Below are 144,179 nucleotides of genomic sequence, written 5' to 3' on the forward strand. Positions count from 1 at the left end.
TCACGCTAGAGCAGGTATGCACACTGAAGCCCATGGAGAGGACCACACTATGGCAGGTGGACATGCCCTGAAGGAGCTGTGGCCTGTGGATACCCACGCTGGAGCAAGTTGATCCTGAGGAGCTGTAGCCCATGGGAAAGAGCCACCCTGGAGAACTGGAAAATAGTGCAGAGAAAGGAGAGGCAGAGAAGAGCTGCTAAGGACTTACCACAGCCCCCATTTCCTACACTGGTCATGGGGAGGAAGCAGAGAAGTCAGGAATGAGGGAGTGAAGTTGGGCATGGAAAAAAGAGACGGGGTGGGAAAGGTGTTGTTTTGTCTTTTTTTCTCAGCATGGTACTCCATTTTAATTGAGAATGAACTAAATGAATTTTGTCCATGTCAAGTCTCTTTTGCTCATGACAGTAATTGGTAATCAATCTTCCTCCCTTTATCTCGACCCTTGAGCTTTTTCATCTTATTTTCTCCCCTGTCCTGCTGAGGAGGCAGAATGCGAGAGCGGTTGGGTGGGCACCTGGCAGCTGGCCAGAGACAACCCACCACAATCATTTACAACAGAAATTGTTACGCTTTAGGAGTCACTCTGGGTAAGTACAGCTACTCAGATTTATTTTTACCACTCCATGTTACATGTGTTTAGTTGCCATGTTTTGCCTCTGTGGACAAATTGCTACCCACTTGTTTCTACAACTGTGCAGATGTAGAATAAACTCAGAAGACAGGACTACAGCACCATTCAGAGAAGCTGCAGCTCACTCTGCCCCCATTAATAAGCTGCTTTTCTCCAGCTTCCGCATATTGCTAATTCAATTTAGAAGTAAAAGCTTTCAGACACCTTTAATGTGAAAAGCAAAGATCAGATATTTTCATGCAAAGTTTGAATAGCTTCCCCATCAAGGGCCCAAGAAACTTAGAGATTTGTTTTCAGGAATCTTTTTATATTTTGTCCTAATGCTGTCTTGCAGCATCAGGAAAGTCTTCTACCTGTGCCTGTTTACTGGGGGGCTTGTGTTACTGGGAGATGCCAGCAGCTGGTTGTCCAAGGTACACATTCACATTCTTAGAGGTTTTTCTCAGCAACACACTTCAGTTTTTCAAACTTTTCCAGGAACTGTTCTAGTGTTAAACAGCCTGTTGTGGTTCTTCTGGTGAGTTTCATTTTAGATCAAAGGATATGAAACTTGTAATAGTGCTAGAGGGCAGGTTTATCAGTTGTCCTGGCCTTTTTCTCTGGTACTGCAGACTTATTATTTTTAAATACTCCAATGACACCTTTAAGGCATAGGAGGACAAATCAGCTATGAAAATGTCGTTATTCACCAGCTGATGGTAAAGAACTAGTTTTCTCAGCTAGGGCTTTCTTACCCTCTTGAGTTTAATTAGTGTTCTTTCTCTGTTTGCTTCTGTTCTGTTGTTTCTCCTCTTAAATCCTTTTATACACACACAATACCTTGTCAATGTAGATACTAATTATTTTTCCTCTCAAATAAGAACAGAGATTCCTCCTGAACAATTAAAGAAGTCAAAATCATCCCACACCCATGTAAAAAATTTTCTTTAAAATTCATTTCTATTCCAAGATGAAGTGCCACTATATAGGTGTTATTATACCTTGTGGATGCTTTTTCAAAAAAAAAAAAAAGCATTCTTTGATTTATATTGTTAAATTTATTAAGGAAATATGTTTAATACTTCAGAGAGCCTTAAGTTATGTGAAGCAGACAAAAAGCTTAAGCCTAATTCAGATAACCTTTCAGTTATTGTTGTAAAATATTTTGGCAGTCAAAACTATCAAAAGGTTAATGAAGAAAGAATTTAGTTCACTTAAATGTTTTTTGTGGATTTTTTTGGGGAGTTGTGAATACATTAATTTCTTTGATAACAGGCTGGAAAATTTGTTCTCAAACTCAATAATACAAAAGCAGGGTGCTTAATTTTGAGTAAATCTTCAGATTGAGAGGAATTTCTCTAGGAGGTGTATCCTGTGTCTTGGACAAATCACATCAACATGATGATTTTTAAGAACTATGAGTGAAGTAAAATTAGTCTATTAGAGGTCAGTTTTCCAGGCTCATACAAACAGCTCTTGCTGTCAAGAATAGTTCACATATTTCACTGTGAAGTCCCTTTGCAAGGGAGAGTCCTGGTTTAGTAAGTAAATGAACTCTGGAGTACTTGGAATACTTTTTCCTGTTTGTATGTGTTATGGAAAAGAATTTGGTAAAATCCTTATGCTCGCTGTTGTGTGCTGAACATGTGATTTTTAGGGGCTAAGAATTTTTTCCTATCATCCCATATCTTCCTAGTATTTTCTACCAATTCAGTGAATATTGTATTCTCTCAGAAAATGAAAGTTTGGAACAGATTAAAATGCCAGCTAACAAATTTGGAAGTTCAGATGAGGTGTCTATTTTCACCTAAGTATAATGGCTGAGAGGAACCTACTTGGTTTCACAAATGTAATATGTAACACTCACTTCTTAAGCTAAAGAGCACATTTCTTTTCATGAAATTAAACCTTCAGACAGCTTTGGAACATCAATCACTTTTTTTTTCCTCTTGGTTTCTTTTCAAATTTTGATTGAAAAGAAAGTCTAAGTCAAATTTTTCAGAGCTTAGAGTACAAGTGGTTTACTCTTAACAATGAATGCTGATATTATGACCTGTTACGTAACGATGAAAATACTTTAAAAAAAGCAAAAAAGAAATCTCTAATACATCAGCAAAATTGTCTGGAAGCAATGATCTTTACTTTCCAAACTCTAACAGATATCCTGTGCCTTTATTTTAATTGCATGTGCTGATTAAGCATTACTTTCCTCTTTTAAATGCACTGAAGTCGTGCCTTCCTACTCAAAGAGTGTAGTTTCTTATCGTAAGTCCTGTAAAGTGTAGTTTTGTCAGGTTTTCAGACTAAAACACAGAGGAATACTTGTTAAAAAACATTTGAATAAATGTTGTTCCTGCTGGTATTTTTTCATAAAGTTTCTCAGGAATTACAGCAGCTAGGAACTATCTTGAGATTGCTGTGGTGGCATGAAACAACTTTTATGCACAGTCAGTGCTGCACAGCACAGTGGTGATGAATTTCCTCTTGAGGAATATAAACTATGAAAGGTCAAAAGGTCTTCACGCATCTTTCATTTAAATTAAATTCCATGCTGGTTTTATTTTTGTGTGTTGCCTCTCAGGATGTAATACCAAATGCTGATAGTAAGATAAAAAAGATGTTGTTTTCCTTTTTGTTTCCTTCATCTTATCCTATTAACAGACCTTGCTCTCAACTACCCAGGGTTCTTTTGACGACAGTAAAGCAGGAGTGGCAAAAGTCACAAGTTTTTTCAGCCTGAACTTACTAATGTAAAAAACTGGCATTGTGGCTGGTCAAAGGTTCAGACTTTGGATATGCTACAAAGTTACTGTAATCACGAGTCCATTTTGCATTAGTTGCTGTTGACCATACATGAACCTTACAGGCCACTGCTTGCATGTCCTCTGTTATGGATTATTAACCATGGTGAGTTAACTAGCTAGTAATTCTCTACACGCTGATGAATATTAATAGGAGTTCTTAGCAGAAATACATTTTAAAGGAAGTTCAGGGTTGCCTTTATCTATGATATAAAACAAAACAGTCTGTTTAGATTATAAAGACTATTTCATACTGTTTAAAAATGAAAGAGAAAAATTCTATCTGTCATCATATCTACAAAGCAGACTGTGCTTACGAACTGCAGCAAAACTATGAGCTGCAAACATAGCTTTTCAAGGAAAACTTAGTAGCCTGAAGGGAAAGATGGCAGAAATACTGCAGTGCCTTCATAGGGTAAACTACATTTGATTTTCAAATATTTCTTGTTATTGAACAAAATAAGAAAAATGTGGCTGGTCCTGGGCTTCCAGAGTAAGGAGCAAGTCCATCGATAAGCACAGATATGTACAGACAGCAGAGATGTCTATCTATGAATTATTTGTGGGGAGACATCCCCTGGTGCACTGGAGTTGAACCTGCTCCTGTTTACCACTGAGTCCCTCTGTGCCCATGTGCTCAGTGGGAAGATGATGCCTGGTGCACCATGAATTCCTCTGCTTGTTCACTTTGCACTGGTCTTGCTGCTCAGGCAATTCCAGGCTCTACCCCAGGGAGGGACTGGCAGGTTACATGCAATTACTGCTACCAAATCAAATTATGATTTCTTTTCAAGGCTAATACTACTAAGCACGTTATGTATGTTCTTCCAATTGTTTGTATAACCACTTTACAGATATTAATTGTGAAATTGTTTCATTAGTTCCTTTTGGTGAACTTTATGATATTTAGTATCCCTCTGAAGGATATAAGTTTTATTTATCCTATCTCTCTTTCCCACGTAGGGTAGGGGAAAGGGGATGGTTGCCTTTTTTTCTTTTTTTAAGATAGAACACTGTGTGTTGTGTAAGAGTTCCAGAAAGATTATGGATTAACGGTGTCACCTTAATACCTTAGAAAGGGCTTTAGTAGCATTAGAATATTACTTAAGTAACCTTAACGACAATTTAGAAACCACTTACAAAACTAATTTTAAAAGGCATCTAATAAAGTTTGAGAACCATTCTTTTGTCCCTGTATGCTCCATGATTTTGGTAGTAGATTTCTGCATATGTATTGTTTTGTCACTTAAGAAAACAGGTATCGGACCTAACACAATAACAAGGCACTAATTTACAGGTTTCTTACTGGGTATTCAGAATTGCATATTTTCACATACAAGCACACTGAGAAACTTATAAGTAAATTAAAAAGAAAAGTGTCCTAATAAAGAAGCATTAAGCATGTGTAAAAAAATTATGGGAAGATGCAAATAGAAACTGTACAGAAAATATAATTTACCATCAATGCTTTTATGATAATTATGCAACTTACAAATAAAGTGAGTTTGCCTGTATTGTACCCAGACATCCATCTAAGACAGGACCCTCAGAACACCAACATTTTTTCCAAAATGACTTCAGTCAGTCTGACTACCAGCTGAATAAAGATAAGCCAGTTAAACACTCTCTGGGTCATGTCTGGCGTATAAAAATAGCCACACTTCACTAGACAGGTCAAAGATACTTCAGGTCCACTGTCTTGTCTCTGGCAATAGCCAGAAGCACATGCCTAGGGAACAGACATTCCTTAGTCACACTCTGCTTCCACCAGCCTATGGCCTGGAAATAAGTTCCACAAATAGGTTAAATGGACTTTTCCTCCATGAAATTATCTATTTTTTTTTAACTCATATTTACTTTTAGCCTCCATACCACCTTGTGCTAATCAGTCCCACATTATAACTACAGACACTTTTTTCTTAAAGAAATCTGATTCTTTCTCAAACTATTTTGCAGGAATATTTCACAGAATTCCAAAAAGACTGTCTTGAGGTTAAAGGAAAGTAAGACTTTTCAGTTCAGTCACCTGTGATTTTTACAGCTATAGTTAAGGCTGTCACTGTAGTAAAGGGATCAAATAAAAATTCTAAATGGTGCTGTCTTCCTACATCCGTAAGTCCAAACATCTTACTCCTGTGGCTTGTAGAGGCTGATAGTGCTAATACGAAACACTGAGAGAGACTTAGGGAGAATTTAGCTATGGGGAAAAGTGGGGAACAGAGTTTAGTCCCTTGAATCTTCTCTCTAAAATAGATGTGGATTTCTCTATCCTGATATTATTGTTCTGATTGTCTGCAATTTTGTGTTTCAAATGCTTCATTAAACTTTCCCCTATATCTTATGGCATCATCTGTAAAAACTTGAAATTTCCTAGATACATTTTATCAGACCCTCAAGGGTTTTTGCTTCATGACGTGTCAATAACTTTGAGTCCCCACTACTACATATGAGGGTGCAAGTATGTCTAAATATTACATATGAAGATCCACGTGACCTGGATGGGTTTATCCAATCATATTCAGTGGAAAATAAGCACATGGTGTATCTTTGATACAGACACTACTCAGGCAATAGGTTTCTGTTTGCAAGTGTTGATGTTGGATTAAAGTCTATAGAATTAAATTCTGGTTTTTACTCTGATGTATGATTTCAGCTTCTTCTTTCCATGCCTCATGTTTATGGCAGAATTTAATATAATTTTTTTTATCCTTTCTTGAAGTGCCTTACATTCTCAAAGTCCTGCCAGTCCCTCTGCTACCAGTTTCTTTGCTTCTTCCAGTTGCCTTTCCTCCCCTTTGTATCACATTTCCTACAGACCTACAATGCAAGTTCTTCTCCACCTCTGCATTCTCCCTAATTTTACTTCTAGACTTTGCTTGGAGGGTAATACACATGAAGAAATGTAATGCCCAGCTAACCTGGATATGGAGATGCAATAAATCTGAGAAAACTGTGCTTTAAATAGAGAAGTAACTTTTCCTGAGTGAAAGTGAGGATTTTAAATGGCTAAAAAGAACAGTGTTGCCAGCATAGCCCTTCTAATCTGTGTGAACTTCATCACTATAATCCCTCAGTAAAGCTATTCTAATAGGAACGTGGCCAACAGAAATTCCTCTACAAGCAGTTTCCTCTCCTACTTGCACTTAATTCGAACTTCCATGTTTCCATTTTATTCTGGGTTATTGCACTGCTTCTTTAAATATTCTGGCTGTTTTCTCTTACTTCTTTTTTAATTACCACCTTTGCTGATAAACATCTCATGCTTGTTCATATGCTTATTTTGTCAAATGCTTCAGTGTAAAGTTTAAGTTTTTTTTCAGATTCATCAAATAGGTAATTTACAATAGCTTGATGATTATCTTGAAGAATTATTTCAGTAAATGTAGATTTTTCTGACATTTTAACCTTGTCTTCCAGAAGAACAATCACAGCAGAGTTAGGAGAGTCTTCCATTCCATATGAAAGAAATATGCATGTTTTCAAGGAATGAGATGGGACTGAGATGGCATAGTTTTTGATACTTGCATTTATGCTGTTGCTTTTTTCAGAAGAATGTTTGAAAATTGAAACATATAAAAAATTATTGCAGACCCCTGTATTTACAAAAAAAAAAAAAAAATCATCTATGGCTCCTGAAACTTATGTTCAAACCTTTGATTTTTTTTCTTTTGTATACTGCTATTATTTCAGGGGATCAGGGAAAGGAAGTTTAAGTAACAACAGAGTTTTTTAAAACTCCCTCTTCTCATTGAACAAGCAATTTGGCTGATATACATCAGAAAATTCTGTGTCTGCATTTCCAGTTCCTAGCTGCTGAAAATTTAGATTTGATGAACAATAAAAGGCCGAAGATTGACTCTTCAAGCTACCTTTCTTTTGCTTGCCATTCTTGGTTATGACAAATACAGCATTCTTTGCCTATGAGTGATATTTTGAAGTGGAGTTTTTACAAATATCACTTCACATGTTTCATATTTATTCTAGTTTAATCAATATATCATATAGAAAATCCCTGCTGCTTCTCAGTATTGAAGGTCTTGATCTTATAACTGACAGCACATTAGTGGGCAGCTATTGTTGCTCTGGGGAATCTGTTGAAAGCGGTGCAAGGGAAGACTAAAGATTAAAAAAAAAATCACCTTTTAATGATAGCTATGGTATATGTCACTGCTGAAGTCCTTCAGTGTGCTTCTTTCCCTTTTCTCTCCCTCCTCAGCAGCGCTGCCCTGACTGGCTGCACACTCTAGTTTATGCAATGTGGTTACAAATATGTTTTGAAAGTCTGTTCCAGTGACAGTCCAGTTTGTTGTCCTTTTGCAGTAAAGGCTTGTACCCATTTCTGAGAATACCTTGCAATTCTTATCTTACATAATTAGCATGTCACAGCTCTTTGTTTGCCTGAAGAATTCAACTGACTTCAAAATGTCCACGTGAACCTGTGTGCCACAGCATAGAGCCTGCCCTAAACTTCATGCAGCATGAGCATCTCGCCCGTCTGACTATGCCACCCTCACTGCTCACACCCCACAGGTGCACCACCACTCATCCCTTTGGCACCCAAAAAACAGGTCTCGTGACACGTCCAACAGCAGCGTTCAGTTTCTTTGCAGTTTTAAGATCAAATTTGTCTCTCGCGACTGTTGACGTGGCTTTTGCAACTGAACCAGCACGAACCTCGGCCCAGAGGAAAATTCATCTCGTGCAGCTGCACAGCACCCCAGGGCAGCCAGACTGTGCAGAGAAATGCTGCTCAGGAGGTGCTCTCTGTCCTCTTGTGATGCACCACGGGAGTGCCGCCGGTGAGACAGCACCTTTGCAGTGGGCTGAAGTGTAGCAGTTGTATTTTAACATTCTACCACAGCTAGTGCATGCCACAGTATGCACTGTGAGGCTTAAAGCTGTAAAACTGTACAGTGCTATGTACCACAATACAGCACAGATGTTATGGCACTACAAGTTTCCACAAACAATTTGAAGCAGCAGAAGCAGCAGTCCAGCACCCCTTCTACTGCTAGCCACCCTTTTCCACCCTTGTTTTATCTGTTCTCTTGTAGAACTCAAAGTTTTGTGAGACCAGGCAATGCAAAAATGTAAATAATGTTGTCTAAAGCTAACTCTATTTTTTAGTGTTCAGCCTATATTTATTAGTATTCAAAGCTTATTCAATTCAAGCTTTTACCTGGATCTGTCCTTATACTTTTTCCCAAACGCAACCACAAACATTCATGCTGGCCTAAGGGAAGGGAATGGATGGGATTGAACGAGCAGTGGCAGTGGGGGAGCAATTTTTAGGACATTAGCTTACAGAAGACTGAGATGCTTGTAGAACTGCTGTCTAAAGACAATGGCAAGTTTTTTGTGCTTAGTGTACAGCTACTTTCAGGTTTTTCAAGTTATCCAAGTCAAATTGTGTTGTAGTTTTGATTTTTAAGGTAAGATTTGGATCAGGGTACATACAGAAGTAATAAAAATGAAAAGTCATTTACCACAAGGCAGCTGCACAAATCGTTTCCGAGTATTAAAATGGGGTTGAAGTTATAGTTAAAACTTTGTGAATTACTAAAATGAAGGTTTAGAAACTACTCTGAATATTCCTGCATGTTGCCCTTTCAATACCCATCCAGTTTAAATTATTTTAGCACCACAGGTGCCAATGCAAGATATAATGCAATGGTATAATCAGTTCATCTGAGGCTCTGCAGACTGACTGTGCAGCTGATAAAACCATGGGGCACTAAAACTGGCCGCCAGTAATCTTGCTAGGGTGCTATATTTACTTAGTCTATTCTGGTAGCGATCTGTAAGAGGTTTAAAGTAGCTCTCGAAGGCAGAGTTGGTGTTTGAATGATCATTGTTTGGAAGCAAGAATCAGCATTTGGATGAATAGATACTGAAAAAAGTTACCTGGTATGTTTGATGCAATGGGTGCTGCTGGATCAGCAGATGACATTAATGCTATGGAAATTCACCACTGGTACACAAAATTTATGAAGGAGTGCCCATCTGGACAACTTTGTCTACATGAATTTAAACATGTCCTGGATCTACACGGACTTACTCCAGAAGCTAACAGCTACGTTGAACAAGTATTTCACACATTTGACATGAATAAGGTAAGAATTCATTCCTGACTTCCTGGCTTTCTTGTGGCTGTATCATTTGATGCACTCAGCAACGTGTCTCAGAGAGCTGGCAATGCTCCCTACTCAGAAATAATGAAAGTGATTCACAGGTGATGCAATAGAAAATTATGAGCAGATAAACATGAGTGGCAGGCAAACAATTTTGAATGCTCTCTTCCCCATTCATTTTGCCAACTTGAAAGTTGCGTAGTTATTCTAATACATGCTGATTGTTTCTCATCTTTGAAAGCGAGATTTTTATGATTATTTCCAGTGTGCATTAATAATTGAAATTTTTATTTATATAACTGCTAAAAAAATCTTTCTAAGTAAGTTGGTTTGGTTGGATTTCTAGGTGTTAATGTTTTAAGATTATGCAACGTAGACACAATATGATTTCTTCAGTTGCTGGATTCATTCTGAGCACCTTCTGCAGCTTAATTCAATCTCCGTTTTCCAGACACTTCTGTCTGCTTTAGATCCATTATCCCAATTTTACTGCTTCACATTCTAGGTCATCCTAAAGATACATCCAGCAGCTCTTAGCTGCATTGCTGTCTTATGTTCTTCATACTCGGTGTTCCTACAGGTTCCTTCTAGCCACAAGACTCATCTACAAGATTGTGCCTTGTTACTTTCCTCTTAAGCCAAAGTAACACTTTCTATCAAATGCTGCTAAGGAAGCAAAGAGTCATCTGTAATTCCTACAAAAGTATTTGTTCTTGGCTAAAATAAGGTTTAGGCTGAATTATCAGTACTACAAACTCAGCTTTCAGATAATAGACCAGATAAGTCCACCATGGTATAAAAAATTATTTTTAAAAAAAGCATTAGTGTTCTCTACCCACATAATTTATCTCAAAGAGTTCAGAGATGTTAAGGAAAATGTGTTATTACACTACACAAATTACTTTAGTGATAGGTTAAAACTGGTCCAAATAGTAGCCAAAACTACTCCAAACAGTTTCCAGCTCCAGAAATGGCCTTTCTGCTCTTCATTACGGAAATAATTATATTTGTTTCAGAAAGTGCTGAGAATATAAGGTACTTCATGTGCTCTTACATCCAACATTAAATTTCTTGTATGATGCCCAGCAGACTAAGAATTCCCAGAGTCACTAGCTCTGTTACACCATTTTCTTGTTATGCGTATTTCCACACGCACCTTCACCTCCAATTCAGCTTGATTTTTTGGATTTATGTGATTCTTTCTTGCATAATCTTCAAGGACTGTTCCTATAAAATCAGGCTCATTGCACGCTCTTTTCTTCCCCCCATCAATCACCAGATGGTTAAACATACCTGAATTTGATTAAGTAGCATCACCTAACTCAATTAACATGCTAATTACAGATCATGAACAAACTTCCAGTCCACAAACACGGAACCTGACTGACAGAAATTGTCAGTTTGCTGTGTTCTTTTCAATTAATAAATCAATGTGCTAAGTTCCCTAGAAAAGCTTTATGAATGCTAACCTTGGACAACACCCTTGGACACTGTCTGAGCTCATCTGGGAGCTTTTCCAGGTTAGCTCTAAAGTGTGCTGCAAAAAGCCCTTGACACACCAGTGCTCTTGAAATTATTCGGAAATACTCACAAAATTTATTTTAGACAAATAGTTTCAAAGCAACTACTGACTTGAGGACACTTCAGAAAGTTGAGCCTGCAGCTGGTTTTACTTATTTTTTCAGAAAACTGGACTGTGAAATAAACACTCCCTGAAATCAGGCTTCTGTCAGGAAGATAGTGTACCAGTGCAGGGCTGACCACAGGCACAGGGAGATTGAGCCCTTGCCAAGATGAGATAACCGAGGGTTTGAAGAGAGAGGAAGAAAGTAAGTAGCCTTCAAACAGTTTTGTGCCAACAGAAAAGCCTGGGAGAACTTGTCACTACTGCTGATACTGGTCTCTGTATTTGGAAAATATCTATTGTACTCAGCAAATAGTGCATCCAGTACAGGCAGGTAGCACAAAATAAACCAGATAGCAACTTTCAGGGCACGGTTGCTTTTCAGCTTGCCCCATTCATCTTTCTCCACCATTTGTAGTCTTTGCAATACTATTTGAAATCAAAATTGTTACAGTTTTCTTCACTTGTTTATATTACCTGTTTATATTACTTGTTTATATGTACGTTGATAATGTACATATAAACTGTTTATTCTAACAGTTGAAATGTTACAGTTGTGAAGAATACTTATTTAGTATTTAAGAGGTTATTTAAGAGTATCTTTTTGTAAGGAAAAAACATTTTGCAAATGTAGCTAGTAACTTCTATGAAGACAAGCTTTACGTGCACCTGGGACGTGCCTCAGCAGAGAAAGAGCTCCAAACCAAAAAGGTGGTGAGCTTTGGGGGTCTTGGGGGTTTGGGTTTTGGGTTTTGTTGTTGTTTTTTAATGGGACAGTGTCTTTTGGTTCATTAGTTTTTGAAAAGTTACCAATTACAGGGCCCTTCCCCCACTATAAGGAGCTTAGCACCCAGGGAGCAGTTTGCTCAACTTATCTGATGAACATTAAGATGTATGCCTTAAACTTTTCAGGTTATATACACATCAGAGTTTGACTCTTACTACCAATCAATCTCTCATCCCCTTCGCCAGTTTCCCCACAACTTTTTAAGAATTGGCATATTTCAACCCAATTTCAAAGACTAGACATTTCGGTTTATTAGTTCCTAATGTTTTCATAAAATTTGGCAGCTGCATAGCAGAGACACACCCAGAACAAATGCCCCACTCATGCAAGATTCAGCTTTTATTCCTTGTTTAAGGCAACAGTTGGCTGGCAAAATGATCAGGCAATTGTTTCCTTTTGTCTGGTGAGGATATAGGGAGGAGCTGGGGTACCAGGATGTGAGGATTTAGGGGACAAAAGACATAGTTTGTGCTAATCTAGGCCTTTGTTTTTCTGTTCCCAGAAGGGCTTGTTTAATTAATGTTATGTTTTAGACAGAAAAAAATGTTTCAATTTTTTATCCGTCTGGAAGTCTTCCCACAATTTTAATGAAATTTAACAATGATTTGGCCTTTAGGGCTTCATAAAATCCACTATAAAACTGCTTATGCTAGGTTTATAACCTCATTACTTAATAATGAGCTCCCACTAAATATCTGATATTCATTTCCAGTTTTGCAAGATATTGTAAAAATCCTCCATTAGCTACTGTAATCTTAGGCATAGATTTTATTGTGTATTTTCTTAATTGAGCTGTTGCTCACCTGTAGCAATAGGACCAGGCAAAGTTATTTAGAAGGCAGAACAGGAATGGCACATTTAGAATTGTTAAATACACAAGATTGTATAGTCTATATCCATTTGTAGATGGAAATAAAATGAAGGATGTGGCATCTACTCCCAGATAAAAAGCTGGCAAGTTTTAATAGCTGTCCAATCTATTTGTATAATTTAGTCACTGGAAAGGCTTAAACACTTAGAGAAATAAATCAAGTGAAACAGAATATTTTACCTGAATGTTTTACTTTTTCCTTTTTAATAATAGAAAAAATTTATTTTTTATGAAATGGCAACAATCTAGTTTTTAATGAAGTGGCAACAGTATAACTACATGATTCAGGTACAATACATAACATCTAGATAAGCTGTAGCTCAGGTTTTTTCTTCTCTTGCCTTGAATAAAATCTTGTGAAAGCCTCACTGAAAATCCTGTGGCAAACAAGAACCAGGACCTCTCAAGCTGCATGCCAGGATTTCATAAGCCTCCCCTTTGAGATTCACACTGCGTCTGTTTAGTTTGATATGATGTGTATATTTATCTGTTGTAATTTATGTTTCCTGTGAAGTCATTCTGTTGGGCTTCAGGCTGGCTTAGGGGACTGGTTTACGTAAGGAGAAGAATGAGCTGTTGGCATACCAGCTTGCCAAGAGGAACCCATTTGGGATTTTTATGTCTTGGCACTGGCTTTCTCAGTAACACTATCTTCATATTGTTCTTGATCATTCTGACTACATCGACACTCCTAACAAGAGCATGGCTTATGTGCAGTGCAATCAAAAAAGCATTTGTCTTCTGGATTCTGCTCTTAATACAAAAATCCAGCTCAAGACTCCTTTCCATGCTTAGCAGAGTCTAAGAATATTATTTCAAGATGACTCAGCTCCTTTCAAGCTAGATGTACCAAGTCTCTCTGCCCTGCTTTATACATCAATGGGATAACAACCTATCTGATTAAGTCAGTGGAAACTAACTCTTTCTTAACAGAATAAACAGATTGTGAAAAAAACTACACATAAATTAAGGTTCTGAAATGGCATAACATGTGGAGATATAAAAAGTCATTATCATTCAGACTGTCTTGCCCACAGCAGTGCAATTATATTTTGAAGTTGAAAATTGCAAGGTTAGTTTTCTTTTGTTTTCTTCCCCACCCCTCTACCCCCGTCCAAATTCTTTGTGTTATTTTTCTTCTGCTGGAGGATCAGATTTTTTCTGCCGCCTTGATGGTAAAAATTGTTGCCAGATCTTTGATGTTAGTGGATGAGAAAAAGAATTGGGGATCTAATTTCTTGCAGCATGCATTTGGCATTTAGGAAGTGAGATTCCAAGCAAACAGACTTTGGTGTCTGCGAGCTTCTCCCTGAACCTGAAATTGCTCAAGGTGCCTCTGTCATCTTCCAGCTTCTGTGATACTGAAAGTGCTTTAAATATTCAAATTTCTATCTCTGTATTATCTGAAAATCCATCACTGAGACTGCAAACAGAACGAAGAGAACGTGTGCGTTAAGTGGATTATGCAAATGAAGAATTATGATTACTTTTTAGTGCCTCCCCGTGCTCTTACTGTTTCAGAATTATATACATAAGGACACATTCCTAGTTCTTTTTAACCTTAGGATTATATCAAAAGTGCTTATCCCATGCTTAGTTTAGATAGGATGTTAAATCAAAGTATGTAGTTTAAATTGTAGAGTCATGAAGAATCTATTCTCAGTAAAAAGTCCCCTTCTTGAACTTCACTAGCTCCTATTTATATCCTTTATTCAGATTCTGTTGTGTGAGTTTCAGCAGTTTGTATTTAAATAACTTGATATTTTCTGTGAGAGACTATCAGAACATTTTTTTTCAATGCTAATGGTACATTATTTTGTACATTATTTTCTGTTTGTACATTATTTTCCTTCATCTGGATGAATACTTACTGGCAGAGTTACCAGAGTCACCAAACACATCACTACTATTTTGCAGAATTCATGATTATGATTCTTCCTGTTTTCCAAGGGGTTGAATGCAAAGTCCTCCAAGCAAAGCACAGCAACACCATTTCACAATTTGGGAAGCATTCAAATTCATCTTACTGCATTTTTAGTGCAAAGCATTTTGAGCCTAGTAAGAATGCCAAGGCTGCAAACCTGACACAGGTTCTTACAAACATGAGCACTAATGTCATGGTTTGTCTACAAGAGAATCCCTGCAAAAGCAGGATGAGCCCTGAGAACATGTCAAGTTCACTCCAGATGGAGAGGGACCCACCTATTGACAAGCTCTTCAAAAATCTATTGAGTTTGTTTTCTTGTAGGTGGAGCTGGATGAGAGTCTTAAAACCCTCATGTTCTCCTTTTCACTACTGGAAGGTTGTGTGAATGTTGTTGTCTTCCCTCTCCATTTTAAAAATTACTTTCCCTGCCATTTCCAAGGCAAGATGGAAATAAATGTCCAAGGAGCGGAAGGAGGAAACAGCATCTCTTCCCTTCTTTGTACGTTAATTGAAAACATCGTGGAACTGAAATGCAAGTTGCAGAGAAAAAGTGTTGAAAAGATAGTTAAAATCTTAACAAGAGATTCATTCTCCATCAGAAACAGAGCTGATACTTGGACAAAAGCAACACAGGGGGGAAAATGTGTTTGTTTGCTTGTCTGCAGTGAGAGGGAGAGGAGGCTGGCAGTGGCAGCCGCAAGACCCAGCCCCTCAGGGTGTCTCTCCGCAGGGCCTGTCACTCCACTGGCCCAGAAAAGCACTCGAACAGGGATTACTAGACAGAAATATCTTTAGCGACCACAACCAGCCCTTGTCTTTCGAACTCGGGCCACTAGGAGGTGCTCAGTGTCTGCTCAGTTTGGGAGAGACTTCAGGCACCCAGAAAGGAAATGTCTCCAATCAAAACAACGGCACCTAATTAGGGAAGACAGCCTCGCCTTTTAATTAAATGTTTGCTGATTACTCTATTGGCTTGGTTTTCCCTTTTCCAAAGTGTTTAACTCAGTGGATTTGATTGCTAGTAGTGGAGGGGAGAAAAAAAAAAGGAAGGGAAAAAAAGGATGATTTAATATCAAAATTTATTCCAAATACCTGTGTTGTGGTAGGCAGATAAAAACAGGAAGCTGGGATTTAGAGTTGTTTAAGGATCTAAGTTTAACATTATTAAGTGGAAAAATCCAATTTGTCTAAGATGAAATCCTTCATGAAAATAGCCTGTGGCATCAAAATGTTGTTGGGGCAGGGTCAATTTGGAGATAGTACTCTCAACATGAAGATTTTTGGGGACCCCTCCTTCAGTTTATCAGTATGCAAAAGTTCAGGAATTTCTTTTCTTCTTATTTCTTCCAGTTGAAGCCAGGACATTTTGTTGACCTCTCAGATCTTCCCTGCATGAGAGGCCTCTTTCCCATCATTTTTATTAAGACCACTGAAAAATAATAGTTTAACTGTGGATTGCTACTCTCACTTGCAGTTCCCTGATGTCCACCTGGCAAGCTGCAGCCCAAGCTCTTGCCAATCATGAGTTCAGGAAAATCAGTGAATTTGCAATAGCTACAAAAACAAAGTATTCCTGACTTTTTCTCCTGTCAAAGGAGGATGCATCTCTTTGGCAACTAGAAACCTTGATGAACAGCTTCAGTAGTGGGCCCTCATTGTGTTAAGTCTTGAACTCCCAATGAAAAATGTAAAGCTGGTATCTCAGAGCTCTTCCCATAATCATTAAAACTAAAACAACTGCTCTACAAATGTTTCTGTGGGAAGTACAAGACTTGTTATTTCATTATACATGGTCTGCTCGTTATTTAAAGATACTGGTGCACTGTAGCATATGTGGTGAACAACACCCACAAAATCACGTCAGTAATTGGCTTAATGACCAAAAAAACATCTTAAACTAGATTGTTCACAACTAAGATAAGAACAGTTGACTATATCATCACCAGGACATGTATCACTGAGTAGATCCATAATCCCCATGTCAGGAATAATCAAGCAGTAGTACAAAAAGAAATCAGACATAATAAGCTCCTATAGATATATTTTTAAATGGTCCCTGCCTTTTTTTCAGTTTAAAATCCATACACAAACTCAAAGGGTTCATTGTTTGTAGAACTACAAAAGCAAGCACACAAGGAATGTGGCTGTGAACTAGCAAAGCTGTGCCAGTGCTTGATGAGTGTTTTCACTGAGAGAATAATTAAGCAATTGTGTGTCCCACAATGGTGCCAGGGTTGAAACACCACAGAAATTAGCGATGACCTCTCTTTTCCCCATCCCCATGCTTGAGTTAGCATAAATTTGGTGAGTCCTGTCACCTCAGGCAGACAAATTAGGGGTTGTGTACTACTACAAATTTGCCTCATTGGGGCAAAAGCTTTCTGGTGTATGAGGGAGAGGAAAACAATCCTTAAAAGTAAGGTACGTTCTGATGAAGATAGGAGAAGGAAAGGCCAGCTCAGTCCTCCTCCTTTTGTAATATGCATAGGAGGAGAAATGTGGAATTGAGAAGCTAAACACTCATTGAAATAGTTAGAAAACTGTAGAGTGGTCCGTAGAGAGAAGATGGTGATTGTTGGGACCTCACAGTTTGGGTCTTAAAAAAAATCCCAAACAACAAAAACCCACTAAAACCTCAAACTGTTAAAGCCTTCATAGGTAAATTTTCTGACTAGGATAGGCCATTCTCGTTCTTCCTGGAGGATAACCTCCTCTTTCCACAATTTTATTTCTTGTCCAGATGACTCTTTCACTTGGGCGGCGTAGGTAGTCCCTCTGGAAACACACCACCTTAGCTGGGAGGTAGGTTGCATCTACCTTAAGAGACATAAACAGTCACTGAAGTTGGCTACAGACGAGTAGCCACGTGCCTGTGGGGAGTTGGCAAGGTAGTTAATAGAGGGAGATGGAAGGAAACTGTGCTCTAAAGTAAGTTGGCTAATCAGGGACATGGGAATGCTTTCTCTGGTCCTGCCCACACAGCTCCCCTCTGTAGCCAAAATGAGCAGTGGCAGATCTCCATATACACTCAGCACCAGTAGGATCCAGCATCTGATTGCAATGGAATTCTGGGAAGAAAGGGAATGGAGAAAGAGAGAAATGGGGCAAAATCCAGAAGCATGGTCTGAGTCACAGAGGAGAGAGAAACGGCATTTTTTCAGAGCAAACACAACATAGAAATTACCGAGTAAGGAAAAAGGAAGTGAGACTGGATTGAGCTGAAACAGATGCAAAAAGTTAATTGCAAAGGCGACACAAATTTAGATAAAAGCCTGTGGATTAGCTTTTTATGCAAATGCATTTAAAACTTGGCACTTCAAGCACTAGCAGCTCTCTTTTTTGTCTCACACTTCAGGCAGGTATCATTCAGCTGAATCTACTGGAGTTTCACAACACAGAGATGTAGTATTTGCTGCCTACAGCTGAGTAACTTCTGTTTTCACAATACCCAAGAGAAAGAGAATGTCATCTTTATTATTTTATTTTTCTGCTTTTTTATGTATCAAGGTAGCTCCTGATCACCCTGCTGGGAAGCTTTGTTTTGTTGCGATATGCTTTTTAAAAAAGGCTCAACTTCTCCTTTCAAATGCTATCAAAAGACTACCTTTTTTTCCTTGTAAAGAAATCTGAATTACATCATCACTTCCAAAACTGAGATATTTTATACTATTATCAGAGCAGAACTAAGGAATGTGATTTTTTTTTTCCTCATTGTTCCCTACAGAGAGAGTTTTGCAGTGTGCATTTCCTGTGTGCCCCTGTTCTTGCAGTTTAGCAACAGTCTGTCCCTGAAGCAGCAATCTTTATTACGGGACTGTCATTTTCAGTGCAAGTGCATAGTCCCGCTGTTGCCTGCTTGTATCTTTTTCTTAATTCCCAGAATATTGTACAGACTCCAGAAAGCTTCTTGGCATCTCAATAGATACTGTAATTTTATCTTCATCTTTCAGAATCAATTTAGTTTGGTGCAGATAGTTCATTGGGAATTGCTTCACTGGGCTTCCTATATACAAACTAGCCTCTATACCCATTGTTTCAGCATTCTGTGAAATGGTTTTGCTGTATTAATTTATTCAGTTCAGCTCCACATTGTTATCAATTTTTCTATTTTTGTTTATAAAAGTAGAAATGCTCCAATGCCTTTGGCTTCTGGAATAAGTGATTTCCATAGAATTTCTACTATCTCAGCACAGGCTTTGTCTGCGAGTTTATCAAGTGCTGTCAAACTATGCGGCAGGTTATAAATTTTAGTCTTTTCGTGCTCCATAAAACTCACCTTTCTTTTTATGTCAGCTGTTATATCAGCTATTATATACTGTTCCAGGCCCCTATTAGGGATGAGGGATGCTGTGAGACTAAATTATAAATCAGATCATTTTCTACCCAGGCAGTTTTGCTGTCTTTTACATGTATTTTAATTATTCTTATTAAGCTAAAACGATTCTGAAAACAGGTATTCCTTTAAAAGCATTCAAACTTTAACTTAACATTCTCTTAGAAGTCTTTTACCAGAATCTACAAAACCTGACAAAAATCCAACTTCTAAGGCCCTATCTTTAAGGCAATACAGCAATCTTTCATGTGCCTCACTCACCATGGGTACGTTTTCCCAAGACTTGCTATTTGGAAGCAACTAGAAGAAGGAGTGTGTGGGTTTTTTTCAGGGGGAGAGAAGAAGAGGAAGGGGAGAGGGATCAGTATATGTGAGCAACTCCCAAGTTCCCTGTGCCTAAGTGGAATCCTGTGAATAGTGTTTGCACAAGATATTGAAAGAGATGAGACAGATCTGCCGAAGTGAAGGAGGTGAAAGAGATAAAAGATGACTAGCACTGGGTGACTTATTGATGAACAGTTCTTAACCTACTCATATCACGTTCCTGGTACCCTGTTGTCTTGGTTTCAGCTGGGATAGAGTTCATTTTCTTCCTAGTAGCTGGTACAGTGCTGTGTTTTGGATTTAGCAGGAGAGCAATATTGATAGCACATTGATAATTTGGTTGTTGTTATGTAGTGTTTATCCTAAGTCAAGGACTTTTCAGTGTCTCATGCTCTGCCAGTGAGGAGGTGCACAAGAAGCTGGGAGGGAGCTTAGCCAGGACAGTTGACCCAAACTAGCCAAAAGGATATTCCATACCATAGAATGTCATGCTCAGTATGTAAACTAAGGGGAGTTGGCTGGTAGGGGCCCACTGCCACTCAGGGATGAGCTGGACATTGGTCAGTGGGTAGAGAGCTAATGTATGGTACATCACTTGGCTTTTTGGGGGGTTATTCCTTTCTTGCATTATTATTACCATTATTCACTTTATTTTAGTTCAATTATTAAACTAGTCTTAACCCACAAGTTTTACCTTTTTTTTTCCTATTTTCCTCCCCATCCCACCAGGGGAGGGGACAGGAGTGAGAGTGAGAGCACAGCTGCCTGGTATTTAGTTGCCAGCTAGGCTTAAACCACACCACCTGTCTTTCTCTGGTGTTTGACACAAGGACTGGTTATTTAAGAGCAGGGCTGAGGGAGAAAATTCAGGATTATTGTCAGACTGTTCATCCCTAAGAGGTTTGTCTGATTATTTCCTTTCCCCTCCCTTGTCCTCACATCCTCTTCATTCACCCTCACTGCTCCAGACAGCACTCATCTGCAGAAAAGACGCCTGCGTGGGATTTGGTTTCACTCTCCCTCAGTCACCGGGATCACACAGCAGCTCTAGGGCTGGCACATGGTCTCTGGGGTAAAGGCAACACTCCAGTTTGCTCTGGTTTTTGCCTACTGAACCAGTCAATGTCTGTATTTTTCTGTTTGATCCTCAGAAGTTCATGGGCACCTGAGGAGTGTTCAAGTGTTCTTACTTATCTGCCACATTTTGAAGTATGCAATATTAAACTTAATGATGTCCTTGTGGAGACAGCTGTAGCACAGGGCACTAAGAGTATGGGAGTCCTTCTCAAAAACTGACCTGATCTTATAAGATATTTATTGTTCTCTAGCTGAAGTCAGGCTGGAGGACAGTTGCTGTTTTTCCTGGGCACTCACCACCTCACAGGACTTTGCTCTTTAACTCCACTGTGTGATTATAAATGAAAAGGATGAGTGGCAGTGTCTTTTTTTCTGCATCACTAATGTCCTATATTTTTACACTGGTATTTATAGATCCAAACTTCTTTGTCCTGTAGTAATACTCCTGAGCCACTCTTCTCCTTGTATAAAAACTAATCAGTACAGAAGTATTACTGATACTTAAGCCCTTCCTTGAACTTCCAGAGGAAAAAGGAATTCAGCTCCTGAAAACTGTAAATTAAAAACACGACTAGAGCACTGACCAATAGCAACGAAACCTTATTTAATTCACGTATCAGATTAAGTTGATTCTTGTGAAAGAAGTTACAATAAAAGATTTCTCTTCCACTCAGCTTCTGTCACGAGGCTGGTGACCAAAACTGTGTGTTGTATCTAGGAACCCGTGCTGAGAGGGAGGAAATAGGGTGCAATTGCACATAAATAACAGATACCACACAGCATATTTATGATAAAAAGTACCTCAGAAGGAGTTCAAAGGGCTCAATTTTTGGAAAGGCTTAATACACTTAAAATAAAGAGGATGTAATAATGGGCATTTTCCATCCTTATTTACAGCAAAAGTTACAGCTATTCCTTACAGGCAGTCTAGGATTAGACTCATGTATTGATAATTGTTTGTATATAATTCAAAATCAATCAATTTAGGATCTCCTCATTTTTCTTTTCATAACATTAGTGTTTGTAGTCAATGGGAGAGTGGTGAACTACAATTTGAGCATAGTGGTCTTTGCTTCTACCTGAGCCAGATTGTGAAATCCCATCTATTTTAGAACTGGGCATTAAAGGTAATCTCTCACAAGTATCAATAGGCGCTAAATAAAAATAGAAACTTATCACTGTAAGATGTTTAACGTGGCCATTTAAAAGCTGTATTAGCCTGAGTTGTGGTCATAAGCAAGACTGAACCTGGCAGATAGAAATGTGAATAGAGACAGTTTCTCTGTGATAACATGGGTTCCCAAGAATCTATACCTAAAGATGCCCCTGCTCAGATGCACCATTATTACAGCAAATTTATGAGAGAATGTCCATCTGGGATGCTTAGTCTGCATGAATTCAAGAGACTTTTGGATATTCCAGGGACGGATCCACAGGTTGATCTATACATTAAACGAGTGTTTGACATCTTTGATCTGAACCACGTAAGCCTTATTTTCCTTATTTATTTTTTATCTCATGCTATTGCTTTGTTTGTGAGTTGTAGCCTGAAGGGTCTTTTTTGTGCTCTGCTCCCAAAACTGCTATTGTGGTCAGGGTTGTCATTAGGGTGTACTCGAGGTGAAGAAGTGGGACTGTGCTGTGAGGGCTTGGAATAGGAATTTTGTTGGTACTTTCCAGGGGCACTTAAAAAATGTCAAGAAACAATTCTGAAAATGAGATGTAATTTCCAGCTCACTCGTTATTCTTCTATCCGTTACTTATCCTGTGCTTGTATATAAGCATATGAAAACATTGTTGTGCTCAAAGTTACTAGGTTCTTGCAACAACGTTAGACAGAGGGGAAATATGGTCTGCACTTAAACGAAGATGAAGCGCAATGTAGATAAATGGATTTTCCCAAAGTACTATATTGAACCTGTGGCAGAGAGGAAAATGTAACTCAGATGAGGTGATTACATACAATGTACAAGTTAGAAGACAAAACAGACTACTGAATGAAGAGGTCAAGTAGTTTCTCCAGGCTGTATTTCTAATTTAGCCTCCCTCCTACTGCAATAACTACTTGTGATTGCAATCAGCTCTCTGTAACGTAGCTGGCTCCCACACAGACAACATATATTTTCCTTAGCTGAAGACATGGTCATCTGGTACTTCCATGTAGCACCTTTCACTAGGTGTAGAAAACCTTAGTCTATGTGGCTGTGGAGGGAAAGAGCATTTGCTCACCTTTAGTTGCTGTGGCAGTGGCCAAACACATTTAACATAGGAACCATATGCTAATTGTTGCTTTTCTATCTGGTGTTACAGAGCTGTGTCGCCCTGCTCTGCAGGCAGTCATCACTCAGGTAGATCACTAGCCTGTGAGCATTTGTAAAGGTGTGTTAGGTTTTTAGAGGATCAACCTGGCTAGGGAAGGATGTCAGACAAACAAATCTAAAACCAGTTTATTCGAGACACAAAAAAAACCCAGAAAGGAATAATTTGAGATGCAAGATTTAAATCCTGGGCTCACAACAGCTTTTTACAGAGTTTTACAGGTTTGTTGTATTTTAATCTCTATTCAGCACAATGATTATATTCCAGTTGCCATATAGTCTTTTTCTTTTTCTAGCATTGTTAACACTGCTCTGTTTTCTTAACTTTTTTTCCTTTATTACAGCAACTAATGACCACTATGTTTCAGGAATACCTTTAGAAACAACCAGCATCGATCAAACACTTTTCAAGTACAGGGCTGTGACAGTTTTTATTTAATTAAGCTGGGAATAAATTGGCAAAGCCCAGCTTCTCAGGGCAAGAAAAAAGGAGTGGTTTATGCTATGATGATCTCTTTATTCCATGCACTCACTTTTTGTCCTATAACCTTTCTACAGCTTTTTCTCCTCCCTAGGGCTTTTGGCAAAAATGTAGACTTTGATCCTGAAAAATGCTTTTTAGTTAAGTACAGTTGAAGAGTGATCAGTGGATGGCTGACTGGGAGTATCACACGGTGGGCTCTGAAATGGCAGCTATGATTGTACAAAGGGGACAATATCCTTCCTTGGCATTATGTAGAACATTTAGGCACTGTGCAGTATTATACAGATGATAATCTTTCATCTCCAAGCCATAGAAATTAATGGATGTAAGTGGTTGCAAGCACAACGCACAAATTCAGAAATAATTTGGACATTTGAGCTTTTGCTTACGTTCAGTTCCTTCAGTGCTATAACAACTTCTCCAGTAAGTAGATTAAAATTTTGTTTCCTTTGCTACTGTATTCTTGTCTGGTTTTTGCTTTCTAATAAAGGGGTCACTATTCCAGTGAGTGGCAAAGTACACAAAATTTCTTGATAGAAATTATTTCCTTCCTCTTAATAATACTCTTTATATAGAAGTGCTGTTAGACAGCTACCATAGTCACAGTCATAGAATATTCTGAACAAACTTGGACCTTCTCCCATGCTTCCTCCAGCTGACTTTTTGTAGATATATTAGCTGACCTTTTTCCTTTTATAACCATGGTTTAATAGTGAGGGTTTACTGTTTAAAATTGTTATGACTTCTATTGCTTAAGTTTATCATAAGAGCATATAGTTACCAGTTGATCTAAATCTAAAGAAACTCATAATGGAAAACTTGAGTCATTTAATATGGTCTTCTACTCTCAGCATAAAAGATACTTTTCTCATGTAGGCTTCCGTTTCCTCAAAATAGGAATCTGCTCAGAAAGCTCTGCTATATAGGGTTAGCTCTGAGATTAATCTACAATTCCTGTTATAGCATCCTAATACCTCTTCAGTTAAGCTGGGGAGATCCATGCTTGGAGGTATTCCATCACAGAATAAAATGATAAAACACTCATGGAAATGTGCATAGACTTTCTCCTCTGTGTTTCATGTGTGCCCAGTTAAAAACCTCTAGCATGTAAGATGTAGAATATTAACGTGCATCGTGGGATGCCAATGGGACTGTGGCACAGGGAGGTAATTACAGTTGTGAATTGCATTTCACCTCCTCATTAGCTTTCCTGCTTCCAGCTGAAGCCTGTTACAGACATCCTTCTCCTTCTTAGGATTGTTATTTAAAAAGAAAACAACTTTCCAGTAGATTGAAAATAGTTAAAAAGGAATTATGGCAGCACGGTAAGTTTTTTTGACAATTTATGATTGATTGAAAGACCCATCAAAACTTGCGTCACTCAGGTTGCCCAGATAAATACCAACAGGAATTCAGTTGCAAGACAAGCCTTATCATTCCCTGTATTTCTTCAGGTTGGAGATTTCCCCACTCATGGAGATTACTCTGGCCAGTGGGTGTATGACAGGGAAGGGTACGTCTTCACAGGGCAATTCAACGCCATGGAGAGACTGAGGTCAGCTCTGGTCTTGGCAGCAGGCAGAGCGTGTAAGCTCAGAGCATTGCACTAACCGACCATGCCAAAATGCTGCTGTGGTGGTATGGCTTCTGGGACTCAGCTCCTGTGCTTATATGTGTCAGAGCATAGGACTGTACAGGGAATCACACCTCTGGCTCAACAGAGTGCACTTGCTCAATGTACAAAGGCTATTTCCAGTCAGGGCCTGTTCTACGGGAGGTTAGGGACAAAGGTAATGCCCTAAAAGCTTTCTTCTCAAGAGTGTGCTAAATAAATGCTAACCATTTCTGGTGTCTCTCTTGTGCAGATCACCAGCAGATATGTAATTAAATGACCTTATACACCAAGTACACAGATGTCTTCAATTTTTCGATATTTCTTAAAAACAAGGGCTATGTGTGAAGACTTTTCAGCCCTTATTTGACCTCTGTGGGATGTTTTGCTAATAATTAAACAAACAAACAAACAAACAAATACGCTAACAAAGTTTGAAAGTTGTTCTCTTCATCATTCTTAGCGGCACTGAAAAATAAAGATGCTGAATGTTCAGAACTGTAATTGCAAAGTTAACTTTCCTGGAGATTATCACAAGCAGTGCAGGAGGTGGCATTTCAGCAAAAGTTTTTATTGATGACTCGTACATTAATACTTGTAAGCATTATTTATATAATGACATTGGCAGTATAATAAATGGTAGGTTTATCTTCTGCCACAGCTTTCCAATGAAAACCTTCGAAAATAATATCTTCATTAAAATACAAGTCCATTCAAATTAATTTTTTAAAGGACCCCGTTTATTAGATTGTAAAAGAGTCCCTCTTTAGGGAAAAATTATCTCAGTCTTCTTCAACCTTAAACTGTTTGTAATATAAAAATGATAAGTCTGCAGGCACATACAGATAAATTTAATTCTTCCTACTTTTTTTATTACCTCTGCATCTCAGTCCACACACAATGTCATGCAGTTCTGGTTCATGCATCCTACTGATGAATTTTAGAGGGGAAACAGCTATGTTTATCTAAAATACCTCAGTAGTTGCCAAGTATACTGATGTATATTTGGGTTTCTGTGAGAATATGTATTTCAGAGTGATTATATCTGTCAAAATGAGGTTCCACTGATGTTAAAGGAGAAAACATATCTAGGAAAATAATGTCTGCTGTATCCATAATATAGTTGGAAGTGTTAGTTGATCTTAAGCAGAACTAAGGAAAAATTCTATAGTCAGCACTGCTACTATTTAACACTTACTCTAAAATACCTTCTTTCTTTAAAACAGAAACCCAGATCATTGCCATTCACTCTCACTGGCTTGTAGATAGGTTTTGCCACTACTAAAAATAAAAACTGAATACTGTGATAATTGATTGATTGTGTTCTTACGACCTGTGAAGGACAAAATTTGCATAGCCATTTAACGTGAAGATACCTACTGAAAATGGGATGTGCTATTGTAGTTCTCTTACTGCTTCTTTTCTCATTAATTGAAACTACTTACAGGAATATCTGTCAGTTGCTTTGTAAGAAAATCGGATTTTAAAAGGTAGGATTACGGTGAAGAGCAAAGAAGATTAATAGGTATGTGGCACTGAAGGAAAATTATGCAAGTTCAAGGATTTTCTGTTAATATTTATAAAGCATTGGACAGACCACAAGCACTATTTTTTCCTACACTTCGTATGCAGAGATAAAGTTGGTAGATGCACAAAAATGGACACTCCCCAGCAGTTTTAGAAATCTTTAGATAAGGCACCAGCTGATGTCAATCTTTAATCATTTTTCTAGCTTGTGCTTTTCATTTAAAATTTAAAGTAGTTCTCTGATAAAATAGAGTTCATCTGACATAATTATGCAGATTAGAATGATAAAAAACATTTTAAAAGGAATCAATTTTAAAATATAAAGTTTAAAGGGCTGTTTGATGTAGAACAGATAATAAGGAAAGCAAAAATGTGTCACTTCAATAGATCTTCGTTGTGTGTCAAAATGACTATATTGCAATGTAAACTAAATCTCAGGCTACCTTTTTTTCCCTGAAGAATAATTGTTTCCCTTCACTCCATGTACTTTGCACAATCCTGACAAGTGTTGGGAGGTAGACTACCTTTCCTTTTTTTTTTTGTCCTAGCTCCTTCCCCACTGTCCTGCTGTGTCTTTATAGTTTAGATTTTCAGGTAGACTTTTTATCACCTGATTTTGTGTTCTGTATATAAATAGATGTTATCTTTGGTTATAGGGGCATGAATGTGATTAGCCAGGTGCATCTTCTTTGGTATTGTAGTAGAAGGACATGAGAGTCATTTGGCCATGAAATTCTCTGTGAAAGCAGTGGTTGCACCTCATATTCCATGAAAAGCATGCAAATGTTCACAGAAAGATGTGATATTTCTCAGAGGTGTTTTGTCGATTATTGTAACTTATTCTTCATTTGACTTTCAGTTGTTTTCTCCCTCCAGTTTTTCCCTCTTCTTAAGAATTGTGAGAGACAGAAGAATATTATTTTCATCTATATGAGGCAATTGGTCTAGAGATTCTAGTGAAGACTTTATTTTGTTAAAGATTGACGTGGCCCAACTTCGCAAGAGTAAGCTGGCACTATGTGTTAGCTGCCTTCCACATATTCACAGAAGGTAGGAAGAGCCCTTAAAGGATGAAATAAAATGAGTGCTGGTGATCAGTGCTTCAGAAACTACCTAGAATCTAAATCTTAAGTGTTTCCACCTCTTGTGGGATTAACCATAATGGCTCAGAGCATCTTGATAACTCTCCTTTGCTAGAAAATATTATTTTCAGTTGGACTTTCTTTCTCAGATTGTCTTGCTCTGATGTGTCCTCAGAACCAGGAATAGTTGCTTTGATATGAATTTTCAGGCTGCCTAAGGAACTGCTTAGCCTGTTGGCTGCATCCTTATATGTTTGCAGAGATAACCAAAGCTGATACAATAAAATCAGGTGAAATAGTTAATAGTTATGCAAAGCAGGAAGAATAAGGATGATAATCAGAGAAATATTTTCCAAACTTTCCTGAACAGCTTTCCTCTTTTGTATCCTAAGTGACTGAATAGTGGTGCAAACATAAGTTCAGCAACACCCATAACATTAGGGAAGTTTTCAGTTTGAAATGACTCCCTGGACACTTTTCTTAGCTGTAACCAGCTAGTTTAACCAAGGCAATAACGTTGCAGCAGCAGCAGCATCTGCATTACACACTACATTGTGGGGCCAAGAGCCACATAAGCTGATCCTGTGTCAAGGCAGGCTATGTTTTACATTATTCCTTTTCCACGGTTCTTGTGTTGGCCCAGCACTTGTAGCACTACCACTTTGCCCAGAGCTGTCTAACTCTCACTTTTTCTTACTTTGAAGCCTTTTTCGCTCTCATAATTGCCTCCAATAATTCCTCACAACAAGAAATGCTTAAAAAATTTATTATCATGACAGTCACAAAAATAAAAAACTGTGTCAAAAAATTAATCAGCTTCTAAACCAAGGGTTAGAAGAAAATAAGAATCTAGAGATGTCTTAGCCAGAAAGAATTCTTCTGTCAGAAGTAACAAAAACAGTTCTTACTTCCTGAAATATTTGGACATTTTGAAGGTGACATGTACAAATCCTTTTCCCATTAGTTTCAGGCACAATCCAACAAAAGCAACAAAAACAACAAAGCCAAATAATTTGTTTCTCTTTAATCTGGAGTAATGTTGCATAAAATTATCTCAAATGTAAAGTAACTAGCCTGATTACTGTAAATGAGGAGGTTAAATTGTGCTTTGCTGTGTGCAAGGCAGTGTAGTTATATAATTTTTCTCAGCATGCTTAAGTGCCTTTGAAAGGTGCAGTACCCTTTTTAAAAATTCTATGCAATAAGGACTATGTTCTATGAATATTTCACCTGGTTCCATGAAGCACTATTTATTTATAGACTGGTCTTAGGAATGTCTTTTTTCTCCTTCTGAACCACCTCCCCCACTTTTTATGTTCAGTTTTATATATTGATTCTGTTACTTTGTAAGGACGTTCCACAATTATTGGTGCAATTTCATAATCTTAATTTTGTTTCCTAGTGGTTTGGCACAGGACTCACTGCTCTGATAGCACAAACTTATGCCGTAATAACGTGTAATTACCAGCTAAAAGCCTACATTATCATTAAAATCATCACTTGCTTAATTTAAGTACAGTTGAATTCTTGACTATAGGATTTGACATTATGTGTTCTGAGTTATGATATAAAAGTTTTGGACCAGAGGTAAAAAATGCCTAATAGTGCTACAGCACCATCAAGCATAGAAGGCCAATTCTATGGGACATTAAAGTGATATCTGTCTCAGATTTCCACTACAGCATTGCACAATTTAGTGGCTTTTTCTTTTTTTTTTTTTTTTTTGCCTTTCAAAAAGATAATCTGAATTTTGAATTTTTCTCTTTAAAAATCATAATTTCAAAATATTCAAACAGACAAGTCCTATTAAGTAATATTCCGATTGCAGTTTCCTTGCATCGCACAGCCTTGACGCGTAGCTGGATTGGATTAGGTTATGAGGTGGGGCAGCCCTACTCACAGTGCACACCATGGAGTGCCCCCACCCCACTGAACAGCCTCTTCCTTGCCATCTTTGCACGGCGTGCCCAGGCTCACTGCTTTTGCCACAGAGATTTGCTACACTTGGGCAGAGGGTCCATCCCACTGTAGAGGATGCCTGGGCCAAAGGCATGGTTTGTGCATAGGGCAAGGCTTAAGCTCTGCCAGGGGAGGTTTAGGTTGGATGTTAGGAAGAAATTCTTTGCAGAGAGGGTAATCAGGCATTGGAATGGGCTGCTCAAGGAAGTGGTGGATTCTCCATCCCTGGAGGTTTTTAAGATGAGACTGGATGTGGCACTTAGTGCCATGGTCTGGTAACCATGGTGGTAGTGGATCAAGGGTTGGACTTGGTGATCTTGGAGGTCCTTTCCAACCCGACTGACTCTATGATTCTATGATACTCCATCCACCCATGCTTTGGCAGGTGGCTGTTGGAGGTCTCCTTTCACAGCAGGACACAGCACCTGAGATCTGCAGGTTAAGGAAGCCCAGCCCGCAGGTCCTATATGAAGCTGTAATGCTGACCACGTTGCACAAGAGACCTAGAGAAAATGAATTGTTGCCAAAAAGTACTGACAGTGAAAATCCAGCACCTAGAGGTTTGGTCAAGTGATTCTTTGGCTTTATGTTTTTTTCTTTAATATGGATTAAATGTGTATCACATGTATTTTTACTGAATGTCCTCCAGAAACAAATGCAGCAAAACTCAATGTTAGTCAGTATAGAAAGGGAGGAATGTGAAAGAATGATGAATTTCAATTTTATTTAAAAGTAAACTTAATTATCTACACAATCTCCTATTGAACTGTGCTGCATCTGTTCCTATACTCCCTGACTGTTTTTAAAACAAAAGAAAGGGTTTAGAGTTGTTTCCTCCACAGTCACTCAGGGACAAAAATTATTCATCAAACTGAAGCAACTACACTTTTCTAACAAACATGTTTCTTTGAAAATTTAATTTAAGTGTAAGCAAATTAGCTTGTACTCTGCAGTTTTCACTGAGCTTAAAAAGCATTTGGAGCGCATTACTACCATTACCAGCTAACACTGTAATTTTGTCACTATAACTTTGTGAATAGGCAATGAAGATTAACTTTGTACAATTAATCATAATTGCTTTTAAATATTACATGTTAAATTATGATGTATATAAAGGGGAAAGTAATTTTAATATGAAAAATTCAGGAATCTGCTTCTTTTATTTAAAGACATTTTAAGCATTTTTTAAAAGCACAACTATCTTTTTTTTCTATTAATTTCCTTATTAATTAAGAATAGAGCAGTAAGAGGTTTACATTTTCTTCTTTTTCCCCTTTATCATTTAAGTATTTATTTAAAACATAAAAAGTATGCAAACATGACTCACATATTTGTTGGTGACAATGTTGCTGGTGAGCGACACTTTAAAATACTTCTTGCAGAAAAAATGCAGCAGAAATTGAATGTGGTGTTTTAACTAACATTTTACTTCACTGAAGTCCTTTATCTGATAATTCCAAGTAGTTTAGGCAATGAAAGTATATGTGTGTAACTTTTAGGAGTCTTTTTGCATACATCCCTTGAGATTCTAACAGCATTATATAAATGCATCTGACATACTCTGCCAAATAGAGCATCTTTGCTGCTAAAAGATGTGTATGTGTTCAATGTCCTTTTCCTGGAAGTTTGTCCTGTTACATTTTTGGGTTTGTCAAACAAGAAAAATTTGCTTGAATTCTCAGCAAGAAATTTGCTGGAAAATGTGTTACCGTGGTTATATTTTTTGTGGGTTTTTTTCTCTTTTGCCTACTGCTTTGTTTTAAGTTGGGAAAGATGCTCCTAAAAGCACAGGGAGAAGCTCAAAATTAGAAAGCTGAACACCACCATCCAGGAGAGGATGGGAAAGGGCTAGGTCTTTCCAGTACAGCCTTCTCGGGCACTACGATGCCATGATGCAGGCTGAGCAGAGGCCACAGCCCAATGCCTCGGTGACTTCCCTGTCTCTCTGCTTCTCCAGTAATCTGGAAAGAAAATTCTGCTTGATGGCAGGGAGTTGGGGGGTAGTGGTTCATTTTAAAGAAAGAAAACTGTTTGTCATCTTAACGTTTAGGATTTCACCAGGTTTTACCAGGGGAGTGTACAAGCTAGGACGCATAGCTGGCTCTGCATTTCCAACTCCTCCGACACAAAGGTCCAGGTAATTTCCAGGTCGCCAGACCTTGCAGGTCCTCTTCATCTGGGCGAAGCAGAACCTTGTGTAACAGTCTGGTCAATACAGCCTCATCTCTTTATGTAACTGTTGGTGTGCAATGATTACAAAACCGCTTAACAAGTCTGCAGCTCCCAATTCCCTGCTTTGTTCTTCATCCCTCTCTAATAGTCTTTGCTTGCTGAGGTCTCTCCCGCCCCATGACAAATGCCAGCTTTATTTACTTACAAAACTGGTGATTCTGGCCATAGCCTGTAGGGTATCTGGAGCTCTGTCCAATCCCCAAACTCCAATATCAGACCGTAGGGATGTGTCAAAGTAACAGAGGTACAAGTAGCTGTGTATTTCTTCAATAATGTGCATGCAAACTTTGAGGAACAGCTGAAAGTATTAAGAAGGAAAAACAAAGCAAGGATGGTTGGACTTAATGATCTGGGAGGCCTTTTCCAACCAAAATGATTCTATGAAATGAGGGAAGATGAAGTGGAGTGAAATGAATCCTCCTTTAGATTTCTGAGGGCAGAGAAAGCAGTGTTATATTTGAAATCGGGTGCAGAGAGAAAAAGAGAAGCACATAGGATTAGCTATAAATTTCACAGTTATTCTGAGCTGTTGATCTATGCCTCTTCCCTCTGTCTTAAGAGGTTTAAGTAGTATTCTGAAAGACAGGGGGTGGGAAAGGAAGGTAGCTTAATGACCTAAGCCCTAGGTTTGAAATACCTGGACCATCTATATCTGTGCACTTATTAATCCCGATAAACCACTTGAGCTATTCTCCTGGTCTCAGGTTGAGTTCAGAGATTTTTCAGGAGCAAATTTTGGAAAAAAAGCACTGCTTATTTTGTATAGACTCTTGTTAGAGTCCTCCAAGTAAGACGATGAGGTCACTCACCAGAGAGTTTTGCTGGGACAGAAACTGTCCCTTTCCACATGTGTAGCCACATGTGTAGTCAGCGGGACATGGCTGACTATCCCTGTAGCATTGTCACTGTCAGGAAGTCAGTCAGGTAAGGGCTAGGCAGCCAAAACACCAAGTTCGGATCACTCTGGCGCAAGCTTTCATAACGATGCTGTTTCATATCAGCTACGTATTCATAGCTGGCAAGTCAATTATTTTTAATCTCTATAGTTGATAGTCATAGTCATAAGACTTTTTAAAGGATCTGTGAAGATTAGCAATGCTATTCTGGGAATGGAAGGGTAATGCCCTCCTACAGATCCAGGGCTGGGGTATTAATGGCCGTCATGTAACATGACGATGTCTCATGGTCTGGCTTTGTCCTCAGAGGACACACAACTCTGTCCTCACCCAATAATGGTGAACAGCTTCCAGCAACAGCATGTAGACTGACATTCCAAAGCAAAAACCTCTCATAAAATGATAAAATTAAATTCCTTTCTCCTCAGGAGATCCAGTAACTAATGAAAAACTGAAATAGGCCCTGGACCCCAGGCAGCGGCAGTCAGAGCCAGTGGTGCCCTCAGAGTCCTGAGGACCAATTTCACATCATCAGTAAACTTTCCTGTCATTTTTGGAGCCTCCCTTTGTCTTTGTTGCGTGAATCAAACTGTTCCAAGTGGCTTAAAAAATCACTCATCAGCGAAAGCAAAACAAGTTACAAAAGCGCAGTATCAAAGGGCACAAACACATGTGTAACTCTGATGCATCCTTGAAGCTTCTAGTTCATCCAGTCAAGATGTTAAAAGACTAAAAATAGATCTATGTTTTTATTAGGCCTACTATGCATAGAAGAAAGTCCAGAAGTAGTTTTGAACCCATTTTTATTTTTCTCTCTCCACCCCACTCCTCAGAACTGCATTGAGAGATCTCTGTCCCTCTATTTTAACCATACTCAGAGGGGCACCTGACCCCATCTGCCTCTGCCCATTCAGGCAGGGGAGGGTGCAGGATTTCATTATCCCTACAGATGCCCATGGGATCCCAGTGGGATGTGCTGCAGACAAGGAAAGCAGGGCCAGCACCACCCGGACACTGATAAGAAGCCCACAAACAGAATAAATGCATCCATCATCCAAGTCTGTTCTGTATCCTAAGCTGCTGAACAAGCAGGTTTAACTCCATTTAATAAAAATATTACAAATTTGCCCTTTGAGACAATAACAGGGTAAAGCATGAAAAGTAAATTATTTATATAATCCACCACTGGTAATCAGTTCTGCTTATTATGTTGTTGGGATTGTTTTTAAATTTTATTTTCTTACTATTTATTTTATTATTTTTACAGTAGCCCTTTCCTTGTGAATTAATGACCTCCTAACAAGCAACAGATACTTTAGTGTGCATGCTGCACAGAGTGATGTTTTACAGAGCCCAGAGATACATAAGGACCTACCTGGATACTTGTATTGTGAATGATTATAGAGCAGCAGATAGGTAAATCAGCACAGCAGTATTCTTTTAATAACATCATAACACATTTATTGCATTATTTGTTGTACTCACAGAACCACAGGAGGATCTTCATAGCTTACTGTTATGATTTTTTCATTATTTAATAAGCTATTTTGAGATGTTACTGTAAAAAGTACAGTATTTATCTGAGAAAACTCTGTATACGTGCAACAAGATCGCTATTCTTTTGCATCTCATAAATGTTTCCTTTTCTACCTACAGTGTATGTTTTTTAGTGTAGAAAGGAAAACCAGTACATTTCTCATCAATGCTTTTATGCAATGCTTCTGGTTCCACATCATGTAGACAATCATTCCTACCTTCTCAGTATTTCTATTCCTGGTGGACTGACTGCTGCTTAACATGTTGCCGGTGGTCTTTGCACAACTACAAAATGTGACTGGGGCTTTTTTGGCAACTACCATTTCTCTCAGGTGTTTTTCAGAGGTGAGAGTTTTTTGACCTTGCCCTTCAGTCCCTTCTTGTTTGGGACAGGCCATATGATCTACCAGATCAGAATTACATGCCCAAACACATTAAGCTGATTCTTACATTGTCCAAATTTCTGATGGTTTGACAGGACAACAATAGTGACACCTAGATGTAGAAAGAAGGCAAACAAAATAATATTTTAAAAAAACCCAGGTGAAATGTAAGGGAGAAAGAACAAAATTAATCTAGTCTCAGACATTCAGCAATCCTAAATTAATCTGTAGTTTCAATAAGCAGTATGAAATGCAATAAAAAAGCAGCAATGTGAAATGCATCTAACCATATTCTTAATAGATACATCAAATCAGATGATGGAAATGTAATCAGCAAATTACATTTTGTCCTCCAGCAAAATACTTTATGAGATCCTTCTTGAAATAATACTTGCAAAAATTGAAATTCAAGCTGGTCTGCCAAAAAGAAGCATAAAGTTTGTGGTGCATGATATGTCATGTTTGGTAAAGCATCTGCTTTTAATACTAGGCCTAATTTTGTTTGAAAATTACATGCAGTTACTGTCAAATTTCATTTAATCCCAAACAGTGGTTGAATGGTGTCTTTGCCTTTGCTGTGTTTGCTGTGATTGCTATTAGCATAAAACCAGCAACCACAACAGAACCTGCAGAGAGTCTGTGAAGCAACAGTCAGTATGCACACAGCATTTCTGCATGTACACTGAATCCAGTGTGTTTGAATACATTAGATTTATCTCTGAGGTGCCACTCTGCCAACAGCCTTGCACAGAAATCAAAACAAGTACTACAAGGTGCTGCTAGGAGCTCTGATGCAGATCAGCATCATGTGGTCACAACTCTGAGGAATCTAAAAAGAGAATGAAGAAGAGAAAAAAGAGGATGGACCCCTATTTAAAAAATTTATTCAGCCTTTGAGAACTCACATTCACTAGGCAGATAGATGTGTGGGGACAGGTTTATATTTGTTTTGGTTTGTTCTCAACTGAAGGTAAACAGCAGAGCTCTCAATCTCAGTATCTTTTAGTCCTTGTAAATTCCTGCTTGTTGACATTTTTTGCATGCTTTTGTGTTTCGTTCCTTGTCACCAGAATATACTGATAGTGCCTGGAGATCTTCAAAAGACATGTCAGATGTGGCATTTAGGGACACAGCTTAGTGATGGATTTGGAAGTGCTGAGTTAACTGTTGGACCTGATGATCTTAAGGGTCTTTTCCAACCTCAGTGAGTCTAGGATTCTCATTATGGCAGTAAGTCACACTGCAACCTTACAGGACTTCTCTCCCTTCAGACTGAGGATACATTAATGCCTGGTGATTGCAAAACCTCAACTGGCAAGATGTGTGTTGATATATGACAATAAAAATAAGCAACATGCTAAACCTACTAGACACTCATCCAACCTTCTCTTTTCAGTCATAGGCCCTCTGAAACTGATTACTGTCTTTCCAAGGTTTTCCAAGCAATTGGATTCTGACCAACATAAAGATCACAAGACTAAATTTGCCAGCTGTTAATTCCTTTATATGCACATGGAAAACAGTTGGAGCAAGTACTATCCAAATTCAGCAACTGTTTCTTCCATCCTAACCACATTTTTACAGAAACAGAAGAACCTGACAATAGAGGCCTGTCCTTGACAGCTTCAGAGAAGGAGTCAGAATTAAATCAACCTGAAATGCTCTTTACCTATGAATATCCCCAATCCTCAATATTTAGAGCCTAGTTTATGATTTGAAGGCTTTATATCCCGTGCAAAATGTATTCATCTGAGAGACCTGATGTTTATATTGATAAACCACAGAGGGGTTCATGCCAGATTATTATTATTACATGATCTCTCAGATGAAAAGCACCTGGGACAGCTCTGTTGTACTGGAAAGCATATGTAGTTCTGCAGTATGGATGTAAACAACTCTGCTGTACATACTTCATTAGTACCAAAGCAGATATCCCAGACTCCTCTTTTTCCCATGTTGCAGTTCCCCACAAAACCGTTTTTTTTCTTTTCTTCTCAAAACCTGTCAATAACAATTGCTCAGAACAGATTTACCCCTTGCCTACACTGCCCCCAGCTTTTAGGGGAGAACAAAACTGTCTTTGCTAACACCTCTTCCTATAGATCTTCCACTTGAGTGTATCCTTTTTAAATATCACAGGAGATTTCTATCTTAAGGTGCTTTATAAATCAATTGTATTGTAGTGATTTTGACGACCTGTTTCTGTGCAATTACCAGAATGAACTGAAAACCAGCATTATTAAATAGGTGTTTGGTTGTTTTTTTTTTTCTCTCTCTCTCTTAGGATGGATTTATAGACTTCTTGGAGTTCATAGCTGCAATAAATTTGGTTATACGAGGGAAAATTGACCAAAAATTGAAATGGTATTTCAAGCTATACGATGCTGATGGAAACGGATGTATTGACAAAAAAGAACTACTAAGCATATTCTCGGTAAGCAAGTTATGACCAATAGCAAGAACATTTGACATAGTGCATTGCCCCTGAAACAGTGGTTCCTCATGCCCTGTAAATGGATTGTCTGTACTTTACCTAATGTTTTACAGTTCTAAAACCAGAATTTACAGTGGCTAGTGACACTCCTGCCATTAGTTTCTTCCCTATTGAGCATATCTAAATAGTATTTTACTCTAAGCAATAGTTCTACAGATAAAATACTTTACTTAAAGTGAAAAACTGTAGAAACACTAGAGGCATTACTGTGATAAACTATACTATAAGGCAGGGTAGAACTGTAGCAGCATAATGAATAAAACAGATGGTTACAAGTGTATGTGCCAGTCCATTGTGGAAAACTGACTTCTCAAAGTGAGCTCGCTGCAAGAAAACTATAGATGTCAACAAAATATTGCAATATTTTAATTGTTTGAAAGGCCTTTAGATTTGTGTACTACAACTGCCATTACCCCTATTTTAAAACTTAATCAGGGAAATATAATTTTACTATTAAATCACATAGTGACAGTGGGATAAAAACATTGACAAAATGTTGCAGAAAATGGGTCCACTTCAAACACACAAAAGCAAAGCAGTGCAATTCTTTCTTTAAAATTATTTCTGTATTTTTCACTTGCTCTAGTGAAATAATATTTTGAACTGCAGTAGCTGCTTTCATCCAAAAGGTATGTTAGGGTTCCTTGCAAATACCTATGGCTTAATACTGCTCCCTAAATGTACAGGACTCATTACAGATCAAAGTAACAACATAAACAAGGAAAGTACTTTTCCTGGAATTGCAATAAATGTCAGTAAAAAAGGCCTTGTCCAAAAAGATATGTCATATCTGAGACATTAATTTAGAATCGCAGAACTCCTATTAAAACTTCATCTGTCTCTACAGCTATGCAAACTTTGAACCAACAAATCATTATCAAAACTCCTTCCAGATAACCATGCACCCTTTCAATGCCCAGTTATTTTGTTTTACTGTTTAAGGTGACAGTGGTAGACAGTGACTCAGATACTTCAGGAACCACTGCTTTACTCTTAGCACTACAATAAATTTAACTGTGGCAGAAGTACAACTTTATTCTGAAGACTGTAGCAGAGTCAGACATATAAAACACCAAAAGTATCTAAAGTATGAATTAGTAATACAAATAAGTTTATGTACCCATTTTTGCAAAAATTCTCGTTTCCTTTTGAAATGGACAGGAATTTTGGGCACTTTGGGGGTTGGCATTTTTATGGTCTTATTTGATGTATTAAGGTTACTGTTTTTAAAAAACTGTAAAGTAAAATAAAGACAGTGACAGTCAAGAATTTCACATCAGTGCTGAATAAGTTTAACTTACATTTTATTTAAATACAATGATTTCTAATATAATATCAGAAATACCAAAAGAAACAACTGGCACATATAGTGAATTTTCTTACACAACACAGTTCACCTCAAGATCATTCAAGTGTAGAAAAACAAATTCTACAGTATACCCATTATAGAACATATATGCATGTTTATATATGCACATATTTTCCCAGTCAATTACTAATTGGGATATTGAGTTTGAATCTAACTCTGTAAACACATCCTTGTTGCATCTGAACCACTGGATGTTAGCATGGAGGCTCCTATTTTATTAACCCAAATGATCACCACAGTGTAAAAATTACCATCTCAGTGAATGGGATACAATTTTTCAAAAACATTCACTTATACCTTTACTCCAAATATTGAGTCCTTTTCCTACAGAAAAACAAACAAAAGAAAAAAAAAAAAAAGAAAACAAACAAACCAAAAACCAACAACAACCAAAAAACAAACTAGAGGGGATACTTTTGGTTTTCTTAACTTCTTTGGAGGTCAAGTACATTCTGCCAACTTCCAGGACTGCTGGTCTGACTTTGTTTGTGATTACTAAGTTAAACATGTCTTAATAGAAAAATAGCTTAGGCTTTCTCTGCATGTGCTTTCAGCTGTGAAAAACAGTACTGTATTTAAATCACATAGACCATAGGGCACTTTGAAGACACAGAACTCTCTAGGGCCAGTTAAAAATGCTGGTGTGGAATCTAAAGTGTATTACAGAGCAGAGGTGCCACATGGTTCTTCAGACTTTCAGAGATATGTAAATTAGTCTGCAATCTTCAGGCTGTGTTATGTTAATTAAATTGCAATCCTCATTACTGAAGATTTACTTGAAATAGCTATTTATTTAGTGATTTTTGAAAGGGTCTGGGAACTAAAGAGTTGCATTGCAATTACTGGTGCTGCCAGTGTATTGTTTTTACAACTTGATGGAAAAAACTCTGAAAGACTTTTCTGTGTTTCTGCCCTCAGGCTATCCAGGCTATAAATGGCTACACCAACATGAGTGCTGAAGAGTTCACAAACATGGTATTTCAGAAGATAGATGTGAACAATGATGGTAAGAATCTAGGTTTCGTTGGCACTGGCAGGGATTTTCCTCTGGAAGAGAGGGAGTTGCACACACTACTGAAGAACTGAGTGTTTTAGATTAACTGAAAGCCAAAACTCTTTTTTACCCATATTATTTCAGCTTTACAGTGAAGTGTAAATCAGTGACATAGGAATTACATGCAGTAGGTGCTAAAGCACAAAGGTCTTGCATTGTTCACCAAAAATGCCAGTTCTCTGGTTGCACAACAAAATGAAAGTGTAATTGAGGGGTTTTTTTAGTGTATTTGCGTTGGCTTAATCTATCTAAAATCGTTTAAAAAATACAAATAAGATGCATGGTTGTATATGCTCTAGCATGTTCTAAGGATTGGACAGCATATTGGATGTCCCTTGAAGGCTGACTGTTAACACATGCTAAAACACATGCTACTGTTTTTTTCCTCAAGATAGCTAGATTAAGCCAATTGGACTTGCATTTGTAAACTAAGACTTCAGTTCACTGCTTCAGAGTTGTTTCTAACAGAAAACTTCTCACATGTGAATATCTCCCCTCAAACTTCTAATCATGAAGATCCTCCTTCCACTGACAATTACATTTTACATCAATTGCTGCAATCACTGACAAACTAGGAATATTAGGAAAGCATTACAGAACAAAGTGAAGTCACAGACAGGAATTTTGGGCATTTTGGGGGGATATTTCTATGGTCTTATTTGGTGTATTAACGTTACATTTTTAAAAAGCTGTTTACAATATACAGTGATCTTGTGGCACATATGGAGGATGCACTAGCAGACAATTTTTTTCCCCCATCCCCTTGGCCCATTCTTTGGGTGAAGACAAATTACAAAAGGACTCCAAATAACACAGTCAGGATCTAGCATCTAAACCCAAATTCTATGATTATTCTCCAATTTGACCAGATATTTACTGCAAGTAACAATTGTATCTGAGCTAAAACATCAGCTGGAAAAATAATTTTGTGTCATACATTTTAGCAAGGAAAAGCCAGAACATGATTTATTTAGAATTATCTTCATAATAATTCCCTTTCAGACTGTTTTCCATAGTTTGTTAGTGTTTTAATTGCTGCAAAGCAACAGGACTAGCTCCACCTGAGGAACGGGCCGAGTTTTACCAAGTTTAACTTCAACTATGCTGCCTCTCTGTAGCTTCTTATTAAAGAAACGTGCAAACAGACAAATAAGTTGCAATGTCCTTCCTTACATGAAACAACAATAAATAATCTCATGGTTGTAAAGAACAATTCTTAAAACAGACCTCCTGTTGGTTTTGCAATTTATTTTCATTAGCTGGAGGAAATCCGAGGCCCATCCCGGCAGCAGCGAGCCTGGGCCTGCCAGTGCAGCCACATCTCACTGGCAACTGCAGCGCGGTTTGTGCTCTTGTGCGCTGCTGGTGGTGCTTGGAAATGTGCAGCCTGGGAACAGAAGGAAGGAATTCAAGACCAGTTGACCTGAATAAACATGAAAATGATGCCACATGTCCACGTGATGAGTCCAGGAACCCCATCCACCCAAAGACCTCAGTCAGAGGCAACACAGAGGGAAGGGGAGGGGAACGGAAAGGAATGCCTGGGATAGGAGGAGAGTTCAGCAGAAGTGAGAGGATGAGTGGCAAAGCAGGCGATGCATACAAGCATACAGACATGGCTTGTTTTGTCTCTGCTTCTGGAATGATTATGTAAGGGGACTGCTACTGAAAGAAGCAGCACAAACAATCTCAGGGCACTGCATGCCAGCCCCTGGACAAGGTCTTAGTACTTTCACTGAAGCCTAAGAGACAGGACTTCTGTCAAATTATGTCCTTCCTCTTTATATGAGCCTGTCACTGGTGTAGCAAGGACACATGTGACTAAACAGAAAGCAGCCTTTACTGACTATGGGTAGAAAGTGGTTTTCACATTTTTCAAATGCTGATCGTTTTCCTTTTTCGCATCAAGTGAAGTTTCCAAGGCTGCCATGGACAGAAACAAAACCACCAAAAAAAATCCCTACAGGTAGTACTAAAACCTGAAAAGAGCCAAAAGTCAGCCAGCTAAGCATTCACCAGACATGTACACGACCTGAATTCCTGTTCCCCTGCACCCTGGGACCCTAACTCATCCAGCTATTTTCCTTTGCTGGCCTTTTGTCATTTCTTATTTTAATGAGAAATCATTCATTGTTGTGAATTTCACAAGAAACTTTAAATCATTCTCAGAGGAAAGAATCAAGCTTTTCTTATTAAACCAAGCTTTGTTTTTCCTTCTCAAAGTAAAACAGTATTCTGATTTTTCAGTAGAAGAGATTTTAAAGTTGTCTTGCACCTTCTAAGTTATTAGCTGATTTTGACATGAGCCTAAAAAATCACACTCTAAATGACCATTTCAGTTCCCTGGAAGAATTTATCCAATCAAACCACTTAGCCAGTTTTTTTTAGTATATCCGATCATGGCTCTAAATAATCCTAGCAGTCAACACAGGTACTATGCCTAGTAATCCTCAGCAAATCACACTCTAATCTCTGTTAAAACCAGATATAGGATAAATTCCAGTTAGCTCACTGAGAATTGGTCCATACATCTAAATTCAGCCTCGATACAGGCTCCATTAGTGCCCTGTTACACACATTTATGAGCACTTACAATTGTCTCAGACTTCAGTGAAAGTTGTGTTTGACCTGTTTTAACATAAAAAAAAGTGAGTCTGAGTTCTAGGATCTGACTGATGCAAAGTAGGAAAACATTATCAAATGCTCTACCTGCATTTGCCTATCAGCAGAGAACAGAAACCTTCCTAAGGGATTCAGTCTGGCATGAATGGCCTTGTGTTGGATGGAGAATGATTGCTGGGTTTCTCAGTTCCTAAGGAGTATTTTCTTTCTTTTAGGGGAACTGACTTTGGAAGAGTTTATCAACGGTGTGGAAAGCGATGAGGACCTAATGGAATTGATTTCGAAAAGTTTTGACCTTTCCAACGTACTCAAAGTCATACAGAACGGCAGGAGGAACAGCGTCTGAAGGATCCAGTGACAGATGTGGCCTTTGTGTCATCATTTCAAGGAAGATAATATTTGATATATTCAGAGAGCTTGATGTTGTTAAATCCTGCTCGGGCAATAGCGAGCAGCCTGCTCCAGGAATAACAATTTTCACTCTTCATATATCTCCTTTTCTTTTCTTTATTCTTTTCCTTGCTCATGACTGTGGCAGCCACACGGAAAAAAAACAGCTTCGGCTGCCTATAATAGAAAAGGTATTTGATGCAGTAAAAGTAACTTACTTGGTCTCTATGAGCATGTTGACATTAAACCTCAGGCAGCAATTAAGCACCACCCAGCTGGGGGCTCACTGCACTCCAGTGGGACAGGGAAGAGTGAAAGTGCAAAAACTTGTGGGCTGAGATAAAGACAATTTAAAAGGTGAAGAAAAAGCTGTGCACTCAAGCAAAGCAGAACAAGGACTTAATTCACCTCTCCCCATGGGCAGGCAAGTGTTTAGCCAGCTCCAGGAAAGCATGGATCCATCAAGCATAATGGTGACTTGGGAAAACAAATGCTATCACTCTGAACATTCCCTCCCTTGCTTCTTCTTCCCCAGCTGTATATGCTGAGCATGACACCATATGGTGTGAGATATCCTTGGGGTCAGTTGGGGTCAGCTGTTCCAGCTGTGTCCCCTCCCAGCTTCTTGTGCACCCCGAGCCTTCTCACTGGTGGGGTGAGAGGCAGAAAAAGACTTGATGCTATGCAAGCACTTCTCAGCAGTAATGAAAACATCTTTGTGTTATCAATGTTGTTTTGGTCACAAATCCAAAACACAGCCTCATACCAGCTACTATGAAGAAAATTACCTCTATCCAAGCTGAAACCAGCACATTCTCTTCTGTTCAGATAAATCAATAAAATAATAAAAATAATACAAAATGCAACCTTTCTAGATGACACAGAGTTAATAAATTTCTTCTTTTAATTCTGGGGTTTTTAACCCTACTTCCTAAAGGGTGGACACAAACTTCTAGGTAGGACTGGGTTCTATCTAGATCAATTAAGAGCAAAGCCTACTTTGTATTAATCTAACATTTGCTCTAATCAGTACTCAAAATTGAATTACAGTCTCTGGGAAACACCTCAGTCAGCTTAATATTCCCAAGATGTGTATCATCCTTAACAAGCCTTCTACAACTCTTGATTTTATTACATCCGTAAATTAAAATAATGTGATATTTTGATGTTTCTTTCAGGGTTCCGTTACTGTTCTTTCAAGTTAACCTTTTATAAAAGTGCTGGAATTAAATTTTTTATCTTTCTAGAGCAAAATTAGAAGTTCAAAGAATAGCTAAAACCCAAATCATTTTCCAAGCACTCCAAGAGATTTGTGTCCTTTGACTTGTATGTCCTCCTTTGCAAAACAATTTGTTTTCACTGGCCTCACCCCTAATTATGACACTGCTGGCTTCTCCAAAACAGACAGCCTTTCCCTGACAAGGAGTACTAATTTAAGTATCTTTGTCCTGCCCAGATACCTGGGTGAAAGCTTTTAGCAATTGAGTTTCTTTGAGATTTTACCTCCTTTCAAACTAGGTTGCAATTGTCTCTGAAGGTGGTAGCTGTCAGGAGTGAAGGGAAGGCATTTGCAGACGCATGATCACATATTCCTCATTTTTTAGGAAACCAGGCTCAAAACAACACAACTTTACTTTATAAATAATGAGATTAATTCTATGAGCTGAGATGGAATGGCATGAAATATCTGCAAAAGGAAAATTATAGTTCTTTCTGGTTCTATTGGGATTGATTCTCAAGTCTGTAACAAGTTTTATCAAATTACTATATTATAAGACTAAGTTCTCCTTGGCTGACAGTGCCCTGTAGGCATCACACTAATATTAGTTATTGTTAGAAGCATCAGTTTTATACAAAGTAATTTGTGCAAGGATTGGTGCAGATTGAACAAAACAATTTTTAAGACTTCAATACGAAAATGTTTTTCTTCCAAATTCCCTTCAAATCCATGTCCACTGCAAATGAAATGTACTCCATCATCTACCATTATTATCCCAGGTTCTAGGTATAGTAAGAGCATGCCATATGCATCACTTGACATTATAAACAGTCCTGACATTATAGTTCTGACATTTGAATCTTTTACATCCTTAAAAAAAAAAAGACAGAGAGAGAGAATGATGTATGAGATTGCTGGTGGTTTGAATATTAAGTTCTTGTATTTATTCATCATTGACACATTAATATGTCACTGTCAGTATCAGTTTTCTCACACCCAGACTTCAGAAAGCCACTTCTCTTAATCTAATGCTTTTCTATTTGAAGCTGATGAGGGTGGTGTCCTTCAGAATTGCCTTTACAATATGTAAAATAAAATGGTTCAATCTAAGCAGCTTGGGCAGCTGTGTTTTGGACTTCTGGTTTTAAACTAATGAAGTGATGGACTTGGAAAAATGACTACTATCTACGTATACTGACTTTTTTTTATAAGGGATTTTAAAAAGAGCATTTTAAATTTGCTTAATTTTTCTGTGTAACTGTAATTATATGAAGTGAATTACCAATTCATGGAGAGTGTTGTGTTGCATTAAAAAATGATAAATATAAGGAAATTCTTTGCCATATTTTGTTAAACTAAATTTTAAAGGTGTAGATGACATGCTCATTTTCTACACTTTAATCTAAAAATCATTTAGCATAAACCTGTGTAATTAAGAAGCAAATATCTTTCCACTTTAATGTAAACACTGCGGCACATAATTTCAAAAATTATTTACCTACAGTAACTCCACATGTTTGGGACTATGCATAAGAGTCTATCTAATTTATAATTTTTTTTTAAGTTCGCTTCCTTTCACTACTTAAGCACAACTTGATAAACAGCTGCTTGAGATAAATGCATCATGGCCACAGTTTCTATTGGTCTTGTTTTTATAAACTTGTCAGCTGCTCATCAAGTGTATCAGTGGAATCAGGTGGCACACAGAAAACCTGTCAAGTGTGAAGCTGCAGCTCATCTTTCTGGACCTGCTTTGTAGTCACAAGGGTAAGCTGTAAGTTGACCTGACTATCAGAATCTCTATTACTAGTTTAATAGACAGCAGGAAAAAGAAGCCCAGTGCTGGATCATGTTATGTACACACCTTAGCAAATACTTATGTGGTTTAGGGCAGTGCTGAGCTGCTGATCCTGAGGGCTGCTAGAGCCCGCGGGAGCGATTTTGCTCAGAAGCCCCACATGGGAGAAAAAAGACATTACAGCAGATGCTCTCAAGAAGTGTCTTTGTCAGCAAGATTGATGCAGACACCAGCTGTGAGTGTCTGGAGAAGCTGGACTGCCTGCATCATCATCACAGGGGGGTAGGCTTTAATTAAGATGGATGTGCACCGAGAATAGCTAATCATTTTGTCACCATATTCACCTTGGAAAGAATTACAGGTTTTAAATTCACTCTGTGTAGCTGGGTGAGCTTTGCCAATCCACAGGGTAATTGATAGTTTCTTTTCTAATATAAGCTCTTTTAATGTTAAGAAATCCTTATAACTTACACTTTATTGCATCCAAACAGCTAGCAGTAATTAGCCTGACAGTCCCCTTTTTCAAACAATTCCTAATTGTCCTAAAATTATCTCCTTTTCTAGTGGCGCAATATGCTAAGAAAATAAATAGGTACTTTTTTTTTCCTGAGAATATAGGAATTCAAAGCCACAAGTAAATTGCCTTTTCTAGTAGATATGAAATTAGCATTAACAGTCAGGATTAAACCTTATGCTATAGTCATGCATCCATGACAAAATGGGATGATAGCTTGCCATGATGTGGAAGAGATCTCATAGTTGCATTTAATTTTTGCTCTTATGTAAGATTAGCTGTACCATACAGACCATAACAGCTAAAAACTCAGCTGAACACCCAAAGCTGGAGTTCCCTGTGTGCAAGGGCGTATGTCCATTTACTTGGAGAGATTTCTAGAAGTTTTGCATGATTATAGAACTTGCTGAAGATATCAGGGAGAGATTTTTAAATGCCATTTTGAAAACTTCTGCTAAATACAGTATAATACTCAAAAAAAAAATACGAAATCTATGTAGTTTTACACTGTACTTTTTGACCTGCCGTTACTATAAACCTGACATAAAAAACCCCACAAGTAATGGTCCCTCGCCAAGGCAAACAGCTCCAGTGCAGGCACATCACACAGCAGAGCAGGGAATCACTGCAAGCAGGGGGAATTTCTAGAGCCAGGGAAACTGCAGGAGATGGCCAAGAGCCATGTGGAGCCGGCGGCTTTCGCCCTGGAGCGGCTCCCTCAGCATGGGCTGAGTCAGCTGTTCCCACTCTCTCATAAGGGTCCCGTAGCCAGCACGGTGAACAGAGTGGCAACAGGGTGTAATGTGGGAGTTCACACAGGCAGGGTGAGCAAAAGGTCTCCCCTCCAACCATCTGGGAGCAGTCAACAGAGGCAGCGAACAGACCCAGTAGTTGGTGAAGAAGGGCATAAAGAGATCTTTTTATCCCCAGTCTTACTAATGCACACTCCCTCAGGTATGGTTCTGACACACTGCAGAGCTCATTCCCCTGTAGCTGCTGGAGTCCCTGCACCAGCCACGTCAGAGGCCTCCAACCAGCCAGACCTTCTGATGGTACATGTAGCTCTCCGAGTCTCTCCCTCAAAGGCAAAGAGCCTTGCAGAGAGATCTTGACAAATGAGAGGGCTGGGCAATCACCAACTGTATGAAGTTTAACAAATGCAAATGCCAGATTCTGCATGGGATGAGCCAAACCTGGATGTACGTACAGACTGGGGAATGAGACACTGGAAAGCAGTGCTGCAGAAGGGGACCTGGGAGTCCTGGTTTAGGGCAAATTGAATATGAGTCAGCAATGCCCTGGCAGCCAGGAGGGCCAACCGTGTCCTGGGGGGCATCAGGCAAAGCATCACCAGCTGGTCAAGGGAGGGGATTGTCCCGCTCTGCTCTGCACTGGGGCAGCCTCACCTTGAATATTGTGTGCAGTTTTAATCACCACAAAAGTAGGGCAATGAAGATGGTGAAGGGCCTTGAGGGGAAGTCATATGAGGAGTGGCTGAGGTCACTCGGTCTGTTCAGCCTGGAGGAGACTGAGGGGAGACCTCACTGCAGTTACAAGTTCCCCATGAGGGGAAGCAGAGAGGCAGGAACCAATCTCTTTTCTTTGGTGACCAGGGATGGGACCTGAGGAAATTACATGAAGCTGTGTCAGAGGAGATTTAGTCTGGATATTAGGAAAAGTTTTTCATCCAGAGGGTGGTTGGGCACTGGAACAGGGTCCCCAGAGAAGTGGTCATAGCACCAAGCCTGACAGAGTTCAAGAAGGGTTTGGACAGTGCTCTCAGGCCCATGGTGTCATTCTTGGGGCTGTCCTGTGCAGGGCCAGCAGCTGAACTTCAATGGAACTATATCGTGTTGGACTACATGGACCAACTTGAAAAGTGGCATCTTCTGCTTAGGCCTGCACTGATTTTGGCCTTACATCAGCCATGTGAGAGAAGATTCAGCCATCAAAGATAACTTGGACAGTAATTCTAAAAGTGTTCCTGTGTCACTACTTAATTCTATTTCCACCTCCTCTGCAGTAGAATCACAAAAGGGTTTAGGTTGAAAGGGACCTTAAAGATCACCTAGTTCCAAACCCCCTGCCATGGGCAGGGAACTTTCCACTACAACAGATTACTCAGAGGCTCATCTAGCCTGGTCTTGAACACCTCTGGGGATGGGGAGTCCACAAGCTGTAAGAAAATTTAAGACAGCTTGCTAAGCAGTTTTTACTGTGCTTACAAACAACACTGCAATGAACACTAGCTTTTAAATTGCTAAACCATCAAATGATGCTGGCTCCAGTTTGAAAGTGAGGCCTGAATTTTTCTGTCTCATTTAAAGCTGCACTGTTTACAAAAACCAAAGATTAACTCACATCCCATGCAGGGATGTGAGAGGCTGGGGGGGAGGTCTGGACAGAGTCACATAACACCCAAAAAGACCACAGAAAAGAAGAAGCAGGGGGAGAAACCTTAAAAGGGAGAGGAGGTAGCAAAGATCAGGCCTCATGAAAGGGATATCATGTTGTGACAATCTCTGTCCCTAAGGGACATGTCTAAAAGTCAAAGTCTAAATGTCAGAACACTGAAAAGAGGAAAAGAAGAGACAAAGGCTATGGAGAGGTATGTTCGTGTTGTGACTGTTCTGTACCTTGGACAGTACTTGACAACTCAGTTGCTTCTACCAGTGTGCAACAAAACCTTATGCAGAAAGTATACAGTATTTAATCTGAGGGTCTGTCTGAGATTTGGCCTTCCTTGATGCCTTAATGGAATTGCAAAACTTTTCCAACAACACACTGTTGAAGGTAGAGCCCGAAGTGGTCAGACACACTTATCACCTCCTGTGCAAAGGTACAAACCAAAATTGTCTTCTGAAATTGTCTAGCACACAGAAACAAGCAGATTAACCACGTTACAAATAAAGAATCTGAAACAGTGATAATCTGCCCAGCAGTTTCTTCTACCTGAGGAGAGACACTGGTGGTATTGCACCTGATTTCTCAAATAGCAACGGAACTAACCACTCAAGATATCTTTTGTTTATTCACTGAGAATGTTCAACCATCCAGAAAAACAAAAGCACCTTTCATTGTTTCTGTCTTATTTTCATTAGCCATGCAAGTTAGCAAGGTAGAAATGGGTGCATTGGCATTTAGGAAACACAGTAAATTCTTCCTCACAAGTCACTAAATGTTCTCTGAATGGCAATTCTCAATAGAGTCTGAGCAACTGATGTAAAGAGAAAATTGTCAATATTTTATTCTCCTATCCCATGAGCCATCTAGTCTTCTGGCTTTTTGAATATACATAGCAATTACAGATTTTTTAGATTTCACCTTTCCTGGAAAACTCAAAGTACACTCAGAATGATAAATGAATATGAACTTACAATCCATTTGTGGTCCCATATAAGTCAATGATCCCATTGATTGCAAACCAGAACAGAATTTCTTCACACTGACATCTAAAGAATATATCAACTTCTTGATTTATTCAGACTCTTATTAACCTTTTATGTAGCACAGCATTTCTGTGGGCTATTGCAGAAGGATGTAGGGAAGGAATGAAATAAGTATTTTGAAAACACTTTTTTTAAAAAAGTGATGTATTAGAATCATGATCATTTCCCTTTTAAAAACCAATGAAATATTCATGGAAAGGGTTGACACAGTTTTGAGTGTATCAAAAGAAACTAAACTCCCATCAGGCTTCAGGCAGAGCTTTTCATTCTTACCATCCGTTCACGTGTTCCTTCCATCTCTGTCCCTAAAGCAATAAAAATTATGTGGATTTTTTTTTACACTGGCAGCATACCTCCGGCACATAGCTTTAATGGTTCTGGACAATATTGGAAGAGTTTGCACTTTTCCTTCTCTTTTTATTTAAATTACAAATATTTGACAAACTGCTTCTATCCTGGAGGATTTCAAATCCCCTCAGATTTAAAACACAGCTCACTTTTAAAAAGCTGCTAACAGAGGAAAAAGTTGAACATTTGCAATTAAACCTGGGTTTATTGTTCTTTCATTGTTCCTTTATTATACTAAGGGTGCTTATATCAAAAGAGAATCTTAATTCCCTTGTCCTCGTTTATTTTTTAATTAGGTCAGTCTTCCCTTTCATATCCCGTTCACCAGCTCAGCCTCTAATGGCAGTGTCAGTTAGCAATCAGCTTCTAGGAAAAAATATAATAATTTAGTAATCTTCTAAGTAATGAAAAAAAAAACACACAAAAAATCTAAGCTTTTTAATTATCAGTCAATTTTTTATATCTAAGATGGTGAGATTCCCAAGGACCCAAATTAGGAACTGATTTTCCTTAGATCGTCAGTGGGGAGAGGAAGTTCTTGTAGTGAAAGGTTAGCACACGAGATCTACCACCTAAAAAAGCTGATATAAAAAGTCAAACAAAATAAAGGTGTAGTGCTGCTCCCTAAGAAGGGAAGCTCCCAAAAACATGTGTTCTGCCTGTCAGGGTTAGTAAATGCCTCTGGAGAACACAATTATAAATCTTACCTTGTTATTTTCTGACGGTTTTGATTGTTGCAGAAAGCACATTCGTGCCCATTCAGATACAGGATGTGTTCTGCTGTCACCTTCACTGCCTCCTCTCCAGAAATGCCAAATGCTGCCACATCTTTGAAGAGAAGCCAAATGTGAACAGTAGGTACAAAAGTTAAGTGGAAACTGTTCGACAAATCATGGAATCATACAATCATGGAACGGCTTGGATTGGAAGGAACCTTAAAGATCATCTAGTTACAATCATGTCATGGGCAGAGACACCTTCCACCAGACCAGGTTGCTCAAAGCCCCATATAACCTGGCCTTGAACACTTCCAGGGATGGGGCAGCCACAGCTTCTCCAGGCAACCTTTGCCTCACTACCCTCACAGTAAAAAATTTCTTCCTAATATCTAATCTAAACCTGACCTCTTTCAGTTTAAAGCCATTCCCCCTTGTTCTGTCACTACACGCCTTATACAAAGTCTCTCTCCATCTTTCTTGTGTGCTCCCTTGAGGTACTGGAAGGCCGCAATTAGGCTCACCCCAAAGCCTTCTCTTCTTCAGGCTGAACAATCCCAATTCTCTCATTCTTTACTCATAGAAGGGGTGCTCCATCCCTCTGATCAACTCGGTAGCCCTACTCTGGACTTGCTCCAACTTGTCCTTCCTGTGCTGGGGACCCCAGAGCTGGATGCAGCACTGCAGGTGGGGTCTCACCAGAGCGGGGTCAATGGGCAGAACCACCTCCCTTGACCTGCTGCCCACACTGCTTTGGATGCAGCCCAGTGCACATGGCCGAGTCATGCCCAGCCTCTCACCCACCAGCACCCCCAAGTCCTTCTCGCCAGGGCTGCTCTCGTTCTGTTCATCCCTAGCCTGGATTGATACTGAAGGTTGCCCTGACCCAGGTGCAGTACTAGCACTTGATCTTGTTAAACCTCATGAGATTCCCATGGGCCCACTTCTCAAGCTTGTCCAGATCCCTGTGGATGGCATCCTGTTCTTCAGGTGTGTCAACAGCACCGCTCAGCTAGGTGTCATCTCCAAACTCGCTGGGGGTGCACTCAAATCCCTTCATCATTAGTGAAGATATTAGATAACATTTGTCCCAATACAGATCCCTGAGGGACATCACTTGTCACTGATGTCCATTAGGACTCTGAGCTATTGACCACTACCCTCTGGATACAACCATCCCAACAATTTCTTATCCATCTAACAGTTTACCCATCAAATCCATCTCTCTCCAATTTAGAGAGAAGGATATTGTAGGGCACCATGTCAAAATCTTTACAGGATCCACATAAACAATATCTGGAGCCATTCCCTTGTCCACTAATGTTATTTCAGACAGAAGAGAAATCCTGAAATCAAAATCCTTCTAGCCCCTCCCCTTTGACTTCTCCTGAAAGTCGTTATGGCAAAGTATGTTTGTGGCAAGCCAGACTGCTGCTGGCAGAAGGGAATATTTATGTGATGAGCAAGAAAATCAGATATGAATGGGTTATGATGGGTTGTTTGTCCATGTCTTTTCTCCTGTTCCCACTGTTTGGTCTGCTTGTGGCTGAGGTGGCTTTTTCCCCCCTTCCAAATCCTTTCTGCTTTCTTCTACTTGTTCAAAGTACTACTGCAAGCTTGAGGGAGAGGGAGTCAGACCCTGAGAACAAGCAGAAGGGGACAGATAAAAATGGCTTTCTGCATCTGAAAGTACTTTCTGAGTAGCTCTGCAATGGAGAAAACTGTTTACTTACATATGTGCTACTTGTGCTGCTTACTTTAATTTCTTTCATTTCTGCTTTGCATTGACATTCAAGGCACACTGAGAAAATGAACTTTCCTTTTTACTAAAGAGATATAATAGAGCATATTTCCCTATATATCTAAAACAGAGACATCTGGAAATGAGAACCATGGTACAAGGAGGCCTTGTGACACTATTCCCATGACAAGGCTCTGCTTATCAGACTGAGAGATGCATTTCACATGTTGTAGTAATTTTGCAGTAAAAATTGCCACAGATGGTGTTAGTTTTTATGGAGTTTATGAGATTAGTATTTGGCTACAGATCAATCTCCATGTTTCCGTGATACCGAAAAGAGTGCAGAGATAGAGCAGCCTGAACAATCACAGACTTTTCTTAAAGGAGATTTTGTTCAGCCAATTTCACTACAACCTCTGCAGTAATATGGGGACTGGACATAGTGAGCTTTATAAATCCAGCTCCAATTTCCCCTCTAAAAGTAATCCTATTCTGCATCTGTAAATGATTCCTCATCATCTGTTGTTTCCCCACACACTGCTAATCCATGTATGGTATCACCTTTAAAACATATAAGCAAAAGGTACAACCCCTTGACTAGCAGCTTCTTTGCTCCCTCCCAGCACCCTTCTCCTTGTTGAGACAATCTTACTCCCCACCTCACAATATAGGTCTGTGTCCACCTTACCAGACCTTCTCTAATCACATAGAAATGTCTAAGCAAATAAATCTTAACCTCATGCATCATAAGAGTAAGGCAGAAAAAAGTGCAAAGCAATACTTTCTTTTTCTTTCTAAATTATTTGATTGAATTGTGCCAAAAAGCAAACTGAATCTTTAACTGAGCATGGTGTTGTGTGATGCTCAAAATGTTGGATTAAGTGATGGGGAGCACAGCATTCACCTCGCCAAAGCAGCACAATGAACACACACAGAGCTCAGTCACACAATAAGCATTAGGGGTGCTGCTGGAATGATGTATGAAGGACTGGGGTATAACACTGTAGGCTGGGAACTTGTCCTCAAATGGGGCATTTCTAAGCATAGGTGCCATCAGGAAGCATCGTACTGGCTTGTGCAACAGGTGTACAGCTGCAGCTAGGGGTACTCTACTATGAATCCATGAGTGTTAGATGCAAGATTGGATAAGTCAATTTAGGCAAGGTGCCTCAGGACAAAACAGCTCTGCAGAACCCGGTGCTCTGCACTTGCCACTTTGACTGTTTCCTTCCCAGATAAATCATAGGAAGAATTAGTTTATATCTTCTTGCTGGTTTTGTTTTGGTTGGTCTTTTTTTTTGCTTTCAAGTAGAGAAATGTAGTTTCTCCTTCTTGCTTTGAGAAAAGGGCCTCCAAGCATCCACACTGTGTGCATCTGTTGATGGTTCGAGAAATCTTTCAAGGCTTTCCCTGTTCCTCTTGGCCTTGCTCCTACTTGTATCCATCTGCACCCAAGCTACCCCTACCAGTGCATCACAGGTTTTTATTTTCTACCCTAGCTCCAGCTGCCAGGCCTTTACATATCCCTTTTGATTTTATTTATTTTCTGCACCCCAGTCCTTCAGTCACCTTCACAAAGACCTTATCTTAATTTTAAAGTATTCTTCATATATGAAATTTCCTCCTACATCCTTGAAGAGATCTCACAGAAGAAAGCAACTGAACGGTTGAGTGCAAGAAAGAGGAAGGGCAAAAATTCAGAACTCCATGCAGCAATGCAACTGTCTTTTGCACCTCAAAAGTGACAGGCCAGCCAAAGAAAATTGAAGCCTATGAGTCCAGATAGGTTTAACTCTTCATTTTGCAGTTCACAGTCATCAGGAGTCAGGGTCTGAGACAATCAAGACATATCTGTGCCGCCCACTGACCTTTTAGCCATGAATTCTTATAAGCTTTGCAATGGTGGAAGGATGCCCAGCACACCTTATTCTGGGTAGGATATAAGTCAATTTTACAACACATGGGTGTACATGCCACACAACACTAATTGAGCCAAAAATCCTTGGAGAAGAATACTGAAATCCTTGAGAATACAGCAGCATGTTTGAGGACTCTCACACGTGTGTAGAGGAAGTGTCCACGCCCTGTGGAACCCTACCACCCTTGCTAGTGCTGCAGTCCCAGTTATTTGGAAGCCAAAGCCAACTGAGATACTGCTACCCCAGCTATGTTCACATGTTCCTTTGCAGGACAGACCCAGCAACACCTGACGTCCATAAAGATTACCACAGAGCTAAGAGAGGCAGAGGACTGGAAGAGTAAGCGAAACATTAGCTCAGGCATAGCTCTAGTTTCTTTTTGTTCTCCACAGCAGTGAGCTTAGCTTAGACAGGTGTGAGTCTGCAAAACTGCAGCCCAGAAAAACTATTTCTTGTTTACTCCTGGCAAATACTAACTTCTTCTGTGATCTTAGACCCCATACAACTTTTATAATCGGACACTGCCGCAGCACTTGTGCCAAAATATGCCATTCTGAATGTGGCCTTTCACTCTCTTCACACAGTAGCTCTCTCAGGCAACTGCAAATGTCTATCAGCAGTTTTCTAATAAAGACATAGACACATTCTTTTAATGAAAATAATCTTTTCTAGCTGAGGAATCGTTCTAATTTCATCTGATTCGAGGGACCAGGCATATGTTGTTGAATCATGAAGACTAAATATTTGTTTTGACCACTTCAAAAATACCTTCGAGGCTAACTCGTTTGCCCAGCTCTTTGTTAAACAATTGCAAATGAGAAACATTCAAAAAATCACAGCCTGTTTGTGCATAATTTGTACACTCAGTGCAGAAAGCGCCATGTATCTCAGCTAAATCATTTGCAATGAATAATTCCACCATTTGGTACAGATGCAAAGCATTGGAAGTTTACAGAACATTATGGAAATGTATCTTCCGGCCTCAGGAGACAGGGGAATTTTAATTCCTGGCACTGAAGGCAGGCTTGAATGAGAATATGATTAAACTTTTATAACTGCTTGATGTTTTCTTGGCTCAATCAATATTCTTTTCAATAAGCCCTTGGCCTGTTTCGGAAGCACTGCCAATATTTGTTGTTGAGTAAATGTGGTTTTATTCTTCACTCCCACTGATCTGATCAACAGAATGACATTGATCACAACGAGCGCTGTGTTCAAACATTTTAAAACAATTTAATCTGCTCATGCAGGACCCAGGTTAGGTAGCAGTGCTGATTACAGCACATCTTTTAGTGGCTTCTGTTACAGATGGACATGCTTTGATACCACTTCCAATGTATCCGACTGCGATCATTCATTTGTGCAAGCTGGCAGGAACGGATGAGGTCACACGCAATGGTTGCTTCCCTTCCTTCAAAGGGAGATCAGATGGGACATGACAGGCAGTCATGCGTGCCTCAGGAGGACCAGCATCCTGGGGATAAATCCTGAGCCTTCCACACTGGTGTGTGTGAAAGCACCCAGGGGAACTGGCTATGAATATTTAGATGTTAATACTGTCAAGCAGGGGGATGCTAGACTAGAACTGTATATGTGCTTACAGCCTATTCACCAATGTGCCACCAGCATGCACAAAACTGTGGGCAATTCACTTAGCTCTGTGCCTTGAGCTTTCTATCTCTCAAGCAAGGTTAATAATTCTCGCCATGTTTTGTGAAACAGTTTGACATCTGTGCAAGAGGCATGATGTGACTGTTGAGTTGTGGCATTTGTTCAGCACATTGGTGACACTCAGTTCTTTGCCAATCCAAGCAGGAGCTACTTCCACAAAATGCCAGAGGGAGTGAAGGGTTTGGAGCAAAATTTAACCCAGACAGTTTCAGCAGAGGCTGAGAACTGAGGAAAGTGGTGAGTAGTGAAAGGGAAAAGAATCACTCATTCATTTTCAAGGAAATTCTCATCCTTTGCTTCAATGATAGTACAATGCTACTAGGTCAGATTCCTGAGGTTTGTGCCCTGAGCCCTCAATGATTAAAAATTATATTTGTTCTCACTTCTCCATTCCCACACGTGATGGAAAAGAGCATTGACCATTTCAAGGTAATTGCTGTCCTAGTAATTGCTTGTTCCTCAATTCACAGACATGGTGGTTGAACGTGGGACCTGCCTTTATAAATGAGCTTACAGTCAGACATATTTCAGTGACCAGAAGGCTTCAGAAATAACCAGCTTCTGTAGGCTGAGTCCCACCAGCAGCCAAGCACCCACATGCACCCCAGTGGGGCAGGGGAGAGAATAGGAGGAGGAAATGTAAGAAAACTCAAGAGTCAAAATAAAGAAAATTCAGTAGGTGAAGGAAAAAGGGAAAACCCCATGAAAATTAAGTGATGCAAAGGCAACGATTTGCTACTTCCCACAAGAGAGGTCTCCAAGCAATGGCCAACATGGAAGTAAAAATCCCTCATTTTCTTCTTCCTCTACCGCAGTTTTTATTGTTGAGCGTAATGCTATATGGCATGGAATATCCCTTTGGTCAATTCAGGTCAGCTGTCCTTCTGGGTCCCCTCCCAACTTCTTGCATAGATCCCGCCTAGTCATACTCACTGGAGTGGTGGAGGAGCAGGACAGTGGGGAAAAAAGAGAAAGCCTTGTGTTTGCAAGAACTGTTCAGCAATAGCCACATAATAAAAGTCTTATCAATACCATTTTAGCCACAAATCCAAAAAACAGCACCACAGGGCTGCTGTGAAGAGTTAGATTCATCCCAGCCAAACCCAGTATACTAGGAAAAAAAATTAAAATAGCAAAGTCCCATTCTGGCAGAGAACTGATTAGACTGGAACTAATAAAATTACTCAGAAACAAAATTACATATGCTCTTGACAACTGAGGGCAGTACACAACCCTCAGAAAACAAACAATCCAGCTAGCACAGCCTTAGAGCCTGCTCAAATGTGCTTCCAGCAGGCCTGCACACTATTTTCAGAAAGAGAGAGCTAAATAATGTTACTCAACCTAGTACTGTGTTTGGGAACTCAGCAAAGTATTTGGCTTGACAGGCAAGATTTTTGATGCCTTCCTGATGGCCAACTGTGTCTGGTTTTTTGTTTTGTTTTCTTCTATGCTTTATATAAGCAGAGTTATGGAGTGGTTGGGTGTGTTTAATTATGATAAGGTTTGGAAACATTTGTCTGTTTAACAGACACTCATGCAGGGGCTGCCTTATGTGAGGAAACTAATTTATGACTTTGGATGGGGTTGTGAGCAAGGAGGAGTAAAATACTGCTTTCTCTCCTACCTCTTGGAGAGCAGGGAAGGCAAGGCTCCTCACAGAGGTGATAGCACACAGCGACTGCTGCAGCACCTGGCCTGTGCTGACTCGTTTACTGTGGTGTTTTCCTGGGATGCTCACGCTTCCCTTTTACACAGGCAGCCAGCTCTTCTGTATGCCTACAGCTACTACCCTCTCCTCACTTCTCAGTGTTTTTGTACAGTCTCTGAATCCCTAATTGTATTCACTGACTTGACACAAGCAGAGTTTCTGGAAAACAGCAGTTATTTTACGCTTTCATACTCTGTTGTACAAAGGGTGAGAGCGGCATGCAATCCGGAAGAAAAATACTGAAGAGAGATGAGTTTGTCATTTCAATAGTCAACGTGATGTTTTGGCTGTATCTGAAGATCAACATTTACAGAGAATAGATGTGTAAATTGCTTTTTATATGGTTCTTCAGAGGTTGTTTTCAGAAAATTATTTATTATTCCAGATGCCTACATAGTCATAGATATTGACTGACTGGAAAGAGTTCAGAGCAGAATACTAAAAATGATCACTTAGTGCAGATGTTCTGACCTATAAAAAAAGTGATAAAAAGATTAAAAGCATAAAATACAGCTTGAGGCTGGACTAAGTAATGAGCTGGAGAGGACACAGCCCTCTCCAAATACGAATAAACAGCATGAATAAAACAATTACATATGGCAATAAACCACAGGGTAAACAATGGCACACACAACTCAGTCCCAAAAATTATCTTATACAAGTCAAACTAATCAAAGAATAGTTGAGGTTAAATCTCCTGTCAAAGATTTCTGCACAGATATACTCAATAGAAGTGCTGAAGATGGACAGAACAGAAGACAAACTTCTAGCACTACACAGGCACCAAAGAAGTTTTCTTCTTGAAATGTGTGTGTTTCTGCATCATATTAACATATTCTCTTATAATGGCACAATGTTCACTGTTTACTTAGTCATAAGATTAAAAGAGGGTGACTGTCTTCAAGCTGTAGGAAATTTCCTGCTGACAGCAACGTGCCATTTCCCAGTGGCAGAGCAAGAGTGAGAACCCGTCTAAGAGCAAAGACTCTGAAGTCTGGCTGTGTACTGACTGTGCGACCGGAACATTTTCACCTCTCCACTGGTACTGTCCAAGATCCCTGCTTCCTCATGGCTGTTACAACCTGGTTTAGAAGCTCCATGCTTTACCAGGTGTTACACTTTTATTTCAGGCTTTTGATTCTCTGGTACGTTAACTTCCCATTTGGAGAAAAACTACACACTTTTCTCTAAGAGACTTCTCTTAATTTGGTGAGAATATAGGGGTTTTGGCAAAAAGGGTTTAACAGAAATAATATGCAACTTCACAAAAGTATTACAACAGGTTACTGAAACTACCAAGCATTGCTATAGTAAGGGAACCTTTGTTAAACCCAGCAAACACAAACTTAAGTGAACTACCCATAACTTAAGTGAAGTACAGACAAATTGCCCACAGGAATAAAGGAAGAGAGATTAAGAGAAGGAAGAATAGAGAAAGAGAAGAGAAAAACACAATTACTACTATAAAGGTCACATCTTGACAGGTAAGGAGGGCAGAGGCCAAGGGGGATGGACACCTCATCCCTGTCTACTCATAGACTCTGGCTATTGTGGCCATTCCCCCTAGGTGGGACCTTTGGCTCACCGCCACTCACTGTCCCCCCAGCCAAGGTGAGGGGTGCCACAGACAATTAGAGGCTCCAGGGGGTGCAATGTGGGTGGGCCACCAGGCAGCCTTACTGATTGCTCAGCCGGGTGGCTTTCCCTGCCAGGTGCTCTGCATGGTTGCACCATGTTGGCTCCAGGCCCAATCCTAGCCCTTCCCCCCTCCCCAGACAAACACACAGGCAACAGTTTATCGAACCCATCAATCAAATAATCCGGTGAGATATGAATCCAGTCTCTGACAACGGCACATAGCACAATTACACCTGTACAACACAGTCACTTCCACTCAATGAGGACTGCAAACTACTACTCCCAGTACTCAGCTTATTCATGACTTCAGAAATAGTTTCATGATAAGTATCTTTATTGGAGCAGAACTGAGACAAGGAATTTGTCTCAGGTGCTGCATCAACACAAGACAAATGGGAAGCCCCTGTTAATTTACAATCTCAACAAGTAAGCAAGGGATGACGAGCAGCAGACACAAAAAGGACTACAGAGGAACGTTAAGAAAAAATAGGTAATTTTGGTCACACAAGACAAATTAACAGCTGCTGCTTCCTATAGGGATGTGTAGGGACCTTACATCAAGGTTTTAACACCATAGCTCTTCCTTGTTTTCTTTCTTCTGCTTGTCTAAAGTTTGATGCACTACCTTGCTTCACAGTCTACATAAATGCACCCAAGCATTAGCTAGTTTTTGTTGACTTTGTGATTCCTAAGGTCATAGAGTTTGAAATTTTTGGTTATATATTATCAAATCTACCAGTTACTGCTGGTTTAGGATAGTCTTAATGCACAACTGCTGAATGTCACTCTCATTTTCTCAAAGGGGTGGTAGAAGAAATTCTTTGCAATTGAGCGCTCCTGTCACTCTCTTGAGGTGTAGCATGAATTCAAAACAGCCAAAAGTATCTCCTGGATAGATTTGCCGAAAGACTGATCTTCTACCAATAAAACTGACATAACAGGTTGGTGATTACCTCAAATATAAAATGCATAGGCGGATACTTATATTATTTCTAGTATAAAAGTACCTATTAAGGAATTCAAAGACATTAAGGTTGTAAAATGAGTGAGTCCTAAGCCAGGAAATGTCAGAGAAAAGTAATTCATCACATCCTATGTGTGCATTGTATTTCAATCTTTAGTTCAATCAAAGCACTGCAAGGGGATAGTAAAACACCACAATGAAGGCCATGATGACCCTAAAACCTATGGTAAAAAATCTCAGAGACATTACAATATGCTTTTTTTTCCCCACAAGAAACTTAATGGTGTATTTTTTCCATGCAGTTAGCACTTTGTTGAAAGAATTGAATAGCTGGTTACCCAATACTTTCTTTTATCCTTCTTTAAGTGTGAGGCATCAGGTCTTTTTCTTCACGTCATGTAAAGCTTGTCCGAATATATATATAAACTTAACTTGTCTACTAATAAAATTTCTACTACTATTCCAAACTATGCCAATGTTGAAAGTATCACAGAAATTATTTTTCCTGTATTCAGGGGAGTAAAATTAGTAGTATATTTTACCTATGGAAAGGAAAGCTTATAGGGACTCAGTTCAAACTACTAAGTGCCCACAGTTTTTGTCAAGTCAATCTGTGATACAGAAATTCTGATTTATTCATGGTAGTTACACTTTATTTATTATTTTCAAATCTTAGGAAGTTTATATGAGTTTATAATAGATTTTTCATATATTCAAGGTACAGCTCCCATTAAAGTGAATATAAAGTGCTGAGAGCTTCTGCAAATCCACTGCCAGGTGGGTATCAATAAAATAAAGAATAGGCAATTAGGTGATCATCAGTGAGATTCTAGCAGGTTTTTTAGATGATTTGTCCTGCATTCATCATGATGGGAGAAGAGTGACAAATATAGGAGTGAGATCTAGTCTGTCAGCTTGGAATTACCACACTCATCTCTCCTCTTCCTGCAAGCTGAAATCAACACTTCACTAATGTTCTGGGTGGCTTGCTCACCACACACACACGTGATTTAACCACTGAACACAGGGGTTTGTGCCGTGGTGGCAGAAAAAGGGTAAGGCCTTAACGCAGAACCAGAAAAAGGGCACGACCTAACAGAAATAAGGTAAGGCCTCAGTACACAACTTGTCAGCTGTGAAAACTTCACAAACCACGTAAGAATGCTTAAAAATGGATGAACTGATACATTTCTCTTTAGGTCTGCCATTTAAAAAATAACATTTACTATATCTGAATAAACAGTAAGTAGATAAATACAAATCAGCTTTAGACAAGAAGGCATTATGAAAAACACATCTCTGTCTTTACATCCGCAGAGTGGCGAAAGCCTTCATCATGGGAGGCTCTAGGGGACTTGACGCGCTGGTGGCATTTTGTTGTTTTTAAAATCTTTATTTATAGAAAGGGAATGAAAACTATTGGGGAGGAACGGGATGATGTCCACAGTATCAATGCTCGTGGGCAGGTCACGCTTTTGGTCGGGCCGGTTCCAGCGCCCCTCACAGAATCTGACCCCAGGAGAGTTTCATCCGAGCGCTTCTGACTTCTCCTCAGTGGCCTCCAGCCTGGAACGCTACGGGACCAGTTGGAGTGACTGGGAAAGGCGTGACTCATGGCAGCCACTTCACATGAAATTCCCCAGCCCCGAGTCCTCCGACCGTCTCTGCCGAATCCGACAGGAAGACAACGCTTTGTACAGCTCTCCCTAGAGCTGGCCGGCCGGCGACCCCAAGGCGCCCTGACCGCAGGCAGGCCCTTGACATCTATTTCACATGAAGTGCCCGTCCCAGTTTTTTAAACGCTGGTGCTCTGCCCACGCCAGGGCAGCGCCGCGGGGCAGGAAGTTCCCGCTCCCGGCTCCGGCCGTCGCTGCCCCGCAGCCAATGGGAGCTCGCGCCAGCCGCCGTTGCCAGGTAGAACAGCACCTCGGCGCCCAACCCGAGGCGAGCCCTGCGCCCACCGCCGGGAGGAAGGGGGAGCGGTGGGCGGGCACTCGGCAGATCAGACAGCCAATCAGAATGAGGAAGGCCGCCCACCATGCGAGCAGGAGCCAATGAGAGGCGGCGGGCGGGGGGGCGGTGCGCGGTTTGAATTGACGCGGCGCGGGCGGCCCGCCGTGGCGGCGGGGCTGGGGTCGGTCCCCGTTCCGGTCGCGAGGGGAGCGGCCCCGCCATGGATTTTCATGTGGATGCGGAGCTGCAGGAGCAGCTGCGGCAGAACAGTGCCCGCTTCAGGGCCTCCTTGAATCGCATCCTGGAGCGGGTGAGCCGTTGCGCCCGGGAGGCCGCGGGCTCCGGGCGCCGTGCCGAGGCGGGCGGGGAGGCGGGGGCGGCCCTGGTGCCTTGGCGGGGGCCAAAAGCAGCCGTGAAATCTGCGCTGTGCCTTGGCAGGAGGGGGCTGGCCAAGGGTCCGCTCCCGCAATGCATCCATAAAACTGAAACCCGGGGCTGCCAGGCTTGGATGAGCGACTTATGATAATCATAAGTGCGAGCTGACTTGACAGTGCACTTCGCCCCAAATCGCTGGCGCGAGATGAGCTATTTTCTATGAAGCTGCGGGAAGTGGGAGACTCCCTCCAGGAATCCTCCTCACTTCAGAGCTATTTTGTGTTAAAGGTGTGGGAATGGCACGCCTCCACCCGGAGATGCGTGTGTTTATCCAGGGGTGTAAGCTTCCCTGGGCAGGGAGACGTCCTGTGCTGGCACGTGGCCGGGTCTGGCTCTAGGACGTTTTCCTCGTCGCGTGTCGGATTGGATATTTTTACATGTCGTGAGCTGTAGCTCTATGGGGCTGCTTTCAGCTACTACAGACCAAGTTTGGAGGAAACTGTAAGAGAGGAACTGAACCACTTTTGAGAAATCTCTGATGCCCTTTTTTGTCATTCCTGGCTATGCCTTGGAATTGAATGGCCTGCATACATGCTTAAACTATACCTGTTTCCCCTAGGAATCCTATATTTCCAAATTGCCAACTTCTGACTTTGGCCAATAAACCAGCGCACTGATAATTTCTTGTTTTGGATAAAACAAAATTGTCCTAAAAACAATTGTTATAATATGTGTTAAAACCGTCGCTTTAATCATTTATTCTAATATTTAATGGTCCTTTTTATTTAGTATAATCATCCTTTTGAAGATGATTACCTTGTTTCCATGGAAACTCTCACTTATGATACACCTGATGGTAAGAACTTCTAAAAGCTTCAATATTTATATGCTGTGTATTTAGACTTGCTAAAGAATGCAACTGTTGGCAGCTGTAGAACCTTTAAGTGCAACAGATATTCAGTTTTGTTCACTTAGGTAAGACATTTCATATGTAAATTTTGGTACATGTGTAAAGAGTTTACTTTTGTGTGCCATTTTAGTCCATTGCTTGCTCCATTTTAGAAAAGAAGAGAGTTATTAGGAAAGTTCAGGATAAAAATGGTTTATGTTTGGATGGCTTGTAAGAAGAATAATCAAAATGGAGAAGACAACGGAAGGAATGGAAATATTAGCAGGAGTTGATGTGCATGAATGGATTCTGTAGTTTTATCTCCACTTAGTATTCTGAATACCACTCTGACGAATTTCTGTTATGCCAAAGGTCAGGGTGGACTAGGAAGTTAGTATCTTTAACTTTTCATTGAGTGCTCCCATGTGGCCAGCATAGATCTATACCATGTTGGGCCATCTCATTGTAATGGTTGATCCATTAGAGAGAGATAATGCTTATGGAAAGCTTATTGTGAAAAAAGCTGTTGTTCTAAAATATGTTGCTCAAGGTTTTAGTGGGACTTGTGACTTAAGAACTTGGTGACTTTACTGGGAAATGAAATGTTCTGCCAGTTTTTATTATCACTGACATGAGGGTTATGATATGTAAATTGCCTTATTAATTCTTGTAGAGTAGGACTTACTGGACATGCACAGGAAGTACTAACAGTGCACCAAGGGCTTTTACAGACTGGGAAGCTTGCACTGGGAGAGGGAGGAAACATTCATACAGTATTGTAATAAACAGTTTTGGATTGGTAAAAGCTTGGTTATGCTTTTGGTTTAGTAACCTCTATTCAGTATGGAATTAATATGAACCTCAGTCTTGTAAAGCCTTCATTATGGCTTTAAGTAACCTCACATACCATGTAGTCTGCATTCATTAGATGAAATCTAAAAAGTAAAAGAATTTGTCTGTAATGCTCTTTGAATTTTAGCTCAGGGTTTTCAGACTCAGTGCGTCTGATTATTTTTTTTCCTTGCCTGATCTCACAATTAACTTGAAATTACCATATTCTCTTGGTTTGTTTTCCTCTTAAGTTTTTATTTCTGCAATTGTGTTGGAGGCTATTCAGATTTGATAATGTTTTGTTACTATGTCATATGTTCTTAAATATCTATGTCTATTACAGTGATGTTTGGTATGGATGGTGTTAATATTGATATTTCTTGCTATTTCTAGGACCAAAAAAATGGGGAAATGTGTCAACCAAGAATATTAAAAAATGGAGAAAGGAAATACTTAAGGTATCTAATAATATAGACCTGCTATGCAGTCAAAATGCAGCAATATTTCTTTATATATAAAGACATATATTTTTATATATATATATTTAGTATTACATTCTAATCTTGCTGTGTCATATAGTATTTTTAAGATATATTAATTAATGAGGTCAACATCTGCTTTATAACAGGGATTTAGGATAGTTTGGTTAAGATTTTCAGATGATATAGACTAAAATAGATGACCATCTATCGGTGGTTAGCACAACTAGTAAACCGGGAAAATTTTTTTTGTTTTTAAATTGCTATCTGTTGGGAACACGTACATTTGGATCTCATCAGAAGGTTGTCATTGAATCAATTTATCTCTGTTCAGGTAATCAGCTCTTCAGTTCCTCGGGGCTTCCTGGTTTCAACTTTACGTTCTTTTTTGTTTTTTCCCTGTAAAATAATGCTAAAGTAACTGAAGTATCTTTGCAGTCTCACCACTCACTGTGTCAGGCTAAAGGCACTACCTCTGTAGTGTGCCTTGGTAGTTTACACAGGAGCTGTTCTGAACCCCACAGGGTGAGGGGGTGAGGGATGAAATTCAGTCTTAGGGAAAAAGAGTAGATTTAATGGAGACAAAAAAGGGGCTGTATTTATGATTCCCCCTCCTTTCCACCCCTGGCAATACCTTGTGCGTAAACTGCTAAGCGTTGCTGCACAGCTTTACTGTCTAAATCCATTAAGGACTGCAAGAGAAATTCTCTTTCTTAGCCTCTTATGTGGGCCAATGTTATGTTCTTGTATTGATTTTAACAGCAACAGTGTGGAAAAAAGTGAATGATCAGGCAACTTTTACTCTGTACTTGTGGCTTTTCTGGCAAGACCATGGGAAATCTGAGGGAAATTTAATGGTTTTTTAAGAAGTGTCTAGTTGTGGAATATACCAAAGTAAATAAAGGCAATGATTAAACTAATTCTGCTATTCTAAGATTATTCTGACTTTTTTTCCTATTTCTAATTGCAGCATAATAGAAGAAGTCGAAGGAATGCAGGTAAGGGTTAAAGAAAAGGTGCTATAAATCATCTTATCCAAAGAGTCTTGACGTGATAGAAGACATTCTGGGTTTATGCTAAACTCTTCAGGATACTCACTGTTTTTTGTGGGGTGAAACCACCCAATAAATCAACAATACTTATGTTTGTAAGGGTTCAGAAATGTAATTTAAAATGTTCAAGATGAGTAAATGCATTATAATTGATGTTGCTATCATAACAAGTTGATTAAAATATCAATTTTATATGATAGTTAATCAAAGTTGATTATCAATTAATCAAAGAACTTTTTGTTGTGCTTGTCAGTTTTGTCAGATGTTCATTGAATCTAAAAATTCCAGCCCTGATTTTTGTACAAGTGGATAAATTTGAATGTTGCTAGCTTTTTGAAAATAACTAAATAAATAGGCATATCAAAAAATATGTATTAAAAGAATCTCGTGAGTTTGCATGATGAGCTATCAAAAATGTAGCAGGTTATTCTGTATACTGAATGAATCAGGCTGCCTGCAGGAAAAGGCAGAGTATAGTTACTTTACTAGAGATCGAGTATCATGATGGAAGACAAACTGCACAACGAAGTGTAATTATGATACTCTTGGTGAGGGGGGTTGGTGTGACATGTGAACGTTTTCTCTGTTCTGAAAAGGAGCTGTATGTGCCAATAAAATATATATTTCCCTGGGATAAGTGATGGGGGGAAGTTTTCATGTGTAATACAGTGAAGGTATGTTGGGCTTTATTTTCTTAAGGTTTTGACATGGTTTTTTTTCAGTGTTGCTTATTTTATGTTGCTTATTCATCTGAGAAACTTTTATACTGAACACCTGAGGACAAAACACAGCCTTGCTACTCTCTCTGTACAGTGTTCAGGTATAGCCTTTGAATCAGCCTAAGAAATTTGAATGTAGAGCTGGGAAATAAGGGTCTGGTACAAAAAGATTCAGATGGTCCAGACTTTTGCCTCTAATCGCCCCATTTGGCTGATGGGGCTGAATAGTACAAAAAAAAAATTGTCTATTATCTGCAGTAAGCTCAAAAAGAAAGTTAGGTTTTTCAAAGATATGGTATTTTAAGCCTTTTACAGGAAATATTTCGCTAATCTTTTTGTTTTGACCAAGGGTCTGAATGAATGCCTTAGAAGTTCTTAAATGAGAAATTTACTTAGAGTTCTTTAATGCTTTGAAGGCTTGATCTAATTAATTTCAAATTTATTGTGTTGCATTATAGATGAGGTAGAGAAGCAAAAAAATTGATAATATATATATTTCCAATTTTTTATATAATTTGAGCAATGTCTTTAATATTGTATTTAAGTTATCTAAGGGATGAAATATCTAAATATTGCAGTTGGGTGAATAGCTATAGTGTTAACAGCTTTTAAGAAAAAAACCTGCATTGATACATTTATATTTCCATATGCTATAAAAGGTAGAATCTCATAGATTTTGTTCAGCTTAAGAAAACTATATCTTGCAATGACATTTTTAATTTACAACACGAAAGTACACGAGTAAATGCTTGAACTGGCTGATTGTGGTTCCTGCTAGCCTTAAAAAAACCCCAAAAAACTCATGTGTCAACAACCCCTAAACAAAAACCAAGAAAAAAATTCCCATACTTCTATGGATTATTAAAGCTAATGTATAAATTATACTGTTAGGTGGGCCTGATAAGTGCTTTCAATTAAGATACATAAAGTTCTGTGCTATTGTGAACATTAAGCAATCTTTTTAAGACTCAAATACTTATCAATGAACCCCTCCCCTTGAAATACAGCTTGTGCTATTTTTTCCAACTCACAATTCTGAGTTTTGCTGGAATTGAGTTTTAGTATTTGGATCGAACGTCCAGTACCCCCACAAAGTTTCACTGATTAAAATGACAATCCTTTGAGTGGTGGTTGGTTTTTGGTTTTTGTTTTGTTTGGTTTTTTTTTTATATGGCAGTTCTCAGTAAGGGAGGACCAGGTATGTTAAATTTCAACCTCCAAGAGCAGCAATATTTGTCATATATTAGCCACTTCAAAGGCTTTCTTTCCTTGAAAAATTTTTTTGAAACACAACACCCTTTGTGGTGTTTCAAACATCTTACTCAGTAAATGATTTCACTTGGACAATACTGTGTTCTTCTAACTTCCTGTGTTCCCAATCCAGATATATTTGGAAAATGCACTACTCAGCTTCTAAAATAATGCATTGTTAATATATTCTGAATATATTTCTGCAAAATAGCGAACAGACGTTTCCAGAGAAGGTTACAGCCCGAAGCCAGAGCTTTCTAGTTATATAATATGCTTCATAAATTTTATATGAGAGAGTAGTTTTATTGCCCAGTTTCCTACTGATTGGAAAACTGTACTTAGAATAGTTGTCAGTGGTCTGTGTCCAAACTGAAGGGAAACATTAGGAATTTTTTTCCAGGATTCGTCCTGTGCAAGTTATTAGTTTATCTTTCTTTAAGTAAATAGTAGAGGAGAGGATACCCTTAATTTAAGTCTCAGACGATACAGAGTATGGTTGACCCCTGGGAAAGATGGTCTGAAAACTTTGGGCTAAAACTTAAAGTAAACTTTGTGTAATTTCATGCAAAGAAGTTCAAGTACTGGACTTATTAGTGAATAATCAAGTACAGGAAGAGACAATTTTGAAAGCTGGTTGTGCCAACTGAGAATATCACTCTGTTGTAAAAATAGCATACTCTGTGCTAGAAGATGTGCACAGGTACCTAGCATGTAAAACAGAAAAAACAGGTTTTCTGCCTTGTTCAACAGCAATAAAGCATGTGGTGGAGTACTTTGGTTTGTGTTTCATAGTAGCCTGTCTGTCTGGAGTGGGTCAGAAAAAGAAACAAATTACTAGAGCCACTGGTGATAGAACATAAATGGAGCGAAAAATAAAAGAATTAAAAAAAAAAGAGAAGTTAAATATTATAAAAGCTTTTCAAATTTAAACATAAGGAAGTCCCAAAATCCATTTCTTGAAGATGGAGTTGCTCTTAAGAATGGATTGGACTTCTAGAGATACATTAGTTGTAGTTGTTCCTGCTTTAAAATGTCAGAAGCAATGGATAACATCTTTAGATTCCTTTCCATATGCTTTAAGCCCTTAGAAAATGGGAAATCTTTACATGTTTTCTTGGCACCTATTAAATAACACAAAGTGTTTGTAGGACTAAATAATACTTCTGTGCCTGAGTTAGGGATAAGTTTTCTCACCATGTGACTGAAAAAAGTAAATTGCTTGTGATATTTGACATCAATATATCTGGAAGCAGAAATGCAGAAAAAACCCAAGGATAACAAAGTCTGGATGAAGCTGAAACTTGTTTAATGACCGTCTCGAGTAGGATAAACGTACCTGCTAAAGCAGGTGTATTATTTCTGTTATTTACATCCAAGTTTACCACATGCATCCAATCATGAGAAGTCTCACTACAGCTTTAGTACCTTCAGAGTCCTGTGTTTGGACATACAGATCTGTTTGGATAAAGGTTAAATTTCTGTATACAAGCTTGAAGTTCTAGCTTGTTTTAGATAAATTTTTTTAACTTTATCAAAGCAGTGGTTACAAATAAACCTTTTTTTGGCAACACCAGAACAGTTTTCAGTCTGAGTAATTTTAGTGGCATCAATATCTAGCTCAGCGGCTAATTGTGAAATAACCTTATGTGGAAATCACATTTATTTGAAGATATCTTCTTCTCTGTGGGTCTAATGCTTTGGGTTTTATTTATATCTAGTTGACTTTTGATAACTAAAGAAGAACAAAATATAGATTTAAATGTAAAAAGGGGAGATCTCGGCCAAATTAGACAGATCTTACAGTTCTTATTTTTCCTACTTCTTATGAAATAAATAGGGGGGTGGGGGGAAACAACCCACAAAGATTGTGAATGGGTCTATCTGTGCAGGAAGACATACACAGCAGTTTTAGAAGGCCCTCTTCCCAAAAACTAAAAGGTGCAATAAAGGTTTGGGACTCTATCCTCAGGCTTCAGGAGTAGTCTTTTCCTTTTCAACATATGCCAAGGAAAATGCACAAAAAGTTTGCAGTTGTCTTCCTTTTGTTCAAGTGATACCACCTGATAAAGGGGTAAATTTTATTTTCTGTGGTGCTTCAGAGTTTAAGAAGAAAGCAATATGGTGTATGTACATCTGATCAGAATTAGTCTCCCATATTTGGCCAAAAACATGTTCTGGCACTTGCCTATTCTTTGTTTGAGTCCTATGCATGTTCTCTGTTGCATATTTGTGTTAAATATTTTTAAAAATAGAGTATATACAAATGAAGAATTAATGAGTTCAGGTACCACATTGAATACCTATCGAATTGTAATAGAATTATTTCTTTTCCTCACGTTCATGCCAAGAAACATCAAAGCAACGGATCAGTGATTTTGAAGGTGGACATTCATCGGTACATCAGGTATGGGCAGCACGTTACATCTGCTTTTAGGGAGTGCTCCCAGGCCAGGTTGGATGAGGCTTTGGGCAATCTATTCTGTTGGAAGGTTTCTCTGGCCATCTCAGAGGGGTTGGAACTAGGTGATCTTTAAGGTCCCTTCCAACCCAAACCATTCTATGATTCCATGACAGCCTCTTTGGGAAAATGTATCTACGTAGTCAAAAGCTAAGAAATTAATCATGAACAGGTGGTCCTGTACAATGATACCAGCCATGGATTTTGGCTGAATTCTACTCTTCCATTTATTTAAAGAGAGAGAGAGAGAGTTGGATATAGGCTTTTAACCATCAAGTGTCTTTTTAGTTACGCATTATATGGATCAACCTTTTTTAATTATTATTTGTAAAATCTGTGTAGTCTAGAATAGCTTCTTTTGGCTCCTTATTTTTTAAGGAGAAAATATTCAGCATTTGAAGAGTGATATGGGCCATCTCGCTGGGCACCCGTAATTATTTGTTCTCTATAGATAGTAGTTAAAATTGTCTCATTTTATTGATACCATTTCAACCCACTATAAATTAATTTTATGATTGCACTGGACAGAATAGATTTAGACTTTTTTAAAAAGAAATTCTGAGGAACATGATGTCAGATGTAGATGGTAAGTATTTATGCATTTTATTTTATGCCACTATCAAGACTTCTACAAAATAGAGCAAGAAAACTATTTGAAATATTATGTATAGATTGTTTGAAGTAAACAATTAAGCATTGTTCAAAGTAAGCAGTTAAGAAACTTTCCATATCCATTGGAGCACAGAAAAAATCCCCGGTACATGCTAATTTGGTGATTAGAATTCATCTCTCAACTGTTTTTTGTGCTTGTTGGATAATAGCTACTTCTTGCATTGTTTGTCTTAATAAAGAAGAGCTGTGAAGAAAACAGTTTTCCCCACTGGCTACTGAGATAAGAGTCAAGGTAAATTTGTGTACAGATTTGTGGATAAAGATGGTGTCATTTGGGCGAAGTTTATGCAATATGACTGCATTTGTTTCACCACCACCACCCCCCAAAAACAATTGAGCAAGCAGTGAAAGCAGAAAATTCTAGAGGTTAGTTAATATAGCTTACACTACCATGTATTAAAATTCCTTTCATTGTGCTTTTAAGGAATCTGCTGAGAACACTCAAATGGATACATCTGATATAGGTGGGTTTTTTAATTTACTATTTATCTATCTTTTTCTTAACTTTTTGAAAAATATTGCAAATAACTTTTTCATCATTTTCTAATATAGTAAAAATTATTTTAATACATGCTCTGTACCCTTTCAGCAAGTAGTGAATAGGAATAGCAAGAGCCTGAAGTACTGGTAGTACTGTGAAATCAATATACACGTTCCTCTGAAATTTCAGTTTTGAATCCCTGATATGCTGGAAAGCCAATGTGGAATATGTTCAACTGCCTTTCCTTAATAAAGGAACAGTGAAACAGGAACCTCAGCGCAGGTGGCAATAGAAGTTTTATTAATAATTGCGATTATACATTAAATACTACCGATGGGATAAACACAAGTTTGCATTCAGTTGCAAAAATTCTTCATTAGTGTTTGTTATGGTTTCAGCATCAGTCTTGTGGCCCGTCTGCAAAGTTTTGGGAGGTTTTGACCTTGTATTCCCAAATAATTGTTTGTATTAATTAGCAGCAACAGACTTTGACTCTTTTTTAAACATTTAAAACTTGTATTACTCAACGTCTTTTGATTCTTGTGCATATAAAAACTTACTATTTTTCATAAATTAAACTATGGTCAGGTAGTAACCAGCAGTTAATGGCTGAAAGAGCAGTTGCTGGTGTTTAAATACTGTGGTATTCAATTAAGTACTTCATATAAATATATAGCTGTCTCCAAGGCAGACAATTACTTCTATATTGAGGGTAAATAGGAAATAGCAATCTGAAATGTTTCCTCCTATCATTTGAGAGGATAATTTCAAATATCTATTTTAATGATAAAATAATTTCTGCAAATTTAGAGAACATGACTTTGTGTTTTCCCAACCTGCTCCATGAAATTCAGGAAAGAAATTTCGGAGGCATCTGTAGCTTAGCTTCTCTAAGTGAACTTTGTCTTTTGCACTCGTGGGATAAATGAGTGATGTGGTTCAGACTCTGGTATCTTCATAGCAGTGTACAATACTATTATTATCCACTCCTCCTCCTTCTCTTGTGAATGTTCTAGGAAGAGACTGGCGAGGATTTTTAGAAACCTCGGTGAGTCCCAGCTATCTCCAAATACAGTAAGATGTAGAAATTAGATTCTCTAGAGATATAGGATTGGATTCCTCACATAAAAATGGAATTCCCACTGGTGTCTGGGCATTTTTTTGGGGTTTTGGTGGGTTTTTCGGTGTTTTTTGTTTGGTGGTTGTGGGTTTTTAATATCTAAAAGATTAGCAATAGGGCATGTTAACTTAAGGAAAAAAGCATATCTTTAGCTGTTCTAGCTAAAATTTTAGGTTTTGGCAGGGTTTTTTCCATTTTTAGTATTCATACAGAATGCTTCACACTTCTCAGTGAAGGCAGACTTTTTTTCTGGGTATTATCCAGTATTTTTGTTCTGAGAGCATGCAAAGCCTATCAACAACAAGTAAAAATATAGTGAAACAGCTCTCACATGTACCTGCAAGTATTATTCTGTCCTTAATAGGGAAAATTAAGGCTACCTTCTTTGCTTTCACAGGAAGTAGCATGGCAGAATATAGTGATTTCTATTTCTGAACAATATCTTGTATCTATTAGGATATTATCACAGAAAAATGAATTTATTTGGAGAAGGGGTTAAAGAAGTTACAACTTTTAGGTAATGATAGTGTTCGAGTGCATCTCTAGAGAAACAGCTTTCTGTGTTATAGGTGAAATTTTCAAGAGAGAAGAGTAGGAGTTTTCACTTTTCCTCTCTGTTCTGCATTTGAGGTGCAAAGGTGTTCCCATATTTCCCCTTTGGCCTTTTAAAAACACTTCCAGATTTTCTGGAGAAGATATTTTGGGGTTTTTTTCCGTTCTGTTCTGTGCCATGGCCCTCTGCTAATAAATGATGTTCCAGTGATTTGAAGTATGATTGACAGTACATTGAAGACATAGTAAAATTACCCTTTTCTGAGGATTCATACTTAGAAGAATATTCAACTTGCATACTGATCAATATACCCTAATACAAGCTTGTTTTCTAATAATTTGTCGTTGGTGATGGAGTTGACCATTGGCACAGCAGCTGTTCCCTTTATCTCAGGAACCTCCCATTTTTGTAGTGGTCTAGTCTGGTTGTCTTGGTGAACATTTAGGAAGCAATCTGACAGTTTTGTGCCCAATTCTACTGGAGGAAGAAGACTGAATGGCAGGAAGAGTAAAAGCTGTTACAACAGAAACTGGAGGCTGAAACTTCTCCCAATGAAAACATTATCATTCTTATTTCTTCCTCCACTACTGACGCTTAGTAACTGATTTCCTGTGAATAAAATGACCACAAATTTGTCTTCCATTGGTCACGTGGGAAGAAACTGATAATCTGACAGGTATGGGTTTCGGTTCTAGTAATTCTTCTAGGGTCAGGTACCCTGTTAAAACCAACCCTCTGGTTGCTCAACATCTTCACCAGAAGATGTGAAATCGTGTTATCTCCCACAAAGACAGCATTTCTTTTGTACTTATCTTTATCATAGCTCTATAGCACAGAGGTGATGATTACACTGACAGGGAACTGAAAGGGAAGATGGGATGAGCTGGAAAAGATTTTCATTCTGGTTTTAGCAATTTGGGGATAGTGTGACGAGGCAGTGATGTGGTAGGTATCATAAGCAAGATTTTTTTCACTCACTCTTTTCAGGGTTATTCTCCTCTCCTTTTTCCCTCTCTGTGGTGAACACAGGGAGATTCAGAAATCAGGGCTTACAATGCAGTCATGTGTTTTATTATCATGGAAGATAGTGACTTTAGCTAATGATGAATTGGAAGGTCTGGCTATATCTAGCAAAAAAATGTTTTGTTGCATTTCATTCACAAAAATACCCATAGACTACCTAAAAATTGAGTTTAAGTATTGTGACTTGCTTTTTCATATTCTCAGGTCTGTCTTATTTCTCATTTGGTCAGTTCTAAGGCGGTCTTGACAAAAAGAAACTAATAAAATGAAGTGTGGTAGAAGGTCCTTGCTATCTTTGTTGGGATATTTAGAAATGTAGTGGTAATTATGCATTAATGAATAGTGAATCTTGAAGACCAAGAAAATAAAGAGCTTTGAAAATGTTTTACTCTCTGAAACAATTAACATAAATCTTGAAGAACTGGAAAGAAGCAAGTTATCTTCACTCTTCTTTGTTCCCCTCAAGACATTTATGAACCCATAAACCATGCTTTTCAATTGGACTTGAAATGGAAATGTAATAGAGCTTTAGTGTAGAAAATCATTTTCTAAAATGAAACTAGTGTAGTCAATAACTTGTATGTGTTTAAAAACTTTCTCTTTTGGTTTTGAGTGCAACTATATTTAATATTTTTCTTCAAACTGTAGATGAAGCGAGTGATGTCGAAATGGTTTCAGTAAGAAGAAAATTTGAAGACGTTCACCTTCAGGTAAAAATTTCTGGTGTCTAATGTAATGGAATAATTTTGTGTTCAATAGAAATTATTAATTATTTGAATAGTTTACACGTGCCTGATGAGTTGATGTAGTCAGCAGAAGACTCTATGTAGTCTGCACTTTAATACACATTTTTAGTAAGTATAGCAAATGAGAGCTTTGATAAATAATGTCATAAAGACCAGTATGAAGTAATATTATTGTCTTGGTAATATTAGTATGCTAGAGAAAACTATACGTTTTATTGTAACAGACAACCCTGAGGAAGGCTATTATAGGTAAGGAAAAAGAGTAATCAGATGAAGCGTAAAGTGAAAACACTTATAAAAAATATGGTCATTCACCTGAGAGTCTAACAAAAGTAGGTAACATGATTTAAAACAAAAAGTAAATCTGAAATAATGGATGATTCAACAAAAGCAGACTGGAATCTTCTGCTGTTGCTTCCCAAACTAGACTATGGATATCAAGACTACCCAGTATTTATATTGATGAAGAAAAGTGTAACACAGGCTTTGCGTGTGCAGCCATTCTAATCCTGTGTTCTGCTTGCTCAAATACCATTACTAAAAATGGAATTTATTTTCCTTACTTGTTTAGCATAGTGCTAGTGTCATGTCTCTGACAACAGCTAACACACACTGCTTCAGAAAGCGAGAGTTTCATTAATGAATTGCCATTTGTCATTAAATACTCTTAGATTTTACATAGAGGTGAGTTACAGAGTAGCCCTTAATTGACATATGAATTCTTATGGGATCTTAAAAATACGTGTAAAGACTTGTAGCCGTCATTACCAATGCTTTCTAATTTTTTTCTCTCTTTTTTTGTTTTATATGGGTGTTTTGTTTGTCTGTTTCTATCTGTGGATTTTCAGAGCCTGTGCGTGCTTTTGCTTCTTGGGATTTTTCTTTTTTTTTACATTAAAGGTATACATTAAAAATATGTTTATGCTTGTTGGATATCCTCATCTGAATAACAGTAGTTTGCAGCAAATCCGTGTAATGCATCTGGGTTTGTCAGTGCCTATAATTTCTATGTGTCTTAATTATTTTTTTTTTATTTTCCTTTAAGAATCTGAATGTAGATGATGGAAAAATTCAAGAGAAAGTCAAAGTTCCAGTGGATGTGATTGTACAAGATGATGCTAGAAAAATTCCCAGATGGATTGAGGTAGCATATTTCTCCTATTCTAAGTAATGTTGCCTTAAAATCGGGAGCAAAAAAACTTGCTAGGCTAATTTAGTAGAGATAAGAGAGCAGGTCTTTAATGAAGGCCTTCTGGCACAAGGAGACAAAAGGCACGCCCACATGTCCAGGGGTTACACAATTAATGGTCTGATCCAAGAACCACCCACCCCCCCAATCTACCCCCCAGGCACTCCTCCCTGGAAATTGAGTTGGAGCTGAAACAGGAGGCCAGGCCCAAAAGAGTTAACTAAGAAATTTGGGCCTGCTAACAAGCTACTAACATCCAAAATGATCTGTGCTTGTTCTGTTCAACTTACTGGACCAAAACTAAAGGGAATGGTAAAAGAACATGTAATAGGCCTAGAGGTAATAAATTAGGATGTAGTAGGATAAGGTAGACATTTGAATAAAAGAAACAAGCCATGAGCCAAGGCTTTTTCCAAGCTTAAATGAGCGGGTTGAGAACAATGGAAAAGAAGAGAGGTCAAGCTGAGGAAGATGAGAACTAGCCCTCAGACTCGGAGAGGAAAAACGGAACTCCCACCAAAATTGAGGGCCAAGAGAAGCACCACCTCAAGCCCCGCCTGAGCTCCACCTATACTCCTGTTATTAATATGTATAGATAGATGCTGTAATCACTTGAATATGCATTTAATCATATACGAAAATTGTATAAAAACTGCTGATTCTGTGTGAAGCCTTTGAGCAAGTTTTTCCAGCAATAGCTGGCTTGCTCCCAGCGCTGTCAATAAATACCTTTGCTGCTCAAAGATCAAAAAGGACTTTGGGCAGTTTACTATACCAGATTTTTCGGATTCAGAGGTCCTAAGACCCCCTTTCTTCCTCATCTTCCTCTTCCTCACGGCACGTACGGAGCTTCTCCAAGGCTCCAGGCTTGAAGGTGGCTTTGACTGTGATGGTCTCTTGTTGTTCAGGCCTGGGGGGCGTATGTTCTTAAACAGAATATGTTTACTATAGTCCTTCCTTGAAAGGAGCCTAAACAAGCCTAAAGAATTTAGAAAACTCTCTATGAAATGGGGGGATAGGGTTTGGGAAGTGTTAACTATTATGCTAAAGTGTAAGAGATTACTCAGCTACATTAAAATCTACGAAAAGCTATAAATCCTAAAAATTCAAAGGTATCCATCAGTTATTAGATAAATAGCAGTTTGCAGCAAATCTCTGTAATACGTTTGGGTTTGTCAGTGCCTATAATTTCTATGTGGTTTAATTTTTTTTTTTGTTTTCCTCTTAAGATTCCAAATGTAGATGATGAAAGAATTCAAAAGAAAGTAAAAGTTCCAGTGGATGTGATTGTACAAGATGATGCTAGACAAATTCCCAGATGGATTGAGGTAACATATTTCTCCTATTCTGCTACAAGTTATCAGCTAATTAGAATAAAATAAGAACTCTGTAACTGGGTAGCACAATGAATTCTAACACAACTTCTCTACAGTTTCATCATCGTTCCTCTCCTGCCTGCTATCTGTGTAAATATTATAATATCTCAGGTTTCTGATGGTAACGATTTGTGAGAAGCAGAACAAACAATTTACAAATTTATTTTTATTTTTTTTACTTTTATACTTTGAACCCTGATATGCAAGTCAATTTTTCAATCGGTAAGTTTTTTGAAAAGTCCAAATTTGAGCTTTGTAGTGAAAAAAGTTTTAGCTTTGTTTGGGTTTTAGGGGTGAGGGGGACTGGAGGTGAAGTGTTATGTTACATGGTACAGCTTCTGTTTTCTGCTGGAGTTGCCAGAGATGTATAGATGTATAGATTATCCAGATGTGTGTGTGTGTATATATATATATCTCCATGTATGAATTTTCATATTTGGGAAAGGGGTTAATATATGATACATAATATATAAGTTGCAAAAAGTGGTAAATAGCTTTCCGAGATTAAACTTGTAAGTCTTAACAATTCTTACTGAAGTCTTAGTCTAGATATTTTCCACTTTTCCTGAACTTAGCTAAGCCCCTTAGGACCACAAATATACAGGACCTACTATAGCAAGGAGAGATGAGAGGGAGTCACAAGCAGGGTTTTGATGTTACCTTTAACATGCAAAACATTCAGAATATGAGATTGTGTCTTTTTCTTTGTTTGTTTTTCAGGTGACACCTCAATGTTTGCCAAAAGGTTTTCATGTAACTTCGTCTGTGCAAGAACTGATTGGTACAACTAAATCTTTTGTCTGTTGGCCAAATATATTAGTTATAAAATGTGGTTTTATTAAAATTTATTAGAAAAAATATTTAATTTCTTGTAAACAAAGAAGCGTTATTTATCCAACAGAAAAGTCAAATAGGTTGGATTTCAAAGGGAAGTTAGACATGATTTTGCTTGGGGCAAAATATATATGAAAAATCAGAAAATAAATAATTTGTATACGTAAATCCAGCTTTTCTTAAATAGCCTCAGGAAAAAAAATGCACAGTTACAATATTCAGCAGCATTTAGCTCTTTGAAACGAAAGCATGATTTTTTAGTTCTCCTTATTTTAAATTCAAAGAATGTAATAGAATGGCTTTGAGTCTGCTGGTAACTGGTACTTAAAGTGGTACTTTGCTAGTAAACTTGCTTCAAAAGCTTTACAGACTTGATGCAAACCTAAGGTAGAGTTTTGGTGTAAATATTTCAACTAACGACTACAAAAAGCATTACTTTCATCATGGTTTATGGCAAGTAAAGCTGCAATGGTACTAGCCAGGTATAAAGCTATCTAGTAACATGGAAATAGAGGAACAAAACCTGTTGGATAAGGCTGTTTCTCCTAGTCAGAAATCACAGAGGGCAAAGAGAAGTCTTCCTCTACAATTAAATTTTTTTTATATCTCTATATTATGCTACTTTAAAATACTGAGTTCCTTTTCCAACACATTAAATTTCTATCCTCTATAGTTTGTGAATTGCATATGGTTAGGAAAAGTATTAGTTTTTTTCCTAATGGTTTGTATGTTAGTTATCCATTTAGCCTGGCAGTAAAGCTTAATGAAATATGCTATTACAGTAAGACTACCTGTATCATCTGCCATTGTTTCTAAGTCATACAATGCATTACTGGAAGTGCCCTAATAGATGTGGAATCTTTTCCTTCTTCTGGTTTTGTTTCTTGACTTATTTGGCTTTGTTTTTTCAGTAGACAATCAAGCTACTGTTTGCAGAAAGAAACTAGAGTTGTCAAATGAATGTTCTTCATCCAGATTTCTACAGTTACAATATTCTGGTATTCCCATTCCATCAAATACAAAAGCCATACCCACGCACCAGCCTTCTGCAGAACTGAATACAACTTACTGTGACAGTGTCTTTGAAGAATGCCAGTCTGTGTGCGGGGAGTGCTCCTTGAGCAATACAACTCTTGCAGACTTGTATCCAGTGATGTTAGAGACATTTACAAGGCTCATGACAAAGCACTCTCAGAGAAAAGTATTAAAATACTTGCTTGGGCACTTAAGGTCCAAAAGATGTCATTCTAGAAGACCAAAGATCAATATCACTGTGGACAAAATAAGAGGGTTCAGACCTTTTAAACTAAAGAAAGGACTACACAGCATATGCAGCAGTAGAAGTGAAGACAATCAGAATCCAACCTTTGGAAATGAGAGCAGAGAATTTTGTTATGATGATTGTCTCATTAATAATTCATCTGCTCTGGTACCTTATACTGATACAAATGAATTCAAAATGGACTACTCTGACTCAAGTTTAGAGCATCGTCTGGTATCTGGAAAAGGCCAAAAAGTCTCCATACAGACTGTTTTTCCTAATGTTATGGCTAGAATGGGAGAGACGTTTGTAGCTGAAGATGAGTTGCAGACTACTGCCTCATTGAAGAGTTCAGAATACAAAGAAAGTGAAAAATTGGCTTACAGATGTTCCTCGGAACACAATTTTGTAACACCTGTTGCCAGTTCAGAGTCAACGGTGCTTCATCTTGTAAAGGAGAGCAAGACTCAGAAAACTGACTTTTCTTGTGGTACCTCAGACTCATGTTCATCTGCTTGCAGTTCCTATGGCAGTAATAACACTTCTGCACCTGTCGCAAACTATTCTTCTGTGAGAGCATCAAATACTTTGCTCATAAATCCTGAAAAAATAATGTCTGAAGGACAAATTTCTTTCCAGCACAAACACTCATTTTCCTCATCATTTATGAAGCAGAGTCCTTCAAAGATGCACCAGAAATATGAAGATGCATTTGAAAAACTCTACTACAAAGTGTGTTCAGAAGAAATCCAAAAGCCTTTGGTATTCAGAAGACCTCCTTCAAATTCACAGAACTTTGAAGAGAAAGGAAGATTAATGAAAAGTAATCTAAGTGTTTTTGTGAAGCCCAGAACACAGTATGATAGAGAATTTGACAGGATCTATGAGCAATTGTGTAGTGAGCCTGTTCCAAAACTTCCTGGGTTGCAGAGAGCTTCAAATTTAAGGAAATATGAAGGAATAAAGATGTCTGATACTGTAAATGCTCTTGTTAACTCACCTGTTCGCACTTTATCTGCAATTCCCAGAGTTAAAAGATTAGGAAATTTTCAAAATGATCTTCCTTGTTCACCAGTAAAGCGACTGAAACATATACCAGAACATTATTTTTCTTCAACAAAATGTCAAGAGATTTCTCACAGAAAAAACCTTAATCTTCAGACAGTCGACGTGGATTTTTTGAGCCCATATAATGGCAACAACCCCAGCTTTTTTGAAGATCACAGCTGTCGGAGTCAGGTACTTAAAGACCTTGTAACAACAACAACAAAAAAAAAAATTGTGCACTCAGAGATATTTGGAAAAGGGCTTAAAAATGGATTAGAGCTACTTGAACTACTGATAGCATACTTCTGGTGCTGTTTGGTCAGTAGGGATATTTGATGGCTTTGGGGATATTTATTTGCTGAAATATAAGTTGTATCAGGTCTCCTGGATTGTGTAAGGAAGCTCAGTATATTTAATAACCTTGAAAATGCTTATAAATAACCTTACAAAACGCTCAGTGAAAGATTTAGTTACATTTTAATAGACAATGTCACTGGTTAAAATAATCTCAAATAATGACCCTGTTAATTGAGGTGTTGTCCTTCTGAAATGATGACATTTTAATAATTTTATAGATGGACAAGATGAGACACAAATTAGGCTTTACTGGGTTTCACTGGAATCATTAGACTTGTTGATTTAAATATTAAATCAGACCCTTATTTCTAGGTTCACAGTAATTTCTTCTGGGGCAAGCTGTGAAATAATATGAGTTTTTTTCATCAATGTTATCTGTTGATGCTTTATTTTCAGCACTCTGGATTTCGTGATTCTTCAGATAAAACTTCTCTTGATATTCCTGGTACTTGCCTGCAAGGTTAGTTTAAGACTCTTTGAGTTTACTACCTTAGCAATCACAAGCACTTCCTCAAATGGTAAATCTACAGAGCTCAACACACAACTGTCTAGGTGACAGCTCTTCTTCATTAGTAATAATTGGATGTGCTTCTTTCTTTTCCTACCAAAGTGTTTCTTATTATCCACTAGTTTTCTCTCTTCCTGTTTTGTATTTTATTTAAAGTTCACTGTTACTTTCTGTATCTGTGTGTTCAGCAGGAAATGAGTAGTTCGTTAATCCTACGCTTGAATAACTAAATGTTTCTTCAGATTTACAAAAACTTGGAATTGAGTTGTTGCATTGCTACTATCATGCTTTCTTAGATCAGTTACATTATTAATCTGGATAAAGACTTTTGCTAAATCAGGACAGTAGAACTTCATTATTAAAAAAACCAAAAAACACCAAAAAACCAAACCAAACCAAAACAAACAAACAAACAAACAAACAAAAAAAAAAAAAAAAAAAAAAACAAAACAAAACAGAAAACCTACATCATTGTAAAATTTTAAATGCTAATGTTTTGGTTTCCGTTTCAAAAACTGATTTAGGTTACTGTATGTATATAACATAATAACTTTTGTACTGCAAAGTAAAATCACCAATATTTGTTTTCCATACTTTTTTTTTTATTGACCTTGTCATCAAGATAAAAACTAACATGTAAAGGAAAATACAGAAGGTAACTTGAAATATTGTCAACTGGCACACAAGTAGAAAATGGCAGATGAAATATACTTGTTTGCATGGTTCTTACTTGGTTGAATTTTCATTACTGATTAATTGTACAGAATTTGATTATTTGAGCTTAACTTATCCCATCTATCTTATTTTGCTTTCCTTAAATATTAACTCGTACTTTATGTATTAAATTTTTTTGATATCAACAGTTCCTTATACATTTTTCAATTGATGACAAATTATAAGCATTTTCCAGAAAACTAACTTATACTTAAATATATTCAGTCTTTAAAAATGTATTTGAAATTGTTTTGCCAGGAGCTTTTCCATGAGACTACTTTCATAGGGAAATTTGCTCATTGAACTATGCCAATGAAGTATTTCCAGTGTTTGATTAGACTAATATTTTAACAACATACTGTAGTGTTCATGCTACTCAGCATTGTTCTTGCCCTTTTCATACCACTGTTTCTCATCATCAGAAGTTGGGGTTGCATATCCCCGCTCTGGTTGGCCCAGGACAATGACGATTTGCAGCTCTCCCAGAAACGTGCAGATGTGTCACCAAAGGCAAGAGCTTCTTGAAAAAAAGATATTTCAAAATTAATTCTTGCTGCTCTCCTTCTGTATGAAAGGTATGGAGGTTTCATGCATGCTTCTAGAATGAAAATCAATATGGGAGAGCCCAAGCTAAGCTGCAGACTTGGACACTAAAGGGCAGATGTCTGTGGACAAAAGTAGCCAGACTCCAGCGTGGATAGCCAGCGAACACAAATTGACCTAACTTGGTCCTTACTGTAGTCCTTATTTTGTGTTCATTATGGAGGCATTTATTATTTTAGATACACTAGAGAATTGTTTTGATTGTGGCTGTGTGTTTGAGCTAACAAGTCCTCTCAGATCCATAGACTGTGGAGAGTGCAGTATGTTGCCATTTAAAAGGACTTTCAAAGGTTAGCCCCTGTGCAGTCGGGCGTCATTACCTGCATTTTGGCTCTGTGTACAAGCAGTGGCTCTGCTTGGAAGATATCAGAGATCCTCTCCTCCTGCTGATATCACTACTGGCAATGTGTTTAGATCTCTGGAAGGAGGACACTTCACGGAATACTGGCCTACTACACCTGTTTTTCTTAAAAAATATGTAACTTTTAAAAAATTATCAAGCTTCAGATCTCTTGGATTTTTAATTGCAAACACTTAATAGTCAACAAGATTTTAAAAAAGGATTAAAAGCTCTCTATTAAAAGCTCTCTAAACAGTTTTTCATTTTATTTTCCAAAACATTTTTTACATGCTTTTTTGCCACAAAATCTAATTTGTCACCACAAAATATGCTGCCTTCTCAAGCTCAGTCAAGAAATATTTTCACCGTGCTTGAGAAGATCATACAGCTGATATCAAAATTTACTCACAACGTTCGAATTAAAACTGCAAAGGAAGCTGAAAGCGTTTCTAAACTTCTTGAATGGAGAACTTAACCAGAAAAGAGGCTTCCAGATTTAAAGAAAAAAGTTTCAGTTTATGCAAAGATGGAATTAAAACTTAGAGGCTTGTATTCAAAATGGATACCTTGTTGATAAAGATTATATTTGGATTATTTTTTATATAATGGAAGATTGGAGACAAGCTGATGAGTATACATATATATGTATGTGATGTTGAGTATGTCCACTTAGCTGAGTAAAGTTCTGCTCAGTTCTTGGGTTTCCTTCTGGTTTTCCTCATTACTTTTACCCAGCTCCATACAAAACAGCCATCCCTATAACATTAACAATTGTTCTAAAGGAAATGGTTTTTCTTTCCTTAATGCATGTAAGTAGAGAAATCAGGATTCCACAGAGTGTTTTCTTGCCAGACCATCTGGAATAAAATCTATTTCTTTGTTCCTTAATTACACAAATACATGTTTGCTGATTTGTAGCCAAAACAGACTGTCAGCTGGCAAGTTTCCTTAGGCCTGTGGTGTGATATTTTTAGCTTTTTATGTTTCCCAGCATTGAGGTTCTTCTTTAATGGCTTCAGATCCCTCAGAAGTTTTATGCCGAAGCCATGTGGCAAAATGCTCTCTGTTGTAATGAATGGTTCTGAAAAGAAAAGGAGTGTTGTCTTTCTGTCTGGAACTAGATTGCCTTTATCTAGATGATTATGAAAGAGATATTTCTGATAAAGAAATGTTCACAACTAATGAACTTTTCTTCAGTTCTGTGTGAATGCTGTCCTACAGCTGCACTGCTATACTTAATTCTCAGATGTAAACAAAATTAGTTTAAAATAGGTGACAGAGAAAAATTATGCAATTTCTTAAATAATATGCAAGGAAATAATTGTGTTCTTACTTTTGTCTTTAATTTTTAGCTATTTGTGAATACATTCAAAGATTGCATGTTGAAGTTTAATAAGTATATATAACTTAAGTTGATGTAGTAGCATTACTGAGACTTTAAAATGACAGCATGAAAAGCTTTCTCTCTGAAAGCACATAGGCTTTCAGACAAGGAGTCCTGCTGCGGTTCACAGTTAAGATGTTCAGCTATTTTGCTTTGCCAACTTGTTTCAGTTTCATTCTGTTCATTGGAATTTCAGCAAACATAGTATTTTTGTGGAATTTACTTTATCAGCTAAATGGGTTATTGTTTTGGGTTTTTTTTTCCATAGGGTATACAGAAAACTAAGCTACACTGACGGGAAAGACCAAAATCCCAGCAATACCTTTGACTTCCCCAGCAAAACTCATCAAGGAGCATTCATAGACTGCTAAATATAAAACATAGTTTTTATAAAGTTTGCGCTTTATCTGGCTTTCTTTCTTCTTCCACAAATCAAGTATGTTTGTAATACACAACTAGTTCTGATATTGCAATTTAATTCTTCAGGAACGGGTTTATCCCTTTTGACAGGGCATTTCTTACTCAATTTATGGCTAAGTTGGAATTGTGTATTTAAGTGCTTATAATAACAGAATGTTACCTATATTATCTTTTATCTGCTAATAAGCTTTGATTCTTAAAGTGTTAATAAGAAGATAAGGAACAAGCTCATTCACCTAAATTCCTGCTTATTCATGCTTTCTCTATGTCTCAGTACACCCCCAAATTCAGTATTATATGCTATGATTTTTGTCTGTTATGCCATATTAATGTTAAAATTTTATAAGCAGCTCACCAAAGCTGATTGTTCAATGAAGTTTTATAAATTTTACTGGGTTTGGTAAAGTTATGTTCTGTGTTCTGACACAATTTATATTCTAAATAAAAAATTATTTTGAACAAATACCTGCTTTCAACATTTTTATTTCAGGTGTGGGAATTCTCAGGAGTTTGTATACCTACAGCAAATACTTGAGAATGACATGTCAGGGTCCCACAGGTTTTCTTTGCTGTGGCCTTCCTTGGCAAGGGGATTGTGTTAGTGGTGTCAGGTCAAGTACTCTCTTTTATCAGCATTGCCCCTTGTCAGCTTTCTGAGCTCCAGAAAAGGAAAAAATTGTTTTTCTTTGGCTTCATTTCTGGGCACACAGTAGTGTTTTGTGTTATCTTAGCTCTTAAAATCAAACTCCTATTATCTTAAGTACTGTTCTTGAATGGCACAAGAAGCCAGCTTCAGTGAGGTTTTCTCTGCAGTAAGAACTTCTGCAATGTGCATAAACGTTCTATATTCCCTCATAATTTGGATATTATGTTTTCTTCAACAACATCAACAAAAGATTTTCTTTTAGAAATGCTTTTGTGGCTCATTTTTCTTACTATTCAGACATGGATGCACTGTAGGAAATATGCTTTATTCCCTACCTTCTCCTCGAATTAGTTGAGGTAATTGTTTCCCAGTATTTCTTCATACACCAGTACTGAGAGACTGGAATTGGGTTTTGGACATGTTCTGACTCTAGATAGAAATTCTACCCAGCAACTTTAATGAAGGCTCACCCAGTTAGAAAGGTAAGCTCATTTATGCAACATATACAGGGTATAAACATACACCTAGCACAACCTTTTCTTATTTTGTTGTAACTTGAAACTTGAAGTTGAAACTTGCTTTATACATAAAGAATTTAACTAGTATATGATACTTTATGTCAGTCTTTCTCTGACGGATTGAAGATGGAGCAATATTGAACATGTTCTTTCATGTAAGAATTCAGTAGTCATTTGAAAAAGTATCCCAGAAGTCATTAAAAAAATTAGGTCATTCAGTTGCTTACTTAAGCAGATGAAGGTTAAAGAGCTGGAGAAATAAAGCTAAATCTGAATGTGACAACATTAAAAGTGCCTTGGAAACAGTTGATAAGCCGCTAAAGATTATCCTGAAGTAGAGTGTCTGTAAGCAACAGTCAGTCATTTAATGGAAGCAGTGATTATATGTGGAGAGGAAGGATATATTGAAGGAGAATATTTACAAGAATGCCCTGCTCTATTAACAAGGTACATTGCAAGGGAAAGCAGCTGATGAAAATTAGCGTAAATGCATAGCTGGACTAAAGACTTGAGACTGAGAGGAAACTAGATTTACCTAAATCCCATGAGGTGGACTTACTGCTACATTTACACTCAATGAGAGAAGTGTGTACTTCGCTTCTGTTAAACTGATGATCAGATTGAAATGGCAGGTTGAGTTTAGTTAATTCGTGTAAGTTCTTTAACTTGTGAATTTAAGACATAATCAAGAGTTGCATCTCACTGATGCGTTAAAACTCTTTATGTGAATATTTTGCATATTGTTATTCAAACTATTTTGATGTGAGTCTAAGCAAGCATATGTTGAGATATGTATTATTACTTATTTAGTTCCTACTATGGAACAAAATATAACTCCTTCCAATCTAATCAAATTAAGTGAGTGCTTCATGCACTGATATTTAACTTTAGATATTTGGCTTTGGATTTGTCTTCTTCCTTTCCCCCACAGGACCTTAGGGCCATCGTTTAATCTGCTTCTTCATTAAAGTGGTTTTTGTAGATTCTTCAACACTACTTGTTTCTGCCTATCCAGTGGTAGCTGGGCTAAGACTGTGATAACACAGTTACTTTCATTCCAAGTCTGCCTTTTTTCTGGGATGTAACAGCGAAACATACTGTGTTGATTTCAGTACACAAAAGGAAATGCTAGCACAAGATTGGCAATGACACTGGGGCAGCTTTGGCTGCAGGGCTTGGCCCCTTCCTTTTGGTTTTGCACAGAAGTTAGAGCTTGTTATGTAAGACCCTTAACTATGAACAAAACCAGGCTGTCAAAGAACTTATTTCTTGATTTTGTTTTATACTGATTTTATTCTTCATAAGTGTGTCTCATTGCTGGATGTGTCCATCTACTTCCGCTTTTAGAAGAGGTGTTGGGCTTCTATGGGCCTTTTGTTTGTTTTATTTGTTTGTTTTCAGGACCTGAAACACTTGCAGAGTTCTGTATGTGCTTGAGAGTTGGAAGCTCCTTGACATGGTGCTCTGTGTGGATGTTAAAGGCACTAGTATCCTTTATTTTTGAGAAGACAGAAGTGTCTGACACCTAGAGGTAGGCATATTACGTCAACCTGCCTCGCTGTTTTCTGCTAAAACTACTTAATGACTCCTGGAATATAAAAAGAGATCCCCACTCTATAAAACTACCATTTAATGAGTTTAAACTCTTAAGATGAATGTGCACACAGTAAGTGAATTGTTTGGGGAAATGAAAAGCTCTTTCTGCTTTCGTAAAATAGTAAGAATAGCAATGTAAAACCCAATAGGAATGTAAACATAACATAGAGTATTAGAAGGAAGAAATCCTCACTAGAATATTTATTTTTACAGATAATTTGATAATATCTTTGTGGACTCTTGAATACAGTTTGATACAATATTGCATTTAGTAGAGGAGTTGAGATTTGAGACTAATTGTGGTATTGCTAAGGGAAACTGAAGATATATAAAGATACTGTTAAATCTCATGAAATGTACAATTACTACTTTAAACAAACTGTTAAATTATTCTCCAATTATCTTTAGATAGATTGCATTATTACCATAAACCAGTCACAGCAGGAAAGTACACGATGTGGAACAGGAGATCAGTTTTTAACTGGTGAAACAACTAAATCACTAAGTGTGCAAGCATGAAAAAAATTTCCTTTCAGAAGTATTGATAAAACCTATATAGAATAGTTGTACTCTGCTAAAGCTCTACAGACCATTAGTGGGTCTTTTGGGACTGTTTGGAAGCCGATGGTTGTTTAAAACATAGGATTAATTTTTACTGGGATCAATACCACATGAATGCTGAAATACCAGATTCCATAACTCTTTCAAATTATCCTCAGAAGGGCAGATCCTTCAAAGTGGCAGTCTGGACCTATACTTATTTCTTGCTTAGTCCTTAAATATGCTTGGAAGACACTTTGGAACACTTACCCATTTTAAATCATTGTTTGGTACGACAGTTTGGCAGTTTGACAATCTCTAGTCATTCACTGTTCCTCCAGAATGAAAAAGCACATCTCACTTTATGATTACATTTTTGGTTCAGGAAGCCACTTCAGATATTCTCTCCTTTTGCTTATGGATCAAGCCCATTAACCTGATGGGATCATCATGAATGGCTTCTACTTTTGCTGTGTTTTCAGCAGCCAGCTGCTCACTATTGAGGTAAATGCTCGCTTTGGAAGCCATCATGGTGGGGTTAGATGATCTTTCTTCTTCATCTTCCTCTATTGAAGGATCTTTCTTTCTCCTTGGTTTTCTGCGTTTTCCCTTGACACTGTGATCAAGTGAGGCATAACACATTTGACTGGCAGACTCCACCTGAAAGGAAATTCACTTTAACATTCAGTAGTTATCCTTGCTTTAAAATTATATGTAAGACTATGAGTATGTCTACACTGTAATCATAATAGTAGCTGAAATATGCCCAAACTAGCTGTAAAACAAGCCATTAAAAGTACAAACAATTAAGACGTGGGAGCCTAGAAAACACCTCAACATAACTTAATGGTAAATGGCCCATAGTGACAATAAGGAAAAAATTCTTCAAGGTATCATAGGAAAGATTCTCGTTGGGAAGAAGGGTAGGTTATGAAATCAGTCCAAGTTCTTTGGGATGCAAGATTTGATTAGATCTGTTTTTCTTCTCACTTTTGTTTAGTTAGAATCCAGTTGTTAGCAATATTATTCACAGGCTTTGCCTCTGCAGAATACCGAAGTTGGACGATTCTCATCCGTATAGATGATCTCATTTCCAGTGCAAAATGTATGTCTTTTGTATCTTTTCCCTGCTTCTCTGTTTTTCAAACCAAACTGTCAATGACTATTGACATTGGAATTTTCATAGATTATTCTGTTTTCATGAAGTTAATGAAAACAAATGTCTAGAATAGAAAAGATATTTTTACCTGCTGGAAATATCCTGAGAGAGATGCTGGAAATTGATCCTAGTGAAATGCATGGAACTAAGGAAATTGATGCTGGGAATGCTTCAACTACAGGCAAATTTCAGTTGAAGCTTGCATGCTCTTAGGTATCTCAACAAAATACAAATCAATAGAAAACAGTTGTTTTCTATTTTCAAGTGTTAAGGCATATAGATTTTGTGCTGGACAGGAGAGAGCCACTCAAATTCATGAGTATCATGTGATACAGCTTGTGTTTTCAGTTTGATATCACAAATAAATAAAATTAATTCTTTTCATAAGCCATGGCAGTAGATGCAGATTTAATTCAACCTGATCTGCATGCCTGTGACAGAACTTTATAATGCCATATGCGTGGACTGGAGCTGTCCATAATTTTCCTGCTTGTGCATTAATGATTCAGATTGAAGGGTCAAGTCTGTGCTGAAATACCTGGGTGAACTGAAACAATAATGCACGGTAATCTTTGTGATAGTGTCAAGATTTTTGTCATGGGATAAACACAGGAACTCTGAGACAGACCACATCACCCTAATTCAGAAATGCAAAATTAAAATTAAAAATACCTGTGGCTGGTTAACTGGTCTTTGAGGTTGGGACTTCATCTGCTCATAACAACATTCTTCTGTAACTTATCAAAGTAGAAAAATGTTTTAGTTATTAAGTTATATTACTGAGTCTTAAAAGGTCAGATCAGCAGATTCTCTCCATTACAGAACTCACTTCCCCCAGTTTTCTTTGGTAGAAGTTTGTTTTGTTTTGAAATCACACACAGATCTCTCCCTCTAGGTATAGACAGACAAATACCTAAGAAATTCAGACACATACTGTGGAAATGAAAATCATTTTCTGTTCGTGGGTGGGAGGTTTCTCATTATTCACTAAGTGGGCATCATTTTAGAGTGCTAGGAAGACTTCTTGCAATTTAAGAGTAACCACATACTGATGTATTTTTCAGCATAGGCAGCCTTTCTTTGGCTGAGAAAGGGGCTGTGACTTGCAGCAGCTGGTGATTAAATTCTATTCCTGAATTTACTTCCAGTTTTCTGTAAATTTGGTGCAAGTTATTTTCTTATTTCATATCTCATTTTAGCCATCAGTAAAGCAGATTACTTCCTTACATTTTTCAGACTTTTATGATGTCAATCCATTTGACTTAGATAAATTTATGCAAACCGTGTATGAAAGTGTTTGGTTTGGTTTTTTAATTTTTTTCCTGCAGCTCAGTACTTTAGTTCTGCTTAACCCCAAATAAGGCTTGCAAAAAAGTTATGTTCATATTACTTAAATACTGCTTTAACACCATAAGCGCTTCAAGAGACATGGTCTCAGCATATCTAGCTCTAGCTGCAGTTATGTGATATTACTGCCTTTATTATGGTATCTCTCTGCCAAGGATTATCAACTTCAGCACAGTAAAGCAAAGCAAAGCTGTCTGCCCAACACTCAGCCACTGGGCTTCAGCATATTTGTCAATGTTGCTGATGATCTTTGGATAGCTACAGCAGAGAACAGCAGAGTGTTTGTTTCTGCCTGTTTCTGTGGGAACACTGGCTTTGGACCATGAGTAATGTGTGGTTTAGATTGCTTTAACATGCATGGATCAAGCAGTTTTTTCAATTGGTGCAGCTTTACATATATACAAGCTCTTTGTTTTGAGATACTTGCCTTAACTGGACCATTTGAACCATAAAAAATAAAATTCAGTATGAGATCTGTTCTTACAAATGGTAATGTAGTATGATAGTTTGCATTTCTATCCCAAGTAGGTGGTAATATTTTTAATTATATTAATGATTGAAAAGATGTAGATTCTCAAGCTTGGCATTTGAGAAATGCAAAATATGTTGGTCAGTCAGTTTTCAATCTTATATTTATTATAGCCACTGAATAGACACATGTTCCTAAAATAAATCTTACCTAAAATATCTTGATTGAGATTGCCATAAACTGGGTAATCTTCTGTGGGATAGTCATCATAGCTACAGGGGGAATGGAAAAATACTTTTAATTCACAGAATATGCTTTATTTAGGACCCACTATTCTACTCTAATAAACGTTTAATGCACATGTACCAATATTCAGATTGTGTATGTGTGTGTGTATATATATTTGTGTATATATATATATATATATATATATATATCCATAGCAGATTGTATGTGATCTAATAAACAAGACCAAAAATACTGGAGGGGGCAATGGCAATGTGCATATTCTGAAGAGAGATTTGTTATCTAGCCAATAATTGAACTCTTCTTTCCTGTAGCTGAGGTAAGTAAAAAGCTTATCTCAAGACTAGTAAGCTACTGTTTCATGTAGGTCTAGAAATATTACTGATCACTGAAAGAAACCCGGTTCATGTCCTCTGAGACCACTCTGCAATACAAACTAAAGCACTGCATGTGTCTTTTGGGTTGGTGTTCTTAAAAGGTCCACACTTTTATGTCAACACAAACAGAGAAGACCAAAGCACAGTTCAGCTTTGGATTTTTAATGGTATGCTGTGTTTCATTACCTGGTGTTCCTTGAAAATGTTTCTAAGTCTGTAAAATGGAAATTGTTAGTGGGAAGCACTTTTTTCTATTGCATCCCTATACTGTGTCTCATCAAGGGAATGAAGCCATGCTATCTAACACCGCTTCTTCAGTGGTATTTTTCAGCTAAACAGGCAGTAATAGACAGAGACTTCCCAACTTCTGTTTCATTGCTTTAGGGCATCATTTGTAAAAGATGGTTATGAAAAGTAAATACATAAATAATTTATTGCTCCAGAAGTATTAACTATCAGACTATAATTTATCATTGTTTTCTGAGAGTTCTTTTAAATTATTATGGGATTTTGAGGTTAAGTGACAGTAAATGGTGGTTTAGTTCAGTATCTTGCACTCCCTTCAACAGACAAAATTATAGTATTAGCATGCCATTATTTCATTGTTGATAAAAAGACTGCAGAATGTACCTCCCACATGAATTTTTTTTCTGATTTTCTTTGGAAAACTTTTTTCCACAGCCATTGTCTCCAACATTTCCAGGCAGACTGCAAGAGATATTGAATTTTCTTCTACCTCATCCCTCCAAAGCCATCTGTCATTATTGCTTATTTCACCCTTGAGAGAAATTTTTTTTATCCGACTTACCTTGGATTGTTCTCTTCATAGTCTTTATGCATTTTAGCTGGAAAATTTGTTTGAAAAAAAAAAAAGAAGTTCAGAGAAAATGAAATGTGCTATTTTAGAACACTTCAGATAAGTGTCTCAGCGGACATGGGTTTGATTTCAGTTTAGAGAACTCAATTGAAAGTTCTGGTTCTTCAGTTGTCCCTCTGCTTTTCTCAAATACTTTTGTCTAATTCAAGAAATGTTTGTGTTAACACCCTGTGCTATGGCTGCAAAGTCTACTTTAGGTTACAATATCCCAAAAATGTAGTATAACACGTTTTCTGCCTTCACCTTCTATGCCTACCTCATCTCTTTCTCTGTCTAGGCAGGTGCGTCATGTGCTTATATTACAAAGTGAAGGAGTATTTATTTTACTAGTTCTTGTATCTCTGAAAGATATCTTGTGATCCACACAGATGAAGAAAATGAAGCAGAGGGGCAATGGCTACAAGGGTTTATTGCTAGAGCTTGATTCATAACTCAGAAATGCCTGACTTTCTATCATCTGCTTACCACAGTAAGCTCCGATTCCATGAGCAGTGCAGCATCAGCCAATCCAACCTAAACCTTGGTCAAGGTTAGTTTTGTAAATGACTGTTATTTTTAACTCATGGAAACATCTGCATAGTGGCCCTAAAATACAAAATAAACCTAAAGAGCCTAACCCACACCCCTCCCCCCACCCATCCGAAAACGCTCCAGCAGCTCTTTTAATATTCTGATTCTCTTACACTTGGTGAATTCAGTTTATAAGCACAGGCCTGCTGTTTATGTAGATTATATATGTATGTGTATTTAGTGTAGTTGAAGCCACCAATGTTTGCCTGCCCATCCATACGTGTACAGCACAGGTGCAGTTTTCCCTGTGTTAAGGGAATGGTGAGGATTGTACAACTTCCTAACAACAGAATTGTGTACATAGGAGAGGTTCCACCGGCAAAAAAAAGTGACTTTTTCTGTCAAAAAAGTCATAGATAATTTCAACCAAAACCAGAGTATGACTGTAGTCACCTTCTAACATAAACAAATTAGTTTCTTATTGTGAGTGGCACATTGGTTTAAGAGTTCCATTAGAATCCCACAATGAAAAGCAATTAGAATATTTCTCCAAAATTAACAAATTAAGCATAAAATATATAGGAAATCAGAAATTCTAATGAGCATTCAAGAATTTGGGGAGGAGCTACTTAAAATAATTTTCAAATTGAGGGATAAATAATAAACAATTATATGAAAAGTACACTTAAAAAAATAAAATTACAGGTATTAAAAATATACTTTCAAAATAAAAATTTAGTCAGAACTAAATTCTTCTCCTTGTACATGTTCTGTTGGCTTGTCTTCAGGGAATGAGCTTGAGTGGCTGTTTCTGGCAGCGGATTGTGCAGTTAGCAATCATTCTGTAATCGTACCTGACTCTCCTAAAATTTTTTAGAACTCACGTGGTCTCTACTAGAATCATTCTTGCCAAAGGAAAACTTTTCAAACTAATCAATTTGTTGGCTTGAAATCTCTGAGCAGTGATGACTTTCTCTACAGACAATTTAAATATTGAAACTCCATTCCTTACAAAGAGACAACGTTTCTTACCTCTTTTCTTTTTCAAATAGTGTAAAATGTTCAGTGTCAATGAAACAATGAGAGCCAAACTCAGGAAGGCCAAAACTCCCCAGACAGAAAAATGGCAGCCCATATCTGTAACTGAAGGAAAATAATTTTATCATTTGTGTTGTCTAATAGTTTCACCATATTCTTTGTGCTTGGTTGATTTTTGCTTTCTGTAATTGAAGCTGCTATTTTGTTGTTTACTCTGTGACAGCCATTGCCATATCGGCTAAATAATTAATATCAAAACCAGATGCTAAATAATAAGAAAGCAAGATCAATAAGCTGTTAGCAGAACTACTCTTTCATAGGAATTCTGCCTAAGGCTGGGCTGTTGGTTTGCCTGTAAGATACAGTAAAAATCATAAATTTATAAAGAAAAAAGTAATTTTACTGAATAGCTTTGAAACTAATTCTGTAATTTTCTTTAACTTACTCTTTGCAGTAAATTTTTGGCTAAATTCTAGAGTTCATTAGTGTAGTTCTGAATTCAGTCAAAACAAATTCACTGGAAATATCTCTGAATAATAGCTAAGACCATAAGGTTTTAAAAATCCCTGCAGAAAAATATCAAAATTTGGTTGTTTTCTTGCATTGTTTTCTTGCTATTAAAACCCCTTACTTGTGCTCATTTTCTTGCTTGAGAAAGCGGTGATAAAGGATAAGCAGCAGCTGGGAATCAGTGAACGCCCCAGAAATTCTGTAGAGAAAAGCCCAAACAGCTCTTGGAAAATCACCTTGCAAGAGGTGGGTCAATTTAATTGAACAAAGTTTCTTTTTGCACTGAACTTGCCTCTCCTTGGAGTCCTGTTAGAAGCACAGGGAAGAACTCCCATGCACCGAATCTATTTTGTCATTTAATTAATTCTTCGATCAATCTAGCTCATACAAATTTTCCATCACAAACCATGCTGAAGAAAATAGCTTATTTGTGACAGTCTAATGGCCAGAATTTTCAGCATTGCTGTAACTGGCCAGTGAAACCCTCCTTGACAGAGGAAACACTGAGCCAAATATACGAGTGAAAGGAGCTTGCAATTAGTGTCTTTGCTTTCCCCCTGAGGCATGTCTCATGTTCTACTAGATTTGGAGTGTTTGAAATAAAGTCTGGTGCCCAAAACTAATGACCTCCTCTACTGCATAAAAAAGTCTAACTGGAGCAGAGCAGTCAAAGGGAGGGATTGGATGATATTGATCCTTAACGCACTCAGTTGTTTTGGACATACATGGATTCCTTCAGGAGGCTGACGTTTTGTTTGCTTCTCAAAGGAAATCTGAGGCAAAGGAGTACAGGAATACACATTTCCATGTTGCTGGCCAGGGATGGGTGCAATGCATTTGCTCCTGCTGAGGACACAGAGTTTTGTTCCTTGGCTGACCAGCTCCAGCTCATCTTAAGAACTTCTCCTTACAGGTTTTGTTCCCTCATTATGCTGTTGCAAAAGCTATTTTAGATTTGTTTTACTTCAAGCCCAAGACGCTTTTATGACAATGAAACAAGATAAGATAAACCTTGGTAGTAAAAAGTCACAAACCACATGGGCTTCTAGGATGCAGGTTTCAGATTTCTCTTTTAAAAGGAACAAAACAGAGCAACTAAGCTGTGACTTTCTGACAGATTTGTAACTGGTTTTTCCTCCTGGTACTTCCAGTGGCCATTTATCCTTCCCTTTAAACTACACATCCAGTTTTCATTCCTTTCTTTTCTCCCACTCAAGTTCTCCCAAAGGCACTTGAGGGCTCTCTATCGTTCCAATACTCCTTTTCACGTTGAGAGGCACTTTTTTGCAATGAGATACAGATATTCATAAGGAGAAACACCACCTCCATGAAGCAGCTATATATTTTTCCAGTTTTTTAGAGAAGAAATTAAAAGAAAGGGAGGTCCTACATTGAGAAGATGTTATCAAGATACGTCAAGAATCAGCATTGTTTAGAACCTGGTTACTCTACAATTAGTCACTCAACATTTGCATCCTTTGTGCAAAACTACTAGTCCAAAACTACAAGTCTGTCAAAGGCAAGAAATTTCAGGTCTCAATGTTGTGCCTAAATAATCATTCATCCTTCATTCTTCTCCTGTCCTTTTTTTCTTTTCCAATGTAATTATTTTCCATTTTTCTTATGTTCATTCTCTATTTCTTTTCCTACAAACTCTTTCACCAGGGAGCAAAAGCAATGAGAAGGGAAGCACGTGTAACTGTGATAGAAGTCACAAGCCTGTGATTCATTAGAATAAAAACAGTGAGCAGGTGCCTAAAGTACAGTTCCAGTCTAAGGTTGTTCCTTTAACTTGATACACAGTGGTGTAATTTATCTTTCTTATTCAGGACTCCTATTTTTCCCTGATGTTTCCAGAGTAGAAGGAAAACTCATAGTTTCAATTTGAATGTTTTCAGTCCTTAACTGAAGTAGAGGAGGAAACCCATTTTTTGATAAGTGTTATTTTCCTGTTTCAGCTTCTGATTTAAATTGGAATTATCATCTGGAAAATAGTAAAGTTTGGAAAAAACTGTTTCTCTTTTCAGTTTTCAATTTTAACTTCTACAGTATTTGAGCAATCCCACTTCTCTAGAACTTTAAAACATTCTAGGAAAACAAAAGACATGAAATTTTGATTTCTAATAAAACGTATCAATGTTTTAAATCTCACAGTTATAGTTCTTTCTTAAGCATGACTTACAAAACTTTATGGGTATGGGGAGACTAAGAAAACAACGTTTAAATTTCTTCCTAGATGAACACTGCTTAGTTTATTTTTAAATTTATTTTCCACAACTGAGTCAAACATCTGCTTCTGTTGCAGTAAAATGTATACAGACATATGCATGATTTCAATATCTTCTCTTTTTTTTAACTTTTTGTCTTTGCAATACAAGCTATTTGGTTTTCAGACAAGACTGCTTATATTGTGGAAACAACAGCAGTTTTAATTTACCCTATAAAACCATAGTAAAGACCTTGATCAGAGACACAAGTGTGCAGTTCTGAGCGTTTTATGCCCTTCTAATATCAGTTTCAAGTAATCTTACTATCCAGATATAAAATATGGTAAATTTTGATTTTATATCTTCGCTTTACAGATATTCAACTCCCAGGTCTTTCCCAGGTGTTCTTGTTCTTATAGTTGTTGCCAATATGCTAGTTATTTACATTTATAACTGAACTATTTAAATAGCAACTAGTTTGACAGCAGCAGCAGTAGAAGGAAAGCTGAATAACTGTGAAGGACTATTTGTTTCCACAGATAACTACACTGCTGTCCCTATATGCATAACAGCAGATGCAACCTGTAACAGCTAACTGGTTGTGCTAAAGAAAAAAATAAGATAAGGAGACTGTGGATGGTGAGTGAGGAATAAGCAGAAAGAGAAGTCTATTTGACTAATTACATTCCATTCTGAAAATAGTGTCTTTTTATTTATTCTATTCTGAAAATAGTGTCTTCTGTTCTATTCTCTAACTTCAATTCTCATTCACGTAATCTATTCTCACATGTAGCAAAAACGGATTGTTATTTTTTGCGTAGTATATAGTTATTCCAAAGAACTCATGTAATTGTGTTCAGGGGCATTCTCACTCAAGCCATCAATTTGAATATTTTAAAAAATGTTGTTTTCTGCAGAAAAAAGTCATATAGAAAAATTATTCCTTTGGGAATAGTACACTATGATTCTAATAGGATAAACTCAAATCCCATCAGAGTTTTCTGCAATAATCTGTAATGAGAAAAGGTAAGAGTGGTGGTATTTCGTTACAAGAAATAATATCGAAGATATTCTTAAAGTATTGTGCTGCTCTGTGAAAGAAAAAAGATCATATAGCCAAAGGTTTTATAAGAAGGACAACAATTCTTGTTTCATTGTTAGAAGAATTTGGGATGTGTGAGTGGGGAAGTAGTATATTAATGACTATAAAGATGACAGTATTTGGAAAAACTAATATCGGAATTTTTCTAGTATTACTGGTATACTCCTATGCTGCTGTTCTTCCATTTCTATTTGGAAAGCAGCTTAAACTTGGAGTTGCATCCAAATAGAACATCTACTTTAGGTAATTTACTTCATTTGAATGATGTTTTTGCTTTTCTGACTTTAGGGATGGGGTTACCTCCTTTTAGTACATTTTACATTGTTATAAACTGAAGGTACCATATTCACACCACAAAATATGAGCGAGCAAAAGACTTTCTGAATACACAGTTATATGTGCTTTTTCTCTCTTTTAAATCTGTTGACAATTTTCTCCACCAACAGAGACAAGACATGGTAATGAATAGAGTGTTTGTTATTTGTTCTTTGGTTTTCTCTTTGCAGGGTTCATTATACTGTAACTGGAGGGGTGTGAGAGGGGAAAAGCAAACAAAAAACCCTTACCAAACAAACAAAAGTCTCCAAAACATTCAAATCTTTCCTGGATGAATTTCTGCAGTTCAATTTAATGCAACTCAAAGGAGTGGACATAATCATGTACTTACCTTTGAGGAAAGGGGCCAGTTTTAACAATTCATGTTACATGTTTGTCCTCTTAACAAGGAGGAATAGGTAGCAGGAGTACTACGTTTCATTCTTTCTTGCTCTAATGTATTTTGTTTAGAGAATCCATCACAGAGGATAACAGAAGGATAGCATACTTCTACCATGTTTTTGTACTGAAAAGGAATGTGAGGTGAGGAATATAGATACCATCCAGCTGCACATGCCATCTATGGTATCAATTCATCATTCATAGAAGCAGAGTAATCACTACTAGATTTAAGATGATGATCTGGAACACAAAATGGTTTGTTTCCTGTTGGTTTTGTCTGCAAATTTGTCAAAGATGAGATAAAACTGTCTTTTCCCCCCCTTCTAATTAAATGTTGATATAAATAATATTTTGTACTAATGACCCTTAGGAAAAAAAAAACATTAAGAGACTGATGGATATTAAATTAGTGTTAAAGATGCTTCCACCTCTATGAGCTTTTGATATAAGATTAATTCCCTGGAAAAGATTCCTTAAACTGCAATTAATTAGTGCATAACTAATTGCTTTATAAAATATCAACTTCATACTTTAAAAGGGAAGCAGTGCATTGTAAAATAAGAAGGCCTACAGTACAGTAAGTACTTTCAGCAAAAAATTAATGCCAATCCTTAGTCTTCATTAACAAGCCTTAATTAATGAAGGTTTAAGATGTTATTAATAATTTTAATTTAAAACCCTGAGCAACCCTCTTGCAAGACTGGTAATCTGCCATAATGTCGTTTTACTGCTCTTTTGTTTACAATTTTATAACTAAAAGATAGGGCTTACCTGTTTTTGTTGGTTCTAGGAACACTCCCCTCCCCTTTGTCCAACAGGAAATCAAGTTATGTTCACAGATCTTGGATGCTCTTTTGTTTTGGACCTGGCAGCATGGATCTGCCTCTAGAGTTGCCGTCAACCTTAAAGGCCTCCAGTCTTTTCTTTCGCCTTCTTTCTTACAAACAGGAAATGTGGTTTGGGCTTTTGCAAGCTCACTGGCAAACTCACAGTCTCCTTCAGTGTTTGCCTCTAAGAGAGAATTAAAATATTTATATGTGCACTTGTATTTATTATCCACCTGTCTTGCCACAGAAGAACATCTACAGGACTGTTAGTTCCATTTATGTGACACAAACTTACTTTTGTAATGTTCATATGATACCCATACTTTAAGTCTTCCCGGTTTTGGTGTTGTGTTGAATTCAACAAAAGTATTTAAATACCTCCTAAACTAAATTACAGAAATATTTTACCTAGTAGTGCTATGGGACTCTTCATCTCTTGAGGTTTCTGGACCAAGTCTGAAGATGCACTGCTGAGAGCCTACAGTTCAGCTAAGACAAGAACCAGAGGCACGATGAAGAAATTATAACATCGCCAGCTCTTGAAGGTCAGGTTAGAATAACATAATATGGTCCCTCCATTCTTTAAATTCTATTAATCTGGGCCCACGATCCAGTTCCATTCTGAAAAGAAAGGGTAAATCACCATGTGGTTTACTGTGTGTGTTTATCTTTAAAATTTAACAAAATGTCTGTGTTTTAGTAGAGAAGCCATTTTATTCTCAGAACTGGAGTAGCTTCTTTCAGAGAAAGCTTGCACTCTGAGCACTGCCAAAGAAGCTATCTGCTAACTTCTGAAGTTTTAGGGTTAGTGTGTTTCTTTGGTTTTTCTTCAGAGCAAACAGTTTTATGTCCAATTATGCATAACGCAAAAGCAGGAAGGGTTTCTTAAGAAAAAAAGTGAATCACATGACCATGTTTGTCTTTTTGGAACATGTACATTGAAATAGTCCTCAGTGTAGTCTAAGGAACAAGAAAGGCTGTAATGTGAGAAAATGTCCTGGTCTGTATATGTTTACTTGGGATGCTATTACTTTGGAATATTATTTTATTTTAACTGCCTTAGATAAATGCTTAAGAAATAATTTACTTGATTAGCATGAAGGAACAGGTTAGTCTCAATTAATACATACCCTTCTATTTGAGTCCAGAGGTGATATAGACCCTTAACAACTCAGAGCTTTATCATAATGAAGTGAATTGAGCATGAGGAATTAATATAAAAATACTGAAAATGGTGGGAATTCTTATAAATGGATACTGAACTGAGAGAGAAGCTGGAGAGAGATGTGCATTGTGCAAACGGAGACAGTTGCTTAGTTTCTCAACTAAGAGCACAAGGAGCAAAGCTTAAATCTGCAGAGGATTCAGAATAAAATGCTTATCAGCCTGAACAAGAAGCTTACAAGGAATAAACTCCTTTGGAGATAATTAGGGGCATAATGGAAAGGTGAATGCTGAGAATGCAGCAGGGGATTTCTGGGTTTGTAGTCCTGGTGGTGTGTTAATAAATCTGCTCTCCAGGAGCAAATCATTGCTGTACCATATCAGCTTTGGCTGGCTGCAGAACCAAAGTCTATTGGATTGAACATGAGCTTGGTGTGCTATTTTGGGCAGCCTGCAAGAGACTGAAAGCTCTGTCAGATAGCAAGAAAATACTCGCTGCAGGCTGTAAAATCCATTGTGAATATAAGACTTCTTACTTTCTTTTCTTGTCCTTTGTATCAGCACTACATTAAAAAACTCAGTGAGCCAGTACTCTGCTTAAAGTGCTGTTATATTCAGGATAACAAAGACAAGGACAAATCATGCCTTTCTATATTTAGAAAGACAAGTCATAAGGTAATGCTACTCCATCCCCATCTATTGCGTACAAAGACATTTCCTCCTCTTTTGCAAGTCCCAAAGATATGAACTGCTGGGTGAATATTCTGGGAAATTACCTCTGACTGCTTAACTACTTATGTGATCTTTGGTAAATATATGCTGCTGGTATCCCCAAGATAAGAATCTGTCTCAAGTGGACATCTGACTTGTCTGGGAATAGCTCTGGCTATGTAGGATCTTGGAGAAGATAAATGGATGACTACTAAATATTGCTGTGCACAGATGTATACGAAGGAGGAAATCTGTGCTCAAACAGATTCAAAGAGTACATTAGTACATTTTTGTAATGTATGCATGTAGCCAGCAAGTTGTGCTTTCCTAAGACCACAGAATGAATGTTTATTCTATCTTCCTGAAGGTGAAATAAGTTGCATGGTTGACAACAGAATCAGGCTTCAAATCCCTGCTTTCTCTATTACTGCTCAGATTACAACCTTTCTTTGAAAAATTACATCATTTTCAATGCTAAGTGATGTAGTGGAAACCCCCTTGCAAAGAATGAAAAAGACACTGTTTGTAGTAAAAGTCTTGAAAAGTGGAGGTATTCCTGGAAGATGTAAATTATATTTGTTTGAAGTGGGATTATGTTTTTATAATGAAACTTCAGGATTTGCTGGAGAAAGTAACTACAGCAGACATGTTTTGAGTCGAGCTTATGCCAAAATGGAGTCTGTTCTGGTTCTAACCTCACAAATAAACCAGAGAAGTAGAACTCTTAAGCTTAGCATGTGGCTCTTTACTTAGATTGCAGGTGCAGACCTGGTGCTGCTCCTTGTGCACTGAACACAAATGAGAAACGGTGCCACAGGAGAGAGGTTGGTGTAAAATAGCTGCCAGAAAGAGCGAGGCCTTTCAAGGCTGCAGAAATCTATTTTGACTCTTACAATTAATATTGTGCTTAATGATAAAATTAAAAAATTAATCAGTGTCATTTGTGCCTTGTAGAAAAAGTCCTGTCTTTATTTACTGCTTAAACCAGTGTTAAGTAAAATGTTATCTCATTAACTGCCCTTGAAATTATGGCTCCTATTACAAGCAGTATGATGGGTTTCCTGTGGGGAAACCACAGGGGTTTTTTTTCTGAATGCTATAAAACCATATTATCAAGGACTGTAAAGACAAAATTTCTTATCTTAGTAATTCTGCACTGAAAAGTTTCCATTGAAAGCTAACACTGCACACTTGTGCAGCTTTGGGTGGGGTTACATGCTGTGAGATAGCAGAGCAGTCCCTGCATGTCTAGCAGAGAGAAAACAGAACAGATGCCACTTCATCCAAAACCCGCAGAAATAAAGTGTGGCTTTTCCATTGACTTCAATAGAATTTATTTTCTGTTCAGATAGACACTGTATCTCAAGAGAGATGCAATCTGTAGTGATTTTTCTTTCAATAGCTACAAGGAGAATGAATTTCCCATTAAAGTGGCTATAATCCATTTACCTGGGTTTAGGATTTTTGTAATTCCCTCTTGACACACTTATACAAAGAGTGTGGGCACATATTTTCACCTGGTCAGCCAAAGACCTGACCCTGCAATTATTCCTCAAGTGAGGCACCCTAGTGAAGCCAGTAGGCTCAACTCTGTGCTTGCTAGGAAGTTTACAACTCTATCAACTTTGACCAGAGTGCAAGAAGAATTTGTGAGCAAGATAGTGTCTCTAAAATAATGAGCTTGTTCTTTTAAAAGTTTTTTGTGGCTGTTGGAGCCATGGCTCCTGTTCATGTGGCCCTGCTGGAGTTAGTGTAGAAAACCCAAACTCATGTGTATGTGGCCTAGAGCCTTGTGGAGAATCACCCTGAACAGTCCAAGTCCCTTGCTACAACACTGAGGCTGAGCTAATAGACCTGACTTCTCAACGATCTTTATTACTAAAGTGATTAATCTGACTCCCGTTTTGCAATGTCTTCATAGTGGACTTTTTCATCCCTTATTTCTGGCTTAAGCGTTTGGCTAAGAGAATGTCAGAAGCTTGTCTTCTGTGTTGCAATGAGTTGAACTTGCTTCAGAATATTCTGTGATTCTGAGTTATACTTTGAGTGATGTGTTCCCAGTTACAATTCGGAATGAAAATAATCCTTGCTTTGAGGAAAACAAAACCTGTGCTCTGCGGAACGACTGGTATCGCAGCTAATGACTTGTTGTGACTCAGAATGCTATCTCTAAGTTTGAACCCCAAGCCTCTTCCATCACTTTTTTGAAGCCTATATTAACACAGCATGGTTCATATTGGGTCTTAACTGGACCTTGCCCTATCCTTCCGGGCACAACAGAAATTCTGAGCTCTTTAAAACCTGATGGAGACCTAGTCTAGGTTGTCTTGTTGGGGGTTCTGTTAGAAGTCAGACTCTGATGCATATGTGTCTGCTCCCACCTCATTTTGCCATGACAGTGCAGGTAAAAAGCATTTGAACTGCATGGTTTTCTCTTCTAAAATCTTTTCTGCATTTTATCCCAGAGGCACACTGTTCCTCTAACATGACATAATTGCCAGAGGGCAGTAGGAGAACCACAGTATTGGGAGTCAAGTGCAGGTCATGCGTATGTCTGCCAAGTCATGCACAGGTCTGCCAAGGAAATATAAAAATGTATGAGCCTGCCTCAACTTAATCTGTGACTGCATGTATTTACCAATAAGTTATCTCTGCAGTGCAGCTGAATGACTGCTTAGATCTAAGTAGTGTGTGTGTAGGCTAAGAGGAAGATTTGAAATAGTGACTGTGAAATAATGACCTTGAAAAGTGGGCAGTGATGCATTGAAGCAGTGAATTTGAGCTCACTCAATTACTGAACCTTTCAGTTTAACAGTGTTGTGGTTGCATCTCTATTTAAAGAAGTATCTGGTAAGCAGATAAAAGTGCCACATTCACGGCTGTTAAAACATTGTTTTCTTACTACTTCCTGTTCAGCAGCACATTTGGGCACAGCAAAGCGTGTGCTAGTTCTCTTGTAGTTTAAACTGTCAGAGACTTGTAAGCATTTACAGACAGTAAGAGCACAGGTGCATGGAAAATGTCCCCAAACTGTTGAAAGCCTACGAAGTGACTCTTCTACATTGACATGTACCTTTTGGCATTTCTTAGAGGTTAAAGTAGGTATTATGAATGTTTAAGATGTTTTCTTGGGGCATCAGAGTATTGGATTAAAGTGTCTGTGTGAAGGAGGCAGGACACAGACTGAATTTCTCTCTCTGTGCAATAACTGAAAAATGCAGTCATGGACCCCGTTAAGTGTTGTGGGCAGCCTTACTCTGTCATGTGCAAATTCTGCATCTGCAGTGGTAGTAAAGTGGTTTGGAACTAGATGACCTTTAAGGTTCCTTCCAAACCATGATTCTATAAGTTTTTCCAAGAGGGTTTTCCCAAGAGAAATATCATGTCACATTTCACTAAGCTTCCTGGTTAACAAGACCGTGTTCTCTCAGAAGTATGGCATTGCTGAAAAACTGAATGGCTCTAAGCAAGCTCTGTTGTGGTTACCTCAAACTTGTAAACTAGCAGAACAGCCCCACAACTTTGATTTTTGCTTTGTTTCTAATCTAGGTTACTATGGCCTTTCTATTCATGTCCTGAGTGTGACTACTTAAGAAAGGTGTTTGTCTCTTTTATGAAATATGCTCCTTAGGAGTATTGTCTGTCTTCTTTTTTGTTGTGCGTGCAGCTCCCACTTTCATAGCAGATAATTAGGAAAGAGTTACTCTATGTTGCTGTTATTGGTGCAAATAAATTCTTGCTGTGTTGCTTAGTCAATGCTTTATTTGTAGTACTTTCCAGTGATGAAGAACTATTTGCATGAGTGACTTTTGTCCTTTTATAATCTAAGGAAAAAAATTACATAACATTTAAAGATGTGCTAGCCAGTTGAGTGATTTAGTTGTTCTTCAGATAGTTGTGTTCAGACGCTGATGTAACCTGATGAATAAAAAAATGCATATCCATCTACATCAGCATTGATGTACATTTGCTTGTATGTTCAGTTCTGTATGTCAGATATGACCAGGAGGAGCAAAGACATAGTGACTGAGATGGGAGTTGAACGACACCAAAGCAGCCAGCTGTGCTACCCCTCTTCATGAGCAGTGCAGAAAGAGATGACATTTCCATCTTTAAAACTGGTTGTCATTTTAGGAGAAAGTGTGCAATAACTGTGTAGTTCATAGAATACTCCTTAGGCAATGCTGTACAGCTGCAGAAAAGAAAGGTTCTTTTAAGTGGAGCTCAGGAACTTGACAGCATTTCCTTCAAGCAGAGGAGGCAGGTAGAACACAGGGGAAGTAGGCAATCAAACCATTTTCCTTACCTACAACTCCCTAACGAAGAGGTGGCATATTATTAAGTAATACAGTGGGGTAGAGAGGTATAGGGAGATGTATTATATGCTGTACCCACACCACACTACACCACACCACAGTGGGGGAACAAAAAAAAGTACCAGCACACTTGAAGCTTGAAGATTAAGTGAGACAAGCAAGAGAATGGCGTTAGTGTTACTTTGATCTTTGTGCACCAAGTTTTATTTTCTTCTCAGTACATAACTAAATGCATGCTTAGAACTGTTCCTCTTTGCTGTGAGTCAAGCATCCTGGATAAAGCATTGCTCTACCCTATACTTGAAGTGAAACATTTTTTAGGAGTTAGAGCGCCATAGTAAAATTGAGAGAAGAGTGTAAATTATTTTCTGTCATTTTTGAAAACAATTATCCATTTTAGCTGAACAGTCACAACCTGGGTATTGCAGCTACTTGGGGAGAAAAAAATTGTGGTAAAGGCTGACCATTTTGGTTTGTGGCTTTCTCCTATTGAATGCTTTTATTCTGTGTTTGAGACATGCACATCATGACTTTACATCGTGGGACAGTTCACAGAGGGTCATGGAACCACACAGAGATGACAGGTTTTGATATGCCTTGCACCAGTTTTCCTGGAGTTGTTCCACAGCTCTGTAGCAACTAGCAAAACTGTGGCATCCTAAGAAAAGCTGGAATTTTCTCCATATGTATATGACTGCTTTTCTTTTAACCATTAGTAACTTCTAGTATATATCAAAAGTTTGCATTGATAACACTGTTGAACAAAGATGCAATGTTGACATCAAAACCCAGAGTTTCTTTCTCCATAACTGGAGGTTAAGGAGGTTCTCTTAAAGAAAGTGTTGATAGCCTTTTTTTGGGCTGGGGGGGAGGAAAAAAACTCAGAGGCACTTGGTAGCTCACTGAGTTTTCTATGTTACTGGACGCTTGATTCTTGTAGTAATGCTGTAACTTGATGCTAATTTTTTTCCCTCTCAGCTTAGGCAATGAAATCCAGAGACAAGCTATTCAGAAATGAATCTAATCTGAAGTGCTTTTCAAAACTTGGTGTTATTACAGGACTGTCTGTCTTTGAAACTTATCAAAACACTTTATAAAGTGAAATCAATAACACACCGTGAATCATACAGAGCATGATCGTACACCCAGCACTGAATTAGAACACACATCTTGCCCAGCAGCAGCTCTATGACATTGTTTAAAGCCATGGTGGAAGGATGCCATCAAATGAGGAATGCAGGTTGGCTTCTCCTGAGTTAGAAGCAGTAACACACAGTTTCCTTCACATGTTCACGTAACTTTTTTCTCTTTGTGCAAACAGATCTATGGTATATATGCAGAGTCTTGGCTCTGAATTCCCATGAGCATTACTGTATTTGCAAGTCCAGATCTCCAATGACTTGCTGAGAGCACTAATTCATGTCTATTTGAGCACCAGAAAAATCTGGATATTTAATGCTTTTAAAGATAAATGTGTCCAGGTTCTCAGGAAGGGCATTATACTAGTACCTCTACAATTCCTGGAGTGGGGAAGTTTCTACCCTGCCTAACAGGCTTGTGTTTTATAACATGACTTATATATCAACTCAGTAATATTTCCCTGTGACTGTAGAGAGTCTGACAAAGTAACTATGAAATACTACCTGTACTTCTCATTTTGATGCCAGTGTTTTTAAAGATGTCATAGTGATGATTTAGATGGTAACATTTTAGGTTTGGAGCAGCAAAGGAAGGGAGCAGAGCACCGTTATAAGGAATTTTGTTAATGTGTGGCTAGCAGCACTTACAGCACCATTCTTTTATGTCTCTGCTTTTCTGCTGTGACACCTGATGCTTTGAGCATCCTGATCCTGAGGTGGGTGAGGGACTCACCCTTGGCTGAATGCTTAGTAGTTTGCTTTGGGCAGGCTACATTTTGAGCACTGTCTCTCCTGACACGACCTGCCTGCCCAGCTGCAGAGCAGGGTTGGTGTGTCCCTCCTGCACTGATTCACAATGGAAAGCCCTGATGACAGTGAAGCATGGGATGGGAGACAATTGGACAAGGTTATCTTACCCCATATCAGAGACCTGATAGCCTTAACAGGAAAAAGAACAGAGGCTTGTCTGGATGCATGAGCCCTTAGCAGCATTTCACTGATGTCTCCTAATAGGAGGTGGAGGGGAGGACCTGAAAATCTCTAAAACTTAGAAAATGCTGACTAAATAGTGCAATTTCACCTGTGAAATCAGCACTTATTAGAGCCAACTGGTTTCTTTACTGGTCAGAGAGATCCTATATTACTTCAGGGTTATTTTGTACAGATCAACCATATCCCTCCCCTCACCAGGACACCAAGGCTGCTGATTAACTGGCAGATGCCTTGCTGTAGCTCAGAGATGAAGATGTTTGTTATCCTGGAGCAGAATCAATAATTGTGTTGCCTTGCATCCAATGTCTGTAATTCCTGGCAAGCACAAGGACTTTTCTGCTATCTTAACCCTAACTACTATTTAATTAGAGGATTTTAAAAGGGTAAATACATCCGGGTAAATACATCCATCTGTCCTATGCAAAGACTTTCTTATGATGATAAGCTGAGCAGCCAGAACATCAGATCCTTCAAGATCCTTTCTTTCAGGTCAGTTCTCTTCTGTACTCATCTTTCTGCCTTTAAGAATAGAATTTATCTAGTGCCCTCAGCAGGTGCTAGAGCCTTCCTAGTGCCGGTGAATTCTCACTCTCTTTGTTTTCCAACTTCTCCTCCCATCTCTGTTCAAAGTGTGTCTTATCTTCAGAAAGCAGAGCATGCAGTGAAAACAAACCAATATATATGTACAGTAAATATCAGGTCAGGATACGTAACTCGGTTTACCACAGCAGGGTGGCATTTCTGAGACAGGTGTTTAAGGTACAGAAAAGGATTTTCTGGGCTATCAGATACATGGCTTCTGTTGGGAGAAAAGTAATAGGGTTTGTGTTGCTTCATTAGAATAACAAATGAAAAAGTAGAGTGCACTGAATGCCAAAGCCATATTTATCTTCATGCCATATTCAGCGCTTTCTCGAGGCGAATGTTCTTGCTCAGAAAGGAATTGTGAAAATGCAGACCGAGGCAGCAAGTTCCAAAGTCTCTGTGCACACTTTTCATCAGCACATTTTGAATTCCTTTGCTCTCGGGAAATTCCTCAGGTTATGGATACTTGAGTTTAATGATGAACCTGTTTCATCAAAGGTTGAATCAGGATCTTGGGCCTTGCTGGAAAGGGCAACTGGGCAATACTACAGAGAAGGCAGAAGCAAATGTTACAGATACCTCCTTGTTGTTTTGGGGGTTTTGTGGGTGGGGGTGAAATTTTTGGATTTTTTTTTTTGTTTGTTTTTCCTCTGGTGGGAAAGCTGATGGACAAGCACTGCAGTGTATTGCTACCTCAGCAGTGTCAGTGCCACTTTTTTGTGGTTTGTGGTCTTACCATTATTGTTGTAGGCTGGTTGCATTTTGTGGTATAGGTTAATTCCTTTTTAATAAATTCAGGTAATTTCATACAACACCTTGTTTTTAGAGCAACTTCTCAGAAAAAAGCCATGAAAAAATGAATGCTGGTTATGGAAGGCTATAGGCTCAAAGTCTGAGAGTACTGCATCATTTATAGCACTTTTATGTAAGTGTGCCAACTTCTTTGATTTATGTGTGTGTATATTTGGACTTCTTTTCTTCCTACTATCCCAGAAATTGATTCTGTTTTGTCATGCCTCTGGGCCTATTTAAAGACTGCATCATGTTCCATCACCTGCCTGATTACAGTGAATACACTGGAACAAGTGCCCAAACGCTTCACTTCCAGAGGACAAGGGCATTTGTGGCTGCCTGCGAGGATGAGGACAGGTGGTTTTGCTACTGCACAGAACACGGATGCCTCTGTTCTGGGGATCAGAAAAGGGGATGGTGTTTGTGTGCCTTTCCCAGGATGTGTCCTCCCTCATTCTGCAATTGGAAAATTTATCTGAATGTGACTGGTCAAGGTTTTTGGGATTGTGGCAGCCTAATAGGAGTAAGTGGTGTTACAGAGGTGTGCAAGTTGGTTTTGATGCATCTCCAATGTGTCAAATTTATATGCCAGCTCTAAACACTGTGCGCCCACAAGCACCTTCTTTGGGCTGTGTCAGACATGGTGTTACTCTGCTGCTCAGTACATTCCTGCCAGGACAACCATGGACAGAAGCATGGTGAGACACCTTCGGAAGCACTTGCAAAAGAAGGATCACATTAGATTTACTGAGTGGTAGCTTTCCAGAGAGGCATAGAAATCCTACATGTTTTCTGACTTCTTTGGTTATTTACCATGACAGATTAATCTAAAGCTCCTGACTGAACCCATTGAGTGTTAATATGATTATTGTCCAGCCACTTTAGAGGGAAGAAGGTCTGGTAATTTAAGGAGATGAAGACGAGTGTGTGGAAAAAGCACTTAGAGATTTCCACCCCCTGGGCATGAAAGCACTGTGTCTTGGAAGTAACCTGTGAGAGAATATGAAGAGCACCATCTACTGATGCAGAAGAAAATAAACCATTTGTATACAAAGCCTTTTCTTTTCCTTCTCTTTAATCAAGTTGTTGCTTACTTTCTCAGTGCAGGCTTTAATCTGGATTTTGTTTGCCTGTAGCAAGATATTTTAACTATTGACTCCCCTTGCTAATGGTGCTGATAGAGAAGATGATGTGCTTGTACATGATCTGTTCTGTCTGTCAGCAATCCCACCAAAGAAGGGGCCCAGTTAGCACCCTTGATATGCATAGATATGCCTGCCAAATATATCAGCTGCCTGCCTAATCCTTATTGTCATGGCAGTTGCTTTCAGTATCAGGTTAGAAAAGCATGTTGAGCTTCCACGGACTGTCATGGTCTCTTTCCAGTGCCAGCTCCCCTCAGCCTTCTGCCTGAAAGCTGAATGATTTGTGACAACCTTACCTGACAGCTTTATGTGTTCCATGGTTGGAACACTCTGCAAACTTCAGGGACTGATACTGTCATAGTTTGTTGTGCATGGGAGTGGGTCACGAGGGTCTTTTTGCTGTCAGCTCCTAGGCAGACCATGCTGTGTTCACCTTAGAAATTTGGAATAATCTTAAAATGAAAGTGTAGTTTTTTGCCTCTCTGGATCTCTGTCAGCCTGAACTGCCCCCTCTCTCCTATGGAGGACTGTCTCTATATTTAATCTTGTGTCCTCATCGCTGACTAGTGCTCCATCACCAGGCCCTCTTGTTCAGTGTCAGATTGGGCATGAAGTTGCATCATTCAGAATCCTTGGTTAATTTAAATTTGCTTAATTCAGGTGAGCTCCTACAGGAATTATCAGACCTGCACAGATATCTGTGTCTCATACGTTGCAATGTTTCTATCCTGTTACTGCCTGATGTATGAAAGAGCATGGACTTGCTTTCTATTTTAGAGAAGCACAAAGCTGCCTCTTTTGTTGTACACCAGCACCACTTAGTGCTGAGATGTTCCAGAGGCCACTAATGGAAAAACAAGTTTATATATGATGATGTTCAATTTCTAAGTGAAGCCTAAGTTTGTGAGGCTTTGTGGCAGCACCTAACTGTCTTCTGTTCTGTCTTTGCTCTTTCTTCCCTGCCCACCTCCACTTCATAGAGTATATTTCACAGCTTATTTTCCTACTGTAGCAGTACATCTGTCAAGCACACAGCTTATGCACTGGAGTCTAGGGTACAACTCATGTCTTGGGCCACCCTTTGCCAGCCATCAGCCAGTCAATTCCAAAACTATAGATCCAGCAACTGCTGCGGTTACAAACTTCAAGATTCTGGGTGTTCTGCGTTTCCAAGTTTCTGTAAACTCTAATGGATATGAACAGATTGAATGCAGTCAGAACATTAACAAGGGAGAGAGAATCTTAGACTGGTTATTCTGCTCGGGGAAAAAAAGCCAAAAGTGATTTTTGGATAGTGAAGTGCTACCAGCTTGGGGTTGTTTTCTGTTGTTTTTTTACTCCATTAATCAGCTGATTTTCTTCTTAAAAACCTTGTTTTACAAAATCTGCTGAGTTCAGTTTAATGCAGGTGATTACAGTGAGGGACAAGAGTCTTTATTCTTGCTTATGTCTGTTATCTCTGAACTGCAGAAAAAAACAGATCTGGAACTACAGTAGCATCTCATTTCCTGGGAGGGAAAGAGACAAGTAAAGCATTGAAACATTCCGCTCTTCTGAACATATTCTTCCTGATGCCAGAGGAATGTAAGACTTGAATGAAACTACTGCTGCCTTACCTTGCTCTGACACATAAACTAACACGAACAAAAAGAAATATGTAAGATTTTTGTGCATCACAAGCTTTAACAAATGATATTTCTGATGCCTTACATATTTAAATGTGACACTTTTGATACAGACTCAAGATGTTTCACAGCTAATTATTTCTTTCATTGTCACAGATAGCATTTGGTGGTCACTTTCTGAACAAGTATAGACCAGCTGATGCTTGTTTGCAAACAGTGCTGCCTAAAGCAAGACTTGGAGAGTGAGCACAGGCTGCCTGAGCAGAGCTCACCTACATAATACTAGACAGCAGAAGCTGCTGTTTGTGGTACATCAGATTCTAAATGTTTGGACAATATCCAGATGTTTTGATTGCAGTTTTCCGAGTGCAAATAATCTCCATTGTCCTCTCCAAAACCCTTGGCCTGGTACTCATGTGTAGTAGAAAACAGCAAAGTACAGAGGTGGCAGCTGCAGAAAGACAGCAAGATCTTTAGGATCAGGGCATAGGGAAAATGGAGACTCCTCTCCTTTAGAGTGCTCAGCAGTCATGCACCCCTGAGGGACTAGGGTATAAATACCTTCAGCTAGTATGAAAATGAATCAAGCTGACAAAAGCACTGTCTCTTCTTATTTCAGGGTGAAGGGAAAATGTTCAAAAATACTTAATAACTTACTACGGAACAGTCCTTATGCTTATATAATTTTCTATTTACACCTGGTTTTGACTATCATCATATTCTTTGGTTTTCACAGAAGAGTGGGGAAGTGTGGAGATACAACTGTGTAAAGTTTCTAAGTTTGTCACAGTTATCTGGCAAGTATCTGCCAAAGCCTTCCAGACAGAGGCATCATCTGCTTGCTCTATGCTTTATTTAAGCCATTTTCTTATTTCATTGTAAGACTCCATTGCAGCTTCCAGTTTACTCAGCAAGTGAACTGAAAGAAGACTTTGTTGCTTCTTTTTTCTATACTAAATAATTTGGTTGTAGTAACTGATTTACCCAGTGAAGAAAATCAGATGGAAGATTGGTGAGAGCTTCCATAGCTAGAAGAGTTTAATATTTCACAACAAAATATATTTAGGACTAGAAACTGATTTCCAGATTAGATAGAAGATTTTGTGATCCGTGTCATTTCTTACAATGAGTAGTGCAGCTACTGTGTCTTTGCATACTGACAGGAAAGAATTAATGATATACTTTAATTTTTAAAACTGTTTCATTATCCTAAAAATATGTGGGTAGGTTAAAAAAAAAGGCACATTTGTTTGGGGGCTTTTGATCTTTGTTTGAACTTTGTATCTCTTTCTTCAGGTTTGAAGCTCAAGCAGATCTTGCAGCAAAGATTATGCTTTAGGCACAGCAGTGTGAAACAATCTACTTCATGACACTTTTCTTCTAGTAGAATTTGAGGGTTTGGTCTTGAACTGCAAGGAAAGATTTTACCTGGGATATGTAACACTCTAACGAAGAAAAGCTAAATAGAGATACAAAAGCGTTCTAGCTGTGTATTTGTCATTTGCTCCATGCCAGTGCATCCCAAGGCTTAAAATTTTTTTCTTGAAGCTGGAGTTTTCTCTGGGAATTACTTTTCTTGTGTTATAATCTAGCCTGGGGAAGTTTTGGGAACAAGTGGGGTAGTGACACTTTGTGTTGTCTTGGTTTTGATGTTGCTTGTTTGTTTAGTAGCAATTCTACTACTTTTATGGACATTTTCCTTTGTATCCGAGGTCAAAAAAAGCCATCTAGATAAAATGAACACTGTCTCAAAGAATTCCTGGTTGCTGCCACACACAAAGTTTGTAGAAGACTGAAGCTTTAGTTGTATCCCTGCACTGCCTGTGCAGGCACAGAGGTGGGAGGGGGTGCGGTGGGGGCCCTGGCAGGTGATGCAGAGATGAAATCTGCTGCAGGGGACGAAATGGGGCTCTGCCTGAGATGAGTCATTGGTGCCCTGCAGCCAGTTTTTGCTCTTTTGCAGGTCCTCCACAGCCTTTGATGGAGCACAGAGGCAGCAATAGCTCATTTCCTGGCTGGCAGGGCCAGAGCAGAGCCATCTGCGTCTCATGTCTAGAGCTAATGACCTTTATAGATGTGTATATCCATGATAATGTCATTCTTTTGTGGTGTCAAATTTTATATTAGCCAATTTTATATTTACCCAACGACTATATGAAAGGCAATATGCACCTTTCTATGTTTGAGTAGCTTGCACAGAAAGCTCACGATTGGACTTGGTAACATTTACTGAATGAGTTTTCCATGAAAAGGTCACTTTAAATAAGATCTAAAATTTTCATTAAAAATTGTTTTGATGTTTCATTTTGGAAAAGCTTGAGCAAGTATTTCTTGAATACTTTCCTTGACTCCCCTGTTTCAGCAGCATGTCACCATATATTTCTAACTCAGAGAGTTGTGGATAAACACTACTTACTTTTCAGAATCTCATTTTAAATGGTTGACTTTGAGGTCAAAGCTTTTTGAAACTTCTGGGCTTCTTCAAAGGACAAAGTGTATTGTAACTATGACTAGTTAGACTAATGTTTCTTTACAGTGGAACATATTCTTCTGAGTTTATTATCAAAACAACTTTTATTACTTGGAGTGGGTCTACAGGGGAAAATGAGAACAAAAATGGAACAAGGACTGAAGAGACAGGAGGTTATGAAACAAAAATAATATAGAGATGTAAGGGAAGTGGAAAAATATGTGGCAGGGACCACTAATTAGGGCAACAAAATATAGCCAAATGATTAATAAAACTGAAGATACCTGAATAAAAGGGGACACTTATAAAAGAGAAGTCCCAAAAGTAAAGGGCAGGAAGGGTTTGTATCACCACTGAAATGAGATGTGGAGACACGTAAGGAAAGAGAAGTGCAGTGAATTCATAAGGAAAGGAAGGTGAGGGGAGGAAGAGAAGGGAAATCTTCTGTTGGTTCTTTAAGCAGATTCAAGCCAGATCTCCAGGGACTGGAACATTTCCATCCCTTACCTGCAGTTAGCATGTATGGTAGCTGGTTAGCACCTGTTGAGATGTTAAGTGACTTGCTGAGGGCTTCAGTCAAGTGGTGTCTGCTGCCTCCTCACCGTTCAAAATGCTGCCCACCCTGCATGGTAATATTTCCCAACAAGCCCAAGATCACCCTAATGGCAAATGCTTTTATTGGGGCATTAAGTAATGTGCTCTGGGACTCTCAGTGGGCAAGAACAGCGTCTCACAAATCACAAAGGGATTGTTGAACATGGCCAAGCAATTTAGAGGATTTAGATTATGGTTTAGAAGATGGATGCCAAAGGTGAATGAGAAAAGGTCACTGACCTTTCCTGATATGCAACCCATGTTAGCAGCACTGCTGCACAGTGAATAATTTAACTTCCTCCTGTCAGCTGCCTGACTGGCTGACGAGCCCATCTGAACCTTTGCAATTGAAGGCAATAAAATTTACCATACCCTCTTCAAATCTTTATTCAGTCCCCTACTTCTAATCCCTCTTTCAGCTCTGTGAGAAATAAGTGAGGCTGAAGCCTGTTTTCAAGTTTCCTTCACAAATTAAAGGCTAGATAACCATACTCTGCAGACTCCTTGCAGTAGTAGCTGAGCCGTCCTTTTGATAGGGAAAGCAGCATGTGGCTGAAGATGTGATGTCCTGGAAAATTAATTTCTTCCTGAGGGTTCTTGGTAGCATGGTTCAAGGCCCCATGTTAATATCTTTCAGCCAATGTCCTGGATCTTAATCTTTCTCCTTTTAATTCCTAAGAGTAATTTAGGTCAGAGAAGACAGTAAGAAATCAGCTCCCTTCTGAGGGTCAGGAAGAGAATGACTCTAAGAGCTCCAAGTAAAGCCAGATCAAACTCATTGACCAGCACCTGCACAAAAGCTTTAGGGAGTTTCTTGGTGGGTTCATAAAATAACTGCTAGAGGAAATAGCAACATCCATACAGAGAAGGGTTACCATGGCAATTCTAGGCTAAAAAAGGAACCTAGTTTAAAAGTCCTTCACTACTGGGATTCATCATCATCATGGCTGGGCTTCGCGAACGAAGATTCGGGAAGGGCTCTATCCACGTTTGTCACAAGCACGCTGGTGGCTTATGAGGCCAATATGAGATAGACATGTCCGGTTGCAAAAGGCACAGCAGAAAGACTCCTTAGGTGGTATATTCTGCAAGACATGGTTCTTTCTGCGTTGTCTTTTCTCCTCAAGAGTGAACTGGGATTCATAGAGCATTGTGAATCCTTCACTCACACTTTCATTTTGAATGACAATTTGTAATGAAGAAACAAACTGGACTGTGGCGGAGAGAGTAGGCTCCAGGAGGTCTGCTGACAGGAGACCTTTTACCCAAATGGCTTGAGCAGGGCAAGCAGATGTCTCCTTCAGTGAGCTATTTTGAATCTAGGAAAGGTGGGATGTGATCCTTTGAAATACTATATATTAGGGCAGGCAGTATAATTTAAGTCAGCCATTGTGATATCAGTTGGTCAGTGCTGGCAATCCAGGACCTAACTATTCCTAAAACAGTTCTGTATATTCTTGTCTCTACAGTTCCAGCTCTGCTCTTCTTGGGTCTAGCACTTGCTTCGTTACTGTGCTATTGTAAGAGAGAGCACGAAGAACAAACTTGCTTTTACCGTCAAGTGAACTTGAAACAGAGTTGCATTTGGAGAATGCTTGGGTTTACTCCTAGAGTTTGTCTGAAGGCTACAGATCCATGCAAAAGGGACGGGTGGGGGATGCATACAAACCCATGAATACTACAAAACTAGGTAAATATTGGATATTGTGCAAATCCATTACCTAAGCAGTGACAAAGTTTGGAAATTCTCTGACTGAAGGAAACATCTGGTTTACCTCATTTGTTCCCTTTCTGCTTTGCAAGAAATAGCTGTCTTATAACTGGAAATTTAATCAAGTAACGCAAACCATTTCCTCCACTGTCTCCTTTTATTCCTACTATTCGTGCAAGGCTGTCCAAAGAAGAATTGAAAACCTGGATGACTTCTCAGTATGTAGGTATCCATATTTTTTTGAATAGTAATAGCTTTTGTAAGATACTTCAACAGGCAACTGGCTTACAAAAGTACCTTAAAAACAGAAATTAACTTACAAGCCAGACAGGTATGTATGTGGGTTTGGGGTTCCTTTTTTTCTCACTTCCAGCAAAACCACTGCAAATTGGAGGATGCCACTGTGCTGAAAATGACTGCAAGAAAGACTTGGCTTTGATGATCATCTGTCTTCAAATTGAAAAAATTCCTGTTTCAATACTCTTGTCTACATTTAAAACTTTGGTGCAAAATAACTATTTCAAAGTTTTTGTATACCCTGGACTAAAAGTTATTAATGTTTTTGGGTATATTTTAAAACATATTAATGTTTTTCCTCTTTCTGAAAAAAAACCAAACATTTTCCTTTTATTTGCCTAATTTTTTGTGAGTTCTCTGAAAGTCTTCCTGTCCTAAATCATAGAATCATAGACTAATTTAAGTTGGAAGGAACCTTTAAATGCTGTATAGTCCAACTCTCCTGCAATACACAGGGACATCTTCAACTAGACCAGGTTGTTCAGAGCCCTATCCCACCTGATCTTGGACACTTACAGGAATAAGACATCCACTACCTTTCTGGGCAACCTCTTCCAGTCTTTTACCACACACGCAATAGAGTGTAGTAAAAAGCATTTCATGCAGAGCTTTCTGTTCAGTGGGGTATTCATGCCAGCAGCACAAGGTTGTTTTACCTGTTAACTTCAAATCTTTACACACAAGGGAGACATAACTCCCAGTTCATTGTATGGATAGAAATTAAACAGATCCATAGGAGTTATCTGTCTCTTGGTCTTTTAACTGTTTTCATGTACAGTGTGTCTAAGATGTCTTGATTCCTGGTGAAGACATTGCTCCGTGGCATTCAAGAGCAAACCTGCCTGGAAGAAAATAGTGTGGAGTGCTATCTGTGGCGTGGACTATGCAGGGTAGCTCCACTGAGTTCAGGTAAGTACACAAATTCCTGACTACTTTTACAGATGCTGGTTAATGTAAAACTAACGAATTATGGGAGCTGGTAGTTATTTCTGGTGCTAGTGAGTAGTGACGTTATTTTAGCAGAAGGGGACAGAAAAAGCAGTGATTTGTGGTGTTCAGTGACTCCTGCATATTAATGGTGTTGTGCTTTAATCCCAACTGGTAACTAAATACCACACAGTCTGAGAGGAGGTATGAAGTTGGTCCATAATCACTGAGTATTTCTCCTGGGTTTTTAGCCATCTCTAAGAGCACTAATACATTTGCAGAGGTACTAAACACTGTTTGAAATCAAATGAAAAAAAAATAGCATCTAATCAAGAGTGTTAATGAATGAAGCCATACTGAAAGCCAATATCAAGAGTGTACTTGACCTGAATGATACATCTAAAAAAATATGCTGTTGTGAGAAGAGCCCACTGGATCAGCTGGGTGGTCAGTGCAGCATGAAAACAATATTTGCCTGAGGTATTCAGCTTGGGATTTCATTATTTTGATTGAAAGGAAGAACTATTGGTGGCTTGTTTAAGGTAATTAACATGAAAGCATTTAAAGGGAAAGGCAACTTGTTCTTCTTCCAGGACAAACAGCAAAAAGCACCCTGAAATCTACAAAATACTTTTAAGGACATCAACATTTGAAATAAAATTAGTCCCTTTACATCCATAAGACTCAGGATTGCCTTTATTCCAGGAAACTGAAGTATCCTATTGGTTCTGAGACTAGCTTGCAAGTTGCTACACAAAATCAAATTTTAAGGCTCTCAAGAAATAAGCAAGTGTGACTTGTACTACTTGCATGCAGTGCTAAATCAACAGGGGTTTTAACGTAAAATGCACTATGTCTGTAACTTTCCTGACAAGGTACAGGAAGAATAGGAGAACATAATTATTTTTTTAGTTCAAGGTCATTCATCTTTCACTCCTGGTACTCAGTCTTTTAATATTCACATCCGTATATAAGGAATCTCTTTGTGGCTGCAAATGTGATTTAGCAGGTGATTTTCTTTGAAGCTGAAAAGAACATGATGGAAACATGAGGTAATTTAATGCATTATTTTATAGTTGCAGTGGTAAAAGTATATATTAAAAGACCTGGATTTTCTTGTAATGAAGTTACTACGTGTATGTTTTAGGCAAGGATGTTCAAATTCCTGGAATGCCAGAAAGAACTAATGCTGTTTCAAAAACTAGATGTATACATAAGTAACTATCAGTATTACATTGCTTGCCAAACATTACTGCAAAAACATGAAATAAAGGACAACCTTTTTATATATTCTAAATATTGCTCAATCTACCCATGTGACTATTTTGTACTTAGTGTTTTGGACTAATATACATTTACAGACTTACATGAATGTATGTATATTTGCATATACATGTACACGTGTATGCACTGCTTCACGTTCCAGTTCTCACTGTCAGGTTCCCAGAGTAACTCAGCAGTTTACATCCATTATTACTATAATATGTATGTAAAATCTTGCCACTGTTACAATTTATTGCTTTTTCTGCCCAGAAAGCTCTTTTCTTTGAGGGCACAAAGGATCCTGGAGGAGGGACCATATTTACCTGTGGTTGCAAAGTGTCAGACACAGTAGGTGAACTAAAAATTAATTAATAACATATAAGTCCTTTCTCTTCTGTCCTGATATTAAACAAATGTTTGGGGCCCAGGCAGATCATAGACCATATCTATTAAGCCATTTTCAAGTGATCATCTTTTGGAAAAGCATTAAGCTGAATTATTTTTTACTTACCTTTGCCTTCTTCAGCAGCATAGCTACAGCCTATAAATGGTACCTCTTAATTCCTCTCATTTTGAAACATTTCCTAAAGGTCAAATATGCTCATGACCAAACCTGTTGGCCTAAGTTCATGTTCCTTCTCCAGCACTTAGAATGCAAATGCTGTGAAATAGTCTAGCATTAAAAAGTGCTAATTAGCTCAACATGAAACACTAAAATGAAGAAAGTGTAGGTAGGTTATATCCATCAACCCACTAGATTTTTCCTCATAACTTTCTCATTGATTTAGAAATACATATTCTAGTCTCTCATGGCTATTGAGTCAGTCCTACAACAGTTAAGTAATATGAAAAGACTGAATTCTTTGCAGATGTCTAAATGGCCACTTGAAGTTATTTAAATCTTATAGCTGCTTTTCTTAGATAATATCTTTTGATAATGAAACAGTTCTAAGCATTTTAAAAGCTCATCTTTCTTCCTTTTGAATATAAAAGGATATCAAAACATAGTATTTAATGGGAACACAGTAAAAGCTTAAATTATGGAAAGTTCCTGCCTCCCATTAATAAACCTGAGATTGCAACAGGCTCAGAGGGAACTCAGAGTTGAGTTTTGTAGTTGCCAGTAATACCCTCATTGCTTCAGTGATAGGAAGGAAAAGGTGATTCAGAATCATTCTGCTTGGTCTCATGCCAAAAGGGAATTTATTCCCTGATTTTCACCACCAGCAATCAACAGAAAACATTCCAATTTGGATATTTTAGGATTTGAGATGGAATCAGAACTTCTCAACCATTTTCCTAGAGCTATCTTAAAATACTGTTTCATGTATTTGTGGAACATTAGAATAACAAGATTAACAAGAAAAAGTTGAGTCACAGAGAAACTTGACGCAACCTATCAAACAACTTATAGCTGTGTGGTTTATAATGATAAGCTGCTGAAACTTTTTCAGGTTCCATGTTTTCCAGGTTAGAGTAACACTGAAAAGTTTTGTCACACTGAAGTTTCAAGACATAAGTTTAATTATGTAGCATAGTTCCTTTGCATTTAGGTAATGAGGACAGCAAGTGAGAACACAGCACGATATCTCACCTTGACATTACTGGGGCGTCTATTTGTTCATATTATCAGGATTTTGCCAAAACAATGGGACAGGAAATGTGACAAACTCAGAAGAAAAGAAGAGATCTGTAGCAAGAACTGGAGCAATAGAGAGTTTGAGCTAATTAATCAAATCTAGTATTGCTGGCAACTGGTCAGCTCTGTGCATTAAGTCAAATTTTCCTTAATTTATGCCTGGGAGGTACATGTAAGAGACATTTAAAACCATAATTTAGAAAAAAAGAGAAAAAAAGAAAAGCAGCTGTGACTTATTTTGACTTGTTTTCTTTAGCTTAACGAAGAGTCTTCCAGGTCAACTCAGGTCTACCAAAAGGGTTCAGAAATACTTTGTTAAAGACTCTGCTTTATCTCAACCTTTTGTAAGTAGGGAACGTGCATTTTGTCATGACTCGGAACAGCTGTTGCAGGTGCTGTGCCTCAGAGTTTGTGGGATTTTATACTGATTATGACACAGAGAAAGGAATTGCTCAGGAAATCCAGCTACATATATCCATAAGCAAAAAGCCATTGCTCAAATTTAATTGGGTAGGGTTACAAGTGAAAAATGGCCTTCATTAGCATAATATTATTTTCAGGATACTATTAGGGGTTAGGAGTTTCTCCAGAGAACTTGCACACCACGTTCATCAACAGAAAGCAACAGCAATTCTCTCTTCCAGAAAAACTTCCGATTTAAGTAGCCAGCCTTAAGTCATGATGCAGGTTTTATAAATGACTTTGTCAATCTAAAAGATGCTTGCTATTCAAATTATGAAGCCCCTGTGAGTACAGGCCCATTACTCTGAATAGAGAGGCCATGAAAACATCAGTAACTCTGACATAAAACTGATGTATTGTGTAATAATGTTTCACGTAGAACCTGGAGCTTCATTTATCAGCAATGTCTGTATCTGGGTTTTGTTCAGGTTACAAATGAAACCCTGAATGCTTCAGTCACATCACAGATGTTAATAAAATGGCATAATAGAGAGGCTGAGCAAGATGGATTCGGGATGTAATGACTCTTTCGAGCCAAATGCTCATGAAGATTAGTGAAGGAGGATGGATGAGAATCTCCACCTCAAAATTATACTGAGCATCTTCCTACCAATAGCAAATTGATCTATCTGCTGTGGAAGAAGTAAATAGGTAAAAGGCAGGTTTCTTACCTAAGTGTCAGCTTGAACAATTCAGCTCATTATAGTAGCTTTGACATATTGCTAGTTGCTGGTTTTGACCATTAACTTTCCCTACAGGGAAAGCTAGCAGTTAAAATCCAGCAGAATGTGGATTTGGAAGGAAAGGCAAAATTGGATAGAGAACAGGGTAGGAAAGAAAGGGTGAAAAGAACGGGATTCAGAAAATTCTAAGGATAAATTTGAAGCTAAAATGCAAACCAACTCATATAACTTAAAGCTGCTTTTTCTCTCTTACAATAATCCACGTGTGTGTTACCAGATTCAGTGATTTAGAGAGTAAAGAGTTAAGCTTTCTTGACCACAGCCTGGATCTGGAACTCCTCTGAGGAAGCCCTTGTGATTTAGTTTCATTTCATTGAGAGCTCTTGGCATGTGTCTGCAGCATGGGAATAATGCTGCTTCCTGATAGCACTGACTTGTGTCATGTGTGAGTAGTTAAGTATGGCAATTAAGTGTGACTCCTGCACAGGAGGTCAGGCCTATATAAGTTGCTAGCCAGGGTGAAAGCCAACTGCAGCCTGGCCACTTTCCTGAGTGGATGTATTCTGCTTTCTATCTGAGAGCAGCGGAGACAAAATTAAAGTAAGCACTGTGTCCTGTGAAGCATAGCCTCCCTTGCCTCTATGTCTCTTTAAATATTCTCTTTAAGTAGAGAAGGATCTCCCTGATCCTTCTTCCTCTCCAAATGCTCTGTTCAGGGAAGGGATGAAGGTTTTTGGAGGTATCCATTACAGCAGTATGTCCTTACCCAGAATAATATCTTCTGTCTATTATTGTTCAGATTGCATTCAGACACAGGAATATCAACAAGGCTGTAACAAGATTGCTAGGCAATATATCTTAAATTCCATAGGAGGTTATGTAGATGGATCTATGGGCTCCTGTGCTGGTATACTACAGGTCAGTGGGGTTTCTTATATCTCACTATTCTACTTGTTAGAAATTATTTATTCTTAGAATAAAGGGAAATAGCTGCAGAAACTGCAGAGTTCTTGCAAATGTATCAGGTTCCTTTTGAATTGCTTCTGGGATGCAATGATAAATCTTACCTGCTGTTTTTTGCCACTGTCTTTCTAAGGAGAAAAATACTTTTACTTTTAACAAGAATGTAGAAGAGCATGCAGTTTCATTACTTCTCACATTGAAATCTCAGATTATAGTTAATCCTGTGCTTTTCAGATTTACACTTTTGATTCCCACAGGACTACAGATCTGCTTCTGAAAGCTTTTCTCTTCTGCCTCTCATCTTGATCCCACATGCTGTTTTTCAAGGTGACACACGGCTCTTCGAACATCAGAGGAGGTAGGGAAGGAGGGGAGAAATCATTCCATTATAAATTGGTGCAAAATGAAGTAATACTTTAAAATGTTACAAAGAAAACATTTAATCTCCCAAGGTATTACAGGGCCAGTGCATCCCCACCTTCTGCATCCCCCTAATCCTATTAGACACCACAAGGAATAAGCAGCTGGCACAATAAGAAATGCCAAATAAATGTTTTTGAACTGCTTGAAAGTATGAAAAAAAAAAGTTGAGATGGATATAAAGCACTGGGAGCGTGACAAGAATCTGGGAGTATTCACCCTCCAGTCTTTATTTATAATGGCTGTCGCTCAAAGGTATCCAGTTTAGCCCTGGTAAGGTCTTAAACCTACCAGAGACTTTTTGATCTGGGTATCATTTTGCATGAATGTTTTCATTAATTGCTGCTTTCTTTCAGTATTATGATGGTGTTTCTTTCTCAGCTAAATGAAGAAAAGTATTCGTGTGGGCTCTGCAATTTGAAGATGTTTTCAAGGAATATGATTATCTGAGTGCCTATCTCTGTTTTAAAACGTGTCCTGTAATTCACTAGGTAAGAATAAAGAGGTGATGAGGTGCTGCCGTTACCTGGTGTCCCTGTTCCTTCAAACACTCTTTGCAGCAGAATGCTCTGGTGAGTGTCCTGGTAATTGCTGGGGTTTTGCTGTCTTTCTTTTTTTAATCTGATGCCTCTCCATTCATGAAGTTCAAAGTATTTGCATAGCTGTCATTTCTGTCTTTCATTCCACAGAGGAACCTGAGGCAGAGAAGAGAGGAAAGAATTGCATTCAAGGAGATAACATTAATGCATAAATACAGTTTAGGTTTTAGTCTGCCCTTTCTCTGTCTAGTGAGTTGTTCCTGTATCCCCTTCTCCAGTGGAGTACAGTTAGTCAGTCTCTAACAAAGGGAAGCCTGTTGAGGCCATACAATGTTCCTTTCAGGTGCAAACTGTAAAAGGTTTCCTAGGTATCTAACCCCAAACCAGTGAACCCATACTTGTAAATCACATCTGTATTAACACAGATATTCCTAAACTAAGTCAATTTGTAATGTAACTGATCTTTTGAAAAGTCAGATGGAACTAAAGATCTCCTACTTGTTTATTCCACTCTGGCAATATGGATAAAAACATCTGCTTCAAAAAGTTCTTAATAGGGTCTCCTTTTTTTAAAGTGAATTAAGACACCGGATGAGGTGGCTTGGTTTATTTCACTCCCCTTCCTCCTTCACATAAGGAGAAAATTCAACGCAAACACAATCTTGTTGACAATAAAATACCACTCTGTTACTTAGGACATACATGACCTTAACGCAAAGCAGTTACCCATGATAAACTACCACATCTGTGACTGTGACAGATAAACAAGTTGTCACAATTGTAATGCAGATGACAAACAGAATCTGATGTCTCAGAAGAGGCAGAAACAGAAAGTAGTCCAGTTTCAAAACTGAGTTTCAGTGCACACCTTCTTAAAATGTGGTCAAGGTCTGCCTTCTAGCTACAAGCAGAGCGTAAATTCAGGAACTAGGGACCAAAAGTGAAAAGGTTTCGTTGTGAAAAATCAGATCCACAGATTGGAAAGGAGGTCAAAATGCACACTTGTGATAAGAATGTTTTAAAAAAATAAATATCTCAAATAACAAATGTACACACCTTTTTTTTTTAGAAGCCCTTTTTGCTTCAGAGCACCTTGTTAAAATTGAATATTACAAACCAGGAAAGACAATGGCCGAGATCAGGACACCTCTGCAAGCTTTAAGCCAAAAGTCATATATTTGCCATCATTGTTTGCTGATTATGGCATAAGTGTGGTAAGGAATATAGGATTTCATTTCCAAGATGTAAACTTTTGCTACTTCAAGAAATGAGGTCACTTTAGTGAACTGATATGTGAAACACATGATTTGTTGACCACTTTGCTACTTCCAGGATTTCTAGCAGCCATAGGACTTTCACCTGCTCTAAATTTGTGATTAGAGGACACCTTTGTGCCAAAACAGGAGCAATGTATAGGACTTTAGGGAAACTTGGGAATTATTCATGGTCATATGGGGTCTCAGCCTGTGGATAAGCACAGGATTTCAGTATCCATGGCTACTGTTGCAGATTTGAGGATTTAAGATTATGGTGAATTTAATTTTCATTCATTGGATGCCAGATGACTGTGGGTTATTTTCTCTTGTATAAGTAACCCATGTTTAGGCTATATACAGGGAAGAAGAGTTCATAAATGGAGGTCAGCAAAATCCTACGATGTTCCATTACTGCTTGGTATGGTGGTGGCATAACATGCTGCCTGGTACGTGTAGAGTCCCCTATCTCTTGGCTGGAGATTCTTTACTTTCAACAAGACTGACACTCAGAAGATTGGCTTCAAACTTGTTTTTCCCATCATCTTCAGAGGTGATGTCTTTAGTTTCAGTCTGTGCGTGCTCAGGTTGGTTACTTCTGGGTGTTGTTTAGGAGCTGCATGTTCCGATAAACTTCAAATTCAGCATCAGACAGAGACTTGAAATCAAATGTACAAGCAAGTAGTGCTGATATACCATATTTAACATAGGCTTGTGCTGGGAAATTAGCCTTAAAAGATTTGTGTACGTTATTCTGCTCCTTTTCTAGCTCTTCAGTTAAGGTTTTGAAATTAGTCCTAGGTTTTTATGGTAGGTTAAAGAATCATTCACATTGTGGTGTAATCACTTATTAGCATTACTGTGCTTAAAAATAGCCTTTATTATAAGCCTAAAACACTTTTCAGGATTGTGGAAGCAGCACTGTTAATATTGTATAGAAGTTGTCTGCTACACAGCCTTGGAGTGGGGAGATGCTAAATAGTATAGTTGCCCAACTGCTGTCCTACAACAACTCCTCTAACATCACTGGTATTTGTGGAGGTCAGCGGGATAATCCTGTTCATTTTGTAACTCACACAAACTATTATGTAAAAAGAGTTTTTGAGGGAACTTACATAAACTAAGACTCTCACATCTAAAAATGGTCTTTAATTAGCTTTGATTAAGCACCAGAGCTGGATACCCAAAGTCCATTTCTGTACATCATCCACTGAACAAAGTTTGTGTGATCTGCCTTTTTATAGGGCCAAGCCCAGGAGTACTCAAGGAGCACTTTCACTACCACTGACCATTGCAGGGAAAGCAGCAAGTACCTGCTTTGGGCTCTCACCTCAGTGTGCACGTCACACTGAAATCATAAAACTGTGAATCACTGCTTAATTTGTATTAATGTCGAAGCACTAGAGAAACCTAACTCCAAGTTTGGAAACTTTGTGGGAAAGTCCTTTGAACGGCTCTTGATTTCTTCAGAGGGTGGAGAGATACTGCATTTTACCAAGCTATTCGAGGGCTTTGAGATTTCAAAGTGAATTATTTCAAAGTAGGTGAACAGTGTGCTTAGTTTAATGTGGAGCTGCAAAGTATACTTCTAAGTACTAAGCAGTGCTCGTCTACAGGAACTGTGAAGTACTTTAGAGCAGAAAAATACCCGCCAAAATCAGCACAACTTGTGCTCCTAAGGCTGTGAGACATTTCTGAAAATATTAAATTTGGATTCAGCTGCTCAAATGCTACAGCCAGAACTAGTTCTATACACATTAGTTTCTTGATTCAAGAAAACTATACCTTTTTCTGCATGTATTTTAGTGAAAAATAGATAAATATTTCTTCACCAAAAGCTAAGAGCCTACAGAACTGTCTGACAGGTAATTAATTCATGGATTTGGGGAGAACAGATAAGTGAGAAAAGGCATGAAAATAATTCTTTATGCAACTTTACCTGTAATAATCACTGCTATGAGCAAAAGGTGATTTTTAGGTTAGGACCATGGAAAGCAGCTGACTGTATGTGGAAGAGACCAAAGAGCATATATTAATGCTTCTGCAGAACAGGTATAATTCAATTTACCTTTTTAATGTTCATAGCCAGAATGATCATCACGTTCTTGTGCAGAGGCATAGAAGAAGAAGCAGATGGAGAAAAGATGGAGCATTTCAGCTAATTTATGAGAACTGAGGTTTTAAAGTAAACTCTTGTTTTTGTAGTCATGACAGATATATTTGCTAAGAGGAAAACAATATTTATTTCCTCTTCTTTTTTTCATCAGTACACTTCTCTAAAAATTGGGCATTATAATTAATCTGAAAGCTTTATGGAATAACAAATGTAAACTTATATTTAATTGCAAATGTCATACTTTCATTTTTTAATTACCTTTTATTTCTAAGGTTCTGGAGATCACTTTAATGACTTTTCAATTATTTTTCAATTAATTGGTTTTAATTTCCATGCTCCATGGTTTTAATTTCCCTGCTCCTCCATGCTCATGGATATCTGCAAATTACTTTGTGAATGAGTGAGGAGGAGTGTTGCAAAAGGAGTGTCTCTTTTCCTGAAAAACAAGCTGGTGAAATGGAGTCAAGCACTCAGCATAAATTAAAAGCTCACATACATAAAATCCGGGTAGTAGTTTGTAACTACAATTTAAGTGTGACAATAGAACTGAATTGATACCCTAGAAACAATACACTTGGTGAGTACTTGAAGCTCATACAAGTTGCCTTGCTGCCAGGGAATGGCTTGAAGTACTGGGGCTCCAGATCTAGGCCAAGAATCCCCCTAGCTCCTAGATTCTCATAGTTAAATGAGAATGTTTTTTGTTCTCAGTATTAGGAAAAAAACAACAACAACAACAAAACAAAGCGTAAATGGAATTCTTAAAATATTTGAGACAAAAAACCTCATAGAGGTAAAATGCTTTCATTTGTTCCAGCTCTAAAATGGCTTCCCAGAAAAAGTATGGCCTGTCATAATAGCAAGGATACAGTATGCAGTAATACAGTGGAAGTTGCTTATGATGTTACATTGCCTTTTGAACTGATAAATGTAGTTTTTAATTACTGAAGTGCTGTGTGTGAGGCAGCCAATATTTGATATTCCAAGGGCTGATTAACGTTTCCTGTGACCCATAAGACTGGGGGTTTTCTCTTATGCTGCAAACATCCTGAAAAAAAAAACAAAAAGCCATTTATTTTGGTACATGGTGAGAAAGAATCTGCATCCCACTAGTAATCTGTAAACCATCTACTTTGATTATTTCTGGTGTTTGGCTTCCTCCGTCACACTGCATTAATCTCACATGGAATAATAATGTTCTCCTGAATCAGAGAAGAGTAAACAGCAGATGGGAAAGGGTAGCAGTTCAACAGCCTACAAAACATGCATGAAAATGATCAAAATTCTTAAAATTTATTAAAGTTTCCTGAAATAGATGGAAGTTCACTAAGCAGAACCACAAGCAGTGACCTGACAGAGGCACTCTTACGCACAACTTCAAGGGTAGACAGATCAAAAGCCAAGCTGATTAAATAGACCCTAAAGGCAAAAAGAAGTCTTATTTTGGCATGTGAAACTATGGAAGAGTTCCCAAATTTCAGATTTCTCTTACAAAACTGAATGTCTGCTTAAGAATGTGAGCTTTTTGCATAAAACTGGGACAAACACAGGTGCGTATCAGGAATTCTGGAAGTTCAAATGTACCTCATCCTGAGGATGTATCAACATGTATCAATATCGAAGTTGTTTTTATGAAGAAATACCAGTTTATCCTATTATAAACATTTTTTTTTTAATCTCGGGTCTGGAAATGTTAAAAGCATATCCTAACAGTATAACAAGAAAAATTTGAAGATTCCTTGAACCCATGCAATCTCAAACTAAGATTTGCGTCATAAAAGGTGTTGTTGAAAATGAAAGGCTTTAAGAAATAGAGTCTAATATAGAGATTATTTCAAATTCAGATGAGATCTACTTGCTGTAATTTTGCATGCGTAATAAGTAGAAAGATAATTTGGGGGGGAGGAGGAGGTAGGAGCAAGTGAAACACATTCAGTTGAAGATTAATACATCCCACGTTTCACTAAATCAAGGAGCTGAAGGAGCAAGTGGTATGGACTTAGAGCATTGCCTGCCTACAGCAGATAGGCAAGCTGCTCAGGAGAAGCCTCGTGTGCTTCATGCTTCACATATGGTACTGTAATATAAACTGCTGTGAAAGTATGACTTAATGACTAGAAATGAAGCCTGTTCCTGAAATCTGAAAGTGATGGAGATGGTTCAGAGATATGCCAGGAGCTGCTATTCAGATTGAGTAGAAAAGAGAGATTGCAGTCCATGCACGAAGCAGGTTACCTCCCAAGTACTACAGTTTTACATGTACCAAGCTCTATGTTTGGTTGGTTTTCACTGCAGTATCCAGGTGTTAAACTGTGTATATAGTTATGATGTTCTTATGACACAGAGAAGAGCCAGCATCTCTGTTTTCAATACAGAAACTGAAATGCAGGATAGTTCTCCACTCACCTGAGCTCTAACAAATGCCAAAGTTCAACCCTGTTATATTTCATTCCTTAAATAGCAGAATCTCTGAGTATGTGAAAAAACGGGGTGATGATTTTGGATTTTTTTTCAAGAAATATGGCAGAAATTTCAGATCTTAACAGGGTGAGTGAAATATGAGGGTATGTTTTCAGAACTGCAGTCTTGAATTAAGGTATTAACTGAATGCAATTCCTGTGTCTAAAGCTATACATGATACATTGAGTGTTCCTCTACTGTAGGCACCTGAGGATTTGGTATAATGGATGTATCCTGGCAGCAGTTGATCCCATGGAGCACAGTAACATCTATAAAATTTAATTAAAGCCTGGCTAATTAAAAATGACAGAGAGATGCTTGTAAACATCATCTGTGTGACAGCATTGCAGCTAGTTCAGAGAAGTGGAAAATTTGCAGCTGGAGGGACTGAAGGTACCTTGCACTTTTGCAGGCCATTTCTCTGCAGCTTCGATGGTCTGGGTGATGCTTTGCCTTGCCTGCTGCATCTCACCTGCCACAACTTGCTGGCCTGCTGCTGGGCCACAGAAATGCAGCGTGGATGCCTAAACCAGAGATGAAGAAACCTCAGTGAGAAGGCCAAACTGATGTAAATACTGCAAAGCCCTGCTCCACTGGGAAGAGAGCATTTCTCCTGAAGGCTGTGGTACTGTCCTTTGTAAGGCACCTTTGGGAGTCACAACCCTCAAAATGGACTTTAGGTAGAGCTGTAGTGTAGACTGCAGAAATGTGGGGCAGGTGTCTCTGATTTCCTAAAGAACAAAGATTTCTTCCAACTGGAAAGCTCTCAGGTTTGGTAAATTATACCCTGCGTGTCTTGGCTCTTTAGCTTATCTCCCTCCCTCTTTAAAGACTTGTTAGGGTTATGGGGTAAGGAAGAGAGGGGCTGGCTGTATGTGATTTAGATCCCATCAGCAAGCTTTTTGCTTAGTGTCATCTGATCTGTCACTTCTGACATTCACCCCTACACAGCAAAGCAAAGCAAAGCAAATGGCCAGTGGCTCTTGTACTGCTGTCAGTTCCTGAGACTGAACGTGAGATTCTGGTAGCCTCTGGTTAGTCGACTGGCTTTAACTAATGTTACCATAGAAGACCAGAAGGAAACACTACTGACTCCATTTGAGCAACTCCTAAACAACCATGGTTATACCAGTCTTGGAAAATATATTGGACACAAAATTCAATGGTCAGCACTGAAGGCCTTTTGTGTGCTAAGGCCTGTGCTGGGCCATTCCGCCAATATGGAGTAGTAAAGGAAAGTATATACCTCCCTATTTACTTCTCTCCATCCTCAGAGAGGAAAACTCACTCTAAACCAGGTGGTATGAAATCCTCTTCTCCAGAGTAAATTTTTTTTTTAGTTAGTGAGGAAGTTAACTAGTACGAGTGCTTCAAGGTATCATACTGTTGATTATCTCCTAGAAAAAGCAGTATTTTTAAAAGTTCATTTCCTGGCTCATACACTTCTTGGCTGTAAGAAAGCATGCCTGGAACCAAGCAGTGTGCACCATGTTGCATCTCACTGCTTCATTACATCTTAGTTCTTGTCTCTCCCCACCAACCCCAAGATGTTTCTTCTGTTTCACCAAGTAGCTTTGACTTTTTTTTTTCTCTCCCTAACAAACTGTTCTCGTGCCCAGGAAAATATGGAAGAGAAAACTGGCAGCTGACGTGACAAGTCATTGCAAAACCAAGATAAATTAATTCACTGAAACCCTAATAATTTTTCAGTAACTGAGCAGAAGAAAGGTCTGAGTGTTCCTATGGTAAGTCAAGCTCATTTATCAGTTTGTTCTCTCTTGCCAAGATCCCTAGAGAGAAGGAGGGCAAAGGCAAGAACAGGAGGTGTTCTAGGGTCTTGGTGGGTGTTAATGTAACATGTTCCCTTTGCTAAAGCCATATTTTCCCAGTTTGTCTTGCTGAGAGGCTGGAAGACCTTTAGAGCCTTTTCTCCAACTTTTTGTGCTTTTCCACTTAGGACTGATGATGGCCATCTCACTTGGCACAGGAACATTTCTCTGTGGCAGCCCAATTTGTGTGAAGCCAGGCATCCTTCTTAATAACGCAATTTGGCCAAGCCACCTCTGGCTGAAAGGAAGCTCTAAAATATGGGTAGACTGGGCTATGTGAGGGTTTTGGAGTAGCTCTGTAAAAGCTGCAGGGATGAAGAGTCTCATTTATGCCTCCTCCAATTCCCCCTCTACTCTTTCCAGCCTAAAATCTTGCTCAGTCTCTTCCCACCTGTTCCAACAGATTAATTTCTCTTTCACACTCCTGAAAAAGCCTAGAAGAGGAAAGGAAAAGGCAGTGTGTAAGCAGGAGAGGTCCCCAGAGCTTGTAAGGGATGACAAAGTTATTGGAAAATTGAGGGATAGCCTGGACCGAACAAATCTCTCTTATTTACCAGACTAACTGCAGAATCTCTGAAGATTGCTATCCTACAGCTGAATACAAAAGTATATCCTGGCTTCCACTGAGATACAGAAGAGTACAGGCAGTGCTTGTGCCAATAGAAATGGCTCTGCAAATAGTTGCACAAGTGAAAACACTTCACACCAGTGAGGTAGTGGTAATTATGCTTTTTGCCTTCCAAGCTGAGCCATAAAAAGTACTTCAGATTAAGGCTCATCCTAGGTTGTAGCCATGGGGATTGATTTGCTATTTATTGAATTTCACAGATCCAGAGATAGGCTGTTTGTGGGAAATGTGCTTGCTCTGGCTACAGAGAAAAGGATTTATGAGCCTGGCCACATCAAGGCCTTGCTTTTAGCCCTACGTTTTTCATGTGACAAAAGCCTAAAATCCTTTTCAGTTTGAGTCACTGACCATTTCTGTCACTACTTTACAAGGTTCCTATACACTCTGGCATTCTTGCAGATTTAAAATTGTGAGTACCAGAAGAAGAAAGAGTATGTATATTTTTTAATCAATAATGAAGTTAATTCTATAATAGTTCTATAACTCTATCAGACTTGTAATAGATGCTCTTATCAAACAAATTACTATATTTGTTTGATCAATTCTCTGACTATGCTAGTTCTGTAAAGATCATCAAAAAAAAGAACAAAAAAAAAGTTCAAGTTGGAAAGAGCAGCATTTAAAAGTAATTTTCCGTCTAGGATTCTTGTTCTAAAATGTAAAATCCCCCTTTCTCTGTGTATGATCCCTAGTGTCAAACATGCAGTATACACTCTGAAATTTTCAATGGCTTACTTTCTTACAGTAAGTTTTTATACTTTGCAGCCTCAAAAGCCATAACCCATAAATATCAGTGCAAGTATTAAGGACAATAAAAATAAGCCCCATGTAACTTAATCCTGCAGGTTTTGTGCATTCAGCAAGGCACTTAGTAGCATATATTTTGTCTTATATGCATGTACTGAACTCAGCAGGGATACTTGCACAGTTAAAGGTAAGGATGCATTGGAGCGCTCTACTGGATTACATCCAGAACAATTCTCAGCTGCCAAGATCCTGTTTACAGCAAATAAGGTAGCGGAATTTGCAAGAGGGAAACACTCCTGTTGCACTTTAAAGCACTGCTTTATTCTTCAGACACCACCAAAGTAACTACCTACATATAACCACAGTTAGTTAAGAGTCTTCCTCCCAGGCTATAAATATGTATTTAACAGACAGGGGAGTGTTTATGTACAGAACAGTGCAGTGCAACTAACCACTTAAATTCTCAGTCTTGAATGTTGCTACAATAAAGACTAATTTCAACAGAAAGACTTCTACTGACTGAAATCCACCTAGCGTTGGGAAGAGAGAGATTTATTCTAAATAAATGCATATGTATGATCAGATCTGGGACAGTTTCTTGAGAGCTGAATCACTCTTACCTAAATGAAAATGTCCCTGCCACCACCCTGCCCCACCTGGATTTTGATAGATTCTTAAAGAACTCATTCTGTCCTTTGTGAATCAGTATTTCTATATCTTTTATTCTTGACTTGCATGCAATTCATAGAAAAATATTTCCTGCATTCTAAAATTGTTTTCTTCCTCAAAAAACTGAGAGTGGAAACAGTTTTCAGACAAAATATTAGGCAAGTTTTTAATCAACTACTGTATCAGGTTTGGGGTTTTAAAATGTTGTTTAGCTTTGATATTATTTTATATGATAGATCCCATGAAAAATCAAATCTTTTCAGTCACTCTATTGTTTTCAAAGTTTAAATATACGCCATTGACCAGGAGCATTCAGCTAGTCTAATGACTCCCACAAATAAACAAATTTGTGCTTTAAGAATCCTGAGAATCTCCCCTTTCACTGAAGAAAACACCTAAATATTCTAAAAAAGAAAATGCAAGTTAAGTTTGCCCCCATCTATTAGTAATATAAAAGTACGAATAATACTTAGTTCTTGATTAGAATCAATATAATAATGATCAAGTAAAAGTTCAGTTAGTGCAAACAGGAAAAAGAAATGTATTTTTAACAAATACACCTTCACAATGGACCTGTAAGTTCTTCCAATGAGTTTTAGTTGCAAAAAAGTACAATAATGCAAAGATAGAGTGCCAATAGATTGTTTTACCATGGCTGCAAAGTTAAAAAAGTGGCACCTCCCATACAAACACAAAATGGAACTTTTTTTCTACAAATCTGTTGGTTGTGTAGAAAGTACACAAGTTTTTCAGTCACTGATACAGGGCTTTTCAGTGGAAAAATAAAGTGCTAACCATAAAGGAAATGTAAAGCTAAACTCTTCTTACAGAGGCTGGTAAGGGAGAGCAGAGATGGAAGAACTGTAATGAAATAAGTAATGAAGTAATGAAATAAGCCCATGGATATCATCAGTCTTTAGGTAAATAATTTTAAAACAACCTTTGGCCTCAGGGAGATCATGTTTCATTTAGACATCGAATGAGCCAGCTGTATCAGCAAATCCATCTCTCAAGGGTTACTATTTATTCTGATGTTGATCTCTCTTAAGGGCTGCAGGCAATGAAAATTACTGAACAAAATCTGTGTTTTTAAAATGTTTGCACTGGGGTGATAAACTTTAGTAGGCTCTGGTTGATGCTTCTTGGGGTAAGGAAACATAAGAATAATACAATGGTTATGTTTTTAGTTGTTTGTGAACCTCTCTGACTTGATCACAGCTCATCTAGCAATTCTGTCCTTCCTGTTGAAATCAGACTTCATGGTCTGATATGTAACCAAAACCATGCTCTGACTGTTTGTTTGTGGTTTTTCATTCTAAGCAGTGTTGAGGAATGTTTTACTTCTGTAGCCCAAATCTGGGCTGACTCAGCATTTATGACAGACTCTTTGAGGGTTTGGCAATGATTGTAATGGTTGTCACAGTGAGTCCCAAAGCAGGGAATAAAGAATCCAAATGGTCCTGCTTTATTGAGGATATTTTAATGTTGGGCTTGCCTATGAATTGAGCTCAAGCAATTAGTCTGATATATAAATTGTTTCAGGAGTATCTGTGTGCCTAAGGAGAAAGCCACATTACAGCAAGGTGTTAAATTGTTAGGGAACTCTCTCTGATGTAAAAGGCTACCCAGTACATCTCTCACCGAGCTCTTTCTTTAGCCGATAAATGTGCATGAACCATAAGCAAAACTTTAGGTCTGATCCTGAATGGCCACAGGAATACAATGGTTTAGGACTCCCATTCCAAAAGCAAAAATAGGGGACAATTCCAAGCCATGCTTGGGCATGTACTTGCCTGTCCTCTTTAGCACATGCCCCCAACACCAATCTGCACTGTTTTTCATATTATAATTGAATATGTTTTATTAAAAAGCAAGGGTAAGTTGTGTAAAGATCTTGAACTATTTTGTTCAAGATCTTTAACCTGAACTATTTTTTGGTTATACAAATGGTTTTCTGCCATATTGCTGTGACTTGTTCCATCTGAACTGGAATTGCTTTCCGGAGTCAATAGTTATCTGCAATGGGCAGCCTGACAGGTTACACAAAGAGTAAATGGGGCATATTGGACAGAAAGAACTAGTTCTTCCTTACTGATCCAGAGCACATAATCACAATCTGCTTATAAAGTCATTCTGTAGAAAGGTTAGGACACTAATGGGGAATATATTTTTGAAGTTAGCAGAACAGGACTTTGGGGAAAGTGTCATGCTAAAAGACTGATATGAAGAAGAAATCTTTTGAAAAGCACTTGCTTTGTGCCTCAAGCATGTCAAAGAAATTTTCATGAAGTAGCTGTGCCTGCTTTTCCAATCATTGTTCTGCCTGTACAGTGTATGGCAAAATGACCCTTGTGTAACACCTGTAAGGGCTGAATTTATTAACCAGCAAGGCTAGTGGAAAGCTTTTGCTTTGTCTCAGAGCACTTGATAGTGGTATAATTTATAGTATTCAAGACTGATATGCGGAGTTATTTTGACCTTGGTGACATAAGCAAGGTTACATGTGCTAGTCCAACTCTAAGTAGAAAGAACATATCTAAAAGGCTGGGTAGGAGTATAGAGCTCAAAGGCATTATGAAGGGACCCACTGATCATATCACAAAGTCACTTTAAAATGGGCAATAATGTTTAGCTAGAGAAATTGGGAAGATCCATGGTTTCAGCTCCCTATTTTCAATGATATGTTGTTTAATCCTGTGCTTACAAAACAAGTACTAAATATTTTGCTCAGTATTTCCAGCTTTTTAGACAGCATCCTCAGTGTGATGCATAAGTTTTCACTTCACTAAGGAAATACTGTGATTCCTTGAAAGCAATCCTTCACATGAAACAGAGCTTGATTTGAAACTTGAGACAGAATTTCTCTCTGCACAGAAAAAATTTGTGGGTTTTTTCCCCTCAATACTCTGTATAACACACCCAGATATGCTGCAAACTGAACAGTGGATTTAAACAGAGCCTTTGGTTTTTGTCCTTACTGCAATTAGAAGCAATACTATTCTACAGTGTCTGTAGTTTGACTCCACAGTAAATATTATTCAGAAATAAATGTTTATAATTAAGTAATAGAAAATAAATGGGATTGCCTAGTATATAGGTGGCACTCAATTGTAGCTGTCTGTATCAGGCTTAAAAGCATGAAAGATGTTAGATGTAAAATAATAATTACCTTGTTGTTGTTGCAGAAAATTACCAAGCTCAAGTGTTTTAGAGCCTGAGCACCTTCATTTATTCCAGTTTTGCACTGTTATTTTAATACCACAGATCACCTCCTGACTTGCAGTGGAATAAAAGGAAAACTGAACCCCCTCTCCATTTAGCAATGTCTAACATTATGACTGGATGTTTGTATTGGCAAAGGTCTAATGCCTAAATTACAGATTGCCAAATTTGGCAACCACGAAACCTTTCCTCTCTTTACTGATAAAACTGAAGCTGACATTTTCTCTGAGCAATTTGAAGTAACAGGCCAGAAAGCAAAGCAGTATCTGGCTGCTACTTCAGCTGTGTTCCACATAGAAGCACACAACCAGAAGAAACTTTTTCTGTTTCCTCTATAGGAGCAGGACATAATATTTGATCAAAGAGGATTACCATATATTTCTGCAAATCTCAAATGCCTTGAAGTAAAGGCCAGGAACTGATAAACATCCTTTATACATATACATGTCTTTATACATGTGTATCAATGAGTGCAAAATAGTCATATCCTTCCTGAGGGTTACAGCTGGGATGTGATTACTGCATCTGCTGGTGTTAGCCTCCATCAGGAATTAGGCAGGACTCTTGTAGCCAGTCAGGAGCATCCATATTCAGTGCAGGAAACAAGAGCCACAGCGAGTTTTGGGTAAACCACAGGTAATCTGGATGTGGCCTTCAGCAGACTGAGGTTCGTGTTTGTAATGCTGGAGTGCAAAGGAGCTGACTTCAACAGCAAGACAGAATAGTACATTTAGAGAACAAAATGCCAGACAGCACCAAAACAGCTAATGGCAACCAGCCAAAAGAAAAGATGAGATCACAACAATTTCAAGTGGTACTAGAGACCAGAGCTCCAGTTTCAAAAAGCTGGACTTGCATAGCCCTGACAGGCCCCACAGCCCTCATGGGCCCCAAAATCCTCACAGTCCCCACAGCACATTTTGATCCCCTTTTATTCTGTGATGTGAGAAACATCACTACGCTAATGGCTTGGGTGTTTTGTTTATTTTCAGATGATTAAATCTAAAATGTATATTAAGAAAGTAAACAAGCAAAGGTGAGTCTTGTTTCTTCTGTGAACATCTGCAAAAGAGATTAAAAAAGATTGCTGTATAATGAAGCACAAAACACAAAATGCATCAGAAGCATGTGAATAACATCAAGGAAGCTGAAGGAGGTGCAGCAAAAGGCATTAGTGATTCAATAACATCAAAATAAATAGTCTGCAAATTTGTACTAGTACAGTACCTCTTACAGATAAACAAGGAGGCACATGGGCAGAAAAAGAACTAAGAACAACAGCTGAAACTCTCAGGGCATAGTAAATAGGTTGGACACCAAGAGAAACTGTTGACTGGCAGTAACTCCTTGCACTCAACTAGCCCCATCACATCATGAGCAAAGAAGGGAAAAATGAGATTCAAGTAAATGCTGCAGGAAGCCCCAGGGAAATTTCCAAGTTAAAATGCTGAAAGCTTTTAATGAGTCCTTTCATTCTGTATGTTTTACACAGCTCTGTCAAAGCCTGGGCCTATGAAGAGTGTCCTGACAAAACAGAATGAAAGTTTTTCCTTCAGGAAAAAGTAATTATAGTTGAATCTATAACAAATATTCAGTTGTAACAAATCTCAATAATTTGAAAATGAATTACCAGAAAAGGGAGGAAAATATTCAGGCCCCATGTTCAGAAGCATGGGATTCAAAGTGCAAATAGGCATGACTTATAACATTGTGTAGATATCAGAGAAGCTTGTCAAAGAAATTCAACAATTTCTTCATCTCTGTGCTCGGGGTTCATGATGGGGCAGGTGCTATAGGAGCAGAGCACTAAGATACCTCAACCCTGTGACACCTGCCAAAAAGCATACACCAGCAATGTAAGAACATTTCCCCAGGAAAGCTGCAGTGTAACCATAGCTAAGGTCTCTGTTTATGCTGGAGTTTTTGTTCTATATACTTAACTGAAGAATACTTACATCAGTTTTTCTTTATTTAACTGGAGAATGCCTTTTGATAATTCCTTAATAACAAATTCAAGTAAAGGTTTTTTAACCAGGAGAAAATCACAGTGCAAATACGGACATTGGAAAAATGGGATTTCCAGCAGGAAAATCAGCTAAAAACTGATACATTTTACTGTGAAGCAGGACAATGGTTAAATCATTATTGTTTCTCAAAGTTCTGAAATTTTCAAATCACAAATCTTGAAACAAAATAGTCTTTTGAAATCTTTGAACTAAAACAAAAGGGTTTCTGTTGATCTTTTTTTCAGTCAGAATCATCAAAGTGAAACAAAATCTGAACACTTAAATAAGTGTGTTTGAGTCAAAATCCATAGCCCCTTAAACAGGTGGGTTTTGATCAAAATTGCGACTTCATTGCACAAATATATAAAAAAGAAGTCTTCCCCCCTCCAAATCTATCTCAATACAAATTTTATCTTTCATAATGTCCTCATGCATTTTCTACTGAGTTGGAAGCCTGGTTCTGAATTGTCTTTGAATGTTACTTCTGTTCCCTAGATAAAACATACTTCCCACCTTGGCACAGAACAAGCTTGGGTTTTGTCTCCTGTAATGTAGCAACAAGCCAAATGTGAATTTGTGTTCTGGAATCAGAAGCGTTAAACTTCAGCCATAAGACTGACATTAAATCTTTACATAAATGGCACTTGAGAACAAGAAACAGGTATCTGTTTCTGGCAAGTCATTTGTCATAGCTTTCTGGTATGATTAAAACCAATGAATCTCCAAATTTCCAAGGAGCACAGTGTAAGTTGATAAATAAGATGCAGAATTATTGGAGTGCCATATTTACTGTAATGTGCACCATCGGTTTCTTTATTCTTGTTGTTGAAGGAAGAGATGGGGAATGGGAGATGGGACCAAAAAGATGCAACTGCTCTTCCATTAACAAAAAGTGCTTTCACTTTTGTTCTTCTCTGTACATGGACAGTAAAAAGGTGGTATCATTTTGCAAAATAGTAATTACATTACTTCAGATTAGGTTCTCATTTAATTCAAATTTCTGTCTAGGTGTAGGTCAGAACACAGTCTCATCAACACTGAGGCAAGAAGCAGCTATAAACTGATTTATTGCTGCAGTTCTATGCCTGCCTTGGTCCATTCAGTTCCCTAAATCATATGGCAGCTGAATTGCACAAAATGCTTAGTTGTTGGAGAGGATTTTTGATCTTCAAAACTCAGTCAGTGGTAATTAGTAATTCTACCACGCTGCTGCTTGTATAGCTGCAGATTTTCACAACAACAATGAAATACACTTGTTGATCTAGAACATTCCTCTCTAGACTGTTTGAGGACACAGGTCAAGCCAGCCAGAAGAGCACACTGTACCAGCATCAACTGGAGCCTAACCATTTTCATCTGGCGGCATGGGACAGAAAACGGCATCGCTCCTCTCCCACCTGGCACTGGCACCAGGTATCTGTAACACAAGTTTGCATCAGGGAACCTTCAAGCCCACTTCTGAAGGTAGGGCGTTGTGTGCATTTTTTCAGTGTGAAGACATCTGGTAAAATTCCTTACTGCTATGAAAATTGTCATTTCAGGAGTCCAAAACAGGAGATTAAACTTGGAGGAAGATTGGGGATATCAGTAGAATTAAATGTAGCACTTGAAAAATAACTTTGCTGTTCTATTCCATCACTTTTGGGACTATAGGTATGTGTGTAAGAATGCAACCCAAGGCCAGTGAAACTTAACTCGCTGCACAAAAGCAGAGAGAATGGAAACCCCGACTGGATGATAATCTCTTGCTTCTACAACGTGTGATATGTGCATATATTCCAATATCACCATGTCATCTGACAGTCGGGTAAGGTCAAGGGGCTTGTGCTTGCTTTTAAAAAAGTTGTTGTTGTTTATGTGGTTTGAAGCTTTTTAAGTTTCCTCCCTTCATCTATTCAATAATGTATTAATTATATCTTTGTTGGTCTGTCTCATTTTCCCACTGCAATCTGAGTCAAAAAATTACGACTCAACAGTATTTATTTACAATATTTGTATGGATCATTCTTATACCATAACGGGCTCTGATCCCTCTTAGGTATTATAAAGAAATTCACTACACAGAGAGATTTGTCTAGGACTTACTTGAATTCAGTTGTGATCATTATTTCTCCTAGTCCTCTTGCCATCTTGGCAGCCCAGATGTGAGAGGCCAAATAGCTTAGGCCTCTTTGGTACGTGACCACAAAGAACTTTGTCATTTCCACTTGATAACTTTATTCCAAGTGTTATGCCTTCATTATAACATTTGTCTATATCTCCTGTTGAAACACAGTGTGTTCACTAATGATAATGCACACCACTATTTAAAAGTATGTATTACAAATGAGAGAGGATTATATAATGCACTGGACTTCTTGATGGGTTGGAACAGATTAAGCTTCTTTGTGAAAACACTGTTCTTCTCTCAATGCTAATTCTGTAGCATTCTTAGAGCTGATACCCAACTGCAGCCCAAATACACAGAATAATTATTCAAAATGTTAAGCCTGATCTTTCATCATGGCAGTTATCATGCTGCTTTCCATTAAGGAAATAATGTTAGAGGCTTTTATCAGTATGAATCAGGAGGTGACGAAGTACCAGTCTCCTATAATACAGAAGATCTCTGTGATCTTGAACCTGCTTTTGCTTTGTGCATCCCCCACCACCTACACTGGTGTTTCTGCAAGTAATGTAGACTGGAAGGTTGATTTATATTTTAAAACTTTTATATTATGTTCATTTCCACTCTGGAAGCAGGAAAAAACCATTATCTCTATTGATTTAAGACTCTGGATAATGTATCTCTCCATGCCTTTAATAAGATGATGGCTATCAGTGAATTCACTAGCACTAATTGCTCACACTGATACCCTGCAATTGTGAACAGCAGATTAACTCTTCAGTTGTGTGTTTCTAATCAGACATAAAAACCTGGCCATAGGTACTACTACATCCTGACAGAACAGGGACTGAATGGTAGTGAAGTGAGTCCCTAATTAGCTAATTCCCTTTACTTAAGAAAGAACATATAAGTAAAACAGCACCCAGCAGGCTGTATTTGTGGTATTAACTGTGAATAAACTGAAGAAGCTATTTTATGAAGCACAAACTTGTGTTGTGACCCAAGAAGTAAATAAGCACTAAAAAACCATCTATTATTACACGTCTGATATATAAAGGACTGGAAGCTAGTCACTTGGCAGCTGTGAGTTCTTACCTAATTGGCAATGCACTTTTTTTAAAGGGTTGGTCATTTTAGATTAATCATTACAAAGAGTCACAGTGCCATCTAGAGACTGCATACAGACAGTTTTCAGAACTAATTTTAGAGGAACAGAGAAGGCTTTGTTGTAATACTTAGGTTTAATACATTACTCCTCGAGAACACTGCTTTTCACTGAAACAATAGCTTGCTTTGTGGTTATTAATATCCCATGTTGAGCTCAGGCCTACCTCTTTTCTTCATTTTGTGGGGTTTTTTCAAATCTGATCTTAAATATGAAAATGCAAAGAAGACTAGGGACTGGTGGAAGCAGGCTTAAACAAAGGTAACCTGACAGCCAGACCCAACCCTTGAAGTATTTGCACCTGAACCACAACTGTGGTGTTACACACCAGAAGGCACTATGGACTCACGAGATAATCACTGTGAACTTCCACGAGAATGCAGGTGGCATATGCTTTTCCTTGCTGTATTTATCAAGGTGGGAGGTAAGGCTCCCATAGGAAGTACTTTGCATTTCCAGCCTTCCTGATTAGAGTTGTGCTGGGAAGCCTGTGTGCTCAGCATTGGTTAACGCTGTTTTTATCCTGTGCCTTCACAGCTATTGGAAGAGAGGGAAGGAGGGAGAGAGGGAATGCTGCAGGCACAGCAGCACCAGTGTCTGAAGAGCATTCTGACCTGCTCTGTAATCTGCAGGTTACAAGTGCTTGGCAAAAGCCACTTACCAGAAGGACTGAAGTAAACAATCTGGGATGAGCAATGGAGAGAAGTAACAAAGTAGCATATTCTGATTATTTTTTTTAAACCTAACAGATTTAATTAATGTCCTGTAATGACAAGCAGCCAATCTGAATTTTCCTGAGACTTGAAGCATGAGTTGAGACCTGCCCCTATAAAGAGCTATCTGCATCTGTGTTGCACAATTTGGGATTCAGATGGCAAAGAGTCAGGTTTGGGAGCTGGGTGATGTGGTTCTACAGGTCTTCCATGGCCATAGTTTGTGTAATTCAGTCAGGCATCCAAAATCAGCTGGATTACGTCTCTTGTCTCTTTGGAGAAGATGCAAACATTGCATTTAATCCCCACTTCTGGGGATTTGGGAACCCAGGGCTCACAGAGGTGCTGTCATTTGGGCTTACACCTCATACTCTCGGTGCTTTGAAGGAGAAGGGAAAGTTTGGAGGCCTGCAAGGCTTCATGAATTATTTCTAAAGCCCAGCAATTCCACCGTACTGGCAATCTCACACCCAGCCTTTCTTAGTGCCTGTAAAGCTATTTCAAAGCTGAGACAACAGCTACCCACAACCTTTACACTGGATGCTGTCACAGAACCAAATAGGAGCTTCAGATAAAGTTTATCATGGATACCCTCCCATTGAGCCACAAAGTTCAAAAAAGACCCCCATGATCTCTAGACTTCTTCTCAAGAGAGAAGTCTAGGTGGGGCTGGATCCAATCCTAGCCCCAGTCTTGGTTAACAGTTTATGTCTATAGAATTGTATTGGTGCAATTGAACCTTTATACAAGTTTGTCCTGCAGGATTAAGGATGGCAAACCAGGTATTCAATATGAATAAAATGAACAATTTATTTAAATTGTTAATGATTAGGTAAAAATGTAAAAAAAAAATGCAAAAAGGTAAAAGGACAAAAGGTCAAAAAGCCAAAAGGCTCTAATAAGAATTATTTACTACTCTATAAAACTACAAATATAGTACACTTCTTATTAAATCAATAATATCAGAGCTAGGTTATCAAATAGAGATTGATGTTTCTCACCCAGCCTCCAGAGGTATCCTTGAGGGGCATCCCCACCCAAGGGAAGGATCTTCACACAGATTATGGAGGTAAGCTGCAAATACCCACCATGAAAAACTGGGACTGCTCTTTTATAGTATAAAATGATTGACTGTCAATCATATACAGTTTTAGATTATGTCTTGTTATGCCTACTCAGCAAAATATGCTTTATTGCTGAAAGAGATCTTATCAGCTCTTTGGTTCCTTCTACTCAATATTTTTGGCTGTCTTTTCACCCTCGGGGCCTGCACATCCCTCCTCATGCCAGCCTCAGCCAGGAAGCACTGTCTTGCACTTTCTCATGATGAGTGTAATTCAAGACAACTTGGCAGGTTGGTCTCAGCATTCTACA

General features: G+C 38.3%; 3 protein-coding genes across 6 annotated transcripts; 2 read left to right on the forward strand and 1 right to left on the reverse strand.

The window, feature by feature from the left end:
- Positions 1-5,904: 5,904 nt before the first annotated feature.
- Positions 5,905-44,772, forward strand: GUCA1C (guanylate cyclase activator 1C). The gene is made up of 4 exons (XM_064644131.1): positions 5,905-9,524; positions 36,799-36,948; positions 39,296-39,383; positions 42,269-44,772. The coding sequence occupies exons 1-4, from the start codon at positions 9,321-9,323 to the stop codon at positions 42,397-42,399; spliced, it is 573 nt and encodes a 190-aa protein (XP_064500201.1). The 5' UTR covers positions 5,905-9,320; the 3' UTR covers positions 42,400-44,772.
- A 17,314-nt stretch (positions 44,773-62,086) lies between these two features.
- HJURP (Holliday junction recognition protein) lies at positions 62,087-85,229 on the forward strand. 4 transcript variants are annotated; one of them, XM_064644134.1, is made up of 14 exons: positions 62,087-62,394; positions 63,249-63,315; positions 64,573-64,637; positions 65,629-65,656; positions 70,029-70,084; positions 71,235-71,274; positions 74,636-74,697; positions 75,779-75,877; positions 77,152-77,250; positions 78,019-78,079; positions 79,047-80,632; positions 81,194-81,257; positions 82,442-82,529; positions 84,615-85,229. In XM_064644134.1, exons 1-14 carry the CDS (start codon positions 62,305-62,307, stop codon positions 84,715-84,717), a joined length of 2,508 nt encoding a protein of 835 aa, XP_064500204.1. In that variant the 5' UTR covers positions 62,087-62,304; the 3' UTR covers positions 84,718-85,229. The 4 variants fall into 4 exon arrangements, with proteins under 4 accessions (XP_064500204.1, XP_064500203.1, XP_064500205.1 ...); XM_064644133.1 differs by having other exon boundaries at positions 62,088-62,394; positions 79,044-80,632; XM_064644135.1 differs by lacking the exon at positions 77,152-77,250 and having other exon boundaries at positions 62,088-62,394; positions 79,044-80,632.
- Positions 85,230-86,050: 821 nt separating this feature from the next.
- LOC135409088 (T-cell receptor-associated transmembrane adapter 1) lies at positions 86,051-99,542 on the reverse strand. Its single transcript, XM_064644137.1, has 6 exons — positions 99,397-99,542; positions 94,084-94,194; positions 92,473-92,509; positions 91,252-91,313; positions 89,898-89,962; positions 86,051-88,726 (listed from the first exon to the last, which is right to left on the reverse strand). Exons 2-6 carry the CDS (start codon positions 94,184-94,186, stop codon positions 88,448-88,450), a joined length of 546 nt encoding a protein of 181 aa, XP_064500207.1. The 5' UTR covers positions 94,187-94,194; positions 99,397-99,542; the 3' UTR covers positions 86,051-88,447.
- Between the last annotated feature and the right edge of the window lie 44,637 nt (positions 99,543-144,179).

Source organism: Pseudopipra pipra, chromosome 2 (assembly GCF_036250125.1).
Source record: "Pseudopipra pipra isolate bDixPip1 chromosome 2, bDixPip1.hap1, whole genome shotgun sequence".
NCBI lineage: Eukaryota > Metazoa > Chordata > Aves > Passeriformes > Pipridae > Pseudopipra > Pseudopipra pipra.

Bases quoted from the DNA above. Each gene is read 5' to 3' on its own strand.
- GUCA1C (XM_064644131.1), top strand. From the start codon at position 9,321: ATGTTTGATGCAATGGGTGCTGCTGGATCAGCAGATGACATTAATGCT. The intron at 9,525-36,798 runs GTAAGAATTCAT...TCTCTCTCTTAG, and splicing joins ACACATTTGACATGAATAAG to GATGGATTTATAGACTTCTT. The intron at 36,949-39,295 runs GTAAGCAAGTTA...TTCTGCCCTCAG, and splicing joins AACTACTAAGCATATTCTCG to GCTATCCAGGCTATAAATGG.
- HJURP (XM_064644133.1), top strand. From the start codon at position 62,305: ATGGATTTTCATGTGGATGCGGAGCTGCAGGAGCAGCTGCGGCAGAAC. The intron at 65,657-70,028 runs GTAAGGGTTAAA...GTTCATGCCAAG, and splicing joins AAGAAGTCGAAGGAATGCAG to AAACATCAAAGCAACGGATC. The intron at 82,530-84,614 runs GCAAGAGCTTCT...TTTTTTCCATAG, and splicing joins GTGCAGATGTGTCACCAAAG to GGTATACAGAAAACTAAGCT.
- LOC135409088 (XM_064644137.1), bottom strand. From the start codon at position 94,186: ATGGGCTGCCATTTTTCTGTCTGGGGAGTTTTGGCCTTCCTGAGTTTG. The intron at 92,510-94,083 runs GTAAGAAACGTT...CAAATTTTCCAG, and splicing joins CTATTTGAAAAAGAAAAGAG to CTAAAATGCATAAAGACTAT. The intron at 91,314-92,472 runs GTAAGTCGGATA...TTCCCCCTGTAG, and splicing joins TATGAAGAGAACAATCCAAG to CTATGATGACTATCCCACAG.